Raw genomic sequence first — 144,179 nt, 5'->3', positions numbered from 1 at the left:
TCCAATATGGACCTAGAAGATCATGAACAGAACATTTAAACAGTATTAATTTATTAAATGTTCCTTTCAACTGTAATCATTAAATAAAATTATGATGCAATACTTTTTCATTGTTTAACTTTGTAGAAATATTTGTTTATATTAGTCCTCTAGATCCAGTGATTTTAATTCTTGCATCCATATGCCTGCCCATTTGTTTGTCAGGGCTTGTGAGATAGCTTTTCAATTACTTTTAAAATATAAGGATTTTTTTTACATATAGCAATATAGATAACATTGTCTTAGGATTTCTAAATTCTACTTTACAAGAGAGTAGACTCAACATATAAATAAAACCATAAAACTAGCAAGTTATCTGAAATGTTAAAAATCTTTTTCTCTGAACCAAATTCACATTTATTGTCTATGTGTAACTTGTACATAGACCATTTATGTATTAATACTGTAGTAACAGTGATTACAAACACATAGACTAAAATGTAGTATGTAGTACTATGTACATCTGTCTTTGATTTGAGTTCTAAACAAAAAAGTGGTACCTATTGGGAAGTTGTGACTTGGGCAGAGGGTGAAATACAGAAGAAATAGCTACACATGGAAAAAAGAAAGATATACAGTACCATATGGATTCAAAGTTGCTCCAAAATCAATGAGACTAAATAACCAAAAAAAAAAGCCATGTAAACCCCAAATATGCAATGACCAGATCAATGATAAAGCACCCTTCCACTTCCAGTTATCTGTAGCTATTTCTTCTATATTTCAACCCCCCACTCAAGTTACAACTTCCCAACCTCATGATTCTTCTGTCTTTTAGCCCCCCCACCCCCACCCCCCAACACACACATACCTGATTGATTGTCATGTTATTTCAGGTTCCTATTCAGGTATTATTCCTAAAAACCTAAAAGGGTATACACACTGTTTACTCTCAAAGGAGGGGAACCACTTCATTCAAAAATGGAATTTACAATTTCATCTTAATTTTGAAATTTTCAATTTAATTATTAATTACTGGACTATTAAAACAGTATAGAACCCCTCGGCTACAGACAAAGTACTGTGGTACACATTTCTCTTAATTAATTACTTTTCTTCAACTCAATCATCTTTTTCTCCAGAGCACAAAAAAGAACAGGAAACAACAGAAAAAGGAAAGTAACATACATGTAGGCCTATATGTTTTCTGGAAATATATATGATGTGTTAATTCTCACAGCATAGGCCTACATGAATGTGAAGAATTAAATATTATCAATGTTTGAGAGAATTTCCTAGTTGTAATTCTATAGCAGCTACATGGAATGTACGTTTACATATATACATTGTACGATACATATACATCATAAAAGTTTCTTTCCTTCCAGCTGGACATTCATGTCATCTCTCTCCAGAACTCAAATATTGTTTACAAAAAAAAACCAACCAGAGACATAGATAATTTAATTAAATCTCTGCAAAAAACTACATGAATAATTGAACACATATATTGTACTTGTAAAATATCTATGTATGAGCTAATTTATTTTCACATCTTTGACAGCTACATGCATGGACGTTCTATGGAACGTTTTCGTGTGGTTTTAAATGGGAAATTATGTTACGATTATTTGTATTTAACCTTCATGATTCGGTTGATGTAAAATACGACGAATGCTATGCTGCAATAATTGCCCCTTGCCGGGCCCCCACTTCTGCATCGGCCGAATATTTGTGTCGATTTCCATGTACAAGATGCTTTTATCGAAAAATGATTACAAAGCATTGTCATTAATGTAAGAATACTTCATTTGCATCAAATGTATCATCTCAAAACAACAATTTGCATACCGCATTAGTGGTTTATCACACGAAACGAAACCGACACGACTGAGAAACACATGTCCATGTTGACATTTCCACGCAGCCTCGTTTTCAAAGAGTTTGGAGAATTTATATTTAGAACTGTGCTAAATTTACACGGGGCTTCCCCAAAATTTCAATGGTCAAAACTGGACACCGTAAGCAGAACTTGACCATCATTATGGTATACAATGACTTTTGGAAGGCCAAAGAACGCATTTAGACTGGTTTCCTTTGCCCGACTATTCACTTTAACCTTAAATGACATCTATATCAAAGTATATATATTTGTAATCTACACAACATTTGCAATTGTTATGCAGAGTTCATTTTTGGACAAGTCTGCTTTTTGTGGTGTTGTGAGCCTGTAAAAACCATGGTAACCAAATTTGTTTTTGTTTTTTTTTTTAAATGCAAAAAATTGGGATTTTCAACCCAAAATTACACCCCCTCTAGGAGAATTTTTTTTCTTGAACACAGTTTAAAACCAAGCATCACTGCCGTGATAGCGGAACTGAGCCTATTTCGACATAGGTATATCATTAAACTTTTGAGCAATCTTACCTCGTACCCCGGCTATCAATTTCTGCTGCTACAGTATTGAGTTTTTCCATCTTAGATGCATCCTCTAAACCATTAATCTCGAACCCATTTTGGGGAATTTCTTTATGCAAATGTGAAGCTTGCATATAATTCTCTAGATTGAATTCACCAATTTTAGGACAGGGGCTTTCTGCTTATAAAAATCTCACCCATGGCCATTCGGTCTTACTGTACACTGCTACCTTATACAGCATGTTTTGTATTTTAAAGTTTTCCGAAAACCCAAATAATGTCTAAATAAAGTTGTGACAAACAAAATGACCTATCCGGATACTGTGTATCTCTAATAGTCACCGAGTAATGCCAATTTCCCCATAAGGTATCTTTTCAACCAATATTCCTCCAATACAAGTAACAAGGGGAGGTAATTTGAAAAAATAAAAGTTAAATAACTATGCTGTTTTCTGAAATAAAATTATTCTGAAAATTTAATATGGTATTTATGGTTTCTCTCTATGCAGAAAAGTGAAAAAATACTGGGTTGCTATGAAATCTGACTATTTGTGCTATTGATGTATAACTAAACAGTAAATAGCAGGTCATGTTAAAGAAACATGCAATCGCACTAGTCTCATATTTTTGAAAAAGAAGAGTTGTAATGTTATCCTTTACTAGCATAGACTAGTGCTTATCTTGGTTTGCTAATCTGCACATATGTATTGGGAAAGGTATTTTAGTACCGATTTTGTGATTTGGGAGTAGCTATCTATGTATTGCTGAAACAGTATATGAAAAGCAAACCTGCCATTTACAAGCACAGGCTAGTGCTACTGAAGATATATGCAAAAGCACATAGGAAGTACTAGTATGGGGGTGGGTCAATGATATACATGTATTTCACATTTATAAGCTTTTGAACGAAAAATAGAATAATTTTAAAAACATCTGATGACAATAGTACAGGATTATCATTCAGTAAAATAGCACATACAAAGTATATAATGTATAACAGTTGGCTGTTTATTTTGTATGGTCTAATGGATGATATAATTTTGCAATTTCCTGAGTCAATCAATGTGGTCGCAAAATTTTGATCTGTGAAATATTAAGATTAATGTTAATAGACCTTCTTGTATGAATAAATGTAATACTTTTGTTGTTGACAATAAAATATTTTGAAATGAAATTTTGATTGAGATGACTAATCAATGCAGTATCCTCTACAAATACAAATTAGTGCTAATTTTGTTATTTTACAACCAGCACATACATCATAATGTAACTTGTGTTGGGTAAGGACAGCATAGAACATATTTTGAGCTGTTTTAAAATGATGATTGTAACTATCACTGATTCAGTATACAATATGTTTATGTAATTGAAAGCTGCTCTCTACATGAAGCACAGACTAATACTAATTATGTTGTTAACAACAACACATAGCAAGTACTTGGAGAGAACTGAACTTGTCAGAATAACAGACATCGCGAAATTTGAAAAAAATGGTCGGACATTCAGACCGGCAAGGACTGTGAGTAACCCGGACCAAACAAGATTTTGCTGGACCAAACATTAGTGTGAATTTTTTTAAGTAAAGATAACTTCCTGCTATTAGTATCCAGGCAGCTGTTTTCATGAATATCTTATGCAATTTAAGTTTTTGCCAGGTTCGGTACCTGCGTAATACTTCAGAGATGCCATTTTTACCGACTTCCGGTACTCAATAATTGCTGGACAGTCTGTCCGGACCGGATTTTAAAATAAGTGGTCCGAGTCAAATTTTGCCCCACATGTCCGTCGTACCGGCAAATTTCGCGATGTCTGGAATAACATCAGCAAGGAAAAGGAGAATGCTCACTGATAAATAATACCATTACTCCTTTACCAGCACATGCTAGTGCTAATCACTGTTTTCAGATCAGCACACAGCATGTTCTAGGAAAGGAAGAATGATTCAGTCAGTTGAACCATCCCTTGCACACATATTAAGCAGCATATACATCATACATAAGAAAATAAACATAGGGAGATATATAAGCACCATTCCCCTACAAGCACACACTCATCTTGTGTACATTTCTATACATATATATATCCTGAAGAAAAAAGGAGAACCAACTGAAGGTAAGCACCATTCCTCTACCAGCACAGACTAGTGCTAATCTTTGATTGCTAACCAGCACATAGCGAGTACCAGGAGAGTAATAAATGGCACACATATGCATGGATTCTAACATCTTGTTTACATTTCTATACATATATCCTGAAGAAAAAAGGAGAACCGATTGAAGGTAAGCACCATTCCTCTACCAGCACAGACTAGTGCTAATCTTTGGTTGCTAACAAGCACACAGCCAGTACTAGGAGAGTAATAAATGGCACACATATGCATGGATTCTAACATCTTGTTTACATTTCTATACATATATCCTGAAGAAAAAAGGAGAACCGATTGAAGGTAAGCACCATTCCTCTACCAGCACAGACTAGTGCTAATCTTTGGTTGCTAACCAGCACTTAGGGAGTACTAGGAGAGAATGGAATGTCACACATGTATTCCAACATTTTCTGTATATTTCTATGCATTCATGCTGAAGAAAAAGGAGAACCCATTGAAGAGTACACAGCATTCCCCTACAAGCACAAATTAGGGCTAATCTTTGTTTGCTACCAGCACACAGCAAATACATAGGAGAAGAATAAATGGCATATATGGATTCCAACATTTTGTGTACATTTCTATGCATACATCCTGAAGGAAAAGGAGAACTGATTGAAGGGTAAGCACCATTCTCCTACCAGCACAGGCTAGTGCTAATCTTTGGTTGCAAACCAGCACATAGTGAGGTCTAGGAGAGGATGAAATGTCACACATATATTCCAACATTTCCTGTACATACATCCTGAAGAAAAAAGGAGAACCGATCGAGATTGAAGGGTAAACACCATTCCTCTACCAGCACAGACTAGTGCTAATCTTTGTTTCCTAACCAGCACTTAGGGAGTACTAGGAGAGGTTAAATGGCACACACAAATTACAACATCTGGTGTATATTTCTATACATATATCCCCAAGAAAAAAGGAGAACCGATCGCGATTGAAGGGTAAACACCATTCCTCTACCAGCACAGACTTGTGCTAATCTTTGTTTCCTAACCAGCACTTAGGGAGTACTAGGAGAGGTTTTAATGGCACACACAAATTCCAACATCTGGTGTATATTTCTTTACATATATCCTGAAGAAAAAAGGAGAACCAATCGAGATGTATAACACAATTCCTCTTCCAGCACAGACTAGTGCTAATCTTTGTTTCCTAACAAGCAAAGGGAAAGGAGGCACACACAAATTCCAACATCTTGTGTATATTTCTATACATATATCCCCAAGAAAAAAGGAGAACCAATCGAGATTGATAAACACAATTCCTCTTCCAGCACAGACTAGTGCTAATCTTTGTTTCCTAACAAGCACTTAGGGAGTACTAGGAGAGGTTTTAATGGCACACACAAATTCCAACATCTTGTGTATATTTCTATACATATATCCCCAAGAAAAAAGGAGAACCAATCGAGATTGAAGGGTAAGCACAATTCCTCTTCCAGCACAGACTAGTGCTAATCTTTGTTTCCTAACAAGCACTTAGGGAGTACTAGGAGAGGTTTTAATGGCACACACAAATTCCAACATCTTGTGTATATTTCTATACATATATCCCCAAGAAAAAAGGAGAACCAATCGCGATTGAAGGATAAACACAATTCCTCTTCCAGCACAGACTAGTGCTAATCTTTGTTTCCTAACCAGTACTTAGGGAGTACTAGGAGAGAATAAATGGCACATATGTATTCCAACATCTTCTATACATCCTGAAGAAAAAAGAGCACCTATTGAAGGGTAAGCACTATTCCTCTACCAGCACAGACTAGTGCTAATCTTTGATTGCTAACCAGCACATAGCGAGTACCAGGAGAGGATGGAATGAGTCATCTGATGCACACAATAAACATAGATCTGTATCTGTATGTTGTAGATCCCTAATTAGGTATTTATACAACAAATAAGAAAATACCCATTATAATCATATATATACCAGTCTATTGGTTTCTACTGTAATACATATCTGCAAGGAAAAGGTAAGCACCATTCCTCTCCCAGCTCAGATTAGTGTTAATCTTTGTTTGCCCAGCACATAGTAAGTTCTAGAAGAGGAAATAATGAGCCAGCGAGTGGAACTATCTTTTATGTGTAAGTACAGTATATATATCGGGAAATACACATACCTATTTAATTGTCTTCAATATAATTATATACCTGCTGGAAAAGAATAGCTGATTTAAAGGGTAAGCACCATTCCTCTCCCAGCACCAACTAGTGCTAATCTATGGTCGCTAACCAGCACTTAGGGAGTACTAGAAGAGGAAAGAATGGCACACATGGATTCCAAACATCTTGTGTACATTTCTTGCAGTAACAACACAATACATGAACAACAGAGTACATTTGATGTATTTGGGATGAAGCATGCCTTTCTATTAGTTAACTCAAGCCCTCAACCTTTGGCTCCTGAGTCCGAATCCCATATTTGGCACTTGTCAGGTACTGACTGCTGGTTGGTAGTAGTTCTCCAGGTACTCCAGTTTCCTCCACCATAAGAACCTGTCATGTCTTTACATGACCCTCGCTGTTTATAAAGGATGTTGTATATAATAATACCAAATTAAACCTATTGGTCAACACTAATACATTTCCAAAGGAAAGAAGTTTTTAAGCAACATTCCCCTACCAGCACAGACTAGTGCTAATCTGTGTTTGCTAATCAGCACATAGTATGTATTGGGAAAGGTAAGAGTGGAGCTTGTGGATCCAGTCCATAGTTTGAGGTAAAAGTTCCTATTTGAAATAAGTCCAGAAAAAATGGTAAAGAAATTAAATCAAACATGCAAAAATTACGATAAATGTTGCAAAAGATGTAGAACACCATTCCTTTACCAGCACAGGCTAGTGCTAATCTTTGGTTGCTAACCAGCACAAAGCATTTACTAGGAATGGAAAAAGCGAAACTAGTGAATCCATGCAATATTGTGAGACAAAACCTTGGAATCATTAAAAGGTCAAGAGAAAAAACGTGGTAAAGACATGCAAGTTTTATGATAAATGTTGCTACAATATATTAGTAGTTGAACACCATTCCTTTACCAACACAGACTAGTGCTAGCCATGTTTTCAAACCAGCACAAAGCATGGAATGTACTAAGAAATGAACTTTGTAAGATATATATGTATGTATCTATCTAGCATATTTATGATGTTATACTAACTAGGCTTACCACTTTTTACATAAAGAATTTAAAACATGCAATGATAGCATATACTGATCAACAGGTGTTATGATATTCGGAACTGGATGTATCTAAAAAGCAAAATCAACATGCACATGAAGCTAGTATTATGAAAAAGTTTTAATCACCATTTGAATGTTAGAATGGGAGAGGAAATAATTAGAAAAGTGTGTACCTAAGAACGCACACCATTCCTTTAGTGGAAAAACTACTTGTAATGACACAAGTGTTGTAGACTATTTAGTTGTATCATCTAATTTCTTTGAATTAATCACTGATTTTGATGTAATGGATTTTGACCCTTTATTCTCTGATGTACATAGTAGAATTGTATTTCGTTTAAGTAGTAAAAATAATACTGAAACTTCGCCAAGAGAGGATTATCTAAACTTATCTAAAGATAATGCTTACATTAAATGGAGAGCAGATAAACAACAATCCTTTTATAATTATGTACAAGAAGACTGCTGTGAACAATTAGATATTATAAATGAACAGTTAGAATCCTTAACTGAGAAGGAGAATAACAATATCACATCTAAGGATATCGATAATGTTGTAAATAATATCAGTAAAACATCTGCTAAAAAGGTATTTGGTACAAAAAATAGTGCAAAGTATATTAGCCAAACCAATAATAAACCTTGGTTTGGGAATGATTGTCATAAAAGGAGGAAAGAATTTCATGCAGCTAAAAATAAATATAAACATTGTAAAAATTTAGACAATAAATCAACGTTAAAACATGCGAGCAAAATGTATAGACAAACATTAAATAAACATTTCATGATGCATAAAGAGAAGAAACAGAATGAAATAAGACATACTGCGAAATCTAACCCCAAAGCATTTTGGAGGTTATTAAATGATATTGGAGGTAATTCAAACGAACAAAACGTTGATATTAAAATTGAGGAACTATATGATTATTTTAAAAATCTTAACAAGGGAGATAATACAGACGAACATTTTGACTTTGATGATGTAAATAATGGTTTGTTTGATGATATATTGAATGATGTAATTACTGTGGATGAAATAAAGCATGCAGTTAAAAATCTTAGTAATAATAAGGCAGGTGGTATATAGACTGTATTATAAATGAATACATAAAAAACACATTGGACCTATTTTTAAATGTCTATCATAAAATGTTCAATATTGTTTTAAATACGGCATGTATCCCAGAATCGTGGAAAATAGGTGTAATAAAACCTTTGTATAAAAACAAAGGAGATCCGAAGAACTTAGATAATTATAGAGCGATTAGCCTGGTATCTTGTCTAGGAAAAGTGTTCACATCTATTTTGAATACCAGACTTAATAAGTTATCTGATGAACTTCATATCATTAGTGGTGCTCAAGCTGGCTTTAGAAAGCAACATTCTACTGTTGATAATATTTTTGTTTTACATACCCTTATATCTATATATATATCACTCAAGAAAAAATTATACTGCTCTTTCGTAGATTTCAAAAAAGCTTTCGACTCTGTTTGGAGAATAGGATTATGGAAAAAGGTTCAAAAAAGTAACATAACCGGGAAAATTTTAAAAGTCATAATCAACTTATATGCCAACACGAAAGCGTGTGTCAAGAAAGGGAATGAACTGTCAGGATTATTTGATTGTAATATTGGTCTAAAACAAGGGGAAAATTTGTCACCTTTTTTATTTGCAATTTATCTAAATGATTTAGAAGACTTTTTTGATGAAAATGACGTCAGTTGCCTCCAAACTATGAAAAGCTTGAGTGATGATGTTGGATTGTTTATTAAGATGTTTCTTATCCTTTATGCTGATGACACTGTTATTATTTCCGAATCAGCAGAAGGGCTACAGAATTTATTGAATATGTTTGAAATATACTGTAATGAGTGGAAACTTACGGTTAATACGCAAAAAACTAAAGTTGTTATATTCTCAAAACGGAAGTGTCAAACACGTTTGCGTTTTTTATTTTGCAACGAAGAATTAGAAATATTGGAATCTTTTGCATACTTAGGCATTTTATTTAACTATAATGGTACATTTGCTAAAGCAAAAAGTAAATTAGCGGAACAGGCGAAAAAAGCTTTATTTGCTGTTTACAAAAAAATTAGAAATATTTCTCTGCCAGTTGATTTACAACTGAAGATTTTTGACATTCTGGTACAACCTATTCTTTTATATTCTGTTGAAGTATGGGGTTTTGAGAATATTACTATTATTGAAAAAATTCACTTGCAATTCTGTAAACGTATCTTAGGTTTGAGACGTAGTACACCCAACTTTATGGTCTATGGTGAATTGGGTAGATATCCGTTGAGTATTGAAGTGAAATGTAGAATGGCCATGTTTTGGTATAATTTAATTTCCACTGATAAATTGTCAAGCAAAATATATAAACTAATGTACCAATTGCATGTAAATGGAAACATAAGTTTTAAATGGACCGATTTTGTGCGAAATATTTTTTATGAGACGGGCTTAAATTTTGTATGGAATATACAGGAATCTTGTACATTGAACAAAATATATTTAAAATTTACCATTAAACAAATACTTAAGGATCAATTTATTCAAAGGTGGTTTAATGATATGAATTTGTCATCAAAAGGTAAAACGTATACAGTTTTTAAAAACGATTTTCAAATGGAGAATTATCTATTGAAACTGAATGAAAAAGATAGAAAAAATATTGTTAAATTTCGTACTTCTAATTTACATTTGCCCATAGAAAACGGGACGATGGGCTAATATACCACGCAATGAAAGAATTTGTCCCCTTTGTTCCAACGGTATTGGTGACGAATTTCATTACTTATTTAATTGTACTCACCTATCAGTTCATCAAATTAGGCAAATGCATATACCAAAATATTATTTTACGAACCCTAATCGAACAAAAATGAAAGGTCTAATCTCACTGTGTAATGTACGTATTCTTTCGCAACTTAGCAGGTTTATTGAGAAATTAGAGAAATTAATTTATAATAATTAGATCAATCTGAATCTTTATCTTTACCAGCACAAGCTAGTGCTAATTAATGGATACAAACCAGCACATAGCAGGTACTAGAAAAGGCTTGATGTGTGGTATATATGGCCATGTTATAGATAGTATTTATGTCAGTGATCTGAGAAATTGTGTCTGACGATATCGTTTGATATTAAAAGTTGATATTCAATGTTTTTCTTGACCAGTACAAACTAGTGCTAATCGTTGTTTACAAAATCAAACCAGCACATAGAATGTATTGGGAAAGACACCCACTTGACACCTGAAAGCTGGTCTTTCAAAAATGTACATGTATGTATTTACACAAAGATAATTTCCTCCTATTTTAGTGATGAACATATTTTTTGCTGGGCTTTAAAGAACTAAAGATACAATAAAAAAATTAAAAGTACACAAAGATACATAAGAAAATTTTGTAAATAAAATTTTGAAAATGAAAATTTCTTTTTCTTTTTGTAACCAGCACAAGTTATGCATGTAAACTAAATTAGTAAAGAAGAAATTAGTATAATGTCTGTATGCATAATCAATATGATGATTGTGGACATATATTGGCAGAAGCAAAATTATTTTTGAGTATATCAGATTAAAAACTTTTACAGCATGCTGACCATTTGGTAATTGGTGATCTACAATTCTATTCTTTACCAGTACAAACTAGTGCTAATCATTATTGACAAACAAGCACATAGCATGTACTGAGAAAGAAAGGAATGTATAAGGAGTTAATAGAAAGATATTGATTTTTAATATATTTTATACAAAGTGTTTTAGAAAAACATGTCATTTAACTTTCTTATTCTTATATATTATGATTATTCAAATGTTGTGGGACTGGAGAGAATAATGCAATCATAATTTGATGACGATTCTGAATTTTGAGATCTACTGCATCCCTTTACCAGCACAGGCTAGTGCTAATTGTTGTTTACAAACCAGCACACAGCCTGTATTGGTAAAGAAAACACAGTCCAGTGTTTGATAACAGTGTATACCTGATATTAGTTTTATATGAGTAGTTGATGGCAGAAATGAAAGGATAAACCTAACCGTTACAAGCACAGACTAGTGCTACTGATGGTTGACACAACAGCGCATAGTCAGTACTAGAAAGAGTTGGGAATCAAAATAGAGTTACTTCCCTTGCTTTCTCTCTTTGTTGTACAAGATTATAGATTCACACACTGTCAGGTCTTTAGAATATTAAAATCATAACTCATTTGGCTTGGTAACTTTTGTCTGGTTCTATTATTTGATCAACAAAATTGTTTTTTTTTTATCCTAGACTGGCCACTAGACCTTCAGTTGTTGATAAAAAATTCTCAGCTCAATTCTGATACTAGGTTATCTCCCCCTCATTTGAAACTTGGGGTCTGGTCAAATCTGGATTGTGAGTATAGATTCCCTTGTTTCATTACAATGATTATGATCCAGTTATTAGAATCATACATGTCATGAAGCCAAATACATCAAGCTAAATTTTAGTGATGAATTTAATATTCTAAAGACTGGTAGCAAAGCCAAAATATGTATGTAGCTCCCATCCTAGACCGATTTATTAGAGTTAATCCCCTTGGTTTAATTTCTCTCCATCTTGGCAAGTTTCAAAGAAGGAAGAATATGACTTAATTCCAAACACTAGTATAATATATAGTGCTAATGCTAAATTTAGTAACAGACAAATTTGTACTTTGCTCTTTATGCTTTAATTAATTCAGAGCTAATTTAATTATACTTTGTATGTAAGAATATGCAACTGCTTACACATGCATGGTTATGACTTGATTTTGAAATTGGAAATAAAGATTCAATATGTTTTTAAGAAACTGATTTATCACTCTAGCTTGTTTAATATCAAGCTGTGAAATTGTAATGTAATCAACTGTGTTGTAAAACTATCATGCCTGTCATAATTATAAATGATTTTATGAACTACAGGTATTTTACAAACCATTTAAAATGATTCTAATGCTTTGAAAATATTTATCATTACTATACATATAAACATGCATGTATGTACATATAATCATAATTCTATTTACTTACATGTATCTTTAATAATAATTTTTCCCAATATATCTTAAGACTAAATGTAAGTGTAACATGTATTCATATAAGTTTTTTTTTTAATAACTAAATAAATATGAAAAATATCAAAAATTATTAGATAAATCAAAATATTAAAGGCAATTTATTGAATCACGTAAACAGCCTTTCCAAATAAAAATTAAATAGTTCACCAATAGACAAGTTGTAAAGATATCATGTAGTTTACATGCATGTATAGAAAGAACTATGATAATAGGATTATAGTTATAATATTATTAAAACAAAAATGAACACTTACTTGATATTCCTGATCCCATTGATCCTTGTACATGTCCATGTTGTGAATAATGAGAAAGTCATCTGGGGTGACTTATATACAGGGCTAGCCAGCTTGAGTTGTCTGATGGTGTCATTTGGTCTACTAAATTCTTTCACGGTCTTTAGAACTTCACAAGACTTGTTAAGAGTAATATTAATTTGTTAAATGCATAGATAAGCACATGCAAAACAAAGAAATACCCCAGGGTCATATTGGTCAGTTACCTGTGACAGGTGTGATAATTAGTTTAATTAGTGACTGGACTGCAGGTAATTAGGTATAATTACCTGGCATTACCCCTAATTACAAGTGAGGTGTCAGGTATCGGTGATCTATTGACTCTTACCTGTAATACAAAGGAAAATTTGTTTAGATATTGATTAAAATGTTCCCAGGCATATGATAAGTTTAATTTGCAGACATTTAAATTGAATAAGAATTTCTCTGTCACCTTATAAACAAATCTTATCAACTGCTTGTATCAATATGGACATTGGGAAAATATTTTTCTTCTGATTTCTGTTTAAAGATGCTCCATCGCCGATAGAGAATAAACGATACACATCATTTGAACATTATAACTGATGTTTAATCGGGTATAAATGTGTCTAATTAACACAAAAATACATATAAAATCATTTATTTTGCTTTTGTTGCATGTGCAATCAGTACTTCATCCCATATAGGACATAGTGCCACAGAATTTTTTCGGGATGCAATTAATTATTTTTAATATTTTTATCTTGAAGTAAAATAAGAAGCTAAAACTTTTCAATGATGGTAATGGTGTAAAGTAACTTACTTTTGTAATAGAAGAAAAATACTAATCCGTCTGTTTCTGTTTTTGATAATGAAAAATTACCATTTGTTAGCGGTGGAGCATCTTTAAGCAATTATAAAAAAAAAAATCATTTTTGAAAAAATGAAAAATACAAAATCAAGGTGTTGCACATGTTGTCAAAATTATTCAATGTAAAGGTGTTGTGATAATTACTTAATTGGCTTAAGGAAAAAAAATCTTATAAAGTTTTAAAAAAAAAATGCATGAATATGAAAACACAACAATAAAAACTTCAATAATAAAAAACATTTGCTTTTTTTTAAAACAACAATACATTTTTTTTAACTGAAGTTCATGCTTAATAATTTCTAAATATTTTTTTTTCAATTCATCAGTTACTAAAAACAATTTATTAATTTTCTAATTAATTTACTTTCACTTGACTTGGTCTATTTCATATTTTAAATTAATGAGTTTAAAAGGAGCAAACAAAGTTTAAAAAAAAGAAAATAATTATGAAAGGCTTTGAATGATATTGCATTTGTTTTGAACTTAAACCTAATAATTTCAGCAATGTTGTATTCTGTTAAAATAATGTAACATTTCTTTTGATAAATGGAAATCATCATTCTTAGCAAGGAAGCAACATTTCAACTAAATCCCAGGGGTCAACATTTCAACTAAATCCCAGGGGTCAACATTTCAACTAAATCCCAGGGGTCAACATTTCAACTAAATCCCAGGGGTCAACATTTCAACTAAATCCCAGGGGTCAACATTTCAACTAAATCCCAGGGGTCAACATTTAAACTAAATCCCAGGGGTCAACATTTAAACTAAATCCCAGGGGTCAACATTTACTTTAAGCACTTGTCCCTTTGGGCAGTGAAAAGGTAATTTTACTTGTCCAAATGACATAATCACTTGTCCGACACAAATTATTTTGAGCAGTGCTATGTATGTCTTATTTCGAAGTACATATGTTAACAAATCATTCTACCATAAAAAATGTACAAATGGACTTGAAATTTTTAAATGAATAAATATTATTTTATTTACCTTATTTACTGTGAGTATTGAATGAATGTTACTTTTAGAAATATATATTGAATTTGTAAATAACAACAACAAAAACTGAAATTATCATGTGTCCCATACATTGAACAAGTATTTTAATGTTTTCACTTGTCCATCAGCAATTTAGTTTGGTACCAGAAAAGCGGACAAGCCTTAATGTAGACCCCTGCATCTTTTAGTTCTTTGCCCACACATAGATCTAAATAATGTTGTTACCCACTGTAGCATGTCTTCAGGAATTCCAGATTCAGGAACCAAAAAACATCAAATCATGCAAGCTCTGTATATTACAAAAGATGTTATTTCTTTGCACCATATTCTACTTCAACAGTTCCTATTTGTTACCATTTTGTTTACAGCTTTTTGATTCAGGTCTGTTGCTAATGTATACTTCTTTATTTTACAGTCTGTGATGAAATCATTCAAAGGCTGAAGATGTGAGATTAACAAGCCAAGGAGAGTATGGCAGTAAATCTTATTGTCTTTGTCATCCTGGTATAGACTAATGGATTGATGAGAAGGGATCCTAATTCAAAATTAAGTCATTTGAATGAAAGGCCTAGTCCTGGAGCTGTGTTTATGGAACTCAAACAGAAACTTTGCATAAGTGAATTATGACAATTAAATATATATATAGTTGTACGCTACTTGTACCTGTATCACTGAATTTCATTTCAATGCATGGTGTATGGACAATGTAATTAGAACACGTTGTTTTATAGACAGACATTGGATCGAGCTGTGCAGTGTGTACATGAACATTATGATGCTGATGTGAAACATGCCTGACCATTATATAATTAATAGGCATTATCTAATCCAGCGAAAATGTAATAAATGTATACAAGGGCAACAATTCAACATTCATATTACAGTTAGGATTTAATTTCAATAGTATGGACAATTATTTCATTGAAATTAAACTGAGATCTTCTCCATGACAGGAGTTTGCATATAAATCTTTATTTAATGCAGATCATTACAAGTGTAGATCAGACTGTGACGATGTAAGTCTTAATGTGATAAAAACAGACTTAAAATATACAAAATGTATATAAGTTGTGATTTTATTTTAGTATGTATAGATCATTTTTGTCTTTTAAGAACTTTATAATAAAGTACAGAATATTATCATTTTATAAAGCAGTTGATTGACATTCAGGTGTATAGTGCTAAAACTGTGCAGTCTCATTCAGTTTAAATCTTAACACATATGAACATTTTTCAAGTGATGAACAAATATAAAACTTTCTTTCATATTGTGTATACTGTCTTGAAATTAACAAATGTGTAATAAAAATAGACTGCACAGGTACCAACAAATCTTTTATCAGCATACTGGGATGACAAGCTATCAAGTTTGTTCAAATGAATGGCCTTGACCGTTATTCAAGGTCACAGTGGTCAAATTATTTATTGATAGACTAATTTCTTTTACACAAAGGCATATAGAGACCTAGTCTTGGGTCTGTAGCCTGCTTGGATAAAATGCTATAAAATAAATTACCTTGGCCTTCATTCAAGGTCATAGGGTAAAAAAAAAGAAGGAATAAAAATTACCAAGAGCTACCAAGTTTATAAGGTCTACTGACCCGAAGAGTCAGGATGACCTATAGTAATCATGCTTTGTCCGTCATCTTCCGCTGTGAGCCATGCACAGTGCGACATCCATAAACTTTTCATTCAAACGACTTCTACTCAATAACCGAAAGGCCCAGGGTGTTGATATGAGGCCTGTAGCATGCTGGGATTAAAAGCTATCATATTTGTTCAAATGAATGACCTTGACCTTCTTTCAAGGTCACAGGGGTCAAAATGGCTTAAACCTTTTAATGTACAACTTACATGTATTTCAGTTCTACCCTATATTGCATTCAAGATTCAAGATTCAAGAAATTTTATTTTTATGTCGCATATCAGAAATAAATACAACACTAGCATTGTAGTGCTATTCTCACGACAAACACAAGTATATTGTAATTTAACAATTAATTGGCTGACAGAATATCACAGACATAATTATACACTGATAGACATTACAATGACAATGACACAGAAAATATATAACATTTGAAGTAAGCATAGTCACATGGACTAAAAAAGTAAGTTAATATCAGAAATATATATACATAGAGATTGGCAACTCTGCCATTTTTACAATCCGGCAGATGTACCTCTGTATGTGCTTAGGGTTTTTTAGATAAACTCTTAAGCAGTTATATACAACAAAATAAATTTGATATGTTATAAAAGTTCAGTAATTTTCAGATGGTTTGAGTACGATTTTGGATTTTGGATAGGAAAATAAATGTTTTAACTTATATTTTAATAAAACAAAATGTACTTCCAGTTTTGAATGTCTGATTTTCGAAAAACCAGGTAAAATTGCTGATTTTCATGCTTTCAAAAATCATATTAAATAACATCATTCGGGAAAACTGGTCACATCAAACCATGATATAATGTTTAAACTTTGAGTTGATGCAAAAATATCATGTTTAAAAGAATACACTTAAAATAGTTAGCCAAGGGGAAATGCCTATAAACCAGATGTCACACTGCCTGTCAACAAAGACAAAGAAGGAGTTTCCAATCTCTTTGTATATATGTTTCTGTTCATATTGAACACTAGTATATCACACTGGTGTTACTATAGAGTATTAAGACACTGCAAAAGTGTAATATACATATACCCCTGGTATGCCCATATGGCAAAAAGTAAAAATTGACTGAATAAACACTAACATAGTGTATATTAAAAGTAATATCAATCTAATAGATATGTAAAAGTTTAGCTAGATATAACAGATAAAATTAATGTGTTGAAAAAAACGTGTTTCAATCATACAATGGATAGTGACTATGACTGGAAGTAAAGATGTCAAAGGGGGAGAACTCAACTGGCAGGGTTACAACAAATGGTGCATGAACAGATCTGGCCATCCCAGGTGCTAAGCAATCTGAACGACCCATAGTTATCAACAAAGGTCATTCGACAGACTGTTCCACAGCTGAGATGCCACAAACCTAAAAGATCTCTTCCCATATGTTCAGGTGTTCATTTTAGGAATCTTCACAGTATTGTCTTTCCTTGGGTTGTAAAATACTTCTTTCTTATCAATTAAATCATTTAAAATAGATGGAGAAATACCATTTAAAATCTTAAAAACTTCAGCAGCCATATATTTCACTCTATAGTTACATGTAAAAAATGAAGTTTGTATTTACTTAAAATGTCTCTGACAGGGGAAATATAATCAATTTCAATAAAACGAACAGCACTTTCTTGCATCTTTTCCATTTTTCTTGTGTTTGAGAGATTACAAAAAATCAAGCTGATGGACAATGGTTAAAATTTGATAATATAAAAGAGTTAAAAATGGTAATTTTACCTTTCTTTGTAAGATTATTCCCCAGTCTCTTTATAAATTGAAACTGCAAGTTGCTTAGATGCATTTCTGCATAAGCTGTAATTTGTGAATCAAAGTTTAAGAGAAAATCAATATCAACACTCAGCAGCTTCACACTGTTTTCACATAAAATTTCCATACACAAAGCATTAAAAGATTTGAAAACTGCTGGGTTTGCCCTCATGCCGTTTGAATTAAACCAATCAATAAGTATTTTGCTCTCAATTTCTAAACATTCTTTCATATATAAAAATTATCACTGATCATTGAGAGAGTATTGTCATTCGCATAGTTGTGCAGGCTACACTTATCTACAAAGGTAAAAATGTTGTTTATAAAAATGTTAAAAAATAAGGGTCCCACAATTGACCCTTGGGGCACTACTTTCTTGACTTCTGCCCATTTGGAAGGCCGTTTCCGTTTATTCGGAACAAACGGTTCGACCATTGGTTTAAGTCATTATTTCAAGTATAAATCCTGACGGACCTGCATTTTTTATACAGGCCTGTGAGGGCTTTGTCAAAGCTTGTCTGAAACAATATAAAATCACCAGGTCCGTCTTTAATCAATAAACGAACAACTAGGTCCAACCAGTCAAGACGCATAATCGAAAACGGCCCTGGTGTTGGGTCCCACATCTGACCTGCTACATCCTGCCACTCAGGTAGCTGCTAATGAAATTTATGGCCTGCTCACTGAGGCCATATGCTTTCAATTTACCAAGAAGCAGGTTATGAGGAAAGAAGTCAAAGGCCTTGGACAGATCTATGAGTATCGCATCAACAAATTGATGGTTGTCCAAGGCCTGTCTCCAGTCCTCAAGTGCTCGCAACAGGACAGACTGACACCCAAAACCACTCCTAAACGCTGCCAGGAAAGGGCTAGAAATAGGCATAAAACTTTCAAAGATTTTCGATATGGTAGGTAAAATACTGACAGGTCTAAAATTACTCTTTTCCATGGGACTGTTCTTCTTAAAATAGGTAGAACTTGTGTCTTCTTTAGATCAGCTGGAAAGTGAGCAACAGAGGAACAGTGGTTAAAAAGTGATGTAAAAATAGCTGTAATAGCAGCAGTATCTGCTTTTAAAATCTTTGATGGGATTTTAAAAGCAGGTCCTGATGCTTTTACACCTATTTTTACATCACTACATGATTAATGATCAGATGGCCCATGGGCCTCTTGTTCAAATAATTGTATGATCTTAATTCTAAGTCACAGTGGTCAATTATGCTAAGAATTCTAGATACCCGAATTTTGGCCTGTAGCATGCTTGGATGGACGGCTACCAAGTTTGTTCAAGTGAATGACGTTTAACATATCAACTACAGCTACAATGATTCACATCTAAATTAATTGTACGGGGGTGTACCTGATAATTCAACATTTTGATTAATCATAGATAAATAACAGTTACTGGTTTGAATTTGAAATATGAGGGGAAGGGCCAGAAAAGGGCTTGGTTCATAAAAGGACAATACTTGTATATGGGGTTCGTCCTTAAAATGTTCTTATTTGGTAGGTATGGTTTATATTGATTCAAGATTGAGATATTGAAAATTATTTATCTTCTGGTGGGATTATATTATTTATTGTACAGTACTAGATGGCTAAGTTACTGAACTGGAACGAAGTCATTTAGATCTAATTCAGGTGAAAATGAAATGGTTATTTTCCGATATATTTTAACCAAACTTAACGGAAACCTACACACAGTAAATGTAGTTTCGACACACATGGGTAACTGTGACGAACAGTGCATTCTTGTGGATCGGGTCGATCCCGGGGTTGTGACGTACATTATGCTGTATTGACAAACATTGAAATCAAATTTTAGTTGCTGATTCATAAGAGAAGGATTATATACTAGAGAGAACAGAAGTGTTTATATTACTATACTTCAGAAATGATCGTCAACTTCAATGTAGTGATATTAGTCTATTTATGTATACACGGAGTTCAGACTTCTACAAGACTTGATCAGCAAGCCTTACACGAGAAACTGTTACAGACATACAATGGAGACCTTGGACCAAATTTTAATCAGTCTGAACCAGTCATAATTCACTTGGCGTTCGACTTAATAACTCTGAACGAGTTTGATGATATTACTGGGAAACTAGCGATTCTGGGACTGTTATTGCTAGAATGGCGGGACGACAGGATGGTGTGGGACCCACTCCAATACGGAAATACAACGTCTGTAAGGATACCTCAGTCAAAAGTATGGATCCCCAACCTATTCGTCGGTAAACCACACACAAAAGTGAAAAAGATCGGCTACGACTTTGTACAAGTCTCGTACACATCTGACGGTTGGGCACGCTGGGCTGTACCAGATTTGTTCGAGGTCTCGTGTACAGCCAATGTGCTGCATTACCCTATTGATGGACAACGCTGCGAAATATTCATTGGTCCGTGGACAATTGGAAGAGCAGCTTTCAAATTTAGACTCCCATTTGATTATATGACACAAAATGAATTTATCGAAAATGGAGCTTGGGATGTTCTGTCCACTCAGCTCTATGTCCAAAGCCATAAGGGGGTCGATTTGGTTGCTATGGTGATTAATTTCGAACGACGCCCCCTATTCATTTTTCTGAACATTTTTCTACCAATAATTATTGTCGAAGTTCTGAATGTATTTATTTTCCTTCTTCCGCCCGAGCCAGGAGAGAGGAGCGCATTTGGTGTCACTGTTCTCCTTGCGATGGCGGTATTTTTGTCAGTCGTCTCTGAAAAATTGCCGAGCACATCAGAACCTCATATTGCTCGCGTGTCCATATACATCGCTGCTGAACTGGTACTAAGTGCATTGATCATGGTATTTGCCTTAATAAGCCTGATACTGTACAACAGGAAAGATTACAAACCTATCCCAGACTGGATAAAGCGTCTTCTTTCAAAACGTTCGAATCTGCAAAAACACCGACAAGAAGTCGCGCGCGTGCTTAGTTCTAACGCGGACAGTTATCCAAGGGCTGCTATTCGCTATGTTGGTAAAGAAAACCTGCAAAGGGACGGCCATTACGAAAACGGAAAGGAACTCATTGAAATATATAGAGGGTATCGTGTTGAACGAATTTGGCTTGAAAATACAGACAGATATAACCAGGATTACGGGGCTATTTCCTCATACACAGGTTCTGAGGCTGACAGTGAAATATCAGTAGTCGAGGCCGACTCTTGTGTAACATGGACTGAAGTTGCCAAATGTTTCGACAAACTCTGCTTAGCATTGTTTTCAATCTTAACTGTTTGTATCATAGCAGCCAAAGCAATAGACGCCACAGTTTATAAGAATACCTACTAAAATATAACTAGAGAGTGCATTAACATAAACATCTCTGCGGAAGTACGAGAACTATAACTATAGACGGTGATGTTATACAGATTCTGAAATAATAATGCCCCAGTCTGTGTAATTTTGTTTGTAAATCGTGAAATTAATGAAAGTCATTAATGCTATGTGATTTTGTAAATGTTATTTTTCTGTAATTGTCAGAATAAAAGAAATAAGTTCGATATGTTATCTCACATTTGTGTTACTACGTGTAGACTTGCTATTTTATACTGGGTTTAATTTACTGTCCTCACACTCGCACCAACCCGAGAATTAGTTAAAGTCTACGTGTATTTATAGACCCATCGTGTCTTTTGAACTTAATTGAAGTCTGATAAAAGTGACACCTGTAAGATGTCAATTTTAGATTGGCATTGTGATCAAGTCTTTATACGCCTAAAAGTGCTTACAGTTATAGATGTATATAGAATGTCTATTCACATCTGTATAGACCGAAACTTAATTTAAAGTTTGTAGGACCATCAAAAAATAACATTCTAATTAGTCTTTATACACATTGTACATGGCATGGAAAATTATGAACCCTGCTGTTTTTAATGAATTAGTGTCTTTGAAGATATTTGTCGATAATTGATTCAGGTAAAAATAGACGTATCAATGCGTTTCACTTCTGTAAACAATACTGCGCTGCTTTATACGTTTATTCTTTTGCGATGTATCCGTTTATATACCTACCATTATTGGTATTAACTAATAGCTACTTGCAACAGGAAAGATGTGCCATTCTGATTTATCAGAGTTACTTCCCTTCGTTACGAAACGAAGGGAAGTAACTCTGATATTAGATAATAATGAGATAGGCATACCACGGTACCACAGTCTCCCAAAAACATAGTCATTCACACAAGCGACACATTTAGTAATTCGAGTAATTACCGAAATGGCGAATTCTATAGCAATGTACACGTCAAAAGGCCTTATCAAACATTTTCTTTCTCTTATGATATTCCTCATATTTATCTTCTTTAATAATTGACAATTTGGTGTTCTATTGACAACGAAGGCCCATTAACTTTCCGGAGCAAAATATAAAGGTTTCTTAAAAAACATTAATAACACCAGAAAATGCATACCGATGATCAAAAATAAGGTTACGACACCAAACATATGCAAGATTGCCTGCGTAATATATGAAAACAGTGGAGAGTCAATTCGCTGTTTTGCCGTCTGGCGCAGTGATAGTCAACTACCGCGCGGTATTTAGGGCGGCGGCGGGAAACATAATACGACCCGCGTTATGAAAATAAACATTTTATTAATTTTAATCAAATCGTTCAGAGGGTGATGATAAATGTAGTATTAACGGTAAGTTAATAATTTTTAGGACTCTACAAAATTATCGATCTTGTTTTACATTCCCATTTTAAAAATTAAAAGCCGTTTCGGAAAGGTAGTGGGCCTTTAAGGATGACCTTCCATTGAAGCGTTGCGTGAGTGAATTTATGTATTTTTGGAGGCTGCGGTATATTAGTGTTTTGCCTTATTGTAATAGTGGAATTATTGCCCTATTTATAGTGCTATTTCATTGAAGCATACCGCGGAAGACACCGAACAAGCAAACCTCGCCAGGTCACATTATACTGACAACGGACAAACCAGTCTCCCCCACTCCATATATGCTGAGCGCTTAGGTCCAGATTCAAGCTCTTGGTCTGCTTTCGATCCAATATATTCATGGATTTATATGTTCATGCTTCGACAATACATGTCTCTTAATGAGGAATAAACCTAAATGTTTTAGCAAACAATTTACTGAGTAAAATAGCGACGGAAAACATGAGAAGGGTTTAAAACTTCACTATACATGTAGAAGTCACATACTGGAAAGTGTGACAGTGCGATACTTATCTAATTATAAATTAATGTGCTTTGATCTTCTCGAAGTTAAGGTAACTAGGTGGATATAAATAATGAATAGAAGATGGATGGTACAAATACTAATGTAGACCAGACTTAAAATGTGATGATCGATGTATGTAGTTACTATAAAATCACGAGAAAAAATATCACTGTGTTAAATAAGAAAATATGATACGCACCTACAACTATTCACAAGTTTGCACTTGCATAAGTGCGGTTTGTGAATTAATTTCATCAAAACAAAATAGCGTTATGTTTAGTTGAAATCCGCATAGGCGGTGTTCGGTCATGTGCAACGAGGCGAAAAGCCTACGTTAAAAAACAGGTAATTATATTTAGTGTCTATATATATATCCTACGGTTGATGTATATGTATCAGTAGAGCTGTTCTGTTCTGTGTTTTTAAAGACTCCATCGACACTTTCAGATATGCTTCTTGGAGTCTTTTGGAATAATTTGTTGATAGTGTTGTGTGTTTGGTTGTTCGGGGTCCAATGTACAACAAGAGACGAAGTACAATCTCTCAACGACATATTACTGCCCCCTTACAACAAAGATCTTGGACCTAATTTCAACCAATCTGAGCCAATTGTCATTTACATCAGTTTTAATTTGTTTTCCCTCAACGAGTTTGACGACAAAGCTGGAAAATTAGTATTTCTCGGGTATTCGCACATTGAATGGCAGGACGATAGAATTGTATGGGATCCTCTCCAACATGGAAATACGACGTCTATATTGATACCACAGTCAAAGGTATGGATTCCATATTTCTTTGTTGGGAAACCGTATGATGAGGTTAAAACGATCGGATATGACTTCGTGCAGGTTGTGTACGACCGAGACGGATGGGCACGCTGGGCTGTTCCAGACAAATACGAGGTCTCGTGCACGGCGGACATAGCGTACTATCCCTTTGACAGACAAACTTGTGAAATATATCTCATTCCATGGGCATACGGTAGGGGTAGTTTTGAGTTCAGACTCCCCCTCGATCATATGACACAGATCGACTTTATTGAAAATGGGGCTTGGAGAATAATATCAACTGAAATGCGGGTAGCGGAGTACACCGATGGAAACCTTGTCCTCATGGTGATCAAATTCCAAAGACGTCCTCTTTTTATTCTTCTGAACCTTTTTCTGCCGATAATCGTAGTTGCGGGATTGAATGTCTTTGTTTTCCTTCTTCCTCCCGATCCGGGCGAGAGAAGTGCATTTGGAGTGACCGTACTGCTTGCCATGGCGGTGTTTCTTTCAATTGTATCCGACAAATTACCAAGCACTTCGGAACCTCACATCGCCCGTATTTCTGTGTTTATTCTGGCAGAGTTGATAGTCAGTGCTCTCATCATGGTCTTCACTGTGTTTACGCTAATGCTTTATAACAAGAAGGACGAAAAAACCATTCCGAACTGGACTAAAAGTTTAGTTTTAAAATGCTCAAGAAGAAGAAAAACTAATGCAAAACATGAAGAGGCACGTGAACAACGGGACAATCGTGACATCGTTGAACCAAACAGAACTGAACCAAGGCATTGGCGTCCCGAACGCGACAGATATCATCGTGATAACATGGATGTGTATAGTAAACATAGAGGATATCCAAATGAAAATTCTGATCGAAAGTTCCCAGAACATGCACACCAAAGAGCAAACCACAGCAATGCTCGGAATGTTCTGTCGGAGGGTCCTGATAAATTGACGGGAGACGAAACAGATAGAACTGTAACTTGGACTGATGTGGCCAAGTGTTTCGACAACTTTTGTCTGGCAATGTTTATATTCCTCAATTCATGTCTTGTCATAATAGAAATCGTAGACTCTGCTTATTACTTAAATCAAGAATTTTAATCCCTGTCGATTGAATCATGTTTTATATGATTACCACTTAAAGGTACCTATTTAAATTCAAATTAGGATTTTAAATCGGGAATGTAAATGTAGAGTCCCAGAAGTTATTAGTTTACCATTAATTATTACTCATCGTCACCAAGTTCATTAAATGTGTTTAATATAGATCTGTTTGTGGTTCTATCTATACCTAAAAAATTGAATCCGTATGTGCCCATCGCAACAAGATAACATTATGTTTATGCTAAGTTATTGCTGAAGGTCTTTCCATTCGTTAATTGTCAATTTGGATTATCTGTTTTTGAAAACGTGAACAAAAATATTAAAAGTATCGTTGACCATGTGTTTCAGCTACTTGTCAGTACATTAAACACTGATCTCATTTTAAAGAACCCGGCCACAGTTTCACAAATTCCTTAACTAAGAATTATCCATAGGAAAGCATTACAGATTTTCAAGGAACACTCCTTAACTTCAGAGTTCCCTAATTTCTGTAATGTTTTCCTATAAGGAATTTAATTTGAGGAATTATTTTAAGTTATATTTTTGGAAATGGTCCAGCTGCGTTGATGGGTTTCCTTAGAGAATAAAGGGAATTTTGTTTAAAGTTTATATATTTTAATTATCTGACAGTGTTTACTTGTCTGTCTTAGTTGCAAACAATGAAATCTATCATCAAGCATATAAGGACTTTGGTATTCATTAAAATGGTATTTAATTAGTTTACATATTCAGAAAGAGTTCATGGCAATGTGTTTACTATTTATCTCGAAGCCAATGGAGTGATACGGAAATGAGTAATATTTTCTACAGTGACATCATACGGTATATTACCTATTCAGTTTTTTGGAGTGGTTTGCTTACAATGCTCCATATAGTGTGATGGGGTCCAATGAAGCGGTAAATATATATCTGATAACAACATTTTCTATATAGCCTACGGCGAACATCTTGAAGGTTAATTTGCATTCTCCAGTCATAATAAATAGGTGTTCGTGTTGATATGTACATAAAATCACTGTGATAAATTTTGTAAGTTAAAAAGCTATCTGACACACAGTCACGGGGAAATGAAGGGTTGACGTCTGTGCGTGGGTTTCTATTGATAATCTTTAAGAAGCTTATTGGTGCAGTTTTCACGCAGTAAATCACGACCAGTCAATATTCAATGAGTTTATTACGTAAGATCCCGTAGAATGAAATATTCGTCACGAATTCATTACACATAACGCATATAATAAGATATGTGTCATATACATTGCACTATCTTTGATTTTTTGTTGTTGTTGTTGTTGTTGTTGTTGTTGTTGTTGAAAATACGATTAACATGTAATCGCATGTAAAAGATACGGGTTTCCGTCTTCCGAGTATTTTATACCTTCCACAGTTTCCCAATAAGGGTTGAGTTCCGGTGGCATTTCTAATTGATTAATCAGATTGTTATACATGTACATTTAAGTTACATTATTGTTTACAAATCCATTTTGACGTAGAAAAAATAGCTTGCTAGAGCTAGATGTCATAATAAGTTTCGAGTACTTGTATACAATATTGTAGAATGGACGTGGAAAATGAAATTAAATGCACAAAAATGTAAACACATGAACACTGGTAACCATAACCAATTTGAAATATTCACTTTTAAATCATCATTAAAGATACTATATATCTCGTTTTCCACAAACATCTAATTGTTAAATTAAAAAGGTGGTGGGATAGAAGGTAATGTCTAAAACTGTATACTAAGGGTTATTGTAAATGGTGAAAATCTGGCTTAATTGGGGTTACAAGAGGGGTCCCCCAGGGAAGTGTGTTAGGTCCTGTTCTGTTTCCTGATTTAAAGGCCGAAATTCCGAATTCCGAAACGGCTTTTATTTTTTAAATGGGAATGTAAAACGAGATCGATAATTTTGTAGAGTCGCAAAAGTTACTAACTAACCATTAATACTACAATTATCATCATCTTCTGAAAAATTTAATTAAGATAAATAAAATGTAAAATTTCATAACGCGGGTCGTCTTATGTTTCCCTCCGTCGTCCTAAATACCGTGCGGTAGTTGACCATCACTGCGCCAGACGGCATAACATCGAAATGAATCTTCACAGTTATCATATATTACGCAGGAAATCTTGCATATGTTTGGTGTCGTTACCTCATCTTAGGCCATCGATATGTATTTTCTTATGTAATTAATATTTTAAGAAACATTTAAATTTTGCTCCTGAAAGGTAGTGGACCTTTAACGATATGAATGAGGTAGTAACAAGCACAATGAAACTTTTAGCAGATGACTCTAAATAATGTAAACTTTTCAGAAATGTACTGAGGTAGGTGAATTCAATCTGACGTGAGCAATATTGTAGATTGAACACTTATTATTATACACAAAAAAAAATATAAATACATGAACATTTGCAATCATAACCAATCGTATATATTCAATCTAACATCATTACAACGGCAAAATATTACATCAAAAGTGCAAAAAGAAAATAAGATTTATGTGTAGTATTTGATGAGAAGCGTATTTTGATTATTTACATTACTTAATTGAACAAGTCAATTAAGCTGACCCCTATTGTCATTATTTTGTTTCTCTACATGCTACCCAGATATATTTGGTCTCCAGTACTCAAAAACACCAGATAGATATTGAAAATGTACCAAAGAGAGTTACTAATATAAGAGGATTACAGATGCAGAACATCTAACCTACCCATGAAGATTAATAAAACTTCACCTGCCGACCTTAGAATATGAACATGAGAAACGATATGATTGTAACTTACTAAATACCCAATGACATTGATTTGGCAGACAAGCCGTGCGTTCCATTTGCGGACTCGTGCTAAAGTACTAAAGTGATACGGCACCGCCAAATGGAGCGCTTTTTGATTTTTCCATGATGGCGGTACCCATATTTGATTTAAACATATTTTATTTGCAATATTTACAATACAAAAAGGATTGGGCACAAGTTAAAAACTTATATTAAGCCCGTTCCAGTTATTTTATAACATATACAAGCAAATGGATGACCTAAGTTATATGCAGATAAACTTTATTAGAGAGAGAGAGAGAAGGGAAGAGAGATTATAAGTATTTTGATATAAAATATACAAACACATAATATAATGATAATGATTAAAATACTAGAGTAATGGGTCTTTTCCAGCTCAGGTGACAATCACATTTGTAACACTAAACCTCAAATCATGCCATACAAACTGATCTAATGTCTATCACATGCCGTGCCCTTGTCACTCGCTGATCCTTCTTGAATAACTTGTCACTATACGTTTGTCACCCGAGCCGGGAAGGACCTGATTAAAATGTTTGAGCAAAAATAGTAATATAGTATTCTAATTAAATCTATTTGAATCTTAATAAACTGCTGAGCGGCACCCATATGAAAGATACGCTTCGAATATAAAACCTAAGTATTTTCGGTGTTAAAAATAATACCTTTCGGCATACATTGAAATAAACAATCCGTGTAATTTTATCGGATATAAATACGCTCTGCCTTGTTTTCAACAAAGAAAACATTCCGGTGACAAATGAAAAATCTCGGTTCCGCCATCTTGGATACAAGTAGACGAACCACTTGTACTGGTACGGCGCGCGCGTTCCATTTGAGATACATCAGATTCGTATCGATATAACTGTTACGAATCTGCAAATGGAACGCACGGAAGGATAAGCTATTCTCACTCTCAATCACACACACTAAAAAAATAAAGTAGCCCGAGATACTCTGATCCTGACACCAGACTTTGACATTATGAGACAGACATTTATCTGTCATGATGTTCTCCGGCTAACACCAAAGATTTAAAATACTATTTAAATCTCTGATAACATGTATAAGAAACGGAGCAGGACCATACTAACGCAAGGAACTTTTTGCCGGAAGAATAATGAGGAACTCGCTCAAATAATGCACATTTCTTGTAGAGTCACCAACTCTAAACTGTTCTAAATATCGTCTCAACAGCAATCGGTCATGATTGGTGCGGTGTATCATTCAAAACTCCTAGTTTTATGACGCTGTACAACCGCAATTGTTCAATGTTAATAATCAAAATGCGCCTAGCGAATAGCTAACCATGGTATCAAGACAATGTAATGTAAAACTGTAGGCAGTTCAGGAGAAAATAAACTGACCAATCACACACAAACGGAGATTTCCTATGAAGATTACAGTGGAACCAACTTCAAAGCAATTTAATTATGTTTCACAGTGAGACGCCTGTGAACCGGGGCTAAAAAGGGATGTTCACTGAACGCCAACATATTTATCAACAATAGGTAAACCAATCAAATGAAAACTTTACCGGTCATGGATTTTTTGGAAATTTTGAACATAGGTCTCTCACATAATGTTCTAAAGAGTTACTTTATATTTTTGGTGTACAAAAACCTGAAGCAGCTAAACTACTTCCGTTAAAACTACGTTCAGCTACAAATCTTCTGTAGAAGTACCCTATCTTTTGGGATTTAAGATTTTTTTCTTCTTTTTTTAATGCGCTAAATAATAACATTTCAGTGCCAAATATTATCAGAAAATCATTCCATTAGTGATAACATGTCATTTTAGCAGAAAAATTAGTTTACACCCTTTAATTATGAGCCATATAAGGATATGTGATTTTTCTTGAAAAAAACTACCCCACAGTATTTTGTCTTTCAGATGACAACTTTACCGGTCATGGATTTTTTTTGAAATTTTGAATATAGTTTTCTAACATTATGTGCTAAAAAGTTACTAAATATTTTTGGTGTACAAGAACTGGAAGTGGGTGTACCATTTTGGTGAAAATTTGATATTGCTAAAAATAGATCTCCAAATTTTGCTATTTTTTTGTTTCAAGAACCTGTCAAAAAATTATTTCAAATTTTTAAGTTACATATGTTCAGTCCAAATTTGCGGAAATGTATACTTTTGAGAACATGATATCGGTTTTTTAAATTGAACACTAATTTGATAAAGTTTTTGACCTAAAAGGGAACCCTGGTGTACACCACGTGATTACAACATTAAATCATCCCTAGCACAGGCTCCTGGGGCCTTTGATTTTTTTAAAGGTATCTTACAGGTTCTCTGTCATAGTACTACAAAATGCACCTGGATTTTGTTAAGTTGGTTCGTGGGCAAAATTCAATGGTAGGTGTAACAGGTCCTTTCAAACGTACTTTAGGGTTATGAATAAATCCAGAGGAGTTTCGAAGAACAACTCGTGACGATTGCCGTTCGGAAAGAGAAAAACAAGATGGCGGGACTACGAGCAGAAGACTGTAAGTGTTTTTCTAAAACTTCATTTACTGCATACACACTTATAGAAGGCACTACCTTAGTCCATTTAACATGAGATGGAGATAGTTTAGAAAATTGACTAAATCCATTCATGTAAATAATTTAGCGTACTCTAACTGTTATTATAAACATGTTAGAGACAAAGGCTAAACCAGATTATTTCTTGATATCAGCTGATATGATATAAAGTCTAACTGAGAGAGACCACTTGACTTGTAGCAATTAAGCTACCAACTAGTGAGTCGAAGTTCACAATTACAACTATGAATCACCGCCTGATAGATATGAGTATTAACTAGCCATTCAGACCATCAGGCCAAGGGTGGAAAATTAAGTCTTCGTTTTTTTTTTAAAAAACTGTTTTCCAAGCTCAGAAGCTTGTTCTAATTTTAGCGCACCAGAGCATATTGTAGCCTTAATTAACTCTTAAACAACTAACTTACTTCATGTAACGATAAGTGAGATGGCCTTGGACTTATGTATTTATGTTTGTGGTGGCAATTGTAATTCTAGTATGCTATACAATATGTGCACATGTATATACATTGTATACATGATGATGTATAGTAGGCCATAGATATCAATTTATATCTTTGTTTGTGAAAGCATATGCTCAGAAGGAGGATTACAAAGTTGTTGTGGTTTTTTTCACTTGAAACACATTTCATTAGGTTTTTTTTTCACAGTATATACAAAGACAAATTCAAAAGAATAATCTCTTTCGATCACTCTCACTTTCTCACTTATACATATGTAGTAGAGGATTACGCAGTTTAATAAAATGAATGACATTGACATTCATTCAAGGTCATAGAGCTCAATGTCAAAAGGTTTACATTTAAGGAATTAAGTGTCAATAATTAATGATACGTGGAATATACAAAATCATATATACCGGTAATGTATGCTTGGATTAAAGGTCATAAATTAAAACAGTTTGGTGAACTTGACCTTTGTTTCAGGTCTCTTGGGTCAAAACTTTAAAACAGGTTAAAACTTTTAAAGTGAACAGTCGGGCAAGGATGGCTAAAGTCGGTAAAAGTGGTGTGAATGTATCCAGTATAATTTCTTATGAAATGCAAAAAATAAAATCTCTCGCCAAAATCTGTCTGCGTATGAAGAAATTAATTTAAAGTATAGGAATCCTAAAAAGTCCTCCCGGCTGACTATGTCCGTGGTTACATTTACACGCAGCCTCGCTTTCAATGCTTTCAACTTTCCTTTACTTTAGTGGTCAGAACTGGGAAACGTAAGCAGAACTTGGCCGTCGTATTAATATGTGAGAACTTTTGGAAGGCCAATGAACGCATTTAGACTGGTTTTCTTTGCCCGACTATTCACTTTAATTAACTTCCCTGTCAATAACTAAGAGGTATAGAAATCTGTTAGCAGCTATCTAAATCTTATGTAGGGAGATAAGAGGCTCCATGTATCAGGTTGATATTTTTATGGAGGCGCAGCCTGCCATTATGGGATCACTTTTGGTTTTCAATTATCACCGGAACACTATACCTTGGTAATCCTATCGACCGTTTTCGGAACTACGGGAGATAACTTTATACTGTGTATTGCAACGTACGTTGTGTATTATACAACAGTCAGAGGTTCCCCGTTTATCACATGTTTCAGTCACATTCATATTTCAGTCACATTATAATTTCCCACTTAATTACTTCAGACTTATTTTCAATGTTACGATAAGGTATTGATTATTCTCACCGAAAGTGTGTCTCAATATCGGTACTTATACTAGTGAGTACGCTGCATCTGTTAAGCTTACTAACCTACGGCAGACTAACTTAACTTACAAACCGCGAATATCTAACAGTAATTGCATATAAACTTGTTTGTAAGTAAAAAATAATTCAACTGACAATAAATGCCTTTTCAATTACGGGTATTTAATCGAATATTGCTTGGCCTGTCCACAAATATTTTATAAAAATGAACTAGAATTCCCTAAACTGACTGAACATGTCAACAAGAACAGTCCGTATAAAGGGAGACAACTGTTACAAACTCTGCCGACGCACGACAATGCAGAGTGTTACTATATAAAACTCAGAATAAATTAACCGAGGAAATCACACAGTTGCGGGGGACGCCATCATGGCTACTGCTATTGATATCACGGCATATATTTGTAGAGCTGTTATCATATATCGGCATCGCGATATATCACGATTGTAGAGAAGAGACGACGATATCGTTAAAAAAATTATATCTACGATATCGTCGTCAGCCGTAACCCACCATGTGTTAGTTGGAAAGGAAACAAAAACATTGCACTGTCGGACACAGACAGAATCTGATTGACTTGTAAACAAACATCTAATTAAAAGTATCACAAATAAACGTTTGTTTTGATTAGGGTTGTTATGAGTACCCGGTTACGGGTCGGGTTGGGGATGTAACCGGGTCAAAAAATGTGTACCCGGGTACCCGTCAAAATAGGACAATTCGTCTGGATGTACGTAAACAAGTCTAGAACTTATATTAAAAGTATTACAAAATCCAACTTATTTGTATTTGTTTTCACTCACCAAGGATGAAACCTTATCTTTTCAATACATTTTAATTCTCATTACCGTCTTTTGATGCGAGAACAATCTATTTGACGGACATGTGCACTTAAATAGGTCACACTATAGTCATATCAGATAACACAAGAGACCGTCCGAATGTAGTACTTCCTGTTGCGCATGTGCAAAAACGTTTCCTCTGGGACTGGTATAGCTACAGACACGCTGGCTAGACTGACACTTTACGGCAGCTCATTAGCAATGATGAAAGTCAAATAGAAATGAAGTAGACACTTAACGACTGAAGCTATCTTTACTGAACTCACATATGATTTCATCGAATCTCCGTCGATCAACCAATCTTTCCAAACAACAAACACAACGTAACCCAATTTGTTACAAAAACAGTAGATCTGTGTCGAGTACCCGGGTACGGGTCGGGTACTAAAATTCGGGTACCCAGGGACAAAATTTAGTACCCGTGACAGCCCTAGTTTTGATGAATGTTTCACTTTATTTATTTACAAATTACACTCTATATTGTACTTTCATGATTGGTCCCCCAAACATGACTTATATTTCCATAAATTTCTTTTATATTTCACTGGGCAAAAATCGCGATATTATCGCGACGATATCGTCAAATTTTGACGATATCGCGATGCACATTTTCTCTACGATAACAGCTCTATATATTTGTAATTATAAGTACGATGTCATGATATTTAAATATCACAGGCCTAAAAGGATATAATCTGACAATGATTTAGACTATATTTTATTCAATTTGACCGAACGAAAATCTGACGTTCATGAAGAACGGCGAGGTCCCGTACTATCGCCATTACCTGATGCCGTACGTGTTGGTCCTGGAATGGCTGGCAAGTTTACAGCTGTGAGTGTTGATAATTTTGTTTAAAACATGTTGTCAAAACTTCAATAAACCTTTAATATACTTCAATTAAAGTTGATAAGATTATTTTCGTGCATTTTTCAACAGCAAATAATGTACTAACATCCTACAATAAACACACTACTCGGAACAATAGAGAGTGAAAGAAGTGGTGAACGGACGGTGAACCGGCACGGACAAAGCAGAAATAACAGTGTTTTTCAGAGCAAATATATTGATGGAGCCACGATACAGATATTAATTAGTTTGTTTACGATATTTCAGGTAATTTGTGCATATATTGTTTTTTAAGTTATAAAAAGTCGGCAATATTTTGAGTTTTGCTCGACAGAGAAAATGCCCATTTTCTGATATGTTAACGTTTTTATTAATTTTTGAAGTCGTCATGTCAAAAAATATTTGGAAATGATAGCATCGCTGTGTAGTTTGATTCATTCTGAAGCAACATTATTAACAAATCATTTCTCAAAAATAAACATAAAAGTAAATAAATCCAACTTTAAAAAAGTATTATCAATCCAGACTGAAAACTTCACAAAGTGCCATTGAGATGGTGCATACACTTGACAGATGTTGCAACAATGTTCGTGTTGAACATTGTATACCTTCCTCATGGAAACATGATGATGCAGTCTACTAGTTTGCATGTGGTAAAGGGTTATCTGCAGATGTGTTCACTTGATAGTTGATGTAGATACATGGTATGCTTGAATGTTATATGATAAGTTAAAAGTTTTATCTGTCTAAAAGAGTCACTTGATCTGTAAAACTGTGAAGACAATATCTTGTTTATTTGCAGATGTTGTATATTCTATACAAAGGGATATTCCGTTAAGATATTAACTAGTACTTTCATTGCAACAAAATGTAATATTCCAATCCAGTTTTAACTTCTGTAAATTGAAATCAGGGGAATCAATGTTTATACCTAATATCCTGAGTTGGGTTAGATGTTTTGATGGAATATCCCTTGAGAGAAAATTGTTGGAAATTGATTTCAACTTCACCTTACACTGTTGTTAACATTGACAGATTGACACTGGATTTGGCAATATTTGATTGTTGGGTTCATTAATGGCATGGACGGCCTCCAATGTATGTTGATGTTGTGTGTAGCATGTACAGACTGCGCTTTATTTGTTAGGTCTTTTGTAAAGTGGAATTCTTGCCCTTTCATTGTGCTACATGTATGATATCACTGGAACCTGCCGCTGAAGACACCCAAGCATCCCAACACACCTGGTCACATTAAACTCACAATGGGTCAGCCAGTCGTTCTACTGCCAGTATATGCTGAGCTCAGCAGGAGCATAACTACCACTTTCATACACTTTGCCCAGATGGTAGAAAGTTTAAAGCATGATTGAAATTTAAAACATGTAAAAACCAACACAAACTTTCAAAAGGAATATAAATTAGTCTTGCATCATTTTAATTCTATATATCATTATTCATTGTTCATATTTATTTCTCATACAATATTTTCAAGATCTTTGGAGCATTTATTTTTAACAACCTTATAAGATTAAAAATTTCCATGATTTAACCAATTTGCAAATATTTGATCCACATTATCCTATAATAAACAACAGTCATTCTGCGAAAGCACGGAATTTTCAATCTGTTATTTCAATCCATATTGATTGAAAATAACCTGAACATGTACTATTACCTCTTTTATGATCTATTTTTAATATTTCAATATATCATTACCCTGTCTAGAATCTGAGCTACGCCTCCTTCAGTACTTTCAGTACTTTGATTTTTATTTATTACAGTGTTTGGCCCCACCAAGGTCACATAGACTCGAATCTTTAAACAACCTTTTGCTTTTAATAAGAGGCACTACAATCAAAGATCTGAAATAACCGTATGCTGGTACACATATGCATGGGCTACTAACAATAAGATTTGTCAAATATACGATGTGATTAAAATACAGATCCTTATTATCATCACATTGATAAGAGGATCTGACAACATCTCATTAGGGGGTCACGTTCTGGTGACCTTTGGAAATGGCCAATCAAATTGCAGCTGCCAGAATCTTGACTGGGGACGAAATAGTTTGAAAAAGCTGTCAGAATTATTTTTTTTGTATAAAGCCATCTCGCCCATAGAGCACAACAAAACTAAATGCAAATATATACTGGGACGAAATAGAGTAATCAATGTGTTAAAAAAAATGTATTTGATCTGATCATAAAGTACACGTGGTAAAAAGGTCATCCGAACATGACCCCTTACTGCATGTTGTCAGATCCTCTATTGAACGTAGTGGTATTAGGAGCTGTATTTTAATCAGATTGTCAAATATAAAGCTATATAATGTTGTAGCAAAAAAACTGTCAGAATTGGTGATATCATTTCCACTACAACAAATGCAATAGTCAAATGACTCATATTGACCTTCATTCAAAATTTAAACATGTACCTATACTATACAGGTATATATATATATATTATATACATGCACATTGTATAGCATGCTAGAACTACAATGTAAGGGTTACTATGTATACGTTTGGTGAAACTGAAGAAAATGATTATCATTTGAGATTAGAGGGGTCATATAAAAATAAGGCTTAATTAAGTCTTATGACTTCCTATTGGATACTTAAGTAGTTTAATATTTTTTAGGTGGATATCGTTTCCTGGTGCTGTTTTTCAACTGCATGTTGACGTTTGGCTCCTACTACTGTTTTGATATGCCAAGTGTTTTACAGGATGAATTTCAAGGGGTAAGTACTAGGGCTGAAACGTTTAGTAATTTTTGTATTCGATTATTTGGTCACTTGTAATTTCACGTGTCTTTTACTTATCAATTAATCACTTGAATTGAAGGCAACTTTATTGTCTCACTACTGACTACTGAAAACATCTGCCATGTTTTGGTATCAACTCATAATAACACCTACTGTATGATATGACACAGCACATGCCTTACATAATATAAGCCTACCAACAAATAAGAATAGATTTATTGACAAACGTATTTTATCTTAAATAAGCTCTGAATTTCGTTCCTGTATCATCTGCTGTAACATTGTTTAAATCCAGTCTGCTAACCTGCTGTTTTGAGGTGACCTTCACATGTACGACTAATCAACCAAATCTGGATTGCAACAGAGCGACATGACCATATGAATATTCATCAATGAACTTTTTTATTTCCTTGATTAGAAAAATAAACTAAATGAACAAAAACATTCTTTTTATATGATAAACACATGCAATAGTAAAATAAAAGTGTTCAAGACTACTGCTCCTTCCGCTCCCGAACGTCCTGGCGGCGATTAGGCCTCCTTGACACAACAACATGGAGTCGATCGCTAGTGAAAATTGGCGAACAGCGCGTTGCAAGCTTTCTCATGACATCCACTTTCTCATTGATTAAAGGGACATTAACCTAAAAAAGTTTTTCTGTTTGCCAAGATACGGTTTTCAGATGTTTATTAAATATTTTATTACAATGTTTGGTTATCTAAAACGACAAGAAAACATGGGAAATACCTATACTATTTCCAAAATGATAAAAAATAATCTGTCATATTAAAACAAAAGGTGGTCGAAAGCGATGTTATAATTAATGAACAACAAACTTGTTGACACGACAAAGAATATCAGTTTTTCACATTTTAAGATGATTTTCTAATTTACGATCATTGACATATGGAGTATAAGCCATATTTGTTAATATTTGTAATAAAACAGTTTGTTTTTAGAGTAACTGAGTGATAAGTCAAAAGTCAAACAAGACTTTTCATTCGACAGGGCACCGCAAAGAGAGGTTCTTGACTTAATTGCACACATGTACATCACACAAGTATAAAGTGGGAAGTTGCTCCCGTCTCTTGCATTGTAGTGATCCATTTATATTTATACCTAGCTACTTATCCAATCGAGCACTTTACTAACTCTTGTAGTAATCAGTTTTAGGATTTTACTATCCTCAATACTCGATGGGTTATCTTCACTTTCACTATATCCATCCTTGGGCTATCTCATTGTAAAATTGTATTCAGCAGATCAGGAGCGAAAAACTGACCAATCACGGGTCTGCAGAGATTACATGGATGGCAACATCCAACTTTAAATTAACACAGTCTAAGCACAGTGTGCTGTTAATCGATTCTTTCTATGTACACCAAATGACCAAACTACCTGCCTATATCATGTCACACACAAAGCTTTCAGTCTTGCAATGACATATATAGTCCAGAGGTGAATATAACGACAGTGACAGTAACCCCTGGAGTATTGAGTGTTGAATTTTCCTAGAAAAGTGCATTGAATTGGTTCTTGTAAACTATTTGTAAAGCAATTACAGTAAAGCCTACATTAACAACAACCTCTGTATTTTTAGGTCATCTGACCCGAAGGGTCAGGATGACCTGTTGTCATCATGCACAGTCCGTCCTTGTCCGCCGTCCACTGTGCGTAAACTTTTCATTCAAACGACTTCATCTCAATAACCAAAAGGCCCAGGGTACTGATATTTGGCCTGTAGAATGCTGGGATGAAGGGCTACCAAATTGTTCAAATGAATGACTTTGACCTTCATTCAAGGTCACAGGGTTGAAATAGGCTTAAATCTTCAAACAACTTCTTCTGAAGAACGGAACGGCCAAGGATACTCATATTGGGCCTGCAGCATGCTGGGATGAAAGGTTACCAAATTTGTTCAAATGAATGATGTTGAAAAATTCATCCAAGATCACTCGGATGAAGGACTACCAAGTTTGTTCAAATGAATGACCTTGATCTTCATTCAAGGTCATAGGGGTCAAATAGCCTAAAATCTTTAAATGACTTCTTCTCAAGAACCAAAAGGCCCAGGATACCCATATTGGGCCTGCAACATGCTGGGATGAAGGCCTACCAAGTTTGTTAAAATGAATGACCTTGATCTTCATTCAAGGTCATAGGGGTCAAATAGGCTAAAATCTTTGAACAAATTTCTGAGAATAACTAGGACACCTCGAGATCTGATATTTGACCTATGACATGCTGGGATGAAGGGGCTACCAAGTTTGTTCAAATGAATGACCTGGACCTTCATTCAAGGTCACAGGGTTGAAATAGGCTTAAATCTTCAAACGACTTCTTCTGAAGAATGGAAAGGCCAAGGATACTCATATTGGGCCTGCAGCATGCTGGGATGAAGGTTTACCAAGTTTGTTCAAATGAATGATCTTGACCTTCATCCAAGGTCACAGGTGTCAAATAGACTAAAATCTTGAAATAACTTTTTGTGAATAACTAATAGGCCTAGGGCTAGAGACCTGATATTGGGTCTGACATGCTGGGATGAATGGCTACCATATTTGTTTTTAAAAAAATGACATTGATCTTCATTCACAGGGGTCAAATAGGCTAAAATCTTTAAACAACTATGTTGTATTGTGTCAATAGTCAGATGAACGTTAAGGCCCATGGGCCTCTTATTTCTGGGTCTCTTTGGTGGTCTTTATAAACAGGTTTGATTGTACTAACTACTATCATGTAGATCAACTAGTACTGTACAATAAAAAAATATTGAATTAGATTCATGCAGCTCCAATTAAGTATTGAAGTTATTTTAAATATTCATATTTATTTATAAAGTAATTTGTTTTATTTGTAACGCTAGGTTGGTAATTGTACACAAAACTCTACTGAACAAGAGAACAGCACCTGTGTTAAATGTGATGACTGCCTAGGGATGTCTGCTGATGACTACAACCTCCTTTACGCCATATACGCCTGGACGTATGTATCTCCAGTAAAAGTAAATACATTCCAAAACAAATGTAGTTCTACAAACAAAAGCACTGACTTTGCAGGCCCTGATTGATGAAACACTTTATGTCTATAAGTTTTCCATTACAAAGCACTAAAAGGTTAATTTAATCTCGATCAACATCAAAATGAAGGACATCACTTTTATTTTCCAGGAATGCTGCTGTTGTCATTGGTGCAGGCTTCCTCATAGACAAACTTGGAAACAGAAGTGAGTATTCGGCATTGTAGGAAAATCATTCAAAATAGTCTTTAAGTCGGAGGAAACTGGAGAACACAGGGAAAACCATATGATCAACCATGTGGCCCACTATCTATATAAATCCAAAAATTATAGGAAATTCTGGGTGTCTTCTTGAAGGTAGGTATATTATCACTATGCCACCAAATTGCGTCAATCTGGATATGTTCTCTAGGTATCATTCAATTTGAAAGAATGATTATGTTTCAAAATTAAAGATATGGTTTTCTATAGTAATGTTTTCATGTATTTAAAGACACAACATTTCTTTGATTAACATGCATGTTTATATTTTTTAACAGTTGGAGTATTTCTATTCTCCTTCCTATGTGTTGTGGGATCCTCACTGTTTGCCCTTGGTACCATGTTTAAGGGCACGTCGGCCATGTTACCGGTCATGTTGCTTGGACGTCTGCTGTTTGGATCCGGCAATGGTTCCCTCACAAGTAAGTCACTAATTCTCTGTCAGTACATTGTACTACAGTATTCATTGTGAATGAATCTCTGATGACACAACAGTCAAATCTAGTTATGCGCTGTTAGGAACCAAGAATGTGTTCCCCATACTTCACAGGGATACCCTGTTGATAATTGTCAATATCCCTGTCATCTTTACAGATCCATGTAAGATTCTGTTAGTATTTATAGCCAAGTGGTCTTTATACACAGGGCAAATTTTGGTATAATTGATCATTTGGGACACTGACAAATTGTTAAGCAGGTACAAAGGTTGTCACATGGGCAGATTTGACTGTAGCTTCCAAATAATAACAGTATGCATTGTAAATGATTGTATGAATATTACATTGAGTTCTACTTTTCCAATCAATAGTTAATAGCAGAAATTGTGGAGAAGTTTTCGTCAGAAAAGCTTAAATTATCCTCAAAATGCTAGAGATTATTGATTTTACTGGTACAATTTATTACAAGGACAATTTGATTGATACAATTACACAACTGTATTGTCCACAGATGATGGTATGCCATTACACAGTTAGTGCAAGTTCATTTGCTTATAAAATCATATAAATGTACCATGTAGTACACTTTGTATAATTATAATACGAGAATTATCATGAGAAGGATAACACTGAGAAATTTTCTGTTTTAAGTTGTACAGAACAGGATAACTGCCTATTGGTTCCGTAACAAAGAGTTAGCAATGGCATTTGGTATAACATTGGCCTTTTCACGACTTGGAAGTGTCCTCAACTTTTTTCTGACACAAAGCTTTTCTGAGACCTATGGACTCTCGTGGACGTTGTGGGCAGGTAATTAAATATCATCTTTACATATAATAAATGATCATGATGTCAGTAGATCAAAACTGTGTTTTTATGTTAATGATTATTGGAGGGGTGTAGATTTAATTGAAATATTGATTAATTAAATTTCAAAGTAAAAAGAGTTCTAATAATTTTTCATCCTTTTACTGTTTTATCCTTGCTTGCATTGGAGACAAAATTTATTTTGTAGGAAGGTTGGTTCATCTTATTTTGCCTTAGTACCAAAGAATATTTTCGAAGCATCAAGTACATAGATAATTATCAATATTAAAGGTATTTCTTTTTATTTTCTGTAAAAGAGTGATCTATGATTAATTGATGTGTCTAGTTGACTTCCTTTGATGTTAATCTAAAATAATATTAACCTAACCTTTGATGTCTGTCCTCAGGAGCTATGCTTTGTGGCCTTGGTTTTATATCAGCCATGATAGTAAGCTTCTTAGATATGTATGGTGTGAGGCAGCTTGGAGATGAGCAAAACCTCAAGGCGGAGTCTAAGAAACTGGTGAGTATTTCGTATGGTTTATGGAAAGATAATTAATTGCTGAATTTCATAAGCATATACACATTATAATAGTTAAATACACATTTTGATTTTTGAACTAATGACATATAACACATATTTTTTGTTTCAGAAAGTGACAGATATAAAATATTTCTCCCTCTCATACTGGTTGTTGGCTTTAGCTATCATGTTTTTCTACAATGGAGTCTTCCCATTTGTTGCTGATGCTAGGTGAGGCTAATTTAATTCTCATCATTTCTTCCAATGTGGTGTGTGTGTACTTTATTTGGAAGTTTAAAGCTTTCAATTGAAATCATGACAGAAGTAATTTTGTTGTAAATTTTGCTATTTTCATATTCTTGGTTCCATTATAGCAAAAATGAAAGCAACAAAATTTTCATGTACATTCATTACTTTCATGGCCTCAAGCTAAATTGTAAGTTTCAGTCAGGTTCTTGTGTGAATAACTGGTATTTTCATTTTTCTTTTTCAGCATATGGTTTCAATTTACTAATAGTTAATAATTTTTTTTTTCTGACAGTGAATTTATACATGTCAAATACAAATTCAATTTGAAAACTTCCTCATATTTGGCGGGTGCAGTGTATGATGTTTCCATGATTGTCTCCCCTTTCCTGGGAGGCCTGATTGTACGTAACCACACAATTTTGTTTGTTGATCTAGATTTGTAGCTATTATCTATAGCATTTGTTCAAGGAGATTAAGACTAATTGCTGTGAAAATGGGACCATTAATTGGATAAAAAAGTAACAATATCAGATATAGAAAAATAAAGTGTACACATATCTTAAGTAATTAAATCTGAATGAATAGAGTTTTATTTCACCTCATTGTTCCACATATTTATATACTCTTGAAACACTTACTTGGTTTTTATCTTCTACTTATAGTAGATTTACAATTTGTACACATGCTGATAAGGTGTTATCTTTTCCCCCTGGGCAGGATATCATCGGTCGACGAGGAATCTTAGCTGTTATGTGTGCCAGCCTGACGATACCAGTGTTTGGAATTTTAGCGTTTACGTCCGTTTATCCCTTAGTGGCAACTCTGTGGCTGGGAGTTACTTACTCTTTTGCTGCTGTAAGTGGACAAATGTACTTGTGATATATGGATCGTTGATAAGTTGTGTTAATATCTTAGCTTCTTAGAATCAAAAGAACACTCATCCCAGTTGTTAAAATATTTAATGAAACACTACCTTTTTCATTCAATGTACCAAGTTACACATGAACAAGATAAAAAAATGTTTTACAAAATTTACATTTAACCAAATATTAAAATTGCAGGTGTACATGTATTTAAACAAAATTAGAACAATTTTTATATAATACAGTATTACATGTGTATTTTCACATAAAATCTGTCTGATAAATTTTTAAGCATGATTTTTTCAAGTATTGGTACATTGTACATTCTCATGTGTACCGTGTGAATGTACGTTTTTTCATATTTTAAGATTTGTTACACTTTATGCAGTGAACCATCAATAATCTGGACACTTAGGTCGATTCCAAAACTTTCAAATTGCGAATTGTCTGGACTGCCGAATTCAGTTAACTTAATAGTAAAATCTGTTCTTTGACATTTCTGTCCAGATTGTGAGTTTTCCCGACTACCAGCATCTAGATTAACACTGGTTCACTGTAATATAAATTAATTGCACAACTAATAATTATGATTTATGATTTACTAATTTTTACAGGCAAGTCTGTGGCCTTCCATTCCACTGGTGGTCAGCCCAGCTACTGTGGGTACAGCTATGGGTCTAACGACCTCGATACAGATGATCGGGATAGGAGTTTCTAACTTAATAGTTGGGCAAATCCTTGGTAAAAACTTACAGTAAGTAGCTTTTATAACACAGTAAAATCTCAGCTCATTGACTCAAAATGGAGAGGACCATCTTTAAACTTTCAATTAACAAAGAATTGAAGTTTAAGCGTACTGGAATGTATAAAATTGAAAAAAATATTGTTGTACCAATAAAATGAATATACCTGTACTCAGAAATGACTGTGGCACACTTTGATTTAACAAAGTTAAAGTGGTTTAAGATAAACAGGAATATGATTTAATACAGTAACTGCTGTTACAATATCTTTCAAGACGTCTTTTTCATGTTTGAGCAATTGTTGCTACGCTAAAACATGTAGTAGTAATAATAAAAGGTGAAAATAATATTTTAGTTCTGGAACATTCTGTTCATATTTTTGATCCGAAACACTGTTAAATTTTGTTTAGGACAAATTGATGATGAACGATAACAGTAATTTAGAATACCATGTAAATTTGTTCTTTGTTCTCCTCAACAGTCTGGAGAGAGACGAAACCCTACTGAGATGGAAATATGTAATGATCTTCCTCTTGGCCAACAGTCTTGCCTGTGTATTGACAACAGTGTTCCTCAACATCAATGACAATAGAAGGGTACATACAGATTTATGATTTGATTGTTAAGTTCCGCTTCACTGAAACATTCTGTAAATTAAATTCATATGTAACAACTAGCTCAATCTTATCTTCAAAAAACACTTTTTTTGCTTCATATTCTCCTTTTACAATATTCCATATTTGCATATTACAGAGTTATCTGCCCTTGTGGGTAGGTATTGATTTTGACGTCATGTGTTTGTGAGCGTAATAAATGTCACACTTTTATGAGAAAACGACGTGAACTTAGCACACAAAATAATGCCGTTACAATGGATACCTACCCACAAGGGAGCTAACTGTGTAATATGCAAAGACGGAATAGATAATTAAAGTATTTGGTACTGTCAATTTGAATAATAGGGTCAGTATGATATGACTGAGATAGGTATACTGGTTTGTTTTGTTTGCAGTATATTTCAGTAAGGCATAAAGTTAATATTGAATCTAACGGTACACTATCACAAGAAGTCAAATCTGAACATTTTCTTCTCAATGTAATGATTTTGTGTACATGTATGATTTGATTAGGTTAACGTCCTATTAACAGCCAGTGTCATTTAAGGACATGCCAGGTTTATAGGTAGAGGAAAGCAGTAGTACTCAGAGAAAAACCAGCAATCAGTACTTGGCAACTGCCCCATATTGGATTCGAATTCACAACATAGAGGTGGAGGGCATGTGATAATATGTCTGGATATCTTACCAATCGGCTACCGTGGCCCAACATGCACATGCATCTTGCAATTATGGCAGGCCAGCCATTGATAACTACATCACTTAAATAATTTGTAACAGAATAAATACAATTAATTGAATTAAATTAAAAATCAAGTATTTGTCAATTCAAATCTACAGTATTTTTAGCTCACCTGGCCCGAAGGGCCGGTGAGCTTATGTCATGGCGCGGCGTCCGTCGTCTGTCGTCCGTCCGTCCGTCGTCCGTCTGTCCGTCTGTCCGTCAACATTTCCTTTAAATCGCTACTCGTCATAGAGTTCTACATGGATTGTAACCAAATTTGGCCACAAACATCCTTGGGGGAAGGGGAACAGAACTTGTATAAATTTTGGCTCTGACACCCCGGGGGCAGGAGGGGCGGGGCCCAATAGGGGAAATATAGGTAAATCCTTTAAATCGCTACTTGTCATAGAGTTTTGAATGGAATGTAACAAAATTTGGCCACAAACATCCTTGGGGGAAGGGGAACAGAACTTGTATAAATTTTGGCTCTGACCCCCCGGGGGCAGGAGGGACGGGGCGCAATAGGGGAAATAGAGGTAAATCCTTTAAATCGCTACTTGTCATTGAGTTCTACATGGATTGTAACCAAATTTGGCCACAAACATCCGTTGGCGAAGGGGAACAGAACTTGTATAAATTTTGGCTCTGACCCCCCGGGGGCTGGAGGGGCGGGGCCCAATAGGGGAAATATAGGTAAATCCTTTAAATCGCTACTTGTCATAGAGTTCTGAATGGAATGTAACAAAATTTGGCCACAAACATCCTTGGGGGAAGGGGAACAGAACTTGTATAAATTTTGGCTCTTGCCCCCGGGGGCTGGAGGGGTGGGGCCCAATAGGGGAAATAGAGGTAAATCCTTTAATTCGCTATTAGTCATAGAGTTCTACATGGATTGTAACTAAATTTTGCTCAAACATCCTTGGGGGAAGGGGAACAGAACTTGTATAAATTTTGGCTCTGACCCCCCGGGGGCAGGAGGTGCGGGGCCCAATAGGGGAAATAGAGGTAAATCCTTTAAATCGCTACTTGTCATAGAGTTCTACATGGATTGTAACCAAATTTGGCCACAAACATCCGTGGGGGAAGGGGAACAGAACTTGTATAAATTTTGGCTCTGACCCCCCGGGGGCAGGAGGGGCGGGGCCCAATAGGGGAAATAGAGGTAAATCCTATAAATTGCTACTAGTCGTAGAGTTCTGCATGGATTGTAACCAAATTTGGCCAGAAACATCCTTGGGGGAAGGGGAACAGAACTTGTATAAATTTTGGCTCTGGTCCCCCGGGGGCTGGAGGGGTGGGGCCCAATAGGGGAAATAGAGGTAAATCCTATAAATCGCTTCTTGTCCTAGAGTTCTGCATGGAATGTAACCAAATTTGGCCAGAAATATCCTTGGGAGAATAAGAACTGAGTTTGTAAAAATTTTGGCTCTGGTCCCCGGGGCAGGAGGGGCGGGGCCCAATAGGGGAATTATAGGTAAATTCTATAAATTGCTACTTAATTGTCCAAGAGTTTTGTATGGATTGTAACTAAATTTAGCCACAACCATCCTTGGGGGTAGGAGAACAGAACTTGTATAAATTTTGGCTCTGACCCCCAGGGGGCAGGAGGGGCAGGGCCCAATAGGGGAAATAGAGGTAAATTCTATCAATCGCTACTTGTCCTAGAGTTCTACATGGATTGTAACCAAATTTGGCCACAAACATCCGTGGAGGTAGGGGAACAGAACTTGTATAAATTTTGGCTCTGACCACCCTGTGCAGGAGGGTCGGGGCCCAATAGGGGAAATAGAGGTAAATCCTATAATTCGCTACTAGTCATAGAGTTCTGCATGGAATGTAACCAAATTTGGCCAGAAATATCCTTGGGAGAATAAGAACTGAGTTTATAAAAATTTTGGCTCTGGTCCCCGGGGCAGGAGGGGCAGGGCCCAATAGGGGAATTATAGGTAAATTCTATAAATTGCTACTTAATTGTCCAAGAGTTTTGTATGGATTGTAACTAAATTTGGCCACAAACATCCTTGGGGGTAGGAGAACAGAACTTGTATAAATTTTGGCTCTGATCCCCAGGGGGCAGGAGGGGCAGGGCCCAATAGGGGAAATAGAGGTAAATCCTTTAAATCACTTCTTCTCATAGAGTTCTGCATGGATTGTAACCAAATTTGGCCACAAACATCCTTGGGGGAAGGGGAACAGAACTTGTATAAATTTTGGCTCTGATCCCCCGGGGGTAGGAGAGGTGGGGCCCAATAGGGGAAATAGAGGTAAATTCTTTAAATCGCTACTAGTCATAGAGTTCTGCTTGGAATGTAACCAAATTTGGCCAGAAACATCCTTTGTGGAAGGGGAACAGAACTTGTATAAATTTTGGCTCTGACCCCCAGGGGGCAGGAGGGGTGGGGCCCAATAGGGGATTTAGAGGTTAATATTAAAATTCCTTCAGAAAAGAAACAATGAACCTGTATTCAGAAAATTATTTGGCATTACAAACCAGGTGAGCGATACAGGCCCTCTGGGCCTCTCGTTTGTATTCAATTTAATAAAAAAAATGTTTAATTGGAAAATTAATTACATTTTGGACAGGGAGGAATTCTAAACCTGAGTCGAAAACAGAAGGCTTTGAAAGCAGCCCAGTTAGAGAATGAACAGGAGGAGAAGGAACCAGACGAGAGTGATCCGTTAATTCCAAATCGTCGCCGCCACGTCATTAACTAAAGGGGAGTAAGAGAGAGAATGGAAGGATAAGAAAATGTTTTTAGAATGTTGTCAAAAAGAAAAGTTGAAGCCAAGCTGATGTCTTAAAAAATTTGGATGATTAAGGCATGTAAGAAAGAATACATGGAAGAGATGAATTTTAATATATCTTCATGATTCGTATATGTAGTGCCAAAAAACCCACCATATAGCATTATTTTTAATGTTGATACCTTCTGACATCATTGATGATCGTAGGCAATCAGATAAATTTTGATAAATTAGGTTTGACGCTAAAAGTGTAAGATTGTTTGACGTAGACATGCAACTTACAATATCAGGTAGCTATATATCTATAAATTAAGTACATGTATATATTTTATGTTCTGTTGTTTTGAATGTGTAATCAATATAACTATGATAATTATTCCTACCTTGTTAAATGTACACCGTCAGAGATCCATGGTCGATTGCACCATGCAGCATTTATCACAATGATAAGTGTAGTGTAGCGTGGTGCGATCAACTGGGGTCTCTTACGATTCTGATTATAGATCAAATAATTATCTCACCATATTTCTTGTGATTCAGATAAACATCATGCTAGAAGATTTAGATATGAAAGTCAAATATGGCTAATGCATTTGATTTTGCATCACATTATGGAATACATAATTACATGGTCTGTCATACTTTTAATATTTCAAATAGCGTTTTTTATCAAAAATTGTGTTTATGATCATTCCTCATTATTTTTATCATGTCATTATTCTTTTTAGTAAATCGTTTATTCTCAATGTTACATTTTCATTTTGATTTCATATGGTATAATGATATTATTTATCAATTCATATTATTAATGCTATCTACGAAATTAATCTACAAATACACTTCATAACTCTTCTTTAACATGACACATTCCATTTTCAGATCATAAATATCAATGTTCATATTTTAAAATATTTTTTTATCATATTTAATTGCATACACCATTTTCGACTTTCCTTTAATGTTTTTTTTTTCAACTTGATACTATTTAACATTAGCCAGAGTAAAATCTCTGATATTGAAATTTTGTAAATGTGAGATTTTACTCTTTGTTAAGTGATATTATACAGATTTTATGAATCATTATCTGATGGTGAAACAAGATTGCTTGTTCAACATTAAGAATGTATAGGTTGAATTCTGAATTCTTTGTTATTTGTGAACTTTTAAAGAATATATATATTTTTAACCCATACTATGATATACCTATACCAATTATTGAGATTATGAACAATTTTGATTTAAAAATATATAAATATACTTGTATTTAGTAAATATTGTGTTCACTTTTTGAAGTAAGATACCTAGTATTTTGCAAAGTAACTATGTTTTGTAATGATTGAATGTTAATGCGATGCAATGCATCGGCATAAATTGTGTTGCCTCATCTCATGACAAACAATCTTTGGATTCCTAATTCTGTTTAATGGTAAATTTTAATTTAATTTCAATAATTTAAAAATTGATGATAGTATTTGTTTTTTGATTTAACACTACACATGCTGTAAACTAACTTTCTTTCAAATTTAAGCTACTAATTTTAAAACAAGCTGAGATTAGCATTTCGCAAATTTGAAAATCAAATGGAAAGTTCTTTTATCATAAAGGATGAAGATATTTCAATCATGAAATTTGCAAAAGTACCTGGTAATATGTACATAAAATAATGTTTGCTTCCTAATATTGTCAGTGCCAGTCTATCTTCTTAATATTAGATTTATTTCAAATTAAACCTTTTGTCCATTAGTTATATAAAGACAATATAATATTATACATTATAGCAAACAAATGAGTAACTGTGATAAATACAATGTATTTTTGTCGATCTACCTATATGTACCATGTCTCTCTTTAAAAAATTCATGTGATGAAATAAAAGCTCATGGCATTGCCAAAAATTTGTTGTTTTTTTTTTCTCAATGTAATAGTATTTTCTGTTTGGATTTTCTGAATATAGAGGTAAATGTTTTTATTGTCATTAAAGGCTTTTGATGTGATGTGCTTGTGCTGTATCTGTTGTTGAAACTTTATCCAACCCACAACTTTTCAAAATTCAAAAGAGTTCAAGACATTGAATCATAATTTTGTTGTTGGGTTTGGAGCATGATCATATGCTTTAATTGGCTCAATTTGAAAAGAGAAATCAATATGTATAATAGATATTCACACATTAGCATAAAGGTATGGGTGTCTTTATAAAACACTTAACTCACACTACGGTAACTGAAGGTTAAGGATCGAAGTGTTTTGTTTGTTAAGAGTTCACTGTCAAATGAAGAATATCCTCTATATTCAAATAAAAATTGTGTAATAAAGATGGACCTGAATCGCCCACCTGCTACCTGGTGATCATAGAGCACATACATGTATCATAAGCACCAATTCCGTGTTTTAAGGTCATTTATTTATACAAACTTGGTAACTCAGCATACTACAGGACCAATAACAAGTCAATATGTCTCCTGGTTATTAACCTATTTGACCTTGAATGAGAATTAAGAATGATATGAGAATTAAGAATGATAATTAATTTGAATAAAAGTGGTAGCCTTTCATCCCAGCATGCCACAGGTCCAATATCGACAAGGCTTATTTAGTTTATTCACAAATTGGGGCTACACTGGTTAAGATGTCTTGACATATTACCACAATCCCTCCACCCTCAATTTTTTTTTATTTCAATCCCATGTGGGGCAGTTCATAATTATAGTAAATTATTTGTGGGCAATTTTTGTCATGGTTTGGAGCTTTCGTGGTTAGTCTTGCTGTTTTAAAGAAACCATGAAAATAACAAACATTTCTTATACATGACGAACATTTCATGTCATATAGTATATTGTATGTATGAACAGCTTAATATCACTTACTGATGTTGCCTTTGTGTTTAATTTGATGTTTGTATAGGACACTTGAAAATTCATGAAGATAGAGATATACATGTATGTAGAACGAATATACGTACCCGGCCTACTATATACCTTTCGGCCAGGTATGAATTGGTCCCTATGTGTCGTAGTGGAGCACTGCCTCCGAAAATCACTCGGGCACAGTTTTCTATACTTTTTTGTAGGTTTCCAATTATTTCATGCGTATACATGCATGTATATATTATTTTTGTCCAAAAGAAACATAACGACCATTCTTAATATCTACCGTACCGTTCACAAGACCTCAATTTCACAATCTGTGGACTTGCCGTATAAATACCCCTCAGAAAGACCTCCATATGTACTATGTAAAAAAACATAATGCCTCGATGAGAATTTGATATTTTATGTGGTTCAGTTTGATTGCCTAGTAGGATGGCGATATCAAACAAGTACGATAAAATGCCAACAAACGTTTTATAATGGTTTGCATAATCATTACTTTGCTCCATTAGCAGTAATAGGCACCAATTGTAGCTCTAAAGACGACACCATTTTCTGTCCAAAAGTCTTTTGAGCTACGATATTGCAGCTAACATGTATGTTGTATTTTTGTCTCAATCCTGAAATTGTCAGGAAGATGAAAATTAACAAACAAAATAAAGTAAAACCATAATTAATATTGATAATTTATTCAATAAAACAACGATTATTTCACTGCTTTTAAAGCACAACTTAGGTAATGTAACTGCTGTAAACTACATCAGTGAATAATCTGATAATATTTAAACCAAATACATGTCCATGTCATGTAACTAAATTTTGTATATAAATGTAAAGCAAGATAACTATCGTTATTATTTCAAGACATTTTTTTTTTATCTGCAAAATCCATCACCAATATTATGATTTTTTTATCAGTTAAATAAATATTGTACACCACTTTTTGATTAACGTTAAATAATAATACTTATAGATGTGTAAAGACCTTGAACTGAATATAATACAAAGATTTCCAAAATGAAAACAGGTATAGAAGATTCATGCTTGTGAAAACATGTCATTCTAATGTCATGGAAAGACAATTTGTGTTTCAAGGACACTTAACACACATTACAAGACCAGTACAATACATGTCTCTAATTAGTTCATAATTACATCTCAGCTACTGGTAGGACTGATTATCAAGAAACAAATTAATAATATGTATAGAAATAAAGCAAAATGTTGTAAAAGTCATTAATATCAATATACCTTGTAGATTTAAAGTCAAATATTTTCACATCATATGTAAACCAAACAAATCTAATGATAAGCAACTTACATTGGTAAGTTTGAAAGCCAGGTTAATCTGCAAGTTTAATACATGTACATGAATATGAAAAAGAAGTTTTAAAGCCAAAACATCTATACAAAAATTGCATTTTCAAGAAATAAACATTGTACATTCAAATTAAATACCTGGTATTTGCAATTTAAAGCCAATTACATTCCTGTTAATATGAGGATCTATATTAAAGACATGTATGTTATGGCACAGTGTTAATTAATATAATAGTATACAGCTTAATATTATCTCCCTTTGAAAAACCCATCATTGTTGCTTTAGGAAGGCAGCAAGTCATTCAGGTTTGAAGTAGCTAGGCTTTGGTTACAGTCGAAAAATCTTGTTATCCATATTATAATTGGAATGTTTGTTAAATTAATATTTAGAATTAAGAGTCAAAAATACATATTTATTGTGTTACCATAAATAGATATTTACATCCATTTCAATAATAAAATATTTGTACAATTAATGGCAAACATAATAAAAAAAAAAGAAAAAAAAGTTGATATTGAAATATATTATATAAGCATTTAATTTAGTACATGGCTATAAAGAAGTATCGACAAGTTTAACCTTTCAATGATATGTTTAAATGATAAAACCCATTCAAAATATATTAATCCTTCATTTGTACCTGTTACGCTGGAAGGAAAGCACAAAGTCATAAGGATTTCATACTTCTGAGGCAATAGCTGATAACAATCATGATTTATAAATATCCCAATTGTCTCAATCTCAACAATATATGTAAGAAGAGAAGAGCGTAAAATTAAAAAAAAAACCCATTAAACTGTAAATATAAATCAACAGAGTACATCACATCATAATATGACAACTTACTGAATTCCAGGTGGAAATTAAAATATATTTCATATCCTGTATTATAAACATGGTTAAATTGTACTAAAGTTGTACATAAAGTATGTAAATCTTAAGGGACTTAAACAAAGAGACAAGAATATTGAGCAGAAAGTACCACAACACCATCACAGGGGCATGTAAATACCCTTATTAATTTGTCATTAGGATAAACATTTCTCCTTTGTGTATAATATTATTTCAATACTTTAAACCAATACTTCAAAGCTGTATCTTGAGACGTATTCAGTCTTTGCATTACAAAGTTACCTCCCTTACGCGTAAGTGTCTATCATGGCATTATTATTTTGTGAGCGAACTCGTATCATTTTCACATCAAAGTATGACGTTATATTCCCCAATACTTTATTTCACAATTATTACATACCCGTAAGGACAGATAACTCCTGTTATATGCAAATAAGAAATATTTAAACATTATCTGAGTAGATGTAAATTATAAATAATTATAACCCAATGTAGATATATGTACCACAATTAGAGTAAGAATGTTCTTTATAAAACAAACTAATATATGTATAGCTGTTGGCACAGTGGCTAGACAGAGATCAAAATTTACAAAATTGGTGAGAGTTGTTCTATCTGTATAGGGAAGTCATAATCAATTTTAATAAAAGCTAATTTTGATTTGTCCAGGAACCCAACTTCCTTATGAAATAAAATATGTAAAACACAACAATATCCTCAATATCTTTCAAGTGTAAATATTTTTGCTACATCTAGTTCATGTTTTGTAAGTATACAGTATAACTTAATTGTTTAAACCCGATGTCATAACAAAATCCTGGCACACATCAATTTGTCATGGAATTCCACCTCATAAAATAAAAATGAGCGTTATATCATGATAACTTTTTTCGCCATATTATAAATGTAATTTTTAACTCACAACAATTTACTACACTACAATACAATATCAAACAACACAATAAAAATATCAACAATAAATACTGGGTATCACACAAAACAAATTTCATTTGTTAAACTATTTTGTTAGTCAATCTGTTAGAAAATAAATCTTTGAAGAATAAAACCTGAAACAATTAATCTGGAATGTTGAAGAGAAAAAATAAACTAACCTTTATTGGAAATTTTTTGCTATACTTAATATATTAATAATTTTGTAAACCAAGATTTCTATTAAAACAAGAACTACAGTGTAATTGGAAGAATAGTTGTTGAGCAAGCGATAAAAGTTCTAAAAAGCTTTTTCCTGTCAAACTGGAGTCTGCAAAACCTCTGATCATTTCTGCAGGGAGATGAAAGTGTAAGTTTCTTCTCTCCCATTAGCATTAATAGCTTGCAAAATCTATCTCAATCTACTGCAAACCAACTTTCTTTCACACATGACTTACTTAAGTGAATTTCACGATCCAAGTAAAGTAGCGAAAAATGTATCTTTGGAAAATACGTTCTACAACATATCCCTTGATAGAAATTTCCATTAAATTGTTCAATTCAAATTTCTTCGCGACCTTGTTTTGAAATTAAAATTGCAAAATTTTATCACTGTGAAAGAAAGTTGTTTTACATATATTGTTCTAACTACTGGTAAAATGAATAATCTTTTATTATTGACACAATTAATTTACAGGAATTCTGTTTTCAAAATCTCTCATTCCTTTCCTATAAAGGATTGACATTTTCAAATTCTCTACCATCCTTCTCCATTGATAAGTTGTGGTCAGTTACAGATATATTGTATGGAAGCACTTCTCTCCTACGTCCTAACCTTACGATTGATCTTGTCGTAAACCTCAGGAAAGGCTCTCTCACAGTTACTCAGCTTCCTCCGCATTTTATCATACAGGGAGTGGTCAAACATCTTACGGAACTCCTCTCTTGTCAGGTAAGTGTCCGCATACAGCATCTGGAAGCTACGAGAACAATTAAGTATTAGACTTATTAATTCTAAAAAACATTTAAAGTTTCAGCATAGGCTGTTCTAGTAAATTTGATCAAAAACATAACACAATTATTTGATGACTTGATTGGGTCATTCGGTTTAATGTACGATATAGAAGGCAACCCCCCCCCCTCTCCCAGAGAAGAAATAAAGGTCAAAAGTGGTTAGGGGTCTTATTTGAAGGAGAGGTCTTATTTGCAGTGAAATACAGTATTCTAAACTGTATAAAACCTATAGGTCAATCTGGGGAAATAGGGTGATAATGAGTTGGCAATATTGTAATGCTGTCATTTTTTTTCTCAGATTGATCCCAAGATCAAATATGTACAACTAGGGTCAAAGAATGATCAACTTATTAATTTCTGAGAAATAGCAGTAATGGCAAGAATATTCCCTAGATAAAGTAAAATTGGAGTGAGGTAAAGAGAGAAATAAGATGATACCTGTAACCCGGCATGGACGTGAAAAGGTCAGGGATAATCTACCAAGAGATCACATGGATTATACAATTGATGTAAAATAGAAGTCATTCTTTTACCCATTGACTTTAGTGACGTATGCCTCCAGTCGACGAGTGGTCGGTATGGCATCAAAGTTGATTGCTTTTGGAGAACCATACGCTCCGATGTCTACGTACATCTCATCCTGATCTCCCTTTGGATGGACCATTCCAGGGTTATTGTACAACTTAAATGGGCACAGCCACAATGGGTACATCTAAATAACGATAAAAATTATCATAATGTGATGTGTCTCAATTAATCTAATTACATTTTGATACATGACCCTGTTATACAAAGAAGGCTACAATTTTAAAAGATAGGTCATGTAAGATTATTAATTGTTATCAAAACTAAATCACTCGTATCTATACCATATTTGCCATACTTAGTGCTCAGGGCGCTTAAAAAATTTTGAGATGCATTTGACTTTATTACAAGAAGTTTTTACACATACCACGACATAAATTTCAATGTTCATATAATATGGGATACAATGCAGATGTTATAAGCGTCACACTGTTCTATCCCGAGATAACTTCAGAAGAACGGATGGGTGCTTATTAGAGAAGGGGGCACTAATTACAGCAAATATGATCGTATTACAATCTTTAGTTGTGGTTTTAAACATTTGTGTAAAATTTATTTACGAAGTTATCATCTTAACTATGCAGGATATTTATTAAAACTTAATTATGTTTTAAAATATGTAGATTGAACTGTATGTGTAGAATCATTAAAATGCTTAGGTGATACAGTGTAACAATTATTTATGGATAAAAAATTTCTGCAATTTTAACTGAAAACCAGAAAATCTAATTTCACCAGTTTTAAATTTTCATAATCTGGCTCCCAGAATTTATATGAATCAACCATTGCTCAATCAGTAATTTGCAGATCAAAATTTTGCAATCATAGCTATGGCCCCCAAAATCACCAAAATATCACCCCTACAAAAATAGCCAGTTATATATGGCAAACTGGTTAATCCACTAAAATAATAGCTTACTTTGATTTCTTCATGGAAGACATTCAGAGCTTCTTGGAGTGAAGCCATTGGCACCAACATGTCTTGAATGATCTGGTATTTCTCATACATCCGCTTTGTTGTTTCTCCCTGGGTGAGCTTCAGCAGAGAAATCTTGGGTGGAACACTCCAGCCAAACAGGTACCGGAATATTGGATGGTTTCCAAAGGGAATAATGTCCTTAAGAACAATAATTTGATACATATAGGATCTTAAAATGAGCGTTCATTTTACATGAGATTTTATGAAAGGAGTTCTAGAAGTTTAAATTTCATGAGTTTCAGAAGTTTTGATTTTTGAAAATCCTTGGTGAGTATGGCGATCAAGTTTCATGAAATCTCATATGAAATTAACACTTTGAGATACTTTTTATCACAATGCCAACGCCAAAATGTGCTGTAAAAATCTAGCAATTTAAGGCAATTAAGCAGCTATTTTGACCCTCCATCCTCAAATCCTGATGTCAAGTCATTTTTTCCTGACTTTATTGTTTCTATCATTACGCGAATTTGATTTAATCAAGAAATTCGCAAAAGTAAATCACATTCAAAAGAAAGTTGATTTACAGTATATAAGATAGTGTAAACACCATATATTCTATCTTTGCTTATTACAGAGTTATCTGCCCTTGCTGTTAGATATTGATATTGAATGACATACATTTCAGAGAAAACTGTGAATTTTGCTCACAAAATAATGATGTTCCTATGGATACCTAACCGCAAGGGAAGTAACTCTGCAATATGTACAGATAGAATGCTATCCATTTATAAATAGCGCCTTACCTGGAGTTCCCAGAAGATGCTCCTCGTATGTCTGTGGTAGTAATGCCTGATCGGAATGTACTCCACGTCAGGTCCTTTCTTCAAGAATCCTTCAACATGTTTAAAGAACCATGGCTTCCAGAAATAACCAATTGGATTAATCTATAAAGAGAAATCAAGATCATACTTGTATGTTTTTTTTATGTTTTAAATATTTAAGTTAAAAGAGAATCTCTATAATAATTTTGTATTATCATAAATAAAGCATGGATAATAGTCAGGTACAAATCGTGGTTGATTGTTTTTTTTTTGGGGGGAACTCAGGTTTTTAACCTGGTATTTCCTATATATCAACATGGCTTTTGATCAGATGAAGAGTGGTTAAGGTGTTGTTATAACATAATCACTAGACCTTCATCTCTTAGTTGTGAGCTCAAAACTCACATGGAATATTTCTGAATACTTCAGCTTTTCTATACCTCCTTCACATGACATGTCCCTAAATGACTCTTGTGTAATAAAAATTATCATCCATCATTGGTTGGAATTGCACGACTTGGATTTCTTGTCATTTTGTCTTCAATGACAACTTAATAGAATATAGAAAATATTAACCAAATTTTTCCTACTATATTTTACTAATTTTTATTTGTTTTCATACTAAATCCAACTCTCTGATTGGCAGCTTCTTTTTCTTCATATACTATGAAGAAAAAATTCTAGAATTGCACGAAAATCCGACATAATCATGACGTCACAATAGAGACGTCGACATTGCATATTGATTTAGAAAAAATAATTCATTGGAAAATCAATAGAATTGTACATGTAAACATACTCCGTTTGTTCAAGTAGTCTGAAAAATTGATTATAAGCACTGATGTAACTATATTTTAACTTCATAGGGTTATGAAATAAATTTTGTTTGCAATTTTGTGAGATTTTGTGAGAATCGGCTACGCGGATACGCCGATTCTCATAGTTTGCAAACAAAGTTTCTTGCATAACCCTATGAAGTTAAACAAGAGGCCAATGGGCCTTAACGGTCACCTGAGTTCAGATACAGAATGAAATAAAGACATGCATATAAACACTATATATTGGCCATCAGGCCCTTGAAGTCAGTCAGTGATTTTATAAATTTGACTTTTTAATCTATGAAGATTATGTGAATTCAGAAGAAAGATTTTTGAAATGTTATCCATTTTGACCCCTTTTGGCCCCACCCCTCTGACCCCTGAGGTCGGCCAGGACCAATATGGATATGATGTTAAAATGTTATCTCAGGCTAATAATTCTAACCCAGATTGACTAATTTCCTATGAAAACTAAGCAAATAATGTTCCTAAATGTGTTTTTCCCTTATAAACTATAGTAAATTTGACCCCCTCCCCAGGGTAAAATCTGAGATCCCAGGGCCATGAAATTTACAAATTTTTGTAAACGGCCTTAAGACCTTCCAATCTATCAAGAGTATCCATCAAATCTGTGAATTCAAAAAGAATATTTTTGAAATTACCATTTTGACCCCTTTTGGCTCCGCCCCTCTGGCCCCTGGGGGTCAGCCATGACCAATATGGATATGATGTTAAAATGCTATCTCAGGCTAATAATTCTAACCCAGTTTGACTAATTTCCTATGAAAAATAGGCAAATAATGTTCATAAATGTGTTTTTCCTATATAAACTAAAGTAAACTTGACCCCCTCCCCAGGGGGAAATATGAGACCCCAGGGACATATAATTCACAAATTTTGTAAAGGACTTTAAGACCTTTCCATCTATGCAGAGTATTTGATTCTACCAGTTCCAGAATTTCAGAAAAAGATTTTTGAAGTTTTAACCTATTTGACCCGTTTTGGCCCCGCCCCTAAGGCCCCTGGGGATCAGTCATGGAAAATAAGATTCAATGGCCATCACATAGGAATAATTCTGACGACAATTGACGAATTTCCGATTATAATGATTAAATAATGCTCAAAAATGTGTTTTCCCTATATAAACTATTGTAAACTTAACCCCCTCCCCAGGGGGAAACCTGAGACCCAATGGTCATATAATTCACAATTTTCATAAAACACCTTAAGACCTGTCCATCTATGAAAAGTATTAGATTCTACCATTTCCAGAAGATTTTTAAAGTTTTAGCCTATTTGCCCCCTTTAACCCCGCTTCTCTGCCCCGAAGGGGTTGACCAGGACCAATATAGGTATATGATATTAAAATGTTATCTCAGGCTAATAATTCTAAACAAGTTTGACTCATTTTCTATGAGAATTGAACAAAAAATGCTCATAAATGTGTTTTCCCTATATAAACTATAGTAAACTTGACCCCCCTCCCCAGGGGGAAACGTAAGATCCCAGGGTCATATTATTCACAATTTTTGTATAGGACCTCAAGATCTTTCCATCTATGTAGAGTATGTGATTCTACCATTTCCAGAATTTCAGAAGAAGATTTTTGAAGCTATAGCCTTTTTGACCCCTTCTGACCCCGCCCCTAAGGCCCCTGGGGGTCAATCATGGATTCAATGGCCATCTCATACTGATAATTCTGACAATATTTGACTCATTTAGTATTACAAATTATCAAATAATACTCAAAAATGTGTTTTCCCTATATTTTAAACTATAGTAAACTTAACCCCCTCCCCAGGGGGAAACCTGAGACCCCAGGGTCATATAATTAACAATATTTGTAAAGCACCTTAGGACCTTTCTAACTATGAAGAGTATTTAATTCCATCACATATGTGAGTGGAGAAAAAGATTTTTTAAATTTTAGTCAATTTAACCCCTTTTGGCCCCTCCCATAGCTCTGGGGGGTGAGGACCATATAACTCACAATTTTGATTGGCCTTTATGCCTTAGAAGGTTTGTGCAAAATTTCATTGAAATTGCTTCAGCAGTTTTGGAGAAGAAGTCAAAAATGTAAATTGTTTACAGACATACGACGCACGACCCACAACGACGGACAAAAGGCGATTAGAATAGGTTACTTGAGACTTCGTCTCAGGTGACCTAAACAAGAGGCCCAAAGGGCCTTAACGGTCATCTGACTACCTTGGCAATAGTAAAATTAATAATATAAGGTGACCATGCCAGGATCATTTTCAATTTCTTTCAACAAATTTTATTTCAAACAAGAGGCCCAAGGGCCTTAACATATAGGAAATTAATTAGATGTAGTGTCATGGTAGCCATCTTCGATTTGGGATCAACCACAGATGTAACAATACTTTGTCGGGACCATGTCAGGATCATTTCATGCAGGTTTTAGCAAGAACTTGAGAAGAAGTTCAAAATGTGTTTTCAAGATGGTGGCTGTGGCGGCCATCTTGGATTTTGGATCGACCCGAAAAATAACAACACTTTGTCGGGACCATATCAGGATAATTTCATGCAAGTTTCAGCCAAATCTCACTGGTAGAACTTGAGAAGAAGTTCAAAATGTGTTTTCAAGATGGCGGCTGTGGCGGCCATCTTGGATTTCAGATCGACCCGAAAAATAACAACACTTTGTCAAGACCATGTCAGGATCATTTCATGCAAGTTTCAGCCAAATCGCACCGGTAGAACTTGAGAAGAAGTTCAAAATGTGAAAAGTTAAAGGACGGCGCACGGCGGACGACGACGGACGAAACATGATGACTAAAAAAGTAACATCAATGCTAAAATTTTTTAGTGTAAATGATTAAAGCAGCTACATAAACTATTCAATCAAACTACATATATATTTTACCATTTTAAAGGGGATTAATCATCCGATTAATTGATCTAGAAATATTTAAATCAAAAATTGGATCAGATGGGGTTTATCTAGTAGCTATTGATTCTTGCTGATCATCAGTGCAATACCAAATGACTCGGTGTTAGTAGGATATAATACAAAATAAACTTGTACCGGTAGTTCAATAAGATACTGAACAAACTAATTATTTGAGAAATATCTTGTAGTTACCTTATCAAAATCTGCTTCATCTGTGAGGTTACCAGTCATTATGACAGCGGTATTCTTTGAGTACACAAGCCCTTCCACAAATTGGTTATTCTGTTTTTTCATCGTCTCCCTTTCAAAAGTATCGACCATGTCCTCTTGTGAGTAGACAGGAGTATATTCCATCCGCACAAAAGTCTTAGCTGGAATTATCTTCAATTCTGCAGAAACCAGGAATCCGAGTGTACCATAGGACCATGGCACAGAGTAGAAGAGCTCCTTGTTTTCTGTCTGTAAATAAAAACAATTTCAAATGGTAATCCATCTTTGTATATTGCAGTTTCCTCCCTTCAGATAGGTATTCATGGTGACGTCATCATTTTGTGAACAAAACTTCTCTTTTTATTTTATATACATACTGTCTAGCTGGTCATTTTTGTACGAATGTTTTTTTTTCTTCTTTTTTTTTTGCTGTTTCACAGAATATCACTACCAGATGTTGAGACCATGATGCATCTGTATAATCCATTCCAAGATATGTAGTGAGCAGTCGCATATACTGACTGCCTAGGAACTTTTATAAAAAATATCTCAATTTTTTAATCTTCATCCAAAACATTTTGTATATAGCCTTCAAACACTTCTCAGTGACAATTTTAAATGATCATATTGTTTTATCACAACCTTATAGTCTACTATATATCATAATTACCGCTGAACACTTGACTACGCTGCCATCTGCCATGACAAGTTCATAGCCCACACAACAGTGCTGGAACAGGCCATGCTTGTGTGAGGAGGTCTCTATACCAACGCCCATGATCAAACCACCTGCAAAAATATCAAATTGTGTTAGCAAACATGAATCTGTGATGATTTCAATTTCATTTGCTGTAGTGACCACCTTTGTATAAAGACCACCTGCTTAATACATTTGTTTTATATATGTGTTTCTCAAATATATATTTTATTGACCATCAAGTGTGTATCTGGAATTTTAATGTCTTTGTATGTTATTTTGTACTATTCTAGAATATGTGTCCGACCATCACCAGAAATTGTTATGTACCTGTAACAGTTGAAAATAAACGTTGAAAGAGGACAGATGTATTTTTGTTTCACTGCAAGCAAGTCCCCACAATTAACTAATTTAAACATGACACATTTATTGTAAGATCACTTTTCTAGGGTATCAAATAACCAATTTCAACATAAATCAATTTGTGTATAAAGACCACCTGTCTATGAATACCATTTTCCTCTGTTCCATGAGCGGTCTTTATAAACAGGTTTTAAAGTAAAGCGCTGTTATCAAATATTATTAGGGTCGACCTTCGTATTTTCCATTGCAGATCACGGGAATAAGATATCATGGTAAAAATTACAGTAAAACCTGCTGTAGTGACCACCTCTTTATAAAGGTCATCTGACTAATAAGACCACTTTATATTTCTTGACTTTTTCTATGAAATGACCAATTTCGATCAATACAATTTAACTTGTGTATGAAAAAGACTATATAGCTATAAAGATATTTTTGATGCCCGTTTTAGATAATCAGGTGGTCTTTATAAACAGGTTTGACTGTTTGCACCGTAATGCTCACTGCAATCTAGATATCCACTGATACAATCTTGAAACTACACTACACATACCCACTGTAAGATCGTCCAGTTCCGGTAAGACGGGTAAAGTCCAGCCAAGCGGATTGAGAAAGGCTGAAATCTGACCCATGCTGACCAATGGCTCAACTCTGACTGTCTGATTGATGGAATCAATTTCCAGGATGTCCACCAAGTTCACTTTGATCTTACGGCTACTTTTTTTGTAGAGACCTTGTCGAAAGCTGATTGTCATCCATCCTGGACGGGCTGTACACATTTGTCTGCGGCAACCATCGCTGTCCCATTTTTTCACCTGTAACATCCAATTCAGTAAAGAATAGTCTAAGGATGAAAAGTTCATTTTCTGTATACAACAATTACTATTGTACTTGCCAATTTAAAAATATGAATTATAAGTGGGGAAAGGGATCGGAGATCAAACAAATGTAAGTAAATGACGGACAGACTCCCACAGGATGTACCAAATCAAGTTCACCTGTCTTAATTAAAAGGGCAAGTCCTGTTAACCCAACACCCAACCTTCACAGCACAACAATCAGAAATTGTGCACCCTTGGTCCAGTACGAATAGCCCTGTAGAATTCATAAATAAACAGCTGCTGGGTGAATAGCAATTTAGAATTTAGGTACCGGGCTGCTGGGAGAATAACCATGTAGAATTTAGGTACTCAGCTTCTGGGCGAAAAAGCAATTTATAACTTAGGTATTCGGCTGCAGGGCAAATTATCATTTAGAATTTAGGTACCCCGCTGCTGCGTACTGAATAGCCATGTAGAATTTAGGTACTGGATCGGCTGCATGGCGAATAGCAATTTAGAATTTAGGTACTTGGCTGCTTGGCGAATAGCCATTTAGAATTTAGTTACTTGGCTGCTGGGCAAATAGCAATTTAGAATTTAGGTATGGTCAAGTGCCCTAAATTTGTCAGGGACCTGTTTCGTCATGTTTACAATTTTGCTTATATCTCATGAACTATCGCGTGATTTCATAAAGAGTGTCGTCTGCCAAAGCAGATTTGATCAAGGAAGATTTGTCTTGCTTAAAAGGGTGTGTGAGCTATAACCAAGTGATTTTATAAAAATGATGTAGCATTATACCCCAAAACGAAGGTATTTTCTTAAGTTCATTTTCAATAAAACTTTAAAACCCTACCGTCAGCGTTTGACTGTCCATGTGCACTGATCAGCAGTATGTCAACAAAGTACCGGAAGTCACGTGTCTGATATCATGTGATTCATTGCCGAAATTTTGTGTTATTACAAATTATTTTGGTGATTCAAATTACCCGAAATTTTTGGTGCAGCACTGTTGAATACATAACGTTATTCTATGTAAACAGAGGTGTTCGCCACTTTCAATGACCAATAGGTTTTAAGATTTAAAATCAATGTAACTACAAGAAATTTTCAGCTAAAACACGATCTCACAAGCGCCTACTGCTCATCATTTATTTGGAATGATCTCAATTTTCGTAATAAGCGAAACACCCCCTCTGACGAAAATAGGTCCCTTTTGGGTCGGCCATCACCCAGCGACCGGCTGTTAGAAATCTACCGTATTGCGATAGATACATAACGAATTGATAGACAACTTGTTGTACAAGTAAGACAAAATACTATATACTTGTGTTGATAAAATTGTTACATTTTATTTCCTGCTGGTTTAATTGTTTATATCTGAGAGGATTTAATTACCCTGACGAATATTGGTCCTTCAAGGGTACTCGGCTGCTGGGCGAATAGCAATTTAGAATTTAGGTACTTGGCTGCTGGGCGAATAGCCATTTAGAATTGTGGTACCCAGAGCTGAAGGCGAACAGTCACTCCAGTTCTTTAATTTAATCTGCAAGCAAGATCTGATTTGCTTTTGCTCCGGGAGAGGGCTAATATATAGGCATAGCCTGTTTCTCAATCCTGATTGTAATATTACAATAAAATATTCTGAAATGAAAAATCTTTCTTGTTCTTATTTTTTAAATACAATTTTAACAGTGTGTATAACAGTGGGAAATTATTTTACTATAAAATGAACATATACCTGATCTTGAACATCTTTCACTTTCTTGTCATGTTGTTTTGGGGCTGAATTCATCTTGAAGACAATCCAATTACGAAAGTACATGAAGAAATCATAGACAACAGACATGGGCAACAGAAACAAACAAACGAACACCCATCTATAATTCTTGATGACATATTCTAAACCCCGATAGTTCATCCATCCTATCAGCGAAATTAAAGCGGAGATGCCGATAAAGGCAGCGCTTTGCAACGAAAATTCAATCGCCATGGTATTGTTTCACGGCTGAAACCACCTGTCATCCCACCGCTCACCGCTTGTTGGTATAAAGGTCAAGTCAGGGTCAAGGCTACAAGGTCGCGTCGTTGGCAACTTCCTGCTTTTCGGAACATTTCGGATGATTACCATTCTTTTTGGATACTTGTAATCTTCCGAAAAACGCGGGAACATCCCACTATTTTTCCCGCCAGACAAACACATGTACCCTTGTTTTAGTCGATACACTGCAGTTTGACGGACATCTTACATTTGTTTGATCTCCGATTCTGCACAATGTGGATCCAAGTGAGGAGCTTCGATGGAAAGGTTTCCATGCAAGTTGACAACTTGTCGAAGTTGACGAAAATCGAGGATTTGCGAGAGCGACTCGTAGAAAAATTCAATGCCCCTATTGATCGACAACGCTTGTTTTACAGAGGGAAGCAGGTGAATTAAATGCATTTATCATATGCCATTTTAAGTCCAAATACTAAAATCATCATGTGAATTTTTAATTAGAACCAATTAGATCGTGAATCAAATACCTGATTGTCAAAATGTAAAATGTACATACCATTGTACAATTTATATATTATATACTCAGATGTAAACAAACTGACAATGGAACCTCAAGTCAACCAAGTTGTCACATTTTACAATATATTATATATAAAGATTACACAAAGAATGTTTGTTGGATACACAAGTGAGTTATATTTATAAAGATGCAAAAGGTTGTAGCTGAAAAGCTTTTAGCACGTTTTATAACTTAAAAAAAATTACAAGTGTGAAGTAAATTTAATCATATATACCTAGAATCTTGTCACCTGTTTTTAACTACAACAAAGTCATCTACAAGCAAACCAGTTGAAGGTAAACAGTATTTGCTGACATATGCAAATAATGTGTAAATATGATAAAAGGTATTTTATATTACGGGCAAATTATTAGATCATGAATGTATGGTAAGTTAGCTGCGATGGCGTAGCTCTGAATGACGGACGGAAGTTTTCTGACAGATGATCGTCATCATGCAGAGCTACAATCTTACAATACAAATTATTTTACTGTGAGACTTATGAAAGCTGAGATGACGCAGCAATTAAAGCTTTGTCATCTCGGCTTTCTATGTGAAAAACCAAAATAAAACTTTATTGTATTGTAAGATACTAACTGCATGTATATATATACTCTGTTTATCCTGCTACCATTTCCTTGTAGATGACATTCAAAAGAAACAAAACAAAAGCAAATTGCCATTAATTTACTTGCTTTTGCTCAAAAAGGGACATTTTGATGTGCAGGAAAACTTCAAAAGATTCATTCAATAAACCAAATGATAGTACTCCCTTTTATACTACTGTGGAAAATACACAAGTGCCTAAGTGCCTTTTGCTACAAAAATTTATTTCCCAAAATGCCCAGAAAAATTACTGAAAAGATGTCGACGCCATAGAAGATTTCAATATAAACGTAAAAATGGCGTCATTCCAGTGAAAATTACATTTCATTGAATGACATTTCATTCACTGGAAAGTTTAAAGTTCGGGATCAAATTAGAAAAAGTATTGTCAGATGTGGAACAAATTTTTGTGATCGTATTGATGGATACAGCATGTCATATTGATATAAAGCAAAAGTTTATTCTGCAGTAGTACGTCAGTATGTGCAACAGCTGCTGGATAAAAGCCTATAATGTTAAAGAAACAAAATATCATCATCAAACTTTATAACTGTACCCAAAACCTTAGCCAAAACCCTGTATAGCCTGTAGGATTAAATATTGATTAATTGAATAATTAACTGATTAAATATGCTAGTTATCTCCCATTCTCCACAAAATTTCAGTTGTTTTGCATTCTACAGAATAAATCGGGTATACAAAAGAAAATACGCTTTCATGAAAACTGATGTATACATATTATTAATCACATTATATGTATTACTATAGTTTTGACATCTTTTACTATACATTATTACTTTTAAGTTACAATCTTATTGACAGAGGTGCCCAGGTGGCCTAAAAGTTAAAATTCCCTGACATAACTACAAACCCTCCATTTCTGAGTTGCGAGTTTGAATCCTATGTGGCAGGGAAATTATTTCAAATTTAAGCCGAATTCCCCCCCTTTCCGGGAAATTTCTCTCGGAAAGTGAGGTAAAATGTCCCATTCCCAATTAGGTGAGAAGAAAATAACCAATAACCTGTGTGGTGCATTTGACCACTGGTTGATGGTTTTTCACCAAATACTTAGGGGGAGATCCAGCTTTCCTCCACGAACAAACTCGGTACATCCTTAAATGACCCTTGCTGTTAATAGGATATTAAACTTAATCCAAATTCATTTGTTGATTGTTGTGTTTATGGATTAACTTTCCAGTTGACGGATGGTCATTCGTTATTTGACTACAATGTTGGACTGAATGACCTGATACAGATCTTGGTAAGACAAGACGCGCCGCCGGTGGAGAAAGCATCAAATGGTTACAACAGTGGTGGGGAGGAAAGCTCAGCATCCGACAAAGAAAACAAAAGGGTATGTAAATTAAAATATCTCAACTTCTAGAAGGTCTGAGGAGTTTTATTTCTGACTCAGTCTCCAATAGAATATAAAATTTTAGCCAAATCTCCCAAAATTCACATGTTTTTATTTTCTTTGGAATTCCTATTCCCATGAACCAAATTTTTGATTAAGAACAAAATTGGTAAAACCTAAATTTATGTAAATGAAGAAATACTTATATGATGTATCTTTTAATGTATCAAGGCTTTATTGTGATACATAGTTGTCTGCTCTTTGACAGTTATAACATCACTTGTTTAAAAATCACCGTAATTCTCTCACAGGACCAAAAATTGGTGTAATTGTGTATTGATTTAAATTGTACTATTTAAGCCTGCAACACCAGAGACAGTGGTTGCTACGACCTCGACTGAAGGGGAGACGAAGGAACATGAAGATTTACATTCTACCTACAAGGTGAGGCCTTTTATAAGGCTATGGTGTGAATTTATTATTTGCACACAAGTTAATTTGGATTCTCTTAAAGTGAATAGTCGGGCAAAGAAAACCAGTCTAAATGCGTTCATTTGCCTTCCAAAAGTTCCCGCATATTAATACGACGGTCAAGTTCTGCTTACGTTTCCCAGTTCTGACCATTGAAATAAAGAAAAGTTGAAAGCATTGAAAGCGAGGCTGCGTGGAAATGTCACCACGTACATAGTCAGCCGGGAGGACGTTTTAGGATTCCTATACTTTAAATTAATTTCTACGTACACAGACAGATTTTAACGAGAAAGTTTATTTTTCTATTCCATAAGAAATTATACTGAATACATTCACACCATTTTTACCGACTTTAGCCATCCTTGCCCGACTGTTCACTTTAAGCTGCCTGATAATATAACTTGCACAAAGATACATGTATACATACAAAAGATATTCAAATTAATCTAACATATCTGATGTATTTATATAATATGCTATATAGGACCAAATTGAATTTATACAAAAAATAATCAAGGTTATTTTTGTTGTTGGGGGAAAAAACCTGTTATTTGTGAATCTTAATACAAATTAAAGTAGTGTCATATGTTATTATCTGGTAAATTGATTTAGGAGGGAATATGTGTTTGTCTTTCATACTTTCATTCACTGTAATTAATTCTGAAGAATGAAAACTAATTTTCTTCAATTAATGGAAACAAAGTTCCTATGCCCGAGGACTAGGCAATTTCAAACAATACCATGGTTGATAATAGTTAGAGTTTTCTCCCCTTTATTATCTAAAATAAAGAGGTTGCCATATAACTCCAAGTCAATATGAAAATAAGATTGTTTCTTTTGTGACTTGCCTCATGATCCAAGTCTTTCCTATTAAATCATGTGTTTTTTAGTCCACCTAATGAACCATAAGTTTTTAGCCCATGTAAGACCCTTATGATATAATTAGTCAGTTTGGTAGCAGAAGTATATAAAGCATTCTTTAATAACTTTGTTCATGTCATCTCAGGTTGGAGATATCATCGACGCAAGAGACACATCAGTGGGAGCATGGTTTGAGGCCAAAATAATAAAGATTGTTGTAGACACTGGGAAAAAAGTAGAAAAAATTGCTGAACAAAATAATAATGATAATACGCTAAGTGGTGTGGAAAACAACAACAACAAATCTGTGAGTGAAAAAAACGAACCTAGTGACAAAAATGAAGGTACTCAAAACACCACAGACAGCGGTACTAATTCCATGGAGATAGATTGTGATACTGAAACCTCAGAAAAAGTGAAAACGGACAAAAAAATTGAGGAAATTGACAATTTTAATGATGGCTTTATTTACCACGTAGTATTTGAAGGGTAAGTCTTTTGGAGTTCATTTGTCGATACAGAGTGCATATCATGCTGAATAAATTTGTTTTTAGTATGATATCAAAGTATTTGCCTAAATCATGGAGAGGAAAAAAATGATACCATGCAATGGAAAGCTGAATAACATAGAAATGAAGAGAGAGAATAAAATGAAGGTAAAAATGTATCGCTTCAGTTAATTTATACTTATCAATATACAGTCAGGGGTTTCATTATTATGCAGTTCTCTGTACTTTTTGCCGGTTAAACCTAGCTGTGGTATCGCCTGGTTTAGGCTAAATTACATTAAAAAGCATACAGATAGTATATAAAAGTACCCCCTGAAATTTGAATTGTACCACCTCTCCTGAAAGATAATGAAACCCCTGTACAGTGAAATCTGACCATGTCCATTCCATTCACCCCTGAAGACACATTTGAACTCTTCTAATTCTGGGACAGTTCATTATGACTTTGCAGGGGTGAATGAGTTAATGACAGTTTATATTTATCTTATGTAGATATGAAGACACAGATGCTGAAGAATTGACATGCGGAAGGATTCGTCCCCGTGCAAGGACATTTATTAAGTTTTCAGACGTAAAAGAAGGGCAAAAAGTGATGATTAATTACAACGTTGATGACCCAGACCAGCGTGGTTTCTGGTATGATGCTATTGTTACTAAAAAGCAAGACACAAGAACAATCAAGAAACTTTTAGGAACTGTTTTCATTGGGTGAGTCTCCTGTAGTTCCCAGTAATTTATGTGTGCAATTACACAAATTGTGAGTGATTCAAGCAGAAATGCCTACCTGCCGTGAAATAGATAGGGCAGAGATCTGGAAGCCTGGGGTATAACTACCTATGTCAACGGCTTTTTACAAAGGGCCTTTTTGCTTTTTTTTTTGTGGAGAAAATTTGCCGAGGAAGAGAATTTCCCGGAATAACCTGCATGTTTTGGGAATTTGACTTAAATTTGAAATAAGATACTAAAGTGGTCTTTTTACTGTTCACAACAAATTTAGGGGAATACCTGTATATGTATACAAACTAAAATCAGCTTGTTTTGTCTTGTCCATTTGTCTGTAGACAATATTTTGTCATGGCAACTTAGGACTCCTTAAACTACTGAGTCAATTTTAATAAAACTTTGCGACAATATTGGGAATCATATACATGAAGTTTGTTTTTGTCAACATTTTGGTTGCCATATGTGTAAATATACATGCAGTTTGTTTTTGTCAACATTTCGGTTGCCATGGTAACCAGGTCACTAATACTAATTCTAATGTTTCTAAAATGACCACTTACTCCTTAGGCTTGGGATCAACTTTGTTCTAATTGCCAATTATTGTAGCATATGAATGTCTCAAAATTGACCCATTACATACTTCAATAACGGTTACCATGGAAACATTGGGGGGCAAACATTGCGAAATTTGTCCGACGGACATGTCCGGCAAAATTGGACTCCGATCGCCTATTTTAAAATCCGGTCCGGACCGGAGGAGTATGTGTATTAGTTACATCATAAGAAAGTGGCCTTTTGAAGCATATGGTTGTTTAACAAAAGTGGTCCCTTGGACAGAATTTGCTATTTTGATTATTGGATGCTTTAATACCTGAACTTGAAATGAACGAAAACATATTGAATGATGACTAGTGTAAGATGTTTTTTCTTTTCTTTTCCAAACCAGGCCTGACCTAATGCCACTTGATGACTGTAATATTCTGTTTTTGAGTGAAATTTTTGAAATTGAAAAGCCTGGTTCGCAGCTGAACCATGAAGACGTCGCTAAAGATCCATCACAGTCACCTGTCAAACGTGAGTACTGTTGTCTATTATTGAATAGTTGTCTATTATTGAACTGTCATCTATTAAATACCGTATTTTCCCTATTTAGAGCGCCTCCTCTAATAAGGGCCCCCTCACGTTTTTTGCTGAAAAAAAATCAACTAATTTCATACAATTTTTGTGCCAGATTGTGACAATTTGTCTTTGCAGATGCTAATAAAATACTGTTTCACATCAATCTTATGCTTAACAGATATCCGATCAGCTTGTATAAGCACTAAATTTATTGCATTGGACAACTTAGGACATCATTGCCAAGTGTTTACACAGAAACAGCGAGAAGGCCATGTTCCACACACCTGTATCGATGAAGACTAACAGGCAACAACATTTTAGCGATGTCTTTACAGGTTTTATGAATACTTACTGTATATCTATGATAAAGGTCCCTAAATAACATGAATGTTATCATTTAAGCGTTTTATTGTGTGCTCTTGTCGGTATTTCCCATCTGCCACAAAACGAAAGTAGCGATCGAAAGCACCGTCTGCCATTTTGTGTACGCATGGTAAACAAACAGGCTAGCATGAAATGCCAAAATTTAGTGAAACAGACATATCTAACCAATGTCTAATACTTCTGGTGCATACATTTCTTCATAATTATGTAATTTCAATACTAACTTGACTTCAAAATGTAAGTTCGTTATAGTCAGTTTCAGAAAAATACGAAACTAAAAGCAAAATGACTATAGTCTGTTTCAGAAAAAAACATCTAAAAATGGTCTCAAATAATGGCGCCCCCCTCGACCATTTACCATCGCCCGGCACCCTCATTAGGGAAAATACGGTATGGGTTTCATCCAGAGGCCAAACATACTGTATAGTTACTAATATTCAAACAGATTTTCATGTTGCTTGATTTGAGGATTTTATGCCTTTGCAAAAATGTTCAAAAATCACAGTTTTACATATGATTATATCCTGCTTCCAAAGACTACAAAGGGCAGGTAATTTGGGGAAAATTGATTGATTAATTGATTAATTAATTAATTATTGAAATGGCTATTGCAATACTGTAAAGTTCCTTATATTCGCTGATTCACTCCAATTTGCTTAAAGATGCTCCACCGCTGACAAATGGTATTTTTTCACTATCAAAAACAGGAGCAGACGACTTAGCATTTTTCTTCAATTACAAAAATTACTTTCTTTACACCATTACCACCATTGAAAAGTTTGAGCTTCTAATTCTACGTCAAGTTAAAAATATAGAAAATGATTAATTGCATCCCGAAAAAATTCCGACGCACTATATCCTATATGGAATGAAGTACTGATTGCGCATGCACCAAAGCCAAAATGAAAAAATATATATTATTTTTTGTGTTAATTAGACTTACATACACACGATTGAACACCAATTATTGTTCAAATAATGAATATCATTTATGCTCTGTCGGCGGTGGAGCATCTTTAATGCCTCATAAATTTTTTTTAAAATCATGGTTTTGCATATCAAACTGTCATTTTTAATGTCACAAAAAAGATTCACAAAGAGAAAAGAAAAAACGTAAATAAGTTCCAATCATTAAGTTGTAAAATTTTACAACTGCAAAATTTAACCTGATACAGTATTTATATAGGCATATTTAACACACGTTTGCTGTATATAAATGTAGTATATTTTCATCAGAGAGAAACAAAAAATCAAACATTATTGAATATATTGTGTAATGTAACATTTTGTATCCACACAATCCACTGTTCACAGATATATGCTTTAACTATAGGACAGAACAAGCCAGACTGCAGTCACTGTATGGACAACCCACGAAGGAAGTGTAAACACTGCGCTTGTTGTGTATGTGGTGGTAAGAATGACCCGGACAAACAGGTGCTCTGTGACGAATGTGACCAGGCCTACCATCTACAGTGTATGAACCCCCCACTGGACAGTATCCCTGAGGATGATGAATGGTACATTTATCATTCCTAATACTTGCTTAAAAGTCCTGCAATTAGTACTTATTAGAGACGTAAAAATTGACACAGACACTAAAGGGCCAGTGGTAGAATCTAGAATGTTGGTTAAACCTTGGGTACTGTGGCAGCTGAAATCTATAAAAATCAAACAGTATAAAAAGTTAGACATTACACAGGGTCTACATATTTGTCTATGTTCCACGAGCGTTGTCTGGTACATACTAATGGTTGTTAAAGATTAATATGGTAAACTTACTGGCGATGTGGAGCAAAATGGCTGCTATTTGTATTATACTACAACCTAATGACAACGTATATTGCACCCCTGTAAACCATAGTTATTGAAATATATACCGGACCACAGGATATCGTGATGTTGCTCTTTAATAGCCTCCCATTGGTTCCATCACAGGTATTGCCCTGACTGTAAGACAGACAGCGATGCCATTGTAAAGGCCGGCGAGAAGTTAAAGGAAAGCAAAAAGAAAGCAAAGATGGCATCATCAACCAACTCAACAAGTCGTGACTGGGGAAGGGTAAGGATGTTGTCCGATTATTGTGAGGATGCTAAGTAGTGGTTAAGAGATTAGTTCATCCCGACTTTAAGCACTAGTCCGATGCCCATGACTAGTAATTTTACAGCTGGACTAATGCCAATTGAAATGAACTAGTCCAATTGCACTAGTGTCTCCCAACCCGATTAAAATCGGTAAGTATACTTTATTTACAAGAGCGGTGGTCAATTGCATTTTTCAACACATTTTGAGTGCATAGTGCAATTATTTCAGTCTGGATATATCATTTTGTGAAAATTTGTGTTCATAAATGATCGATCCAGGCTGTAATTTGTGTCAACAATCATAAAATTATCATGACTGAAGTGCTGAAGCAAAGAGGCTGTATATTTCATTTGGACTAGTGATTAAATTGCCGGCCTAGTAAAGTAGTAAAATTTTGGGGTTTACTAGTCCAAGTGACTAGCAAAGAAGAAAGTTAGTCACACACTGTCATCCCTGTAGACACATTTGGATTATTCCACTTCAAAGACTGGAATAGTCAATTATGTATTTTCAGTGGTGAATTGAGTTAAAGTTACCTTCTGAGTACAGTTAAAACACAATGATATAGCTATATCTTAAACAAGACATAAAACTTGCTTTAAAATGTTACACATTGGAATCTTGTATCTCAAATTCAGAGGAGTTCGGAAATGTTTGGAAACATCCTAAATTTTCAGATGGTTACAATTTTTAATACCAAAAAAAATTGATTCAAATTAATCAGGGTATATTGAAGTTATAAAGCAACTCTCTTTGCTTTAAAATGTTACACATTGGAATCTTGTATCTCAAAATCAGAGGAGTTCGGAAATGTTTGGAAACATCCTAAATTTTCAGATGGTTACAATTTTTAATGCAAAAAAAAATTGATTCAAATTAGTCAGGGTATATTGAAGTTATAAAGCAACTCTCACCATAATGATATGTTTGACTGTATTGATGACTGTATCAATCCTTCCAACATGTTCATTTAATGGTATTAAACCTTATCGAAACATTTTGAGATAATATAGAGAAATTTAACTTTTCCAGGGAATGGCATGTGTTGGCCGACAGAATGTTTGTACGGTTGTTCCAGCAAACCATTTTGGGTCTATCCCTGGTGTCGAGGTTGGAACATTATGGAAGTTCAGAGTTCAGGTAAGCATAAAAGTAGCCCAGGGTCAAATAACTTAATATTGATGTATTTAAAAAAAAAAATCAATCATACACCTGCATTTTGATCAGGGTTTTCAAGGTTCAAATTCCTAAACACAATGTCTTTGACATTGTATTTCAATCAGGCAATTTAATAAAGTCAGTAATTATCTGTTTAGCAACATGAATTTACCAGTTTCACACAAACATTTGTACACAGCACATTGCTATGAGGTCCAGAATTTGATCTGCAAAGTAGTTAGAAATGAGTTATATAAAATTTTAAAAAAACCTTTGTTTTTATTTGAAATTGTGATTCAGATATATACGTAAATATTAACGGGCTATACAGTATATATATATATATATATAAATCTGACATTAGAGCTATTTGATGTGACATTGAAGTGCAAAACTTTGTATTTGATCAGGTGAGCGAAGCTGGAGTCCACAGACCACACGTAGCTGGTATCCACGGACGAGAGGATGCTGGGGCGTTTTCTATCGTCTTGTCTGGAGGCTATGAGGATGATAAGGTACAATTTCTTATCCCACAAACATTTTCATGCGTTAATGACTTTAATATAAGATTTTCTTCGTGTAATTGGCATTCATCAGTCCTCTTAAGATAATACAATGTGGTTATGTCTGGAGGTATTGAGAAATTAAGAAAATAAATAAAATTTATCAAAGCAGAATGTGAAGATATAATTAATGTGTGTTGATTTCTTTAACATTGTGGAGGAATTGTGTATTTTGGCTTTCCTAGGATTGTAAAGTAATTTTGTTTGTAGGACGATGGAGAGCAATTTACCTATACAGGAAGTGGGGGTCGTGACCTTTCGGGAAACAAACGAACTGCAGAACAGTCATGTGACCAGGTTCTAACGCGTATGAATAAGTAGGTATCTTGATTCATTATCACTAAAATCAATATGAAATGAAGTGATTTAGTATTTGTGCCATATGTGTGATTTGTTGGATACTTTGTGGTAGAAAGGTCAAATATGAGAGTATCATATAGTTTATTTAAATGTAGTCAAGTTATCAAAAGAACATGTTGTAGAAACTTTGATGTCAAGGTTGCAATAAAGTAATGAAATTGTTTGTTTGATACATAAAGTATCTCATCGATGGCGATTAGAAGTGGCAAAACAAAACCAAATACACAAAAAATCTACATAAGTGTCTGGCATAGGGATAGTAGATGTTAAAAAACTAAATCACACCGAAAATGTGGTTATGCATAAAGTTGCAGAATTCAATCTATTAAAATCCTGATAGCGTTGCTTGTTTGCTGTTAATTTGATGACATCACTTGTTTGCTATAGTTTTGATAACATCGCTTGTTTGCTGTTTTGATGACATTGCTTGTTTGCTTTTCTGGTGACATCACTTGTTACAATTCGAAGAATAGGGGGAGCTAATGTTGTCACCCCGGCGTCAGCGTGGCGTCCCATTTCACGTTAAAGTTTTTGAGCAAGTTTCTGTTTCGTCAATTGTTTAAGCTTAAGTCGTCATAAATGTTTATGATCTTATTTTCCTAATGTGTATGGATGCTAAACGTGATAATTCAACCAATTTGGGACCATTTAGGTTTTTTTTGAGTCTGTTAATTTGTCATATTTCCATGTTTAAATAGTAAATACTTGAACATCAGCTTCTTCTGAATAGGCGAGCTTTGCTGTTCTCCAACAGCTCTTGTTTGCTGTTGTTCTGATGACATCACTTGTTTGCGTTTGTTTTGATGACATCACTTGTTTGCAGTTGTTCTGATGACATGGTTTGTTTGCTGTTTGTTTTTATGACATCACTTGTTTGCTGTTGTTTTGATGACATCACTTATTTGCTGTTGTTTTGATGACATTGCTTATTTGCTGTTTGTTTTGATGACATCACTTGTTTGCTGTTGTTTTGACAACATCACTTGTTTGCTGTTTGTTTTTATGACATCACTTGTTTACTGTTTGTTTTGATGACATTGCTTGTTTGCTGTTGTTTTGATGACATCGCTTGTTTGCTGTTGTTTTGATGATATCACTTATTTGCTGTTTGTTTTTATGACATTGCTTGTTTGCTGTTGTTTTGATGACATCACTTGTTTGCTGTTGTTTTGATGACATTACTTATTTGCTGTTTGTTTTGATGACACCACTTGTTTGCTGTTGTTTTGATGACATCACTTGTTTACTGTTTGTTTTGATGACATTGCTTGTTTGCTGTTGTTTTGATGACATTGCTTGTTTCCTGTTGTTTTGATGATATTGCTTGTTTCCTGTTGTTTTGATGACACCAATTGTTTGCTGATTGTTTGATGACATAACTTGTTTGCTGTTGTTTTGATGACACCATTGTGTTTGCTGATTGTTTGATGACATCATTTGTTTTTGCTGTTGTTTTGATGACATCATTTGTAATTGCTGTTGTTTTGATGACATCATTTGTTATTGCTGCTGTTTTGATGATATCATATGTTTGTTGTTTGTTTTAGAGCCCTTGCAAAGAACTGTAATGCTGTGATAGACAATAAGACTGGGGCTTGCTCAGAGGACTGGAAGAAGGGCAAACCTGTCCGTGTGGTCCGTAACTGTAAGGGAAGGAAGCACTCCAAGTATGCCCCCGAGGAAGGCAATCGCTACGATGGTATCTACAAGGTGTGTATCATTACATCGGTATAAGTTTATATTCCACAATTTAGAAGCAAGACTAACAACACATATAAATGACCAATTTTAAAACAATTGAACTTGTCTATAATGACCATCAAGGGACGTACAAAAATTGGTCTTTATACAGGGGTTGAATTGTGTTTAGATAGGTCGTTTAAAACCCTAGAAAAGTGGTCATATTAAGCAGGTTGTTTTTATACAGAAGTTGTCACTATGGCAGGTTTTACTGCAGGATCTGAAACGAGTCTTCATTTCACAAGAGATTTTATGAAACAAGTCTACTAAGAAGTCTACTGCAAGCCTTGACCTGCATTATTTGAGACAGTTTCATAAAGTCTTGTATGAAATGAACACAATATATTATGCTGTTGCATACTTAAAACAAGCTACATTACAAGAAATTTCAACTTGAATTTGTTGCAAAAATCCACCATTTTGTCATGACATAAAAATCAATTTTCAGTCAATGAAAAGTGCACTAGTTTAAATTACACTAAGTGACTTATGCAAAAAAAAATTAAATGGACGAAGTCACTCAATATCAGGCCGATTAGGTGATATATAATAGTATGAAACATTACCCTGACTCCTATAAAACATTACCCTGACTTATGTCTCTGGTATACGTGTCCCTAGGTATCAAAATATTGGCCCCAGAAAGGGAAGTCAGGTTTCATAGTGTGGAGGTACCTGTTGAAAAGAGACGACCCCATACCAGCTCCTTGGACCAAAGCAGGCAAGAAAAGAGTCGAAGAACTTGGCCTACAAATGCAGGTATATGGAGCTGAAGTTGCTTTTCTTTAGGGGGGGGGGGGGAGGCTAGTGTAACAGTTGATATGCCGTCCTTTTATGTTTTTAAGTGCGGAAAAAGAAAATAATCCCCGATAACACCCAGCACAAACCCAGAATAGATTTTCTGCTTTTGAACTGAGGATCTTTATTTGATCTTCAATATCTTTTATTGCTCCTAAGATATATAGGTATAAAGTGTTGATGTGAAGCATTTTTGAGTGAAGGAGATTCCATACTTTTAATAGTAACATTGTTTATTCACAGATTTAAAATTTTCCCTTTTGTATTATTTTGGGGGGGAAAAAAATAATACTGTACAGTCAGTTAATTTTGCGATTTGGTTGGACATTGATATGATTGCGAAAATTTGCTCTGCAAATATAAGAAAAACATTGAATCATAACAAAAATGTTATGTCATTTTTAAACCAAATCGCGAAACTTCTGATCCCTAAAAATACAACTGGTAAATGAAAAATGAACTGAGAAAGAAATTTCCTTGAATAAACATTAAATTTAAGAGCTTTGTTTTGAAATTCTGTTTGGAGGGTGTTTTGCTTGTTATCTATCTCGGACAAAATTCTATATACATGTAAGGTTGAGCTCTTCAAAGAATAGGGCCCACTTAGTCTTTCTGTATGGTAGAATTTCTAAATTTACTGCAGTATCCTGCTGGCTACTTAGAAGCCATGGCTAAAAAGGAGCAGGAAGAGGAGGCCTCTGGAGTAACACCTGGAAAAAAGGGAAAGGGCAAGAGGAAACGAGCAGACTCAGGTAAGTAGTCTATGACAAAGAAACTTAAATGAAAATCTACATTTCTTGTCATTATAATACATAGTGTGCATTAATACATTGATGGACATTCGTAATGTCAACTATTGTGTTTGTAACGTCGCCTTTTGTGTCTTAAGAAGTTATAAATCATTTAACATATATTTGCTTTCTTTTCTTTAACATTTAAACTAAACCTTAGTGACCACCTGTTTCATTAGACAATTTCTACAGTCCCAAATGGTCAATTTCAACTCAATGTTCCTGTAAATAGGAAGATTTTACCTTGTCCATTGGGACATTGGACTATTTTTTGGATATAGATTAAAATTCTCACAGATAATAATAAGTATACAATATGCTGTGGAAACGTTTTATTGAAAATGTTGTATTTTCTCCTTCAGTAATTGTGTGAAATATGGAGAGAAAAAAATTCTTCATTTTCTTTTGTAAAGATTCCTCGCCGGGCGGAACACCAGAGAAAAAACAGAAGGTGGCGAAATACACCGTAGATCCTGCACAATTAAAACTTATCAAACAAGATGAAATTAACAAGAAGTTGTGGGAAGATGCCATGTTACTCACAAAGGAGGGGGGACAGGTAGGTGAAATTAACAAAATACTTGGAAGATGCCATGTTACTCACAAAGGAGGGGGGACAGGTAGGTGAAATGAACAAGACACTGGGAAGATGCCATGGTACTCACAAAGGAGGAGGGACAGGTAGGTGAAATGAACAAGACACTGGGAAGATGCCATATTACAATGGAGTAGGTGTTTAATAACAGATTGAAAAGAAAAATACTGGTAGATGCCAGTTACAGTTAAATGAAAATAATGAGAAACTATGGCTAGATGCCATGTTCCGAACAAAGGGGGAAGGTAGGCAATCTAATTAAAATTAAGACTTGTAATCCTGCTCCACTATGATGCTCTACGATTTGCTCCAATACAAGATCTTACCATTCCCCGTTCAGGGTCATCTCAGCATGACCCCTATGGTGAGCCAATCAGCATGTCTCCTCTGAAATCATAGTTGTGGCCAAAGCTCTCTGAAGTATAAATGGCTACGAGTAGGTCCTGTGTTGTCAGATTCCAGACCAGAGGTCATGCTGAGGTGACCCCATACAGAGAGTTGTCAGATCTGTATTGGAGCATATCGTAATGGAAAGGAATTACAAGTATAATTTTAATTAGATGGGTATCAAAGTAGGGAAAATATTTGACATGCACATATTTCTACATAATGAGGATCAGATAAATGTTTTTTTTTTAATGTTTTATCAGGATGAAAAGAGAATAAATTGTCATAAATTGTCTAAAAAATCACATTAGCAAAGACCAGATTGTTTCTCACAACACCATCAGTAGATAAAAATCTAGCCTATTGTCCAATCCAGTACTAAACCTGATAAACCCTTTCTTTACAGAAGTTCCTTGGTAAAGTGGAGGAGCTGTTTAATTGTATCTGTTGTCAGGAGGTTGTGTACAAACCCGTCACCACGGTCTGTAACCATAACATCTGCAAGGTAAGACATGTTGATCTGTACTGATATTTTGAGCTCATTATACTTTATTCTCATTGGCTGTGTAAGGTCTGTTTTTTGTCGATAGTCAAGGAAGTTGGGAATTATAGGTACCATATTTGCCATAATTAGTGTCCCTCCCCTTTTCTGGAGAAGGAGTTGAAGTTGTATAAGCATCCTCATCCTATGGATTTATTGGTGGTTATATCATGTGATGCTTCTTGACATCAGCATTGTATCCCATATTAATGAACTTATGAGTCTTTTACATGTGAATCACGACACAATAATGTGTCTCAAAGGTAAAAGTCGTGTTAATATAACAGATTCATGTGCCATTAGTACAGAAAAAATTGAAATATGGCAAACTTTTTTCGTCCACAACTTACATTTTGGTTCACTGATTAGCGCCGCTGTCTTTGTTGCAATTTTGTTTTAGCGCTTTGGATGCTAATTACACCGAAAAACATTATTGCTTTTCCTGCACAGCAGCAACATCTGTATTAAAGTTAATCAAGTCCAATTAGGTGAATTAATACCATTTGCATTAAGTTCACTTTTGACAAAGTTCATCAAATCCAATAACTTGAAATTCTTTGCATCGGTCGGAACAAATCAACGGAAAGTTTTCCTCAGAGAAATCTTGCTTTTCTTTAAATCCTGGCACATTTTACTGACCCTGATTATTGAGAAGAATCCATCTGTACTTCCACATATTATCTCCAGATTGTGTGTCTTGACACATTTCGTTACTGAAACGTTATACTTGGTTCTTGTGCACAACTTAGGTGAAGTGGCGGTTCATGTACTAATGAATTACATTTTGACCTTTAAATACATGGAATAAAACATTTATCATCTAATCCTGTGAAGTGCAATGATTTATCGGGTAGTTGATTTGATAAGGTATCAGTTAGCTTCAGTGTTTTGCTTTTTGTTGCAGCCATGTCTATTGAGATCATTCAAGGCGGAAGTGTACAACTGTCCCATGTGTCGTGCGGATCTGAAGCAGGAGGAGGAGGAGCTCAAAGTGAACACTAACCTTCGGACAATATTACAGAATTTCTTTCCTGGTTACGAGGCAGGGAGATAGACCACAGAGTTCAATATTTTATATTTACATTATATATATCTATATATATTTGTTCTTTTTGTCTATTATATCATTATTACATCTCGGGGACTTCAATTTGACAGATTGATGAATTTTGTTATACGTTTTCTTCAAAAGAATTGGCATGATATACTTAGGCGCGGGATGAGTGTGTTGGTGGGGAGGGGGGTAGTCTCATTAACTAAGTGATTAAACAATTATTTACAAAATTGTAAGGAAATGTATTGTATACACATATCCAGATGTTTCAGAATCCAGTTGTAATACACAATTTTAAGATTTATTTATCTAAATTCATTGTTAGACATAAAACAATCCAACATACCTGATTCAACCCAATAAAATTAAAAATGAAAAAATAAAGGAGCGCTTAACAGAACCAAGTTTGGACTAGCTCTTCATAAAGATATAGTACAAAGTCAGATTATTAGCACAAAGTCAGATTTATAGCACAGTCAGATTATTAGCACAAAGTCAGATTTATAGCACAAAGTCAGATTATTAGCACAAAGTCAGATTTATAAATCATTTTGCAAAAGAAATCAGTAAAGAAATCCGCAGTTTTCATATTTTCAGTCTGAATTTGATTCAAGATAAATGAAAATTGAGGCCTAAAAGGGGGAGAGCCGGGTATTTATTGGATTGAATACGATGGATGTATTTTAGTAGTTACCTTGCCATCTGCATAACAACAGAAAATTTAAACGGAAGAAAAGATTGTATGTCTTCTATTTACACATTTAAATTGAAGTGTTTGGCATTTGTGCAAAATTTCCAGTGGATTACCTCACTCATTGAACAAATATTTTCAACAATATGCTTCAAGCAAAATTCCTAGTCAAAATGCTTGTGCCATGAAACATGAGATCTCATTGGTGTGACTGTAAAGTATGAATGCTGTATTCTTATTCATCATGAATGCTGTTCAAAAAAATTGTTAGATGTCTGAAAGTTTTTACATTGTTGTACTAATTGTTACAAAAAGCAGTTGAAGGACAAAACAAAGAAGAGTTTCTCTAAAATTGATGGTAATACCGCTACTCAACCTAAGATACTGGGGGAACTGTCCTTTTCTTTTGCCTATAATTACTAAAAAATGTATTCATCTTGAACAGTTAAGCAATTTTCCTCAAAAGTTCAGCTGGTTTTTGTTTTGATGCGCAATCATGCCTGAAATACTCATTTTCAGAAATTCACTTATCTCATTTACATTTGTAAATTAAATGAAAAGCATCAAGGACTCCGTGTTGTGTGTATCCTTATACCAATCAACTGGTATTTCTTTTTGTATTTATAAAGTCGCTTTTATCGAAGGAATTTGTTTCAGCGGATTTTGATTTCATAGCTGTAGATAAAATCAATGAAATCTTAGAATATAAGCTAAACCATCCCAAAGAAATATTTTCCATGTAACAATAGTATACAAGTAATGTCAATTATGCTGTATGCTAAATATTTGTAAATACCATTATTTGTTTGTTTCCTGTCTCCAGAAATATAGTTTTCTACCGTCGCTGTTGGTGCTCATGCTATTTTATTTCAAATTGTTGAGATTTATTTCTATACATGAAATTATTTGTACTTCATATATTGATTTTAGGTACTTGTCTTGTCTTGATGATGTTTGTTGAATTGAATTCACACTTGTTTATCGAATTGAATTCACTTTTTTCTTCTAAAAGATGAATACTGTATTCTGATTATTAAAGGATTTGTCTTCATTTTGACTGCGTTAACGTCAGCATGATCGCTGTTGGCAACAATCATACCCACTCTCCATAAATGACGATGTTTGTTGCCAACCACGTTAATACTATTGTATATGCAGTCAAAATGATAATCAATCCGTATATTTACATCCCGGATTTTGTTTAAGACAGAGTAAAGCCTATAACTACAGGCACTGTAGTTGCTAGGCTAAAAAGACTATGTATACGCTAATGTATAAGCAATTGGACTTTACAGAGGCGAAGAAGAGAAAGATGTAAACATTTAAAGTGTGAACACGATTAAGGTACTATTTAATGCATTTTGAAATGTATAGAATTAACTAGCTTCAAGCATGTACTAATTACTGTGAATTTCCTGTAAAGCAACTTTCTTTCGTTAATAAGGTAAATTTGCTAAAGTTTATCACTGAATAATTATTCACGTAGATACTATTCAGATATATTCCAATTCAGGTTAGGAATTTAAAAAATTAACATAAGTGAACAATGATTTGGAACTCAAATCGCGAAATTTATTAGCTGCGAAATAAAGTTGGTTGAATAATATTCAATGTGAAAACAAGACCTTTCGTTACTGATGACTGCCTTTATAAAACAATAAAAAAGAAACAATTGTGTAATCATCCATTGGGCCCAAGTTACTGATGCAAACATTTGATTTTAGTCTGGATATGTACATTAATGGAATATTTTTTGCTACTTTCAATAAAAATGTGTGATCACTGTTGTCCAAGACCTGGCATGTACCTCTATCTGACTTGTGTATCAGGTTTTATATCTTATAAATCATATCTTGTAATGTTTGTTTTTCAAAGTGGCATAGAGAGAATCGGTGTAAGTAAATTGAAATTGAATAAAAGATTGATTTTAACCACAATTAACTGGATTTGAATGTTGATTTAATAGTTCAACGACACAATTAACTTATTCATCCCTGAAGACGTGTATGAAATCTCCCAAGACAGAAGTTGGAACAGTTCATTATAAAATTTCAGGGGTGAATGAGTTTATAGTGCCCATCATCAGTCTGTCTGTCTTCTGTTATGATATGTTCTAGTTATAGATTTCTCAACGATTCTAACCTTTAGTCATAGTCATTCTTTGGGGAAGTGGATTTGTATAATAGTGACATTAAATATGCTACGAATGTTTTTTTATCTCTATCAAAATATGGAGACAAATTAGTATTTTTCTTCAGTTACAAAAGTTACTTACCAAGTACTTTACACCATTGAATTCCACTATTGAAAAGTTTGAACTTCTTTTTTTACTTCAAGATGAAAATATTAAAAACAATTAATTGCGTCCCGAAAGAAGGCCATGGCACTAGATGGAATGAAGTACTGATTGCGCATACACCAAAAGCAAAATAGATAATTGTACCTGGTATATGTATTTTTGTGTTGATTAGAGACATATATGCACGATTAAACTTGAGTAATTGTTCAAATGAAGTCGATTGGAAACGTTCAACTATCTTCCTTGTAAAATGTATAGCATCTGATTGTACTCGTCCTGTCATCAGATGTTGACAAACTAGTGACTAGTGTAACAGAGTCAATACGAGCAACTTCTATAGATATTGAAGTCCGATGATTATGCATTGGATATGAACATTGTGGAGACTGGTGTTGCAGACAAAAATATGAAAAAGTCGAGTTCTATGTAAAAGGCGACTAAATTAGGATATTATATTTTCTCACCTAACTAGCTAACATCTCACTTTTGGCCTACTGTTGATGTGCTCGCCTCTATGAAGTAGGCTCTGTCCCTTGCCGAGACTCACCAAAGTCTTAGGTGGTAGTTTCTGCTCCTGTTTAGCGCTCAGCATATCAGCATATCGGGATTGGAACGACTGGTTCGCTCGTTGTCAGTGGGATGTGTTGTTTGGTGTCTTAGGCAGCATGCTTCAGTGATATAGCACAAAATTTCACTACACAAGAAGACACAACACGAATATACCGCAGTCTCCCAAAACATGCACCATATACGCTACACGCCGCATACATGGGAGGGCCGTCCTTACATGACCCTGGCTGTTAATCGGACGTTAACTAGTCAAACAAATAAACTATCTTGAACAACACATTTTGTCCGGACAACTCCTAAACTTGGTAGCAATGTTGGAGACCCTTTGTAAGTGATGCATGTTTGTTTCGTTTGATAAGATTTTGGTCGTCACTTTACAATGTACATGGGTTTATTTGTTTTAGAAAAAATGTCCGGACAACTCCTCATAAATTACTGGGTCAATGTTATGAAAATTACAAAGTAACAAAATTGAACACTAATTAAAATTACTGTTTTTCTGGAAAATTGCGTGTTCAAACTATCCGGAGGTTTATTGTATACAAGTTAACGAAATTTCGAATCAGCAAAACTTTGAACAATTTCTCATTGTTCCTCAGTTACAGTATAAACATTTGCATTCTCTCAAACAATTTCGGTAACGGGATCGGCCCCGATTGTTTGGTATCTAAAAATTCGTATCAAAACAAAAATGATAGGGGTACATGCTAAAACGCTTCAAAAACTCGATATTATTTCAAAACAAATGAAATTATCGAGTTTTTGAAGCTTTTAGCATATACCCCTATCATTTTTGTTTTGATAAATTTTCCGGAAGTAGATACCAAACAACGGTGTTTACCATGCAGTGAGTTTGCAGTCTGCTGAAGTCTATCTTCTGTAGAAATGCTTAAGTTTTTTATAGTGTGATAAAAGTGATTGCGCATTGATATATATATAATAACATGTATTATCAAATAGACCATTTTCCGTCAATGACGGAATTCGGACTCTCTCGGTTTGGTTTTAATCCTTTATAATCGCCAAACGACAGACGACAATAGACGCACCTTCCGAATGTACATTTGTTTACAGTATGGAGCGAGACTAATGACTTATATATTTTTGCTTTACATCATTTGTACTATCAGTGAGGGGATCTTACGTAATATTTTTAAAAAGTTGAGCTTCTGAAACTGTGTGCAGGCAGTGAACATCTACACGATCTATTATAAATTAGATCTAGATTTTAATTTACGATCATCCAAACATTTATCTTGTATGATATTTTTTGACTACCGTTTCTACCAATGTCTGATATGACAAATGAGATCGGGACCTATAGGGAGTGGTGAGGTTGCGATTATTTGTTGGGACAGCAGGCATGCTAATAAGTTTGATCTTCAAACATTTACTGGCAACATTTGAGGTTTATTGTATACAAGTTAACGAAATTTCGAAATCAGCAAAACTTTGAACAATTTCTCATTGTTCCTCAGTTACAGTATAACATTTGCATTCTCTCAAACAATTTCGGTAACGGGATCCGGCCCCGATTGTTTGGTATCTACTTCCGGAAAATTCGTATCAAAACAAAAATGATAGGGGTACATGCTAAAACGCTTCAAAAACTCGATATTATTTCAAAACAAATGAAATAATATCGAGTTTTTGAAGCGTTTTAGCATATACCCCTATCATTTTTGTTTTGATACGAATTTTCCGGAAGTAGATACCAAACAACCGGGTCCGGATCCCGTTACCATGCAGTGAGTTTGCAGTCTGCTGAAGTCTATCTTCTGTAGAAATGCTTAAGTTTTTTATAGTGTGATAAAAGTGATGCGCATTGATATAAATATAATACATGTATTATCAAATTACGCAAATTTACTAAGTTTTGCGGGTTACTGTAAATAAAAGATATCTCAATTAATCCAAATATTGCATTCTGACTAAAAAGGGTTTTTTTTATCCCCCGCCGGGGGGATATACAAATGGGTTCCGTCCGTCCGTCTGTCCGTCCGTACGAATGGTTTCCGGAGCATAACTCTAAAACCAGAAGAGATATTTCCACGAAACTTCATAGACACATTGGTCTTATGGTCTAGTAGTGCCTTTTGCTATTTTAAGGTTTTCATTTTTTTGCACTTTTTTCCGTAACCATGGAAACATTGCTGAAAATATCATATTTTTGTACCAGGTTCGTTTCCGGAGCATAACTCTAAAAACCAGAAGATATATTTCCACGAAACTTCATAGACACATTGGTCTTATGGTCTAGTAGTGCCTTTTGCTATTTTAAGGTTTTCACTTTTTGTACTTTTTTCTGTAACCATAGAAACATTGCTGAAAATGGCAGATTTTTTGTGTAAGAATCGTTTCCGGAGCACAACTCTAAAACCAGCAGAGATATTTCCATGAAACTTCATAGACACATTGTTCTTATGGTCTAGTATAGTCTGGTTCCCTGCTGCGAATGCTCCAATAGCGCAGAGCTATCGGAGCATTCGCAGCAGGGAACCAGACTAGGTCTAGTAGTGCCTTTTGCTATTTTTAGGTTTTCATTTTTTGCACTTTTTTCCGTAACCATGGAAACATTGCTGAAAATATCATATTTTTGTACCAGGTTCGTTTCCGCAGCATAACTGGAAAACCGGTTGAGATTTATGCACGGAACTCCATAGGCACATTATTCTTATGGTCTAGTAGTGCCTTTTGCTATTTTAAGGTTTATTTCATACTTAGTAATTATTTCAAGGATGATATTTTAGGGACCATCTGGATGTTTCCAAAAAATTGCAAAAATATCATCCTTGATGAAAAAAGCTGGATTTTCTCAATGTCCAACATACAAATATACACAGTACACGTATGTTTGACTTTCTTGTTACTGCAGAATTGAAATGTCGGGACATCAGTAAAGTTTTATGTAAATGTATATGATATAGTTAATTAGATACATGCATATCTACATGTGTATTGTTACATGTATCATCCTATAAAATTGAACGGTTTCTTGTGATATATTCTCTATATAGCTACATAAGTTCACATGCCAACATTACAAGCATTATTGTCTTGATTGGGTTCTCCTAATAACGACAGATGTAGAAGTTTTTTTATGATTTTAACTAATTCTTGAAATTGAAACAGTTGGTAAAAAAAACAATTTGCTCTTCCTGTGACACTTGTCCTTTGTTCTTTATTCTTATATTAATGTTGAAATTTATATATTGATATCTCTCTATTTCCCCACTTTTGACAAACTATAGGTAGCTCAGGTAAACGAATACAGGTAAGCACAGGTGAAAATTATTATGAAACTGACTATAATTGGTTTTCCATTGTTCTCCTATACCAACACTTTTCTTTGTTCTCTATGAGAACACACCGGAAGTTATGTAACTACACATCGTACACGGTACACCATTGAATGCACACAGACAGAATACAATTCACGGATGTGTGTGATGTTACACATGACTACATCCTGTAAGTGTACGTGTTTATTACTTCGTGGTGTCAGAGTACAACGTTCCCGCCGCCACTGTATGGGCGTGTAGTCGCAATGGCTACATGCAAACAGGTTGCTGTCAGAGCGAAGGGAAATCCAAAGTGTACATTCCATAAAAATAAGGATGTACTGTTACATTGTGAAGATTGTAACATCCTCATCTGCCTCACTTGTAGCCTTTCCACGCACCAGGGGCATGGACTTGTGGAGTTAGCCGACATCATGCCACAACGAAAATGCGTACTACAAGATTTTATCAATGATACCGAGAGTAAGGATCTTGTACAACTTCAAAACGAAATTGATTCCATCGAGGAGAAACTGGCAGAGAACGAAGCCAAGGTTAAAGACTGTGGCCTTCGAGTGAAACAAGAGGCGGAAATATGGAAACAACAAATCGATGTCCTTTCCGAGGAGTATATATCGAATTTCCACAAGATGGCGGAGGAAAATCGAGACTTGCTCTTGCAGTACAAAGATGAACTCCAGCAAAGGTACAATGCCTTAGTTGATCAGGTAAAAGAATGCAAGCAAATTTTGCAGTCCGGAAACTCGGTCGAGGTGTACGATGAAACGTCTAATATATCTACTGGAGATGTGACACTTCCAGATGAACCAGTATTGCGTGAAGTAGATTTCCAACCTTCTGAATTCGAAGATATTACTGAAGAATTGAGAAAGGTTTTTGGCAAGTTTACTTCCTCTTCTTTGTCGACGGTAGAAGGCAACGTCACATCATCTGAAGATATTAGTAAACCATTTCCAGTTGAAGAAGTTTCTTCCAGTGCCGGTATGCATGCAAAAAAACCCGTGATACAGTTCAGGACTTCGATGAAATGTTCTTCCATCTGTCCAACAACATCCGGTGTGTGGCTACGACAACACGAAGCTAAAGAGATGCAGCTAGTTGACTTTAAGGGTAAAGTGAAGCAGAAGATAAAATATGATTTAACGATTAGGAGAATCAGTGTTTCGCCAAAAACAAACAATGCATGGTTTGCCACATATAAAACAGTGAATGAAGTAATTGCTGGATCGAAATCTCCCACTCGAAGATTTAGCGTAAATGACACTGTGAGTTCTTTCTGTGTCACAAATGAGGACACTGTCGCTGTTTGTGATCTGAATGCAATAAAAATCTACACACGAGAAGGCCAAGAGGTACACTCAAACAATCTTGAAGGGAGGATGTTTCCATTGATGTATATGTCACAATGTCCGGTAAAATGCAATTTTGCGATAGGGGTGTCGAGATCTACGCTCAAAGATGGCGATGAACGGCGTAAAGCTATTGTCGTATTCAGCAAAACGCTCGATTTCTTGTTTGAATATACCGGTGAGAAATCTGGAGGGAAGTCATCGTTTAATCCACGGTTTGCTACCTATGACAACAGGGGCAACCTGGTAATTGTGGACACATCTGGTTCGATACAGTTGGTCAGTGGATCAGGACAGCCCATACGGACACTGCAGAAAATCTCGAGGATCACAGCGGTGGGATTAGAGTTTGGAGGGGATGTCCTGTGGATATGTCGCCTTGTGGACAAAGGTGGGTTATTTGGGAAACTCACTAGTGCTGAGGAGTCTGAAATCAGAGCTATCAAGTACTACGACTAAGTCAGCCAATCAAAGAGGTGTACGGAACCACACAACTGAGAGGACTCGTAAATGGTATCGAATCATTGCGGTTGACACAAAACAACTCATAGCTAGTATACGTTTTATTCTTCAATGTTTTTAGTTTATCGAACACTACGCCTCAGACTGATTAATACATCTGATAAGTTGTGGTAGATCGTCTTTGTATAAGGAAGTTTGAGATTCAGCGAATATGATTCCAATTGAATTAAAGACGAATTTCTATCATTTGAAGACAACTTATGTAAACGGAGGCATTTTGACGATTTTATTTGGCACGTAAAGCAATATGTTTAGAGACTTTCTTCATTGGACGTGTTTCACAATGCACTATGTAAAACGGAATATGTTTTGAACGCCACGTGAAAGTTAACTAAATTGTGTTTAGTCAAAGACAAACTAGAGAAATCAATTGGGACTTAATTAGTAATTAAAATTACATATATATAATTTCTTAAAAAACAAGAGGCCCATGGGCCTTAACGGTCATCTGACTATTAGTACAATACAACATAGTCGTTTAAAGATTTTAGCCTATTTGACCCCTGTGACCTTGATTGAAGGTCAAGGTCCTTCATTTGAACAAACTTGGTAGCCCTTCCTCCCAGCATTTTACATGCCCAATATCAGTACCCATGGCCTTCTGGTTCTTGAGAAGAAGTCATTTAAAGATTTTAGCCTTTTTGACCCCGTGACCTTGAATGATGTTCAAGGTCATTTATTTGAACAAACTTGGTAGCCCTTCATCCCAGCATGCCACAGGCCTAATATCAGGTCTCTAGGCCTCTTAGTTATTCACAAGAAGTTGTTTAAAAGATTTTAGCCTATTTGACCCCTGTGACCTTGAATGAAGGTCAAGGTCATTTATTTGAACAAACTTGGTAGCCTTTCATCCCAGCATCCTACGGGCCCAATATCAGTACCCTGGGCCGTGTGGTTCTTGAGAAGAAGTCGTTTAAAGATTTTAGCCTATTTGACCCCTCTTACCTTGAATAAAGGTCAATGTCATTTATTTAAGCAAACTTGGTAGCACTTCATCCCAGCATGTCACAGGCCCAATATCAGTACCCTGGGCCTTCTGGTTCTTGAGAAGAAGTCATTTAAAGATTTTAGCCTATTTGACCCCCGTGACCTTGAATGAAGATCAAGGTCATTCATTTGAACAAACTTGGTAGCCCTTCATCCCAGCATGCCACAGGCCTAATATCAGGTCTCTAAACCTCTTCATAATTCACAAGATGTTGTTTAAATGATTATAGCCTATTTGACCCCTGTGACCTTGAATGAAGGTCAAGGTCATTTATTTGAACAAACTTGGTAGCCTTTCATCCCAGCATCCTACGGGTCCAATATCAGTACCCTGGGCCTTGTGGTTCTTGAGAAGAAGTCGTTTAAAGATTTTAGCCTATTTGACCCCTGTGACATTGAATAAAGTTCAATGTCATTTATTTAAGCAAACTTGGTAGCCCTTCATCCAAGCATGTCACAGGCCAAATATCAGTACCCTGGGTCTTCTGGTTCTTGAGAAGAAGTCATTTAAAGATTTTAGCCTTTTTGACCCCCGTGACCTTGAATGATGTTCAAGGTCATTCATTTGAACAAACTTGGTAGCTCTTCATCCCAGCATGCCACAGGTCTAATATCAGGTCTCTAAACCTGGCCGTCTGTTCTTGAGAAGAAGTCCTTTAGAAGATTTTAGCCTTTTTGACCCATGTGACCTTGAATAAGGTTAAGGTCATTCATTTGAACAAACTTGGTAGCCCTTCCTCCCAGCATGTCACAGGCCCAATATCAGTACCCTGGGCCTTCTGGTTCTTGAGAGAAGAAGTCGTTTAAAGATTTTAGCCTATTTGACCCCCCTGACCTTGAATGATGTTCAAGGTCATTTATTTGAACAAACTTGGTAGCCCTTCATACCAGCATGCCACAGGCCTAATATCATTCTCTAAACCTCTTCATAATTCGCAATATGTTGTTTAAAGATTTTAGCCTATTTGACCCCCGTGACATTGAATGAAGGTCAATGTCATTTATTTAAGCAAACTTGGTAGCCCTTCATCCCAGCATGTCACAGGCCAAATATCAGTACCCTGGGCCTTCTGGTTCTTGAGAAGAAGTCGTTTAAAGATTTTACCCTTCGGGTCAAATGACCTAAAAAGATATTCAATTGATTCGTATCTTGAACCTGGAAACATGGACTTTATCTAATTTCATTTCGATTGTTTTAAATTGACATATGAAACCCACCAAAATAAATGGAAAATTAACTTGTTTTTAACATAAAAGCTTTATTTCATGTTAATACCTTTACTTCTACTCAATGGATCTTTCTTAAATTTCAAATATGAGCTCTCCTAAGTTGTGCATATTCTATTTTGGGACCGATCGGTCAATCAGATGGTCGACAGGCAGCCATCTTGGATTTTGATAGTTGTCAAACTACAATTTCTCAGAAAGCATTGAAGGTATTTGTCTCAAATTTCATATGCAGGTTCCCCTAGGACCATAGTTGTGCATTTTGCGTTTTTTGGGACCGATCGGTTAAAAAGATGGCAGACAGGCCGCAATCTTGGATTTTGATAGTTGAAGTTTGTTACCGCTATTTTTCTGAAAGTACTGAAGCGAGCTGTCTTAAATTGTATATGTAATATACAAAGTTTGAAAAGCAGATACAACTCAATTTTCAGACATAGGTGATTCTTTGGTGGGCGCCAAGATCCCTCTTGGATCTCTCGTAACCTATTTTCATGATTTTCAAAGATCGATTTTAACGTTACTGTTGGATCACATTTGGTTTAAATCAGCATTGTTCGTGGGCAAATTTCCGTTATGAGTGAAAGAAACCCTTTCTTAAATGACCTTTTTTTCATAAATAGTTTCGCCGTTTTATCACTCGCAGCGTTACAAACGTTGACGTCGTTTTGTAAGTAATAGGCCATTGTTAAAAAAAAATAGGAATTATATACACGTAAGACTAGAGCATATGGTACTTAACAATACACAATCAAGAAGATACGACAATAAACACACGAGAAAATGAGTGTTAAACAAAAATTTTAATAAAAAAATGATCATAATCGCTCAACAACTTATAACTTCAAAATTTGAACAGAACTGCACAGATCTTGCTTGACTTTGCAAGATAACTGATTTTGGTCCAAGAGTACTATCACAGTCGCAAACATTAACATCCTTTGTTCAACGCGAAAGACTATCTATCATACATATATAAGGCACTGTACTGCAGTGTAAATTGTCCGTCGAGACTTCCTTCCAACTGTTATCTTAATTTTGCCGAGAAATGTGCCCCTCTCTACTCAATCTCGTCAAAGCGGTCAGCTCGCACACGAATATGGTACTTTGTTATTATGAAACTAGGTTTCATAAAGAAATGGATCAGAAATCTTCGTTCATGGATTGCCGTCGTAGATGTGAAGCTTTTTAAAGGCTAGTTATCTGCTGATTACAAGACCTCGAAAAACTCAAGTTGTGATCGAATTGGGACTAGAACGATTGGTTTATAGCAAGAAAATTGATTCTGTATATTTGGGAGTTGAAAGTCTTCTAATTGTGGGTAACTTAATGTATGATGTCATCTTTCACTTTATACTATGCATACTTTCAGGATGTTGAATGTAATAAAATGTTGCTTAAGTTCCAGCTTTGGAATAAATGTACAACTAAACATAAAATACAGTGTACGAAATATGGCGATCTACCATTTGAAACCATTTGTGATCTTGTAGTATTGTTTCTGTTCGTTTCTGTAACCCATTGGCATGGCGCTGACCTTGAGTGGTGGGAGCTGGTCACTGTCTTTGTAAATGTTGATGAACTGGACAGTCGGGGCATTACCATTTTTAGTAGAGTCTGTTCTACTCTGTGCTCCACGGATAGGCGGAAGCCGAACACTCTCGATGGCGGTGGTTTCCAAGGACGGCGAAGCTTGTACCTTTTTTGAAGATTCTATCTGTTTTAGCAGTGATCCATATTTCAAGCTTGAAGACTCGGACATCAGGGTGTTTTTCGGAGCTATTTTCTTTCCGCTGGGTTTGAAGCCTGGTTGTGGAATCCATGATTCTCCTTGTCCTAGAGAATATTTGGAACGCTGAAAATGACAGGGTTCTCTCCTCTTCTTTTCCCGTGTTAGAAACTTTCCCTTGTTTTCAGGTACAGCTTTTAATGGTGGAAGCGCATATTTTGGAGATGCGTCCTTATTATCACTTGTGACTTTGTTATTCCTTTTTGAGGCGGATTTCTTTCCTTTCTTTTGCTTATCTGTTGAAACAGAAAAAATACTGAATTTGACTAAGACTGCTAAATAGAAATTCCTCAAAGTCAAAGTCTTAGATTTTCATCACATCTGTAGATTGCTCATTTACTTACATGTTGTTCATTAAATGATTTTAACGATATGTTGTGTTTATTAGCGAACCATTGTCGTGATAGCCAGAAAATTTTCTAATTTTCGTCCTTTTCATTTTTATCTCTGAATTTTATTAACACTGGGCAAGAATTATAGAATGTTTTCCTGTCAACAATGTCACCAAGATTTGTTAGCGACTAAAATTTTGATTTGCAGTTGATATTATTGTTAAATTTTAGTATATTACGTATCTTTCTAATAAACACAATGTACGGAATTAATTGATCAAAATTTCAACACTTTGAACACACACCGTTGATCTCAAGCTAGCTTTTCGATTTGGCTTTAATTTCGTGGTTGTATTTATAAATATAATCTGAACAGAAACTTGCTGTATACAAATAATTTCAGGACATAGTATACAACTACAAAGGAAATATCACTGGAAGTGATTTAAATCTCAAGCACCTCAACATAAACAAACAAAAAATGATCAATGATAAAACATACAAATACTCAACCAATTTAATTGATATTTAGGCCTACCTTTTTGTTCCACCTGAAGAAGCATTGAGGCTTCCTTTGGAGACTTCGGGCGGATGTATACATGTTCTGGTTCAGTTCCCGGATTAGGAGATCCCGGAATGGGAGACATGACATGGACAGACCCGAAGTTCCCGTAGTACATCTTTGTTTCACCAATCACCAAACATTTATCATTCATAGTCTTCTTCAGTTTTTCACATTTAGACGATACCTGAAATGACGTCACATTTTTCGTCTCGTCTTTTTCTTCCATGACCATAATTTATCGCAAGATAACGAGCTTAAAGTTAAGCAACGATGAAAAGCAGCCGGCGTTATTGTCTGAAGCGTAGCTATGGAGGGAATTATGGGTATGCCAATTATGTCGTTTTATCTATTATGACGTCATGATCATTGTGACGTGATCGAAAAGGTAGATCACTATCAGTATCACCAAGCTGTTGACGCATGTCACAAAAGCCGGGAATATATCAAATCATCAATGCTCGCTAAAAGTGACATATTCTCTAATATAGGTTATATGGGGCGAAGTAACCCACGATGGAACGTCTAAATAGCTCTCTTACTACCACCCCTTTTTCTGTCTCTGTAGTCTTCAACGGAAATCTTTGCAGGCCTATGATCGGTTCGGAGCTGTCTCCAGTTTTCCTATGAGATAGTCCATGTGTGTATTTAATGTCATTTCATTTAGAGTAACCCCTGGAGTATCGAGGATGCAAAGGCTCTCAAATTGTAATCTATAAACCAACATGCAGATGGACTGACAGATAGACACGGAGAAGAAAAACACTATATATCACCCCAGTTTAAACACTGGATGCAATGCATGTACCGTGAAAATGATATTTGAACATATTGTTTTCCGTTCGAAATGATATTGTCAAATTACATTCATTTACACAATTCATATGTCATCTTCGGGTAATAAAGATACTGCGTGTTAAATCTAATTCTTTTGTCTACAGAGACGATCTACCACACATTACCAGTTGACTTAATCAGTCTGAAGCAAAGTTAACAAACGTTGAAGACGTTAGACTAACGCATACGACACATGAGTTGTTTTGTGTCAATCACAATGATTCAATATCATTTGCGAGTCATCTTTGGGCGGTTCCGTACACCTCTTTGACTGGCTGACTTAGTCGTAGTATTTGGTGGCTCTGATTTCAGACTCCTCAGCACTAGTGAGTTTCCCAACTCACCCACCTTTGTCTACGTGGCGACATATCGACAGGACATCACCTCCAAACTCTAATCCCTCCGCTGTGATCCTCGAGATTTTCTTCAGTGCCCGTATGAACTGTCCCGATCCAATGACCAATTGTATGGAACCAGATATGTCCACGGTTACCAGGTTATCTCTCGTGTCATATGTAGCAAACCGCGGATCTTCCTTCCAGATTTTCACATGTATATTCAAATATAAATCAAGCGTTTTGCTGAATACGGCAATACTTTTACACCATCCATCGCTAGGACCGTTTTCGATTATGCGGTTTGACTGGCTGGTTCTACTTGTTCGTTTATAAGTTAAAGACTGATCTTGCGATTTCATATTGTTTTCAGTCGAGCTTTGACAAAGCCCTTAAAGGCCTGTATCATAAACTCCAAGTCCGTCAGGATTTATACTTGAAATAATGACTTTTACAAACGGTCGAACCGGTTGTTCCGAATAAACGAAAACGGCACTGGTTGCAATTTGGACTTGACTTCTGCTAAATTGGATGTTTCCGGACATTGTGATATATACATCGGCGTGACCATTTTTCTTCTAATTTGTTCGAGCGTGTCTCTTGACCTTCACGTGTGTAGAAGTTACATACAACTACATTGTTTTCTTCCGTCACACAGAACCAACTCCCAGCATTGTCTACGCTGAATTGGAGAATTTAACCCAGCTGTGACTTCATTGATTGTTTATATCCAACAAACCATACATTTTTTGTTTTTGGCGAGACACTCATTTCTCTAATATCGGTGTGATGTTTGATATTCTGTTTCACCTTACCCTGAAAGTCAACTAGTAGTATCTCTTTAGGACGATTCTCACGCGACACCTTCGGAGGTTTCGTATGCATACTGGTACTGAAAGAACCTTTTTTTCAACTGGAAATGGATAAATAAATGTACCAGAACCTTTCTCAACTCTTCAGTAATGTCTTCGAATTAAGAATGTCGGAAGTCTGCTTTACGCAATATACAAACTGGAAGCTTCAGCTCTCCAGGCGTATACCTCGACCGAGTTTCCGGCCTGCAAAATTTGTTTGCATTCTACCTCTGTTGGAGTTCGTCCTTGTACTGCAAGAGCAAATTTCGATTCTCCTCAGCAATCATTTTGAAGTTCGATATATACTTCTCGGAAAGGACATCGATCTGTTGCTTCCAGATCTCGGCCTCTTGTTTCACTTGAAGTATTTTGCGTAGTTCAATAGAGGATCTGACAACATCCCATAAGGGGTCATGTTCGGATGACCTTTTACCACGTGTACTTCAGATCAAATATATTTTCTACACATTGCTACGTCAATTAATAACGCTATTTCGTCCCAGTATACATGTACATTAAGCTTTTTGTGCAGTTTGGGCGAGATGACTGTGTACACGAAAATAATTTGGAAAGCTTTTTCAGACTTTTTCGTCCCCAGTCAAGATTCTGGCAGTGCCAGTTTGATTGGCCATTTCCAAAGGTCATCTTGACGTGACCCCTAATTGGATGTTGTCAGATCATCATATCAAACGTAGTGATAATAAGGATCCGTATTTTAATCAGATTGCGTAGTTCACTGGCGGCTGCCAGTTTTTCCCCGGCTGAAACGATTTCGTTTTGAAGTCGCAAGCGACTTAATACTTTCGATGTTATTACAGTACGGATTTCCGTTGTACAAGTCCATGCCCCTTGTGCATGTAATATTACAATCTTCACAATGTAACAGTACATCCTTGTTTCTATGGAAGTTACACTTTGGATTGCCTTCGCTCTGAAAGCAACCTGTTGGCCTGTAGCCATTGCGACTGCACGCCATAAAATGGCGATGAGCTGCCAAGTAGGAAGTTCATGTAGTTATAAAATAAACATACACATATCCATGACCTAAACAGATATATGGTAGATAAAACAAACTAGATGTACTTATATCCATGATTTTGTAACATAACATACGTGTCTCTATCTGCATACACTATACGACATTATAAGACATTTTGTAACAAGCTGTACGACCATTCCTACTGAGAGATACTTTTATGACGAAAGTGATTGATTATTATGGTACCCAGCCAAATATAATAATGTCTGACATTTCCGAAGAACTTTTCAGACAATATTCAAAGCTAAAATTCCCGATTTCGAATTTGAATATGATGAACTGTTAGATCAATTTACAAAGGATTGTGCGTATTTCCTCAAAAAGTCAGCAGAAATCTACTTTCGCGATGCTGTGACATGAGCTTTATCAACAAGCATGTAAAGTAATGTGCATGTAGTCGCGAGATTTTATCGCTAACTGAACTTTGATATGAACTTTTAATGTAAATGTTCTGCTCCAATATAAACGCAATGTATATCTTTTTTCATTTCCATGTAATCTCAACTTTTGAGGAATAAAGAATGATGTTGATGATGATGTATGATTTTCACAGAATGAGTTAAACCACTTAGGAATGAGTTTTAGCTGATCTGGGCAATGTTTCAAATTAAGTTAAGTTAAGTTAAGATTTAGGACTATGTGAAACGGGCCCTGCTTCAATTAGATCTGTGTATTTTCTGTTCAAAATGACGTTTTCAAAGGCGCGATAAAACACAATTTCGTGCTATACTTGCCTTGATTATCAAAAATAATCGCGAGGAATAAAATGAGACTGAAAAGGAGGATTTATTTCTTCTTATTTGGCACACATCTGGCCTAATTAAATTAGACCGTACGCTTTCTTTTCTTCTTCTAAAAAATAGCTGCAGTGACCTTCAAATCGACCAGTGACCTTGTGCGCTAAACCTGTCTATTAGGCTTTTTTTATTGTTATATATATATTTTTTGCCTACTATTTTATAGACATTTTTTGGTAAAGCATAGTAATATAGGCAGGGTTTAGCGGACTACATGCAGTGACCTCGAATTACAGTGTCTAAGATGTTTGACTCTGTTTCTGTGTGAAGTTTGATGAAAATCCTTAAAAAAACAAGAGAGCGTTGATTTCAAATTCAATTTTTAAAACTGGTAAGCTGGTAAGGGATTCAAATCAGTGATCGTTCTAATTGATCTACAAACCAGGCAATGTCAAGAAAATCTAGTTAAAATAAAATCATCACAATCTTTTTAACATAGTCAGTTCCAGATACATGTAACGTCTTCTTCTTTGAGTCGTCACGGTGATCTGTAGGGGTGCAAGGGTGTGAAGGGATTAAATGTGATTTTTTAAAACCTTTTAGTATTTATGATAACACATGTGTGCAAAACTAGCTTCTAATAGGGACAAATTAAAAACCATGTGTTTTTTTTTTTACTAAATTCAGAAAGGATACTCCATTTAGATCATTTTTAAAGACATTTATCCACATTTTTCTTTTATATCTTGATAAAAGTGGTTACACATAAGACGTGACTTCAAATGAAGGGAAATATAACAAAAAGGTACTTAAAACTGTATTCAGGTTTCTTTCGTCAACAAAATAAGATGTTTAACATATAATATTCAGTGGGTTTTTTCAGAAGTGAGGCCAGGGTTAGTCGACTTTTATGAAACGGGGTATACCTTGATCGTATCGTTATTTTGCCTCATAAATCTGGAAAAGACTATAACCGGAAGCAGTATTCTGCTGTGGATAAAGTTCACTTTTTAGAGGCGACACTTCAATTTTTGACAGCGATGTAACATGTGATTTCTGATTCATATTCAAGTTGGAATGAGCGGGTCATCACCCAACAGTAGCAGTAGCGATGAGAAGTCGCCTCTTACTGTAAATGACGACGAGATCAGAGAGGAATCGGAGTGAGTATCTGCCATAAAATGGTCCACCCTCTGTTTACATTGACCATAATTTTGATTGTTGTTTATTTTTTCCAATACTGTTTCCGTAACCGAAGGCTAATTGGACTTGTTGACCCCAAATTCATTGGTCATTCACTTGCTGAACTGAGGCCACACATCCATGCATATAGACTATATAAAGCGGTATTTTTAGCATTGCATAGATTTATAGTAATATGTAAGCTTGCCTTCGTGCAATTGATGTGCAATGACAAAAACGACGGCGGGAAAATCCAAATCATAACTAGAGTCAACATATTTTCTGTCTCGATAAAAAATACATGTAAATCCATCCCTTAGGCCTATATGCACCAATCCCCTTTTTAGCATATATCCATGTACACGACCTACAAATTGTAGATCTAAACATATATAGTAATACATGTATAATATGTACAGTACTAAGTACAGTAAGGAATCAGCAATGCAATAATTTTGTAGGATTTAGCTGGGGTTTTTTTATTAAACCAAAAGAAGATTTTGAAATAAATGCTTAAAATGTTATTTATTTTATGAAGGTATCACAACATATTTTTGTATATACACAATGTATTTATTCTATTTTAAAACTTGTTAAAAAGTAATTAAAACTAGTGAATTTTGTCTTTCATTTACAGAGCCAATGATGATGGGAATGCCAATGGCAATAGCAGGAGAGTCAGGTATTGTAACAGGAGAATATACATGTAGTGATCACACGGGGCTGAACCAGAGACCTCTGAACACTAAGGCAATGCTCAATATATTGAACTACCTTGTCACCATGCAATAATGATCAGCTAGTCCAGTCAAATCCCGCAATAGTATTACATGACTATAATAATTATTTAGAACCAATTAAAACTAAATGCAGTAGCCTAAAGTGTATATTATATACATTATACAAGGGTTTCAGCAACAATAAACATAACCATATTATGAAATGGTAGCCAGCTAGGACATTATAGGAAAATATCACTGATATTATAACAGTGTTCTTCCACCTAGGATTTTAAAAGAGCAGGGTGGGGCTTCGGACCATTGATTTGTAAATATTAATAATGACCGACTAATTAGACTTATGTGCTATCCACTACACCACGCTTGAATGTATGTTAGCAAGCATCGGTGGCTCAATTACCACCAGACCCAAATCATTATCAGTCACCTCCGCAGTTGCCTAAGCACAGGTGAGGGGACACCTGTTAATGGTATTTTGTGCCAATTAGTGACTGATTGATTCTATATGTTAATGTTACATGGCTTCTAATGTTCTGAGTAGAAGGAATATTTAGAAAGAATATTAAAGAGAGGTTGGAAAAAGAGCCCTGCTGACCCGGCCTAACTGTAACACTAATTATTTCTCTAATGTTTATAATTAAATAAAAAAAATTCTGTTCCATGTGGATGTCATCAGTTTAAAAAAAACTTATTTATATATTATAGTGGTATGTGGAGAAATTAGGATTATACAATAACACATGTACAGTTTATATACAAGAATATTTCATATCATTTAGTGTGTATAAAGTTCTATTTACAATATCAAATGATTGGTTCATATTAAAATAAGAGTCATTCTTAAGATGAGAAACAAAAAAGGAAAGAAATAACAGAAAAAAATTAACTGAACTATCAAATTAGAAAAGAAAAAAAACATTGCATCACAGTTTAAGTAAAAATAAATGAAACAGCATTAAAAAAAATTCTGTTGAAAACAAGAAATTCGAAGATGATGCTTTATGGTAACCTGATATTAATGTACCATATATGTGTTGATATTTAATAAATATGTGACATTTTTTGATTATTAAATTCTTCAATTACAAATAAAATCTGCATAATTATCTTCATATGAACCTAGCTTTTTCTTATGTTGGTATTTATCTATATAAAGGACATTTATTTGTATCCAAGTGTGTAAACTTGAGGTGCTTTAGCTTGCTCCCATACAAACCAGGGTTCTTGGAGTACTTTATAATGTTACACCCTGAACTTTAAAACAAAATGCCTGTCTCTGTACGTATAATATGTTGTTATGTTATTGTTGCTAGGCGACCAGTGCAGTACTACTCCATCAACACACCGGATCATGACGCCAGTACAGTGGCTGTGGTCAGTCGTTACAAGTACTACTCCAGACTGTCTCCTTATCGGAACAGTAATTTTGTAAGTTAATCTGTCTCCCTCTACAAACATTTATTAAATAAAATTGTCTCCCTCTAATAGCAGTAGTTTTATACGGTAAGTCTTAGTACTGTCTCCTAACATATAGAAAAAGATCAATACTGTATTCACCATAAAACCAGTAGGTGGCACATTGTACATGTACAACTTAATTTTGTTGAGATCTACTGATTGAATGGTTTTAAGGAAAGTATTGTATTACTTGAATACCATTGGCTAGCAAAGTTAAAATTGTCTTCATTTAAGAACAGTAATTTTGTAAGTAAGAACACCTCAATTTATTAATTAACAGTATAGTTTAAGAGAAGACTTTTTTTTGTAAGATAAAATACTGTCATAAGAATCAAATCAACAAGTTTGTTCAGATCCAACATATTGCAGAAGCAGTTCATATTATTACTTTTATGATATTTGATCTATTTATAGCAAATGCCAGAGCATGTGGTCCCACCCAATTTCTTCAGTGTGATTTATGTGACAGTCCGAGGTGAACAAAACAGCATCATCACAATGTAAGTACATGTACCAAAGTCACTACGATAATTACATTATAAGATAGGGTTTATCAGTTTTATCTATTCTTATTTCATTTTGGTTTTAAGCTCAAAAAGAAGTTTTGATTGTTTCCATAGATATTTCAATAAAGTAGCCCAAAATTTGAACTTAAAACAAGAAAAAATAATTTTAGCAGTTTTAAATTGATTTTCACAGCCTATAATTGCATGCTGGCTTTAAGGGTATTATTACCCTATAAAGCTTAATTGTTATAATATAAAATGGCTAAAATTACCACTTTCAATTAGCTAGTACATCCTATTTGCATATTACAGAGTTATCTCCCCTTGCGGGTAGGTATTGATTGTAACGTCATGTGTTTGCGAGCGTTACGTCATACGTTAAAGGGAAAACGATGTGAATTGCACTTACAAAATAATGACGCAACAATCGATACCTCCACACAAGGGAGCTAACTCTGTAATATGTAAAGAGGGAATATATATACATGCAGTTGATTTGACTTTGCAGATTTTCACTATGGAACACTATGATGGGAACTTCTATCCTCAGTATGCCATGGGCCATAAGACAGGTATGTATTCAGTTTTAGATCAGTATGCCATTGACTTATCCTCGATACTCCAGGGGTTGTTATCATGAACATTATATCCACTCCTGGCCTATTTCATAGTAAAATTGAAGGCAGTTCAGGAGGAAAAAAATGACCAATCACAGGCCAGCAGAGGTTATAAGGTTACAGTGAGAGCAACGCCAAACTTCAAAGCAACACAGTGTACTGTTATATGATTCCTTTGATGTACATCAAATTACCTGTGTCTTCTGTTGCCTCAAGTTTTACTATGAGATACTCCAGGGGTGGATATTACGCCTGTGATAGTAACCTCTGGAACATCGTGGATATCCATTGACCATACTGAAAGACTTGTACATTTTAAAACCTGTTTGTTGTGGGCTATAACTGAGTTGATTTGACAAATCTACACCTTAATATATTTAGGTCATCGTGTGACGTGCACCATCCAATATTGGTAAACTTTTCAATAAAACGATTTGTTGTCAATAAATGAAAGGCCCACCCAGGGTACTCATATTGGGTCTTCAGCATGCTGGCATGAAGGGCTACCAAGTTTGTTCAAATGAATGACATTAACCCTCATTCAAGGTCACAGGCAAAAATCTTTTAAACAACTTCTTATCAATAACTAAGAGCCATTGAGATCTGGTATTTGGCTTATGGTATGCTGGGATGAAAGGCTACCAGATTGGTTGAAAGGAATTACCTTGACATTCATACAAGGTCACTGTGATCAAATAGGCTATTATATTTAATGACTAACTGTACTTACTGTGCTCTTCATTTCTGCTTTATGTTGTATTGTATTTATAGTCAGATGACCGTTAAGGCCTAATGGGCCTCTTGTGAATCTATGATATTTTGTAGGCTGGCTTTGTGACGGGAATTACGCTGTTAGTACTGATGGCTGGTCTGATGCTGTACACCAGTTACCGCATACTTACTGCTGTACAGGGCATGTGTAAGTTACCGTATACTGAACGTACTGTATAGAAATTTAATTTCAACAGATTTGTGTTGTCACCGAAATCTGAATTCTTAGCACCAGCAAAATATTTAGAAATCATTGATGTGCCTAAAAAACGTTATATCAAAGAATTCTAAGAATCTGTGAGCAGAGTCACAAAATAGAAAACTGTGAAATATTGATGCCATGAAATATGTAAAATATTGAATTCAATTTCCTAATGGTTGTTCCAGTATAACTCTTTGGTATGAAGGATTTGTTCATATTTCGGGCTAAACTTCTATACTGTATATTACCTCTCTTGAGAAAAAATATTGTTATTTGATGCTATTTTACTTTACTGAAAATACATAAGGACAAATAGTAAATTATCTTGAGGGTAAATGTTTATTATTTGATGTTATTTTAATGAAAATATATTTTAGCAAGTTAATGTAATCTAACAATTTTTCGACAGCGTCAGATTCCACGTCCGAGGCTCTAGATTTCTCTGATGTGTGTCAACACTACCTTGGTCGCTGGGCACAGATACTGGCGATTGTATCCTCACTCCTGACACTGATGGGCGGGGCCATCGTTTACTGGATTCTCATGTCCAACTTTCTCTACAACATTGTCACCTTTATATATCGTAAGTGTCACCACAAAAGCTAGATTATCTGTTACTTTTTTTTTTATACAAATACCACATTCGACCCAATACATGACCCCATCCCCATTAAAACCTCTCTCCTGATATTAGGACTGAACTTCACTTACTTTGATTTAAATTCAGACTGAAACTATAAAAATCATGTATGTTTCTCTACTTGATTTCTTTTGTAAATACAAAAATGGAAATCTAACAGTTTACTCTGTGCAAAAATTTTGTTAACCCAAATATGGTCTTATTAAATTTTCTATTGGAAAGTAATTAATGGACTCAATTAAGTAGTTTACATTCTTACTTGTATAAAGTAAGTAAAGTACCATCTTCCTAATGCTTGGTTTGGTAGTGTATTTAGAATTTATTCCTTTGGTCAAATTAGAAAAAAATATTTTAAAAAGATGATATTTGAAAATAATTGTATGCAACATGCTTTAGTTTCTTTATATACCTAGTATCATTTGTATTGTCACATTTCATGTGCTACAGATAAAGCTACTGATTCTACTGGGAACAATACGACACAGGATTCAAAAGATTACAGTAAGTATATTTGTATAATACATTAAAATCACTTTACTAATGGTATTGACTTTTTGATATGAGGCTAATTTCCATCATGATACCAAGCTGATACACTATAACGTTCAGTGAACTGAATGTTACACTAAGGTCGATAATTTAAAGTTGTAAGCTTAATTTAAAGCTGTAAAGTGGTCAGTCTTGGAAAGCTGTACCTATACATATATATGATATATATATGGAAAAATACTTGTGCCAGAGATGATTGGAGAACCATATTATAGTACATATTATATATCCCATAACCGTTGCCTACCTATGTCATATCAAGGGTACAAGGTGATATACATGTAATCATATCAATTGACTTTAGTTATTAAAGTGTAATAGTCGAATATGGTTCAAAGAAAACCAGTCTAAATGCGTTTATTGGCCTTTTCAAAAATAAATTCTCTCACATATTAATAAAACGGTCAAGTTCTGCTTAGTTTCCAGTTCTGACCCATTAAAGTAAAGAAAAGTTGAAAGCATTGAAAGCGAGGCTGCGTGGAAATGTAACCAAGGACATAGTGAGCCGGGAGGGCGTTTTAGAATTCCCATACTTTAAATTAATTTCTTCGTACGCAGACAGATTTTGACGATAGATTTAATTTTCCCATTTCATAAGAAATTATACTGGATACATTCACACCATTTTTACCGACTTTAGCCATCCTTGCCCGACTGTTCACTTTAAGGTGTAAATTCAAAAAAAAAAAAAAAAATTGAATATGAAACCCCTTGTATCCATAAATTTGTGAAAAAGAGATACTGTTTGCATTTTATCATAAAATACACCAAATGAACAGTGATACAGTATTTCTAAAAATTACTCTGTCATGAAAAATGTTCTTTACATGTTAACAGTTTGTCCTCACCCACCTTTGGGACACAATGGATCTGTGTATCTAGCCTACAACACCAGCCATTACTCTGGACCCCACCTATTGTGGGCGGAGTCAGCCAGCCACTCACATGACTCCACCCTCGACCGTGTGTGGCAAGAAGACCACACCGTACCTCTTTTTCTCATCGCTGTACTATTTCCCCTTATCAACTTCAAATCTCCTACTTTCTTTACAAAATTTAATTCTTTAGGTAAGTTCCCCCCATTGACTATCTCAAAATATAATAGGGGGTAATTCAGGAGAAAAATACTGACCAATCATAGGCCTGTAAAGTGGTCCTTTGTAGATTACAGAGAGTATCGTTATATAATTCCTTTGATGTACATCAAAGGATCAAATTACCTGTAACTTCTGTTGCCTCCAGCTTTACTATAAGATAGTCCAGGGGTGAATATAATGTCAGTGATAGTAACCCTTGGAGTACCGAGGATGCTTGCATATAAAATTTTGACAGATTATAATATTAATGTTGTAATGGTATTCATTCAACCATTAATTAACTAGTTTCCAAACATCCAAACTGCATATTAAGAAATTCTTCTCCAATTTTGTGATAATATTAAGTGCCATAATATATAACATACAACATAGATTAAGAGTTTGCTATCTTGTTCCAACGTTTCATGTAGTAACTTTGCATATAGATGCCGAATATGAGCCATATATGAAGAGTGACAGTACAATATATTATAATTGATTTTTGCTGTGGACTCTTTTTTTAATTACATAACTATGTTGTTTAATAATCTGCTGTAAGTAACCTCCCTTGATTAAATAGCATTGTTTTCCTTATTAGGTACAATTTCCGTGACCTACCTTGTGATATTCGTTGCGTACAATGCCTCCCAGTGGGGATTTCATCTGGACCTCAGTGTTCCTTCTACCAGTGAAAATTATATACCAAGTAAGTTATCAAAAGAAAACATTCTATAAACCAACTTTCTTTTGTGGCTATTAAGTTTCCAGTTTTCTATATCTTACTTACCGCTAAATAAGATAAAATATTCTGATATCTTGTTATTTCTGATTTCAGTGTTTAAGGGAACATTTGCAGCCCTTACAGGAGTTGCAGCCTTAGCCTACTTTGTGCAAAATTGTGTGATATCCATCGTTAGAAACCAAAAACATCCAGAAAATAATGTAAGTAGGTTTGGTTTTAGTATGCAGTTTCATACATCTTCCTGGTGTAATTTTATAATTAGTAACTAAATAATGAAAATTATCTTCGATTTCAGGTTTATATGAAAGGGCCACTACCTTTCGACGGCTTTTAATTTTTAAAATAGGGATGTAAAACGAGATCAATAATTTTGTAGAGTCACAGAAGTTATTAACTATACGTTTACTAGCACACTTATCATCACCTTCATAACTGTTTAATTAGAATAAATAAAATGTTATTTTTCATAACGCGGGTCGTTTTATGTTTCCCGCCGTCGTCCTAAATGCCGCGGGTAGTTGACTATCACTGCGCCAGATGGCAAAACAGCGAAATGAATCTCCACTTTTATCGTACATTAGACAGGAAATCTTGCATATGTTTGGTGTTGTAACCTCATCTTAAGCCATCAATATATATTTTCTTTTGTTATTAATGTTTTTAAGAAACCTTTAAATTTTGCTCCGGAAAGGTAGTTGGCCTTTAATCATTTAGAACATTTTGATAGCTATATATTTTTACTTTGAATTTATGTCAAAGAAAACATTTTTCTTGATTCATAGTTTCTTTTGATAATTGTGTAAGGGAACCATTGTATTTCACTGAATGGTATGTCATATACATTGTATAACAAGTGAATATTTTACAACTTCAAGTTATAATTGTTGTATGATGCAGATTTGAATGCATAATTATATTTTGAGAAATAAATGTATTTTTATAAGAGACAGTAGATTTCAATTTGATGTTATTCCAAAATGTAAAAATAAGATTTTAATATACCATTATTGATACATACTTTTTATATCAAATCAAATTTAATTGACATCACCATTACCTAAAATAATACACATAAGGCAGTTACCTCCCCTTACCCTTTCATCACCCAGGTAGAGGACTAAGATAGGGCGAAAAGGCTATACCTAATTCTGTTGATACTTTTCATTCTTGTCAATAATATATTTGGAGATAGACAAACATGATTTTATCCTAATAAGAGAAATTATAATTTGTTTCAGGTGCGTGATTTGGTGATAGCATACATCTTGGTAGCTCTTACCTATACTTACATGGGTGTCATGTTCTATTCTTCATTCCCAATGTCTAAAGACTGCATAGAAGATGTAAGTTACTAAAATTTAATTTGATTTTCTGCTTGGCTTGTCAAACAGATAATTTCACACAAATGCCGAGGTAAACCCCCTAGATGCCTCGTAGGTGTTAGGTCCATGTATAAAATTACCTCCCAGATACATATGCTTAGTATGAAAATTTCACATCAATGTCTATAGACAGCAGGTACATATAAATCCGTCCTTGATACTCCAGAGGCTACTGTTACTGACTTTATTTCCACTCCTGGACTATCCAAAAGTAAAATTTGAGGCAACAGAAGACACAGGTAAATTGATGTACATCAAAGGAATTGTATAATGGTACACTGTGGTTGACTGTGTTGCTTTGAAGTTGGGTGTCACTCTCTCTTCAAAGGAAACCTCTGAAGGCCTGTAATTGGTAATTGTTTGTCTCCTAAACTAACTAGGTCTAGTTTTACTATGATATAGTCTAGGGGTGGATAAAACGTTGGAGATAGTAACTCTTGGGGTATCGAGGATGGGATATATCATGTAATAATCTAATTTCTGACAATTTGTTGAAGTTGTTCACTATTAGATTTCACTTAGATAATCACATGAGATATTTTCATTTCTGTGTTTCAGAATCTTTTAAATAACATGGCAGACACTTATGTGCTGGCGTTTGTTGCTCGGATCGGTCTGTTTTTCCAGATGACGTGTGTGTTCCCACTGTTGTTGTATATATTCCGTGTCCAGTTTTTACACACTCTGTTTGGATCTGTATGGCCAAGGTATGACCCAGCTGGGTGCTGATGGAACATTAAAAAAAAAAGTTTATTAAAAACTATTAAAATTATGTTATATCACATAACTTGAAAATTCAAAAAACTGAAAGTTCACCACAAATAATGATGTTCAACTTTTACTGTATGTTTAAATAATCCTTTATTTTTATCCCAAGCTTCAAGCATGTGGTTGGACTGAACCTTTGTATAGTGGCTGTGTGTGTTATATTTGCTGTATTTCTTCCTCATATTGGGTCCATAATAGGGTAAGTATAGCAGACTTAGTACATATCAAAAATCTACTTTTTATTCATGAAAGAATTCAGGTAAAATGTAATATATTTCATTTCTACAGTGAAGTTGTACTTGACACTTTGAGTATCCTGGGAAGGTCTAATGCAAAATCACAATAAACGTCGATGATAGCAACCCCTGGAGTATCAAGGGCGACTATTTCCATGATTGTGCATGTTCTGGTACTTGTGTAAACAAACTTATTTTCATGATGACATAATTTCTTGCTTTCATTCATAACAACTTTGTGATAATATAATTTTGTGATTTAGACTCATATTGCTCCTTTCTATGTGTGATTGAAACATTTGCAGAACAAATTTTCATTGCAATTTCTAATAAGTAAATACATTTAACTACATGCAAAAATAAAAATTTTTTACAGTAGTATAACTACATGTACAAGCACGGCAATAGTGCTATTGCATTAGACCTTCTTTTCCAGATTCCTACATAGATAACTTTTTCATTGTTGGATATACTTTTGATATCTTTTCGTTTCTTGAGTATTTTTTTCTGAGATAAACATTCAGACCTAGAAGATAAATTATTTACTGGAATAGCCCCTAAGCATTATATAAAAGTTTATGTTGATTTTGTGTTTCAGATTTGTGGGAGCTTTTTGTGGATTGTCGTACGCGATCGCTCTCCCCTGTCTGGTGTATATGGTGATCCGGCACCAGAATAATACACTGACAATGCCTGTAATAGCTTTCCATTCATTTCTTATACTCATTGGACTGGCTAACTTTGTCGGACAGTTCATCATTCTCGGCAAGACTAGCTGATTTCTAAGAAGAATTTCCGTTGCCAAAACGAATAACAACACAAAGCTGCAGATTTATCTGTATGAGGAAGAGACACTAACAATATCAGATCAAATTCTGTGATGTTGACCTGTAGATTTGTGTCCAGTATCCTAATGGGACAAACAGTGCATTTTAAGAACTAGTTGTATGGCCATGCGCATAATGTAAACTAACTTTCTTTCACGTGCAATTTACTTCCGCGAAATTCATGATTCAAGTAAATGTGTGAAAGTTTTATTGTCTTCTTGACTCAACATGTGCATCATAAATACTGATAGGAATTTCCAGTCAACTTTTAAATCTGAGCTAATCTTCACAAAGTTGTAATAAAATAGAATTAGTAGCTGTGAAAGAAAGTTCGTTTACAATTTATGAAAATTCTTAGGTGCCAGTAGTAAACTGTGAAGAAGCATCTTGTTCTCTAATTAGATACATATATATGTTCTCTCTATTAGTTATCATATCTTAATTCTTCATGTTCTTGTTAAGATGGCAGAATTTCAAAAATTCAAGCCCCCTCTTGAGTATTCAAGATCTTTGACGGTCTATTTACTTGAAATGAGATTTTTTTGGTTTGACATTGTGTTTGCATTGATCATGTATATTATTTATTTATATATATATACTCCTTAATAATAAAACTTATTGGTATGAAATGAATTTTTGGGAAATCCTTTAGCTTTTCATATTATGTGTATGTTGTTTAAAAAGTCGAACTTGCACAATGTTACATTTATTGTAACTACAAAGACTATTGTACAGAAAATGTATCTATTGTACATACCAACAGGTATTGTTCTACATCTATTGATCACCTTCCTTGGGGACAAGTGTACTTTATATACTGGTAGTGCAGTGACTTCTTGTCAAAAAAACATACAAAACATATGTTGGAAGTATGGGGCATGAAAACCCTAGAATGGTATTCAGTCTTTGCATTTAACAGAGTTAGTATTGTGACGTCATTATTTTGAGAGCAAAATTCACACTTTTTGTGTTGAAAATATTATGTTACTGTGGTAAACACATGAGGTCAGGGTCAATACCTACAGCAAGGGCAGGTAACTCTTTAACATGCAAAGATGGAATAAACAGCAGCACAGTCATATATTAATATGGCCTCTTGTTAGATGGTGTGTATGTGTCCTCTGTTGTAAGTCTCCAGTTCTAAATTGCTGCAGTCAAATTGAAATGAAAAGTATATTTATGCAAAGCACATATCAACTTCGCTATCTATTCAGTAAGATACTCTCCCAGAGAAAATATTGTACTGAATAACCCTTGGCTATAGTGAAGTTGAACATACATGGGCTCTTTGTAAAGTTAATCTTGTGATATTAAATCTCAATGTTAGATTAGAACATGTATGTTTCCATGGTTCAAATTTTTTCCATCTGGAAAAGTAGTCATGATGTGTTGTTTTATAATAGTGCTACAAAAATTATGATAGTAGGTTGAACTTTGCTTTTAGATGTTCATAGTAATAATATTCTTAAAAGATAAATATGTTATCATGGCTTAAGTAGCTGTGCCTTAATCAACTTATCAATACTATTCATGAATTGCCAAGTAGTGGTTGTGGCAGATATTGGAATAGGTACACTTTTCCAACATGCAATATTTAAGTATTACTTTTTACCTCGAGTATAAACTTAAAGATGCTCCACCGCTGACAAATAGTATTTTCTCACTATTAAAAGTAGGAGCAGACAATTTAGTATTTCTCTTCAGTTTCAGTTACAAAAATTACTTACTTCACACCATTACCACCATTGAAAAGTTTGAGCTTCTAATTTTACTTCAAGATAGAAATATAAAAAAATAATTAATTGCATCCCGAAAAAATTCCGTGGCACTATATCCTATATGGAATGAAGTATTGATTGCGCGAGCACCAAAGGCAAAATCAATTATTTATATCATTTTTCATGTTTATTAGACATATACACGATTAAACACCAATTATTGTTTAAATAATGTACATCATTTATACTCTGTCGGCGGTGGAGCATTATTAAGCATAGTACTTGTCTTTTTACAATTTGAAAGTATCTTCAGCAGAAAGTATGGGTGTTTTTATCTGGTGATAATAGAATAACAACCACTGCTGTATTGTCAGAGTCATGAATGTTGTGTATCAAAGATGATATTTGATTTAATTACAGGGACCATTATTATTGCGTTACTAAAAATGACAAAATCAGTTTTTCAACAGGTACAAAACCAATTTCACATATGTATATACATTGTACAGGCATCTTGGCCTACCTTCTGTTACATGTAGCCTGCAGTGTAGCCTGTTACTTATGCTGGTCAACATGTTCACGTTGTACTACTTAAATTTAAAACAAGAAATTTAAATTTTAACGATTCTAAATTCTCGCCTTCATTGTGTTTATGATTTAACCATTTCTCAATATTCCGTGCATCAGTTTTAGAGATAACAGCAATGTCATGTGAAAATATCATACCCACAAAAGTAACCAGCTTATACAGTATTTGTTTGAATTATTGGCTTACATATACAATAATGCAGGGAATATGCTGGTTGTACTATGATAAAATGTTTTAAAATGTTATTTTTACCTTTCCATTTAACTTTGATGGGCATTCTCATTGCAGATAAAAAATGGCGTAAGTTTGTTTAAATTCCCATGTCATTGTAAAAAGTATAGTTAGTGATTGTATTTACCGTAGGTATATTATGACAGATTATACTGCTGCGTTGTGATAGGCATTCTGTGGCATTATCATTGACCATATATTTGGTTTCCAAATAATTTTGACAATTTCATATATTAAGTGTATATTGCTAAAAGTGTATATTAAGGATATATCTGTATCGATCAAAGCACTCCATCTAATGAACATTGATGGACATTTATGAATGATAAGAAATTGTGAGATGACTCTTGTCGTAAATAAATTGTTCAAGTTTCAGTCATTTTTGTCTTGATTTAAGCAATAATACATGTATATATAAGCCATGTCTATGATTTAGCATGTATATATAAGCCATGTCTATGTTGCATTGTTACTGTGACAGCACGTGTTCATCATCAATTTAAGAAACAACCAGATGTTTTTTGTGAATGTCCTTTGTTGGGTTCATACGAGGATGACTATATCCTCGTATGAAACTGTACATTGATAGCAAAAATAAGGACATACATGTATACTTTTGGCGTCAAGGTTTAACTCATTCACCCTTGAAATTAATAATGGACTAGTCTTTGAATTAGAAGAGATCAAATAGGTTTTTAGGGGCAAATGATTTACGCTAAGAGTCAAGGCTGGTGTTGCGGTAATTTCTATTGTCAGGATAATCTGTCCATTTTGTAAACATCACATTCCTCAAATCAATACAAAAGACATGTACACTGTAATCCACCATATAGCCAGTTATTAATGCAGGGATATTTGTGTGTTTAGCAGGTTATTGCTATGATAGCAAAAATTTGATCTGTGAAATATTGAGAAATGCTTGACTATTAATACTACATATTATATATATATATATATATATGCCCCTGTAAACCAGATCGCTGAATTTTTTCTTAGTTTTAGTTTAATTTGAACCTTTTGGCCCATGTTAATAACTGGCAATAATACATACAATATGACAGAATTCATGCATATTGTTACTAATAATGCTAGATGGATATTACATGGAAACACAACAAAACTTAGTCTGGCAGTTTCTCTTTCTTTTTAATAATTTATCATATTAAAATAAATTCATATCAATACTAAATCATGACATATAAATAAACAACAAGAATTCATTAATATTCACCAAAGATCTATGTTATATCACAGAGACGTTAAATACAATACATGAAAATATCAATTATAGTCTTAACACAAACATAAAAATAACTGCATATGAAATCTAGTAAATGAAAGAGGTGCATCAATGTCACAAAAAGATATACTTTATCTTAATATAAAGATGATTTTAACATCATTAAACCTGGCAAAGAGTTTTAATAAGGTGAAACATCTTGGGTTTATCCCGAATGATATTTTTTTTTACTATTACTGCAAACTCTAAGGGAAGCCTAATGATGATACTGTATTAGTGTTAATATACTCAACATGTTAAAGATGCCCCACCGCCGACAGAGCATAAATGATACTCATCATTTGAACAATAATTGGTGTTTAATCGTGTATATGTATGTCTAATTAACACAAAACATAATATAAAATAATTTGTTTTGCTTTTGGTGCATGCGCAATCAGTAATTCATTCCATATAGGATATAGTGCCAGGTAATTTTTTCGGGATGCAATTAATTATTTTTTTATATTTTAAACTTTAAGTAAAATTAGAAGCTCAAACTTTTCAATGGTGGTAATGGTGTGAAGTGAGTAACTTTTGTAACTGAAGAAAAATACCAAATCGTCTGCTCCTGTTTTTGATAGTGAAAAAATATCATTTGTCAGCGGTGGAGCATCTTTAAAGTGAGATGATGTTGTAGAAGCTCATATAACATCAACATAAAGGTTTTATGAATAATGTGTACATATTGAAATTAAATAAAATTGGTTCAAGACAATTTTGCATGTTTCTTGAGGCCAAAATTTATCCCATAATTGCTCATATAGCTTTCCTAGAAAATCTGTTGTAGGAAAGTCCTTTTTTTAGTTCATTCTCTTTAAGATCATGTTTCTGGAAGGGGTTCGTCATCGTCCTTGAGCCCTAATTCTCTCAGGAATGTGTTTTCCTCATCAAGGTAGGCGGCGTATTCTTGTTTCTGACGGTATTCAATCTCCTCTTCTGTAAGTTGAACATTTGGTGCAATCTAAAAGACAACAAATTGTGTCAGTAACTGTATTCAACAGTGACAAATAAAAAGAAGCCAAACATCACTGTATCAGTCTGCAAACTTCTTTCACACAGTTTCTGACAAAACGCTTTTAGAATTGTACGGAATTAGTTTACAGACGAACTTTCCAAGATCAATCAATGATTTAAACTTACTGGGTATATACCAGGTAAATGTGTATATACACATTATGTACCCCTAGACCATACAGACTGTATAGATCTGATAGACCGCTAGACATTACACTAGGTGCACATGGTCAAGACTCCTACACAATGTAGATTCCTAGACCTTATAGAATCCTAGACCTTGTAGAATCCTAGACCTTGTAGAATCCTAGACCTTACAGAATCCTAGACCTTACAGAATCCTAGACCTTTATAGAATCCTAGACCTTATAGAATCCTAGACCTTTTAGAAACCTAGACCTTATAGAAACATAGACCTTACAGAATCCTAGACCTTGTAGAAACCTAGACCTTATAGAAACATAGACCTTACAGAATCCTAGACCTTGTAGAAACCTAGACCTTATGGAATCCTAAACCTTATAAACCTAAACCTTATAGAAACCTAAACCTTACAGAATCCTAGACCTTACAGAATCCTAGACCTTATAGAATCCTAGACCTTATAGAAACCTAGACCTTACAGAATCCTAGACCTTATAGAATCCTAGACCTTATAGAATCCTAGACCTTACAGAATCCTAGACCTTACAGAATCCTAGACCTTATAGAATCCTAGACCTTATAGAATCCTAGACCTTATAGAATCCTAGACCTTTTAGAAACCTAGACCTTATAGAAACCTAGACCTTACAGAATCCTAGACCTTATAGAATCCTAGACCTTTTAGAAACCTAGACCTTAAAGAATCCTAGACCTTTTAGAAACCTAGACCTTATGGAATCCTACACCACATACAAATACAATAGAGAAGAAACTCTGTAACCCTAGATTACAAGACCCAACGGAAACTTAGACCTTCTAGAGACAATACTACTTGACTTCAATGACTATATAACCTAGGCCAGAGTGGCTGAGTGGTTACCAAGCCCTCCATCTCTGGATCATGGGTTAAATCCCATGTTGCCAGGCTTTGACTGCAGATTCGCCAGGTTTTTTGCTCCAGGTACTCTGGCTCTCTTCTACCTACTAAACTTTGGCAATCAATAAATCGAAACAAGTCACTCTCAAACCTTGTAAAATTCTAGACATCATGGTTTCCTAGATCATACAATTTCTTAAAATCGCACTGATTTCTCCAAATATTGCCCAAATCTCATTCATGCCATCGACTCAAAGACCTTATAAACTTCTGAGAGTACTTTGACAGGAAAGAGATTCATTCTTAGATGTGGAAAATTAAATCAAAATACATTATTTCACCAACAAATCTTTTTGTACATTCTTTAGAAATGTATTAAGATATGTACTGACCCCCATTTTCCGTTTATGCTCTTGCTCCAGTTCTCTCTTTTCGATCTCCCTGAAGTCCCATCGTGACACAACAAAGGCACGTCTTTTCACTTCACGTTCAAAGTAATTAGATATTCCAGTGTACTGCAACGGAAAGCAAAATATGAAATTCTATCTCAGAGACACTGAAGTAACATTTTCTTTGTGAAACACAACACTGAATAACCTGATATAATAACCCAAAAGAATTATCTATATTATGGTTTATAGTACTATAAATTAGCATTTTAAATTTACTGATCCGAATCTGTAAGCAATTATTTACTTTTGTGTCAAAATAAAAAATGAATCAAGAACCAATTGTATCCTTAAATAATTATTTAATTAAATTCCACCTCTGTATTTAGTAAAGCAGTTATTTTCAGTGAGTAATTCTGTATTATGTGCTAGACTTTTTACCTCATTAGCTGTGGGCTGTCTCAGACTCCATGGAATTTCTAAAATATGAAGTGTACCAGCATTGTCTCCCACCGCCATCAAGTGCTGCTTCTCTGTAGTGAAGATAGTAATGTTTAACTAATCAGTTAGAATTAATAGTTGGACTAGCAATCTGCTACATTGTTAAATATAATGAATACCAAAATGTGTCAAGTACATGTATTGATATGGTACAAACTGTTGTTATGACATTATAAACAAAATGGAGGGACATATGAAAAGATATGTGTAATGATTAGCAATGATTTTGATTTATATAGCTTCTCTTTTAATTGAAAACGTCTAGATTCTAGATTTGCCAATGCCTAGCGCCAACAAAACCAGCTAATATACTCACGTGACACAGGGAATGGGTAGAGAGAGGTGATGGGTACCGGTGACACATTCTGTGTCATACATGGCTCGTGTGTTTTGTCCAACAGATCCCATACATCCACGCTACCATCAACCTTGGCTATGTAGAACACGCCCGGCCGCGACGGAGACCAATGTCCTGCACTTAATTTGACAGTGCTGGCAGCTGATTGGAGGATTGGACCGCTCTGTTTATATAAAATAGGTCAGTTGGAATCAATGAATCAAAAGCTTTGTTATACATGTAATTCTATTTTGTGTGCAGTCAAATGATTTCACTATATTTAAAAGAAACTACAGTAAAACACGGTTATAAAGAGTCTCTAACATCTAACAAAATCACTTTGTTATAAACATAGTTCATTATACACTTTTAGAATCTTTTAGAACATTGACAGGAACTGAAGTTAATACATTACAACCATGAATTGGTTTGTTATAAACGTGTTTTACTGTAATAAGTTTTGAATTTTGATGAAAGGGTACACATTTTGAATTATAATAAAAGCTAAGTAAAATACAAGCCGTAAATGAAAATCAAACTTCCATTGAAATCAATTTTTTTTTTAATTCATCATAACTTCCTTCATCTTCTACATTCAAATGAATTTGGGAAAAATAAATAGTTTGGTACTTTTATCCACATTCCAAACTTTCAATTTTGACTACCGTAATTGAAGCACTTATTGGTACCTAAATATCCGAGTTATTCATCTAGTAAAATCTATCAAAATCAAATAACTTTGATTGTAAAACAGATAGTAGCCTATATTCACTTGCACTACCACACCATAGCAATTTTCCGGTTTAAATAACACACACATACTAGTAACCTTACATTTAAGTTTCTAGTTTAAATAACACACACATACTACCTTACATTTAAGTTTCTAGTTTAAATAACACACATTTATTCTATTTACCTTCATTAATTCAATTTACCTTCATTAATTCAAGAAAAATACATAGAGCAATCATGACTATCAGGTATTTTATCATAAGCAATGACTAGCCCCTTATATGTTGTATAGCTACTGTACTGAGTGTTTGGATCTTATTGATTAAGTTAATTACAGTACAGGACAAACGTTTTGTGGTAACAAATCAAATCACACAAGTGTTGTGTTGAGGATAAATCAAAGGTGATTCAAATTTTGTTCTTTTAAATATTCAATCAATTTTTGTTTTTCATTGCCTCTAACAAGGATAAAATTACTCATGCAGTATTTGAAATAAGATTATTGTTTATTTCATAAAAAAATTGAGCAAAGTTTGAAACTTTTAGGTATGGATCAAGAAACTCTGCTTTAAAGGATATAGATCTGTAAATAGTTGTATTTTTAGCAGAACTAAAAATACTTTTTATCATGTAACTGTCAAAGTGGAATTATTTGCCACTTGGAAATTTTCGCTAATTTTGCTTTTATCAAAGATGCTCCACCGCTGACAAATGGTAGTTTTTTCACTATCTAAAATAGGAACAGACTATTTAGTATTTTTCTTCAGTTACAAAAGTTACTTACTTTACACAATTACCACCATTGAAAAGTTTGAGCTTCTAATTTTACTTCAAGTTCAAGGTATGAAAAATAATTAATTGCATCCCGAAAAAATTCGGTGGCACTATACCCTATTTGGAATGGAGTACTGATTGCGTATGCATCAAAGGCAAACTAAATTATCATGTATTATTTTCTGTGTTAATTACACATATATATACACGATTGAACACGAATTATTGTTCAAAGGATGAATATCATTTATGCTCTGTCGGCGGTGGAGCATTTTTAAAACTTTGTGAATACATGTATAGCATTGAACAAGTTCCATATACAAATAATTAGACTGTAGACGTACTGAATGAAAATAATCACACAGCAAACTGTTTGAAAGGATTAACTTACCAAGTGTTCTGAATAAATGTACACTTTTTGTTTATATCCAATTTTGTTAAAATCTATTGATATGTTCCTAAGAAGAAGCCTTTGACATACTTTGTTATAATTGTTTCTCAGCCTTAAACTGAAATATTCCAAATCTACATGATGTAACCTAAATAATCAACAACTGAGCTTTTTCTACTATAAAATCCAGGACAATTATATATACATGTCCAGTCCTACATTAATTTTCATTTAAGCACTCTAGACCTCTAGTGGCTAACAAATTTACAATAATTTTTCATATATTTAGCTTTCCCTCAACTAGATAAAGCAGGTACAGTACCAATTAGGTCCCTATTGAGATACTGTGAGCTAGCACAACTAGATACAACTGAAGCATATGACTCAAAACTTGCAAAATCAATTCGCTGTGAAAAGGTTGTTATAGGTATGAAAACACAAAATTAAATCTACAGTATGTTGAATCCATATTTTCATTCCGAATTAAAGATAATATTCAAGGTACATTTGTAAGTGAAGTTGAGACCTAGAAAAGGGAGGGGGCAGTTTTTGGGTTGGATATTGTAACATATTTTCTCGGTCAATCAACATTTCCACAAAAGGTTACAGTTACACCTATTATGAGTCAAGGAAGTAAAATCAACAGTTATTTTCCAAATAACACTGGATCCTTATAGACATAAGTCTGCAGGATACAAATTACTTAAAAGTAATAAATATAGAAGAAGTAATTATAATAGTTACACCTATTACTGACATCAATACTGATGCTATGCAAGAAATGCATTTATTTCATAAACAGATTCAAAGCAACTGAAATTCTAAATATTTACTCTAATTTTGTAATAGAAGTCACCCTAGTCATTTATGAATATTAAGGAATGTTTCACAACAGTTGTTATAGTTAGTTACATTGAAATATTAAGACTATAGTGCAAATCTGTTAATTACTGAAACCAAAATCTTCATCCATTAGAATTATTTCCACTCCAAATCATCGTCTGTGAAATCAACATTTTATCAATCATCACACCATTAAAATCTAGCTGTAAACAGACTGTTGATGCCGTCATCATACTTACATTCCTCTTGGCCTCATTGGGATCAACCTGCAGTACCCCACACATAAATATCGCATAAAGTCATGTTTACATAAAATAATTCCCTCATTGGTGATCAGAATAATGCTTTCATCAACATCAATCAGTAATGTTATTAACATTTCGTATGAATTTTCTGATAAGAAATGTGCATTCTAATTTCTAAGTAAATATGATGTGCATGTATACAGTTCTAGACATGTGACAAAAAAGAAGAGATTGAATGTTCTTACATTGACCGTTTCCTTCCATAATGTGAAGGTCCACCCTCCGATACACAAGACTACATCCTTGAAGAATGGCGAGCGCTGTAATGTGTTGACAGGTCCATCATGTATGGCATGATAGAAGTCCGGCTTTGGTGCTGATGACAGAAAGGACGTATACAGAATGTTTAACTTAAAAGCAACAAATAATGTAGAAAATCATAGGCTCAATAAGCTCAATGCCACTTTGTTTCCACAGCATAGACAGATGGCCACCTTTCAATCAAACCATCCGGATATCTCACATGCCTTTTCATTTTGTATTGTGTATGCTACGACATTTGTTACAATGCATAGGTACACATGTATTTACATGCATGAGGCAAGTTTTGTTAACCAGATTTTATTTTCTTTAAACTCAAGTTCAAAACCATTACTTTATAATTGGTGATGTATAATATTAATGTTATAGAAATGAGAAGACTTACTTTGAATCTTTCCTGTGTCTTGATCTTTCTGTGGCATCCAGTCGACGTACACAATCTCACCGTCCTAAAGTTTAGGTGAGAATAAAAGATAACCTCAAAATACACAAAACTTCCACTCTATCTCTTCTTCTATTATAATATAACCATTAAAATAACTTATATCAGTCAAAACACCATAAATAAAAAGCTCAATGCAAAACTTCCACTTATCTGTTCTATCTTCAAGCCTATCACCACTGTAAAAAATACCCATCCTCTGTGTAACTTTAAGCAGCTGACCGTAATATATCACCTTTACAAACCAGTCACATGACCTTCACTAATTCCTTCTTTCAATTGAATAACTTATTTTTCAAAGCACCAAAAAATCACTTGTCATAATTATAGTACATTATTTCTACGAAAACTGATATTTTCATCTACCAACAGTATTGTTGTCTCTTACAAATAAATTGTGACTCTGAAGTAAATAATTAAACATTAAAATACCTTGACTTGAAACTCCTCTAATTCCCCTACTGTCCTTAAACTTGTCAGAATCGATGTTCACCCATTAGACAAGTACTGTGATTTTCAAAATTTATATTCATCTGTCACTAAGCAATACAACTTTCATTTAGTGATACCCTGAACTATTCAGATACTGTGAACTGATATTCCCAATACTACCAAGTAAAACAAACTATTGTTGTTACTGTTTTCACTGATTGTAATAATACAAAGACGCCTTCAATGTTAAATATAGTAGTTCTAATGAGAGAAATCAACTTTATATCACTCTTATTAGGATCTGTAATTGTATATATGTTATATGGAAGAATACAAGAATTCCATTACATTCACTTCATTTTCTGTTTAGTACCAACAAAACACAAGAAATGTTACAATGAAAGAATTTTTTAGTTAAACATGCCTTCTTCACTAAATGTTTTGACACAAATATAAGTTACTGTAACAAATATTTACACATAACTAGTAAACAATGGTCCCAACACCTTTACCTTAATAAGTCATTACATTATCAACAGATATGACTGAAGAAATACATAATTGTCTCATACAATGTTAAAAGTCTATAGAAGCTTAGTGCATGTGTTAAAGGTCATGCACAATACCATGCAATGTTAATGGAGAGAGACATTGCCATGCCATTGTTATGTATTTAAACACATCATGCAATATTAATAGAACAATATTAATAACAATATTAATACAACACCATTAAATATTAATGGAGTAAAACAACACCATGCAAATCTAATGGAGAGAGACACACTATCAAACATTAATGCAATCAAACAAACATGCAATGTTAACAGAGAGACTGCAAAGAATAATCACAATAACAAATAATATCCGATACTATGACATCAACATGCAGTGATGAGGTGGCAATGAGACACGATGACATGGTGACAGACATACCTACGTGATCTACATTCTGTGTATAGGTATCTACCATAAATATACACAGGTATATCTCACTTCATAGAATACATATCTGGTTCCCACTAAAATCTAGTGGTAAGGGGGGATAACTGTTTATAAGGGGAGATAACTGATAAATAGGTAGAAAAGGGAGATAATTAATACCTGGTGAGCAGGGGAGATGACGTATAAAGAAACGGGTGAGCAGGGGAAATAAATAATAAATATTTAGAAGGGAAGATAACTAGTAGTTGTGGGTGGGAACAGATTAGAAAGGGAGATAACTGATAAAACTACTAGTAGGAAAGAGGACTAAAGGGTTTGGGCAAAAAAATATCAGCAGGGGAGATAACTGATAAATATGCGGATAGGTGGAGAAAATTTGTGGACATGGGTATAAACTACGTATACAGGTAAATAATCAAGGTAATTAGGTGATTGGGGAGGTACATAATGATAGTAGGAGTGAACAAGTAAATACAAAACAGGTGATTAATAGGACAAAAATGTATTGACTGCAAGTTTAGTATCTACTCCATGTATGTAATATAGATAATGTTTTGTCATAGTAATTCAACAGGTGGAAGGAGTTTAGCCTGCCTTACAGAAGACATATTAAAGCTTTAAAAAAATTCAAAAATAAAAGAAGTTTTCATATGATGCTGTTAAGGAATACAATGAAATAATATTTAAATAGCAAAAGCAGATTCTACCAATGTGCATATAATATTATGTATTTGGTGTATAAAATACAAGAGATGGTGCTTTTTTAGTAGAAATTGAAAAGCATTCAGTTTGAAATCAAAGACAGGAGGTGTAGGATTGACTGAACCAGATATGCAGTTCTATAAAGCAGATTTGTATACAGGCACTGCAGCTTGAGCTAGCACACAAAAACACATAGTATAACATTCCCAAACCAACTATTATAGGGACCTAGTCACAAAACAGCACTACCAACTACAGGCTAATATCAGTTTGTGACGATTTTCTGTATCTTATTTGAAAAAACAAAAACTGATCCTCTATTGTAAAATATTTCAATTTATTTCAGAAACTAATGTGAATCAATGAAAATTCAGAATGTTTCTTATTTTGTTTTTCTTCACACTACCATTATTTCAACATTTTTAAGATATAAATTTTGCTGAAGGGTATTACAAAATGTATCTTTCTTACCTCATTGTTTAGCTTATTACAGTTCAAGTTTAAAAAAACACCTTATGAACATTTCATGCTAAGAAGGAAATCTAATTATAAAAAAATGGGTTTGATGTAAACATCCACAAAGCAAAAAGCTTAATTTCAATTTCTTGTCATTTAGAAAACATCAAAATTGAATTCAAAATACTTTAGATTCTATTGGCTACTGTATTACATACCATGACATGGTGTTACTTATGACTGTTAGTTATGATGGAAGACAATTTTGAAAAAAATGTCACAAACAAAGGAAAAACAGAGCTGGTTTGGGAAATGTTATGGCTAAAAAAATCATCATATCTTTCAGAAAATACTAACAGAACAAAATCCAATACAGGTTGTTCAATTCACACTGGTGATGATAGTGTAAAATAACATTTCGTGCAGCAGAAATTTTCAGCCAAACACAAAGTAGTGCTCTGTATATACCCTGTGGGTGTATACGAATGTGCGTCAGGAAGACAGACAAACAAACGGATAAATAAGGCAAATAGCTATAGACAGAATGACAAGTGTGTCGTGCATGCACACAGCACACAGGTGCTGCACAAGACAGAAATAGAAGACTACAGAGAATCCAGACTCATCAACAATTTGTGCTATTCCTAGGCATCACGCCTTGCTCTAGAGCGAGGGGTGTGGCCAATAGTGAGGGTCAGAGGCCCCTCCCCCAGCCCTTGGGGTAGGGCTTGACCCGTGTGACCTTGAGGACAAGTACCTCTGTGCCAACATAGAAATGAGTCTTGACACTCTGCAGTGTTCTCTTGTCCTTGCCAGACCCTGGCTTTGTGTAATAGCCACCGCCCATGGCGGCCTCCTTCGATAGATCAGTGCCGTCTGTGGCTTTGCCTACTGTAAAGTATAACACATAGAATGTTAAAATATTTTAACAACAGACAGAACTATGAAATAATATCAAGGAGTTTCAATTTGCATTGGAACATGTTATCTATTGTTGAACTTCACACATTATCTATAGTCAAATAAGCATTTTACATTACATAACTTGATATCGTCAATGTTTTATGAGCTACAAATTACCCGGTAAAGAGCAGGAATAAGCAAGATGTTGTTGGCATAATCTGCTATCAAGTAAAACTGCTGTAGTTTAGTATATATCACTTCTAGACCAATATACCATGGCATCATGATGGTTTGTTACTGACGCTCAGGATTAAAATAGCTGCCTTCAGCAGTTTTTCAACTTTACAATGTAATATTATATATATAACTTTTGTTTCCATTTCACTCGAGATATCAGTAAACTCATGTTAGAAAGTTTTGCAGTCAATTTTAAGGTATTCTTCAAAGACCGCAGATTTGGGATTAAATCAATAGTGGGATCATAGCAATAGTTTTACAGGGGGAAATTATTAAATTCTAAATGTCTCAAAATACATTCGCTCAAGTTTAAAAAATAAAATTAACCAGTGGTCGTTATATGGGAGTATGCTAACATGTTTATGATACTTACATGTTCCTCTATCTCCCTGTCTTTCCTGAATTGTGAACTTAGTGGGACTATGGTCACCACCAGGCTCAGATTTATGTAGAGCCACCTAAAACATAGAAAATAAAACTCATGAAAATATGTGCACACTAATGCTGCAGAACAGAAACTTTATTTATTCAGACCAATGAATTCAGGATTTTGTATAATATTCAGTAAGACCAATAGGTATTATACACTAGCACCCTGTAAACGTTCTTATTTCAGGATTTATTGGATCTTTTTAAGTTTGTTCTTTCTTTTTGACGTAAAAACAATATCTTTAAGTTGTCACTAATAGGTAATGGTTTGAAATTATGACACTAGGGTCTTTGAGGTTGGTTTAACAAAGATCAACTTAGTAATTACAATGTTAGTTTTTTTTTTTTAATTCTGAGAATTTATTTATTTATTATTTATTTGATTGAAGTTTTCAAATATTAACAGCGGCTTGAATATCAATAGTAATCTGATTCTCTTAAAACTGTACAATTTCAATGGATCATCCATGAAATAATACATTAAACACATCTGACCTTAAGAATGGGCTTCCAGGAGAGGTCAAGGTGTTTGAATGTGTTAGGGACCCCGATAGGGTTTTTGGGGCCTTTGTCTGTCTCTTTGGCGGTAATGAGTTGTCCTGGACCCTTAACAGGCCGTGTGTCCCATACCAGTACACAGCTATAAAACAAAGGCAAAATATTGACACGCAAAGAAGTGAGATATATTACATTACTAAATAGAAACACAAAACACAAAAAATTTACGCATTTATTTCCAGAAATTTTGAGCATTTGAAATGTAAATATCATAAATTTGGTTACAATCCATGCAGAACTCTAGGACAAGTAGTGATTTATAGGATTTACCTCTATTTCCCCTATTGGACCACGCCCCTCCTGCCCCCTTGGGGTCAGAGCCAAAATTTATACAAGTTCTGTTCCCCTTCCCCCCAGGATGTTTGTGGCCAAATTTGGTAACAATCCATGCAGAACTCTAGGACAAGTAGTGATTTATAGGATTTACCTCTATTTCCTCTATTGTGCCCTGCCCCTCCTGCCCCCGGGGGGTCAGAACCAAAATTTAAACAAACTCACTTCTTATTCTCCCAAGGATGTTTGTGGCCAAATTTGGTTACAATCCATGTAGAACTCTAGGACAAGTAGTGATTTATAGCATTTACCTCTATTTCCTCTATTGTGCCCTGCCCCTCCTGCCCCTAGGGGGTCAGAGCCAAAATTAAAACAAGTTCTGTTCCCCTTCCCCCAAGGATGTTTGTGGCCAAATTTGGTTGCAATCCATGTAGAACTCTAGGACAAGTAGCGATTTATAGGATTTACCTCTATTACCCCTTTTGGGCCCCACCCCTCCTGCCCCAGGGGGGTCAGAGCCAAAATTTATACAAGTTCTGTTCCCTTTCCACCAAGGATATTTGTGGCAAAATTTGGTTACAATCCATGCAGAACTTTAGGACAAGTAGTGATTTATAGGATTTACCTCTATTTCCGCTATTGGACCACGCCCCTCCTGCCCCCTTGGGGTCAGAGCCAAAATTTATACAAGTTCTGTTCCCCTTCCCCCAGGATGTTTGTGGCCAAATTCGGTAACAATCCATGCAGAACTCTAGGACAAGTAGCGATTTCTAGCATTTACCTCTATTTCCTCTATTGTGCCCTGCCCCTCCTGCCCCCGGGGGGTCAGAGCCAAAATTTATACAAGTTCTGTTCCCCTTCCCCCAAGGATGTTTGTGGCCAAATTTGGTTACAATCCATGTAGAACTCTAGGACAAGAAGCGATTTATAGGATTTACCTCTATTACCCCTATTGGGCCCCAGCCCTCCTGCCCCAGGGGGGTCAGAGCCAAAATTTATACAAGTTCTGTTCCCCTTCCCCCAAGGATGTTTGTGGCCAAATTTGGTTACAAACTATGCAGAACTCTAGGACAAGTAGCGATTTATAGGATTTACCTCTATTCCCCTATTGGACCACGCCCCTCCTGCCCCCGAAGGGTCAGAGCCAAAATTTATACAAGTTCTGTTCCCCTTCCCCCAAGGATGTTTGTGGCCAAATTTGGTTACAAACTATGCAGAACTCTAGGACAAGTAGTGATTTATAGGATTTACCTCTATTTCCTCTATTGTGCCCTGCCCCTCCTGCCCCCGGGGCGTCAGAGCCAAAATTTAAACAAACTCAGTTCTTATTCTCCCAAGGATGTTTGTGGCCAAATTTGGTTACAATCCATGTAGAACTCTAGGACAAGTAGCGATTTATAGTATTTACCTCTATTTCCCCTATTGTGCCCTGCCCCTCCTGCCCCTAGGGGGTCAGAGCCAAAATTAATACAAGTTCTGTTCCCCTTCCCCCAAGGATGTTTGTGGCCAAATTTGGTTGCAATCCATGTAGAACTCTAGGACAAGTAGCGATTTATAAGATTTACCTCTATTACCCCTATTGGGCCCCACCCCTCCTGCCCCAGGGGGGTCAGAGCCAAAATTTATACAAGTTCTGTTCCCTTTCCACCAAGGATATTTGTGGCAAAATTTGGTTACAATCCATGCAGAACTTTAGGACAAGTAGTGATTTATAGCATTTACCTCTATTTCCCCCATTGGGCCCCGCCCCTCCTGCTCCAGGGGGGTCAGGGTCACCATTTATGTAAAATCTGATCCCCTTCCCCTAAGGAAGTTTCTGACCAAATTTTGTTAAAATCCATGCAGTACTTTATGACAAGTGGCGATTTAAAGGAAATGTTGACGGACGGACGACGGACGCCGCGCCATGGCAAAAGCTCACCGGCCCTTTGGGCCAGGTGAGCTAACAAAAACTGACTTTGAAATAAAAAGTTTCGGGTAAAAAGTGTTTTAAAAAGTTTTTTTTTTTTTTTTCTTAACTTACTAATCTGTGGCACAAGACATGATTTGACAAGCTTGTAAACTCTTGTTTTCCTGAGGCACTCCCATCCTATTTAACTGTTCAAAAGAAACAACATCATCCCAATAGTGGTACATACACCAGAAAATGATACATGTATCAATAACTTTAGAAATCATAAATTCAAATATACATGTAGTTCATCAATAGGAAAAAATGTAAAGTTACTGTATAGTCACTTATCATATATATACAATGTACCACAACATGAAGGAGCATTATATCTCTTACACCTACACGTGAAATACTGGAAAAGGCAATACACTCATACATGGATATGAAGGATAGGGATATTCTACCCTCGGGATCACAAAATGTAAAACCCTCGGCAAGCCTTTTTTTTTAATTTTTTTTATTTTACATTTGTGAGACTCGGGTTAGAATATCCCTATCCTTCATATTCACACATAAAAGAGTCATACAGTATTATGCATGATGTAACAATTAAGTTTTATATTTGTAGGACTGTACAGACTAATATATCTTTCTGAAAGGTTACTCTTGGTAAATATGTATCAAGATCCCAGATCTGTAGGTGCACTGCTTATAACATCTAATTATATCTCGGAAAGAACTGTATAAACTCCAATCACAAGCAAAGCCAAATGCTCGGTTTCCATGATGCATGACCATTTCTCCTTGACTGGTCAGTCAGATGATGGGAGTGGTCAGTTCCCATGATGGTCAGACTTACCTCCATGTGGTCTGGGACCCACTGTATATCTGTAATGGCTGCTCTGTGACTGTTTTCTATACTAGATACTGCACAGTATCGTACCACAGGTGTCTTCAGTGCATTAGGGTCCTCAAAACCAGGCTATAATAAAACAAGCAAATAACTGTTAATTCAACAACTTTATCATGTAGTATTACTGACAGAAATGTTCTTACAGTTCAAGAAAAAAAGTTATTCAAAATTTTTAAAAACATTGGTAAATCTTTTGTTGAATGGGGACTTTAAGTCATATTTTTACCCTACCGGTATTTATTAGAAACAAAAGATGTTAGTCCAGTTATCATGCTTGTTTGCTAGCATTACTGTTATTTTTTACCATATGAAATAGGCTTTATCATGTTGAATTTTGCTATTTACTTTAATACATATGTAGATGTGCATGTAGGTTCAAAGTATTCATAGAATAACAATATGGTAGACATTTCTTACAATCAACCAATTTGAACTGTGCAACCAAATACCAGAACAAGAAAAGGAAAAAAAAACCCACTAAAATATATAACTAGTGGAATCTCTTCAATCTTATCAGTCTCCAATATACCCATGTCTACCTTTGTTTTGTTTTATTTTAAATTTTTTCCTTCCACCTCAATCTACATTCTCAAGTTAATTACCCCTTTCCAAAAGATGATGCCACAGAAATATTTGTACAGAAAGGAAAACACCCTTTAAACTCATATCATGATTCTATATCTAAATCAACTTCATCCTCTAAATTGTAAATATAACTACCAGCAGGAATTGGTTTTATATCAAATTTTGACATGCAATGGTGTGTTGAAACATACATTGCGCTAGTGTGCACCATTAGTTATGTAGGTACCAGGTAGTCCAATGTATTGGACAATAAATCATATATGATACACACTAATGTATACCAAAAAAAATCTGACAACCAATTCTTTAGTTAATATATCAGCTCTTGTCATATTATACAGGCTGTTGATTTAGATCAGCCATCTTGTCTGATCAGTGATTGATTGTTACATCATTTTCTGTGAGAATAGTGTCATTAATAGTGAGGAAATGAACAAAATTCATTCCGCACAGGGAAATCAGGTAAAAATCAATACTGGCTCCATAGAATACTGCAATTTAAAATCATCCTATACATGTATAATGAAAATAGTCTACTATAGTGACAGGAAAAATGTGCTGAAATAAATAAATCTCAAGGAGATAATATTTGATATATTACCGGTAATATAAATCTTTTATAAAGAAGCTTAAATTTCTTTTGTATGAAAGTATTTGTTATTACATAGTAAATGGATATTCATTTATAAGAAGTATTATAGAGCTGGTTTTATCTCACAATTGTGACATTCAGGATAGAACAAGTTTCTCTGGAATATGTATATCATATATTATAATGTCTATAATATTTACAGGCATTTAAGTTTATATGTTTTGACAAAACTCAAAGCAACTTTCTTTTATTTTTTCTGAATGAGACAACCATAAAATCAAAGGATGGTATACAGCATTAAATCAATTTTAATATGTAAATATATCAGGTATTTTCAATTTTTTAACAGATAATAATAAATTCTGCATGCATATTTCCCCGTTAAGTATCTGATAATACCAATCATATTTTCCTCAGTTTATTTGCCAACTCAAGTCAACTTTGTGATCCTTTAAGATTTGTGTAAATGAAAAATACGAAACATAACTGAAACAAAATGTTGTTCATATGAAATTAATTCAACTGAACTTATAAACAATTTTACCGGCTTGAAAATGGCTTCTCCTTCTTTCTGAAATAAAATTCTCTCAGAGTTAAAGAATCAATCTAATAAAACTATAAATGGAAATCATCATAACAAGAATGTACCTTGCACCGAATTACTAAAGAAGAATTGTAAATAGTGTAGAGTACTGCATCTCTAAATCAATTGCTAAGTTGTGTGTAAGTAAAACCTTATCCATTAATCATCATGAGATTTACCTGTAACAGTCCCTCATTCCGAAACGTTAATCTTTTATCAGGAGATGGCGGTAGCTCAAATCAAATACACAAAACTGATGAATTCATGTGGGGATACTAATGGCATTCAAGATTTTTTCTTACAGATATGTTTTTAAAAATATTTTGATAGCAAACCTTCAATTAATATACTGAAGAATATTGTTACATTAAAAATTAAATGTACCATTTACACTAACTTTAGAACTATCCAAGGAAGAAATTTGAAATTGATTAACACATTTTCATTATATTGCATATTTTAACAGCTTTGGTAAAACTAAATTAATTGTATCAAATTACACTATATCAGTAGCCATTTAAGTATTGCTTGTTTTTGAGGTATTTGAAGTATTTGTAACCCTTGAAGTATAGTAACACCTGAACTATTTTGGCAAATCTGAAGTATCGGTAACTACTGCAGTATTGGTAACACTTGAAGTTTTGGTAACCTCTGAAGTACTGGTAACCCCAGAAGAATTGGTAGCGGCTGAAGCATCAGTAAAACCTAGATTATCTGAGGTGCCCCTATATTTTTAAGCACATTTTCCATTATTTACTCACCAGGACGTTAGACTTTTTGTTTCTGTTGCTGCCTCGCTGTTGCTTCAGTCTGTCTGCATGAGCTGAAATGTCCCATAATACCACTTGGCCATTATAACAACCTCCACATATTATGTTCGGGTCAGAAGGACTAAACTGGAAACTGTAGATGTCATCTGGAGCTTCTAGTAACAGCTGGAAATCAAGGAGCAGAGGTGTGACTTCGAGCACTATGACAAAAAACTTCTGTGGCATTAACTTTATCTATCAATATACAATTGAACGTCTTTGAATCAACTCAAATACTTTTTTATCATTTGTAACTTTTTGTTCTTATATTCACAACATTTGAAGTAAATTCAACCGAAATTCTCTGATAACTTGAAGTATTACCATGTTTCCATCTACTTTAAGCTAATGAGATTTATACTGAAGACACCATAATCTTTACTCACCACTAGTTTCTAGAATAGTAAAATCAACACTAATATTTGACTTTATAATTTTTGTCTTTGAAACAGGACTGATTATGATTTCTAAGTTTTAAACTAGGGGGAGATAATCTAGTATTAGAATTCTGCTGAAAAAATCTTATCATTAAAATAAGGTCTGATGGCCAGTTTACAATATTTGAACAGATTTCACATTTGAGAACTTTAATTAAACAGTGATAATTGATAATAATTCTTGTTGTTAAGTGAAAAAAGTTAAAATGAGTTTTTCCACGTTCACCTAATCTGGTTCAGTTTAATCATACTGACCATGTTAGATTTTTTAACATTTATAGGTTACAAACCATACATTAACAGTGTATAGTAAATGTTCCATATGAACAGTGTATGGTGACTGATCCATACCTGGGGATGTATGGGGTCTGTAAAACTCCAGATGAGAATCAGAGATGGTGTCATAATGACTTTAGCACAGTTATCTATCCTCTCATCAAAACTCAGCTTCTCCGCCACGGCCACAGCAACCACACCTAAAGGTCAAGTTTAAAGGTTAAGGTTTACGGTCAATGTTTGAAATTACAAACAAGACAGTGATAATCTGCAGTAATTATATACATATGTGTAATTGATATCATCTAAACATTATGTATCTATGTAAAGTGCAGACCAATCCTTGACATTTTTCACATGCTCAATATTCTTACAAGGGTAATTACAAACTGTAGTTAGATATTAAGTTATTAGAAAGAATGAGTGAAAGTAAAAATCCAAGATCCCAGAACCAGAAAAAAAGCTATTCTATATAAAGGGATGAGCTAACATCACAAATGGATACCAAAGTGTTTGTAACTCAGAATGACTCTGAAGACTATACCTTTAATGGTAGGATGCCATTGTATGGCTGTGATTGTCCTGTCTTTGCTGAACTGAAGATCTGTAAATGACTGGTACTCCTGAAATATGTAATTTAAATAACTTGATTAGTTAAATGATATTTCAATTTGGTTTCAAATTTAAAGAGATAATTCGCCATATAATCAAAATCCAACAAGTGTTCATTTTAATTTTAACATGCTACATAAAATAACTAGCTGGAATTATCTCAGAATTTAGATCATCATAAAATCTGTAAATAACAAGATGCACATTCGCTAAATGTTTGGTACAATGACAGAGATAAGGTCAAAGAAATCAGCACAACCATACACACAAGGATTTTTCTTATCTTCTATATATATATATATATTTTTAAAATTTCTAATAGCTTACAGATTGCTATTCCTTCTCATAAATACCTTAAGGTGATTATCTGCTTTGTTCCCAAAGGATCCATCAGCGTCCCCTAAATGTAGCCAGTCGATAAAGAAAACATCCATAATCTCATTCTGCTGTAGGGCAAGCTCAAACCTGAACAAGAATACAAAAAAGCATAAAAAAAGCAATTCACAGATTTAAATAAAAACAACAAAAAACATTTACACTGTGCCCCATTGGATCTTTTTTTTTCAATTTTGATACTTAAAGGCCCACTGACTTTCCGAAACGGTTTTAATTTTTAAAATGGTAATGTTAAATGAGATCGATAATTTTGTAGAGTCGCAAAAGTTATAATTAGCTTACCGTTAATACTACACTCATCATCATCTTCTGAAAACTTAATTTAAATAAATTAAAACATTATTTTTCCATAGGTCGTCTTATATTTCCTGCCGTCGTCCTAAATACTGTGCAGTAGTTGACCAGACGGCAAAACATGCAGAAATGCATCTTTGCAGTTATAATATCTTATGCAGGAAATCTTGCATTTGTTTGGTGTTGTTACCTCATATTAGGCCATCAATATGTATTTTCTTATGTTATTAATGTTTTCAAGAAACTTTTCAATTTTACTCCGGAAAGGTAGTTGGCCTTTAAGTTAGGTGATTGAATTGACAAAATTTTATTCAATGAATTCTGTTTGCAGGAACATCAAGTCATTAATGACAGATTGTACAGAAAATCATTTAAGATTTTACCATTTATAATTAGTAACCGGCAGTTATTGAAAAGCTATCCCAAAATTGATATCAATATTAAGAAAGTTTAATGCTCAAATTTTAACTTAACAATTTTAAAGCTAAAATAGTTTACCTTGGAACCATATCTTTTGTGAACGTTTGCAGGTCATTTGATTTTTCTACTGTTTCCTTTTCTTTGTCTGAGAATTCCCTAGGGTAGTACTGTGTGTTGGCATTCCTTGGGTAACGCCAGTCAGTGTTAGTTCCTTGTTCTGTAAGCTCAGGTACAGCCTAAAACATGGGATTGGGTAAACACAACTTACAATGACAAATTTAGAGATTATGTCCGAATTCTTACTGTAAATGAAAAGAGATGAGAGCCCAAAGTTGATACTGATTAGAGAAGAAAACAATCTTAAAGGAGGTCAGTCTTACACTCAACAGTAGTAGAGGTTAATTTAATTAATTTTCCTGTGGAAAAAAGGGCTTGTTTCTTTTGGTAGTATTAACAATTACAGTTAAATCTGTGCAAAGACACACCATAAGGGACAGCAGACAAAAATGTGTCTATAGGGGTTGCCAAATTATCTCAAAATAATCAACAATATATAACTGATACATGTATATTACAATATATGCTTTATTATTATGGATATAAAAATTATGCAAATGCAATTAGATTAAGATACATATGTACATAGTTATTTTGAATTTTATTATCTAAAGTTATCAAGGAATAATAGTTTGGAATAAATATCAATTTTAAGGGTTGAAGAATTAAAAAAAAAATATTGGTGAATTCATAATTTCAAAATCTTTGTTAATATCAGCAACAAGAATCTAAATTATGCAGTTTAAGAAAAATATTATCAAAAATATACTATACATAAATGCATGTTTTTGTGTAAGTTATTTTTAATTACAATGCAGTAAAACTTTATGTAATTTCATACCTGAATGCTTTTGTCCAATTCTACTTTCTTTAGCTCAAAAGTGCGGTCCTCATATGCTGTACATTCAACATAGGCATCTTTGGCATCTGCTACATTTCGGTCTTGAAAATTACAAGGGGCACCAAATTCCTTTCTGATACGTCGGGCGGATATCTTAATCTGTAGAATTCACACAACAAAATGTATCGCTGTTCAACTTCTAGGGTAAAACTACTGTAAAAATTGTCTATCAGAGTAACTGTAGTATATGTACACATGTATGGAAACAATAAGCATATATTGGTATTGAATTCTTCAAATGTTGGTATTCAGTAGACTTCAAGAATTATAAGAGAGAGAGAATATCAAAATACGGACTTGCCAACAGTGTCTGAAATATTTTAATTATCACTAAATCTCAGCCTGTTAGGTTACTGCAACATGTCTTTATTTGTAAAGTTTCAAACCAGGGGGAGACAATTAATCTATTTTTTATTACAATTCAGGCATGGGGTAATCGTAATCGTGTAATCGTAATCGATTGTAATTAATTACATTTTCTCAAGTAATCGACAGTAATCAGTAATCGAAGGCTATTTCGATTACTTGTAATCGTAATCGTAATCGATTACAGTAAAAATTTACTGTGTAATCGTAATTACATTTCGATTACTTTTCAATTACATTATACCTATTATGAAGTTGAATTTAGCAGCCAGTATACTAAGTTTAGAAAGTGTAAAGTTCAACTTGTCTGCTGTAGTTCAACTAAAACTGAAGATAGATGTAACAGTGTTTAGTATTGGTCTATAAAAATCTTTTATAATTAGTTTTCTGATGAACTGTAAGGCTCAAAGAAATAAAGAATACAAACAAATTTTCTATACAGGTACACTTTATAGCTAATTTGAAGTTTCACCAGTGTGCCCATGGGCATAAGAGCATATTGTATTAAACAATGGAAAGCATTGTTTTCATAAAAGTCAACTCAACAGGCATTGACTAAGATCAATTCAGTTTTTTCAGGGAGTATGTCCTCAGATTTCCAATGATCTTGTTGTTTTAGGAAACAATGAGAAGTCAATTAATTCTGTTTGATATTCCCAGTAACTGTTCTCTTTACCTGTACAGTCAACCAAGATTTATCTGTTTAGCTCAGAAGCATAAGTCACATTTAAAAAAAAAATCCTTAAATTATATACTTAATTCATTTTTATATATTTAACATGCATTGCATTGTAAATGAAAATTATAAATATAAGAAAACATACACTGCTACAGATTTCCGCTTTCTCACTAGAAGAATCAAGAATTAGATTTCAGGTTTAAAATATCTACTTGTTGTGTTATAAAGCATGATGTGGGACAGGTGTAAACTTGAAACTAAATTAAGAGTTTAACTAATTCCAATGAAACTATATATTTTATATAAATATAACTGGTCTTGGAATGCTATCAAATCGTAAAAAGGAAAAATTGAAAATATTGTGATAGAAGATAAAATTTAATAAATCAACTAAATATGTAATCGAATGTAATTGAAAGTAATTTCAATTACTTTTTGTAAAGTAATCGATTGTAATCGATTACAGGTCAATGGTACCTGTAATCGATTATTAATCGATTACAGCATTTTCTCCCAAGTAATCGATTATTAATTAATTACATTTTGAAGTAATTGTGCCCATGCCTGATTACAATTCAGATGTTTAAATCTTACCGGACAACAACTTAATGGTCTGCAGAAGGTCTAATCAAAATACTTTAAATTTCATTCAAGGAAAAACGCTATTTTGAAATTAACAACTAGCACTGAGTATGTAAAAGAAATCAAACGTACCCGTCGCCGATTTTCTACAACATTTTCTTCCTTGATCTCCTTTTCACTGCCATGTGATACCCAGTCCTTGGACTCAGGAGGGATGTATTTGTACACAACTTCCTCTTCTTTTTCTCCACCTTCACCACCTTCTCCTTCAGGTCCAAAGGGCTGGACAAACAAAAGATACACACTTTACTACTTATACAAAACTTAAATTTACAGAGAGATATACCAAAAGTAGTAGCAGGGTTTTAACCAATTAACTGAATGTTTCATAAAATTTGGATCCACACACATCTTTATCAGTTGCTGTATCTACTCCAGAATTATCCATCCAAAAGGAACAGGAGACACTTCATGTGTGGTGTGGGTAAATCCCCATTTTTTTTCTTGTGTTAGATCCGACCTCTCCCATATAGATCATTTTGAAACGACCTTAACTTGGTTTCAAATTAATCAAAACCTTAAACATTTCATTGATATGTCATTATATCTTTAAGTACCAGTAGAAACGCAATTTGTAAGATGCAAAGGGATGCATGTTATATGAATGTATTTGATAATGATGAATTCAGTATTTGCCTGAACATCTGTTATTTCTGCTTGAAAAACTTACATTGAGAATTTTTTCCTTGGCGTCCTCTGTAACAGCTATGTAGAAATTTTGTCCAAACTTGAAATCAGGATCGTACACAATGACGATCTCATCTGAAGGGAAATCCTGTAACATAAGACATCCAACCAAATCTTAAATATGTGTAAATCAAATGCCTCATTCTGTGTTTGTATATATCAGAGTTATCTGCCCTTGTGGGTAGGTATTGATTGTGATGTCATGTGTTTGTGAGCATTACGTCATACTTTTTGGAGAAAATGACGTGAATTGTGCTCACAAAATAATGACATAACAATCGATACCTACCCGCAAGGGAGCTAACTCCGTAATATACAAAGACGGAATATAAATTCAATATAAATTACTTGACATATGTTTATAAGGATCCATTGTTATCTGATATTACCTTTACCCATGTATCAAACGCTGTTGTCACAACACAATTTGTATGTATAATTTGAAATATATGTATATGCATAACTTTAAAATACAAGAGAATGTTTTGAATTACAAAATGGCACATTAAACCAATCAATTTCACGTTTTTATGCTCAGCGACTTTTTTACACTAGTTTCAATTTCCGATATAAAGTAATTTGGTTCTAATTAACCTATGATCATAACAATGTGTCATGTGAGACAATGTGAGATTGAGTTTTGCAGTACCTTATTGCTCATGTAATACTGTACACTAAATTTAATTACATATGAATTTGGTAATATTATAACTCGATTCAGTTGACTTCTAAAAGTTTTTTAACCAAAATTTCTGTTTATAAAAAACTCCATATATCTCAATAGATTAGGTATCAATAAAAAAGCTACTTCGAAAATGTTCTTTAAAACTTTTAGTTAATGTTCATTAGCCAATGTTTGGATTCATCATAATAACTACATGTTACAGCAGTTATTTAAATTTACAGAGTGGTGCTATTTTTCAATTATAACATTCCTGACTTTATCATGATTTTACCTGCACTTCCTGTTTGACGGGATGGAAATCGCACACAGCTGCTCGGTTACGGAAATCCTCCATAATATCAGCCTTCATGATGACTTTTATGGGGTTTTCCTCCGTCACATCCGTGTCACACACACAGCTGAAGATTTCTTGGGATTTTGCAGACATAAACAATGGAACACATCCCTCTGGCAGACCTTCATAACATAGACCAAGTAATTCATGAAAAGACACAATGAAGACTCAAAATTAGAAATCTCTTTAAGGCATATGTGTCCTGAGTAACTCCATATGAATTAAGAACATGATGGGACAAATATGGGTGACAGACTGACACTGTATCATTCATGACATTGAAAAGTAGAACATTTCAAAGACAGTCAGATGGATCAGGGCATCCAGTTGACCCTTGACTTTTAGCAAATTAAGAAGTCAAATCACAATTTTTCAGAAATTTGAAGGGTTAAAAACATATGACAAATAGACACATACTTCAAACTTGAGAGTCAAACCTGTTTTTTGTTAGTCAAAAACATACTCTCGAGGATCTACTGCATGAATGCCCTGCTGGACTTTGTCTTGTAAGAAAAATATTGAGAATGGATCAATACTTCACATATTAAAACTTCACAAGTGAAAAATTAAAGTGGTGGATGTTGGCTTTTAATACCCAACCTTTACCATGACATTTAAGTTTATTATTATTGAGTAGCGAACCTTCTTCCTCTTCCTCGGTTTCCCCGGTTGGATCTGGCGTAGGAGCCTTGACATCCTCTTTGGTCTTTGACTTTGCATTTCCTGAGGAAAAAATATTTTTCTTAATTAAGAATTTTATAAATAATAAGCACGATAAAGGAAAAATATTGATTAAGAAATTCTATGAAAATTGCATGGTGTTGGTCCTTCGACTGATCATGGATAAGGATTTGAATTACGCCATCCCCCATATATATTTATATCCTATTCATGCATAGCAAACGAAAAGGACCCCTATTTTTTTCTGAAAATCCATTCATATTATACAGAGGGGTCCCATTTTGTCAGTAAAGGGCACCAGTTATGGAACACTCAATGCAAATCCTGGGGATATCTCAACCTGGTTGTTACTACTTGGCTGATCACCATCACGGGCATGATGAGCACTTGCCTTCTAAAATTGTATAAATAAGTCCCTGTTAAATCTATGAACCCTACCTTTAGGTGTTGATCTCCCCTTTTCAGCAGCTCCTTTATTTCCCTTGCTGGGAGTTCCTGACCTTTTCCCACTTCCTGGCTTTGCTTTTCCACTCACAGGAGTCTTCTTTCCTCCCTGGGCAGTATCCTTCAAATATGCACATAACCAAAATTATACAAAGTAACAGCAGAACTGTATATTAGTTCTTTAAGAATGCATGTATACGACAACAAATACACCAGTTTTTTTAATATTATTTCATTAATTTACTGACAAATTTCTTCATAATTATAATATTTTTTCAAAGAAAGACATATTTAAGGTTATAAAGGAAATTTAATTGATAGTAGTGTACTACTATTCCAGAATCATTCAATTTTTGCTGACAGGTAACCGGACACTAATACTTGATTAGTATTAATGGAAAGGTGGTGGTACAATTATCTTTTCATTTCCTCACTTTTTCTTTTTCATCCTGTTTTGCTGTTTCCTTTTCCTTATCGGAAACTTCTTTCTTCTCTGGTTCCGACATCTTTTATGGCTGTTAAAATCAAATTTTTGTATACATTAATATAGGTGTATATAAATCTGCCCTATGCTAGGCTAGAGAGGTTTTATGTAAATGATTAATTTTCATTTTAATCGATAGTGTAGAAATTGTCTTTTAGATTTTAAATGATGACAGATGAATAGTAGTTATCCGTTATAAGTGTTTATTTGTGGCACATGTACAGTGTGTACTGTATCAACAATATGATGATTTCTATATATTTTTTTTATTTATTAGGCAAAATAAATCAACATAAAATGAACTGTTGTACATATATATCTCAAAGTGAAATTCAGAGAAAGATATTTTAAACAGTTAACACAATATTAAATGAACAAAGATACAAAAGTCAGCACATCAATTTGATATTAAACATTCCCTTGCACACGTTTTCAAGCTAGTTTAACCAAGAAATGTAGCCTATATCAACGTTATGACATATGTCAGACTGTACAAATGTCGGTGCACAGCAGTTTCTGTCAAATCAAAATAATATATAGTATAAATAGACTGTATGTAAAAAAACTATATACTATATATATATAGTATAAAGGAGTATTTTTGTATATATTTATACTATATTAATATATATCTATTCTATTATCGTCTGTAATTATCCCCTCCTCACGGCTCTGCGCATAACCCAAAGCAACATAATCGTCGGCTACGACGGAGTGGTCTTCCCACAAGAAGAAGACAGAACGTCAAACTTTTGTGGTTGGTGACAAGATTGATTTGTATACAGATAGAGTATAGGATTAAAAGTTGACATGTGAATGCTCACTATGAACTAATCAACTGTACAAATGTGAAAAAAATCCCACGACTATTAAGTTCTGAAATGTATACAACAACTATGCTGTTCTGTTGAAAAAAAAAACGTTTCTCATTTCATGTCGTCCCGATTTTTTTACTCGCTAGATTGCCGACGAATGTGTCATTCATTGGTATAGAATCGGAAACATTGAAATTGTAACTTATTCGAGTATGCGATTTTTGTCCATTTTCACTTTTCAATTTATCACAACCGAATTATTATTGACATTACCATGCGTTTAGTAGTCAGACAACACCATTTGTTTATGTGCTTGCAGCCATCTTGAAGTAGCCCGGATGTACGCTAGCACGTTGCCGATGACAACAGCCAGGTCGGTGCTCGTTTTTCAATGTTAGTTCTAAATTGATGTCATTATATGTATTAAAATGTTAACAGTAAAGTACAAATTCAGATATTTGTATCAGCACCAAATTATAAAATCAACAAATCTAACTATAAGTCAGATTTTATATTTATATACAAATAGTTTTACGTATGTATAGTATGAAGGGGGATATAGCTCAGTGGTAGAGCATTCGACTGCAGATCGAGAGGTCCCTGGTTCGAACCCGGGTGTCCCCTCATTTTTTTTTAATTTTTATAGTTTATCCTTTCTCGATGTCTCATACAAATAAACTTCTCAATACTGTTAATTGTGCCAAAGACTGAATTACATAAATATAAATAATTTAATAACTCATTGATATGTTTATTGCATTTTATATTAGTTTCCTTTGTCTATTAGTTTCCTTTGTCATCTTTTATTTTCTATTGTTAATTCTATATCATGTGCCCTTTTTTGTTTTTATTTGTCACGATAAAGAGATGGTCTTCCTTCAAAATCTATTTTGTCTTTACGGTTATGATTACATCTCTGCCCCATAAACTCACAAGAATATATTTGTTTTCAGGAATGGCATTACATTATGAAATGAATGCCATCACTCCCATTTTTTCTACTTTAAATTCTTTTTGAACTGTTCAATGGGTTCTTTCCAGTGTCAAACAGTGCATATTAACACAAATTATGATTTTACACTCCATAATGCAATGGAATTTTTGCTAGAGGAAAAAAATACAATGTAATTATTAGTACCTTTGACCTTTACGTAAATGACTCCTTTAGGCTTGTTCAATAGATGCTGAACCATGAAAAGTTCATTCACAGAAGCAGTTTGCTATAAATTGCTACTGAATCATTGTACCGACTGGATAAAATAAAGAGAAATAACTCTCAAACACCAGCAGATTATAAACACTCTTCACACATATAAAGACTAGGTATTAGACAAAGAGTATAGAGATCAAGTCATTTTGGCCCCTTACAATGCTATTGCATAGTGTTATATTAGTGCTGAAATCAATTGTCAACTTCGAATTCATTTCCAAGACAACTGCTACACTTTTACACATTTGTGTACTTCTGCTGCCTGGTCATTTATCTGGTGTAGGATTATACACATCATACTAGTCAATAAAACGTTACACATTCAGATATTCGATAGTTGTATGATATCACTAGATGAATTACTATTAAGTGAGCTTCTTGGGAACATCCTAGCAAGGTTTCATATATAATGCCGAAACTGATCAAAACATGATGTCAACTGACAGGAAAAGAATATACATGTATCTACAAAGAAAATTATAAATAACAATTAAAAAATAATATTTTTTTTACCAGTTTATTGATATTTATCAAATACAATTTTGTATTTTGAAGCATTGTTTCACCTGATTTAACACTAAACTTTACCATGTAAACATTTATAAATAATACACAACTTGGAACAGTAACAATTTTCATGTTTTCTCTGACCAAATAAATATCCAGTTTGGCTAATTGTTCAAAATTATTGTAGGAAATATCAATTTGACTGGCCATATTGTCAAAATTTCTACAAAAGATATCTTCAACTGCCAAAAATAGAACTATCTGTAATTAACACGTGATCTTTTTCATATAAAAGTAAACAAGCACTACATCAATCTAATAAAGAATTAAAAAAAAACTTTTAAAGATGATTTGATGAAATTCTTTGATCAATTTCAACAAATGAAATGTATACTGTGTAATTACATTTACACACACTCATGCTCACAAAGTTATATCTATAACTACATGTATCTACATCTGTACAACATTTTCATAATATTAATTTACCTGTTATATATTACTTTCATTGCATGTCTACTATTGATCAAAAGATCTTGATATCTCTGCTGTACACAAAATTCTAAGTGATTAAATAATTTGATGAGCTATTCAGGTTTTTTAAATTGGTTATTGGAATCAGACATGTTTTACATGCAATTACAAAGGTGTAACTGAATAAAAGTAGAAATAGTTATTAACATGATTTCCCTTACAATAGGAAACATATTTCAACCTGATAAACACTTTTACTTTTTGGTATGTCATCTAGGGTTCTCATTTCTGTAAATACCAATTCCTCTTCAATGCGTTTATCCTTTTTTCAAAAACAAAAAATTAAAGGAATTCAGTTTTTCTGCAGTTGATTCCAATACTACACTATTTTATCTAAGAACTTAAGAAGGATCCTATCAATGGAACCATGCACAAACTTTGTAACATTAAGAAACTGAACTGGGGATAATTTATTACAACCACATAACTTTATACAAGAAAGCTGATGAGGTCACAGTGGTATATAATACCGCACACTTGGTTATTTTTGCAGGGATGGTATTATGCAATTTTGTACGACATTGCCATGATCACAAAAACTTGAGAAGTGATTGGCCAAACATGTACCCTAAAAGCCAGAATGTGAAAGTTCAAAAACAATAAAATCTGATTTTCTCGTTTTTGGTTTAAAATCTCATCCATGTATATAACAGCTATACTGTAATTATCTAATGAGGAAAATCAACAAACAAAAACATGTAATCAATTCTACC

General features: G+C 34.3%; 8 protein-coding genes, 1 non-coding gene and 1 pseudogene across 13 annotated transcripts; 7 read left to right on the top strand and 3 right to left on the bottom strand.

Annotated features, from left to right (window-relative positions):
* The first annotated feature begins 20,269 nt into the window (after positions 1-20,269).
* Positions 20,270-21,676, top strand: LOC138326378 (neuronal acetylcholine receptor subunit alpha-6-like). The gene has a single exon (XM_069272488.1). The coding sequence runs from the start codon at positions 20,270-20,272 to the stop codon at positions 21,674-21,676; it is 1,407 nt and encodes a 468-aa protein (XP_069128589.1).
* A 2,340-nt stretch (positions 21,677-24,016) lies between these two features.
* On the top strand, positions 24,017-25,441 carry LOC138326377 (neuronal acetylcholine receptor subunit beta-3-like). The gene has a single exon (XM_069272487.1). It carries the CDS (start codon positions 24,017-24,019, stop codon positions 25,439-25,441), a length of 1,425 nt encoding a protein of 474 aa, XP_069128588.1.
* Positions 25,442-30,644: 5,203 nt separating this feature from the next.
* On the top strand, positions 30,645-49,844 carry LOC138325182 (lysosomal dipeptide transporter MFSD1-like). The gene is made up of 13 exons (XM_069270668.1): positions 30,645-30,741; positions 36,836-36,936; positions 39,828-39,946; positions 40,132-40,187; positions 40,520-40,663; positions 41,330-41,488; positions 41,893-42,008; positions 42,139-42,239; positions 42,550-42,658; positions 42,975-43,112; positions 43,735-43,874; positions 44,345-44,459; positions 47,788-49,844. Exons 1-13 carry the CDS (start codon positions 30,717-30,719, stop codon positions 47,917-47,919), a joined length of 1,455 nt encoding a protein of 484 aa, XP_069126769.1. The 5' UTR covers positions 30,645-30,716; the 3' UTR covers positions 47,920-49,844.
* A 1,645-nt stretch (positions 49,845-51,489) lies between these two features.
* Positions 51,490-65,151, bottom strand: LOC138325181 (delta(24)-sterol reductase-like). Its single transcript, XM_069270667.1, has 8 exons — positions 64,820-65,151; positions 62,814-63,075; positions 61,871-61,989; positions 61,183-61,449; positions 57,241-57,381; positions 56,438-56,635; positions 55,467-55,645; positions 51,490-54,899 (listed from the first exon to the last, which is right to left on the bottom strand). Exons 1-8 carry the CDS (start codon positions 65,069-65,071, stop codon positions 54,743-54,745), a joined length of 1,575 nt encoding a protein of 524 aa, XP_069126768.1. The 5' UTR covers positions 65,072-65,151; the 3' UTR covers positions 51,490-54,742.
* Positions 65,152-65,239: 88 nt separating this feature from the next.
* LOC138325180 (E3 ubiquitin-protein ligase UHRF1-like) lies at positions 65,240-84,364 on the top strand. Its single transcript, XM_069270666.1, has 17 exons — positions 65,240-65,506; positions 67,441-67,596; positions 67,957-68,040; positions 69,074-69,417; positions 69,930-70,145; positions 71,107-71,234; positions 72,997-73,183; positions 73,602-73,725; positions 74,782-74,889; positions 75,318-75,422; positions 75,681-75,787; positions 77,378-77,540; positions 78,192-78,329; positions 79,012-79,120; positions 79,573-79,718; positions 80,548-80,646; positions 81,587-84,364. The coding sequence occupies exons 1-17, from the start codon at positions 65,354-65,356 to the stop codon at positions 81,734-81,736; spliced, it is 2,517 nt and encodes an 838-aa protein (XP_069126767.1). The 5' UTR covers positions 65,240-65,353; the 3' UTR covers positions 81,737-84,364.
* Positions 84,365-88,573: 4,209 nt separating this feature from the next.
* On the top strand, positions 88,574-90,666 carry LOC138325179 (uncharacterized). The gene has a single exon (XM_069270665.1). It carries the CDS (start codon positions 88,844-88,846, stop codon positions 90,404-90,406), a length of 1,563 nt encoding a protein of 520 aa, XP_069126766.1. The 5' UTR covers positions 88,574-88,843; the 3' UTR covers positions 90,407-90,666.
* Positions 90,667-93,366: 2,700 nt separating this feature from the next.
* On the bottom strand, positions 93,367-95,656 carry LOC138325178 (uncharacterized; annotated as a pseudogene).
* Positions 95,657-100,056: 4,400 nt separating this feature from the next.
* Positions 100,057-113,774, top strand: LOC138325177 (neutral amino acid transporter 9-like). Its single transcript, XM_069270661.1, has 15 exons — positions 100,057-100,328; positions 100,985-101,029; positions 102,401-102,515; positions 102,960-103,045; positions 103,560-103,623; positions 104,494-104,587; positions 105,051-105,224; positions 105,729-105,782; positions 106,668-106,898; positions 107,505-107,612; positions 107,742-107,848; positions 108,887-108,991; positions 109,589-109,737; positions 109,908-109,997; positions 110,633-113,774. The coding sequence occupies exons 1-15, from the start codon at positions 100,243-100,245 to the stop codon at positions 110,811-110,813; spliced, it is 1,689 nt and encodes a 562-aa protein (XP_069126762.1). The 5' UTR covers positions 100,057-100,242; the 3' UTR covers positions 110,814-113,774.
* Positions 113,775-115,494: 1,720 nt separating this feature from the next.
* On the bottom strand, positions 115,495-141,574 carry LOC138325175 (dynein axonemal intermediate chain 3-like). Of its 5 annotated transcripts, none has more exons than XM_069270656.1 (26): positions 141,489-141,574; positions 140,351-140,431; positions 139,911-140,037; positions 139,434-139,514; positions 138,729-138,913; positions 137,756-137,860; positions 137,158-137,307; positions 135,339-135,497; positions 134,519-134,676; positions 133,684-133,795; positions 133,263-133,341; positions 132,794-132,918; positions 131,958-132,131; positions 131,376-131,429; positions 129,383-129,505; positions 128,653-128,726; positions 126,294-126,438; positions 125,743-125,827; positions 124,987-125,120; positions 121,638-121,701; positions 121,177-121,307; positions 120,926-120,952; positions 117,923-118,127; positions 117,547-117,638; positions 117,109-117,231; positions 115,495-115,642 (listed from the first exon to the last, which is right to left on the bottom strand). In XM_069270656.1, exons 2-26 carry the CDS (start codon positions 140,420-140,422, stop codon positions 115,502-115,504), a joined length of 2,925 nt encoding a protein of 974 aa, XP_069126757.1. In that variant the 5' UTR covers positions 140,423-140,431; positions 141,489-141,574; the 3' UTR covers positions 115,495-115,501. The 5 variants fall into 5 exon arrangements, with proteins under 5 accessions (XP_069126757.1, XP_069126759.1, XP_069126758.1 ...); XM_069270658.1 differs by lacking the exon at positions 131,376-131,429 and adding an exon at positions 131,158-131,184; XM_069270657.1 differs by lacking the exon at positions 120,926-120,952.
* Positions 141,575-141,767: 193 nt separating this feature from the next.
* Trnac-gca (transfer RNA cysteine (anticodon GCA)) lies at positions 141,768-141,839 on the top strand. The gene has a single exon. It is a non-coding gene; the product is annotated as a tRNA-Cys (tRNA).
* The last annotated feature ends 2,340 nt before the right edge of the window (positions 141,840-144,179 follow it).

The sequence above is a fragment of the Argopecten irradians genome, chromosome 6 (assembly GCF_041381155.1).
Source record: "Argopecten irradians isolate NY chromosome 6, Ai_NY, whole genome shotgun sequence".
Classification (NCBI taxonomy): domain Eukaryota; kingdom Metazoa; phylum Mollusca; class Bivalvia; order Pectinida; family Pectinidae; genus Argopecten; species Argopecten irradians.
Note: the sequence above shows the minus strand (reverse complement) of the source record. Positions and strands in the feature narration are given on the sequence as shown.

Coding starts and splice junctions, on each gene's coding strand:
- LOC138326378 (XM_069272488.1), top strand. CDS start 20,270: ATGATCGTCAACTTCAATGTAGTGATATTAGTCTATTTATGTATACAC.
- LOC138326377 (XM_069272487.1), top strand. CDS start 24,017: ATGCTTCTTGGAGTCTTTTGGAATAATTTGTTGATAGTGTTGTGTGTT.
- LOC138325182 (XM_069270668.1), top strand. CDS start 30,717: ATGGCGGGACTACGAGCAGAAGACT. Junction 36,937..39,827: donor TACAGGATGAATTTCAAGGG/GTAAGTACTAGG, acceptor TTGTAACGCTAG/GTTGGTAATTGTACACAAAA. Junction 40,188..40,519: donor AGACAAACTTGGAAACAGAA/GTGAGTATTCGG, acceptor ATTTTTTAACAG/TTGGAGTATTTCTATTCTCC.
- LOC138325181 (XM_069270667.1), bottom strand. CDS start 65,071: ATGGCGATTGAATTTTCGTTGCAAAGCGCTGCCTTTATCGGCATCTCC. Junction 63,076..64,819: donor TGAAAGATGTTCAAGATCAG/GTATATGTTCAT, acceptor TGGATGTTACAG/GTGAAAAAATGGGACAGCGA. Junction 54,900..55,466: donor TACGTCACTAAAGTCAATGG/GTAAAAGAATGA, acceptor TTGTTCTCGTAG/CTTCCAGATGCTGTATGCGG.
- LOC138325180 (XM_069270666.1), top strand. CDS start 65,354: ATGTGGATCCAAGTGAGGAGCTTCGATGGAAAGGTTTCCATGCAAGTT. Junction 73,184..73,601: donor ATCCCTGAGGATGATGAATG/GTACATTTATCA, acceptor GTTCCATCACAG/GTATTGCCCTGACTGTAAGA. Junction 80,647..81,586: donor GTAACCATAACATCTGCAAG/GTAAGACATGTT, acceptor TTTTTGTTGCAG/CCATGTCTATTGAGATCATT.
- LOC138325179 (XM_069270665.1), top strand. CDS start 88,844: ATGGCTACATGCAAACAGGTTGCTGTCAGAGCGAAGGGAAATCCAAAG.
- LOC138325177 (XM_069270661.1), top strand. CDS start 100,243: ATGAGCGGGTCATCACCCAACAGTAGCAGTAGCGATGAGAAGTCGCCT. Junction 107,613..107,741: donor CAGTGAAAATTATATACCAA/GTAAGTTATCAA, acceptor TTCTGATTTCAG/TGTTTAAGGGAACATTTGCA. Junction 108,992..109,588: donor CTAAAGACTGCATAGAAGAT/GTAAGTTACTAA, acceptor TCTGTGTTTCAG/AATCTTTTAAATAACATGGC.
- LOC138325175 (XM_069270656.1), bottom strand. CDS start 140,422: ATGTCGGAACCAGAGAAGAAAGAAGTTTCCGATAAGGAAAAGGAAACA. Junction 133,796..134,518: donor ACAAAAGATATGGTTCCAAG/GTAAACTATTTT, acceptor ATTCTTGTTCAG/GTTTGAGCTTGCCCTACAGC. Junction 133,342..133,683: donor AAGCAGATAATCACCTTAAG/GTATTTATGAGA, acceptor TACATATTTCAG/GAGTACCAGTCATTTACAGA.